The sequence below is a fragment of the Salvelinus alpinus genome, chromosome 30 (genome assembly GCF_045679555.1).
Source record: "Salvelinus alpinus chromosome 30, SLU_Salpinus.1, whole genome shotgun sequence".
In the NCBI taxonomy this organism is placed as follows: domain Eukaryota; kingdom Metazoa; phylum Chordata; class Actinopteri; order Salmoniformes; family Salmonidae; genus Salvelinus; species Salvelinus alpinus.
In genome coordinates, this window is record NC_092115.1 from 36,843,594 (window position 1) to 36,987,772 (window position 144,179).

Here is a 144,179-nt window from a genome sequence, read left to right on the forward strand (position 1 = left end):
AAAATGCATCATTATTCACAGAGAATCAGACAAATTATGCTACCCTCTGCCTATTAGCTACTTAGCTTATTCAAGCCTGTCTTAAAAATAAAACACTGCCCCTTTAAGAAAAAAAAGAAGCTCTTTACTTGACTGGCTTCTCAAAGATGTCTAGAAATATACACGTTTTGTGCTCTTGTAGGAAGCAATCAGTCCCCCATTGCTGACACAAATGATCTATAACTGGGCTAATAACCCACTAACTAGCGAAGGACATGAACAAATGTACAAAGGTGCACACATTGCTACATGCAGCTCTCACTTTGATCTCAAAACAAGCGCATCTACTCACGACCGCTCATGCTGTAAAAACAGTCCAGTTCAAAGTGAATGGCACAGATCCCCATATGGCAATGGTCTATTTGCATATAGACCTACTGCAGCTCTGATTGGTTATAGCGCACCGGTCTGTGTAGAGTACGGGCCTGAGTCATGCCTGTCAGTGCAATAGAATCCTACTCTGATGTGTTCTGTCTACAACAAAATCTCTTGCATAGTTCGTGTTGCATGTTAAGTCTTGCATAGTTAGTTTTGTTTTGGTATGTTGCTATAAAAGTGGTTAATATTGCGTTGATTCGATCACAATTACTACAGTAATGGGAAACGTTGATATTGTTAACTAATGGGGAAAATTCTAGAAAGGTAAGTGAAGTTCAATCTCATGCTTCTTTGTGAGTGCTATTTCTTCTGTGCTGCAGTCCCGGGGAGCCGTGCACCCACGCAAGCACGCGCGCTACTTAGAGGTAACATTGGCTCCATGTATTTTCAAAATACATGAGGTGAGGGATCCCACCCAGCTGTCACCCTGGCCTGATATTGCATATATTGGCTTCACTATCTAGCTACTTCCCATCCTTCCCTCTCCTGCTAGACAGCAGTGCTTGCCAAGCGGGAGGGAAGTTGTGCCCCATGGTAGTGCTGTGTTCTTGATGCAACACCGTTGCAATGGTAATGTGCATCGGCTTGTTGATGCATTAGCTAATTGGCATGTCACAGTGACATCCAAATGGTGCCCAATACTAAAAGTTATTTCTCCATCACCCATCGAAATAAACAACACTTTCTTTTGCAAGTTTTAACTACCGCCATGCTGATGTTATTGCCAGCTAACCAGCATAAATTAGCTGGCTGGGAAGGGCTCATCAGGACGACTGACTGACCCTAAAAAAAATGTTTACAGTATTTTTTATTAACAATAATAAATCAATACAAAGGTACATGGGAAACACAAATATACATAAAGAGTATACAAAGGACAGTTGGGCTAGGGGGTAAAATAACACATTACACAAATACCATAAAGCCTGTTCAACTCTGACCCCCTCTGGTGGCATTTTCTAATTTATGCATAATATTTTATTCTACCCTTAAAGTACATTTTGGTTTCAAAACTATAAGTCCTACAAACACATGCTTAATACTGTTAGAAAGGTAAGAAAAATGTGACTACTACAGAGCCTGAGATATAGCAGACCCCAAAAAGCTGATACTTAGAGAATAAGATAATTGAAAGTCTAAGTTTTAGAGAAAATATGTCAACAATCACTGTTCCAAAAATTATTTTAAATAATGACCAAAAATTGTTGGATCTAATGGTGGCACACTAAACATGCGCAAATTCCCATTGAAACACAGTGCAATGATTGTGCAATGTGCCATACATTCATTTTTCGTCTTACAGGAATTATATACATATGAGGAGAAAGATGAAGTCTCTTCCTATCCATTGACGCAAACATATCCTCCGTCTGATTCCTAGTTCGTCCAATAGATAGCAGTAGGAGAGCACATGACGTCTCTTAGCCACCGCTTTGGGTAGTGAGTCACTGTGCCAAAATGGCTGAACAGAATTTCAAGCCTGACATCTTAAAATGACCATAGCAATCAGGGCTTTCAATATATGGAGTTAAAAATAAAAAAAACACAGACAGGTGAAGAAACTTCAAACCTCTTTTCCCATTCACTTTTCAAATTGTAAACGATGAGCTAGCTAAAAGGCGCATGTGGATGGAGAAGGAAATGCATTGCGAATGACCATCAGGGTGTATGTACCCTTTCCATGCATACTAGATGTTTGCACTTTTGGTGACTTGACCTACATTTACATACTCTGTGAATATGTCCATAGCGCATGATTTACAGTATGGCCTTTATGGGGGGCGGGGGGGGGGGGGGGGGGGGGGGTGGGGTTATTCTTCTGACATTGCCGGCAGTAAGATTTGAGTTAGATTTTCAAAAAGACAAGGCCTGTAGCTTTGAAATGCTATGTCACTATAGCTGTAGCCTATAGCTTTGAAATGCTATGTCACTATAGTTGTAGCCTGTAGCTTTGAAATGCTATGTCACTATAGCTGTAGCCTGTAGCTTTAAAATGCTATGTCACTATAGCTGTAGCCTGTAGCTTTAAAGTTATATGTTTGGTACCGCCCAAACTCACCAGGCACTGTACAGGGCCCAAAACAACCGCTCAGAGTTTAACATAAGGGACACATTCATCATTTTAACAGCTTTTTTGTTGGTAGAGTATTAAATTGCCTTAAAATATTGTTACATTTATTTTTGTAAAGTAAGACAACTTTTTTTTTGTAAATGTACCTTTGTGAATATTACATTTGGCCAAAAGAATAATTCAATGAATTATGAATTTTTACAAATGATTTCTATCGTAGGTCAAAGAATCCAAGCAGTAACTCTCACCATAATAGGGTAATATCTTCCTAAATATGATCAATTATAAATCTACTGATGTCTTGCCACAGATTCTTTACATGAATACAATGCCAAAATAGATGTAACACTGTCTCTGGGTGGTTGTTACAAAAGGTAGAATTTGAGTTTGTCTTTTTAACATTTCATATAGTGGTTGGCAGAATAATATGTATGAATCATTTTAAAAGAAACTTCCAAGATTTTGTTAATAAGTAGGTATGTGTGAGGCAACATCACAATTTTTTTTCCAACAGATGTTATCAAAAAAAAGATTCCAGTAATGCATGACATAAGGTATAGATACATCCTGTTGAAACAAGGCATGAATGGCTCTATTGTTTTTGTATGGACCAAAAGAAAAAAATATATTTCCCATTGGTGATGAGTCAACAGGGTTAATGGAAGGTACGGTGAGGGTCAGGTCTTGACACGTTCCTGAATAATAAATCAACACCTCTGGGAATGGGATCAAAAACGATTGCAAAATCTTTAGGTGTTACAGGGATCTTGTAGAGTGATAAGAATTCCTCATAAATACGTTTAAAAAAACTGCATTTACAAGTTGGCTCACCAATAGGATATTATTTTGGAACCAACAGGGCTAAAATGTAGGAAGCCTCTAGACTTTTGATCCTTAGTAATGGTTATGCCTAAATATGTAAGTTCTTCTTTCACTGGAATACCACAGTATTTGTATTTGCATTTATTATGGATCCCCATTAGCTGCTGCCAAAACAGCAGCTACTCTTCCTGGGGTCCAGCAAAATTAAGGCAGTTTATACAATTTTAAAAACATTACAATACATTCACAGATTTCACAACACACCGTGTGCTCTCAGGCCCCTAGTCCACCACTACCACATATCTACAGTACTAAATCCATGTGTATGTATAGTGCGTATGTTGTGTGTGTGTGTGTGTGTGTGTGTGTGTGTGTGTGTGTGTGTGTGTGTGTGTGTGTGTGTGTGTGTGTGTGTGTGTGTGTGTGTGTGTGTGTGTGTGTGTGTGTGTGTGTGTGTGTGTGTGTGTGTGTGTGTGTGTGTGTGTGTGTGTGTGTTGCTTCACAGTCCCCGCTGTTCCATAAGGTGTTTTTTATCTGTTTTTTAAATCATATTTTACTGCTTGCGTCAGTTACTTGATATGGAATAAAGTTCCATGTAGTCATGGCTCTATGTAGTACTGTGTGCCTCCCATAGTCTGTTCTGGACTTGGGGACTGTGAAGAGACCTCTTCTGGCATGTTTTGTGGGGTATGCATGGGTGTCCGAGCTGTGTGTCAGTAGTTTAGACAGACAGCTCGGTGCATTCAACATATCAATACCTCTCATAAATAAAAGTTTCAGCCAGGAGAGATTGACATGCATATGATTAATATTACCTCTGTGTACATCCAAGGGCCAGGCATGCTGCCCTGTTCTGAGCCAATTGCAATTTCCCTAAGTCCTCTTTTGTGGCACTTGACCACACGACTGAACAGTAGTCAAGGTGCGACAAAACTAGGGCCTGTAGGACCTGCCTTGTTGATAGTGTTGTTAAGAAGGCAGAGCATTGCTTTATTATAGACAGACTTCTCCCCATCTTAGCTACTACTGCATCAATATGTTTTGACCATGACAGTTAACAATCTAGGGTTACTCCAAGCAGTTTAGTCATCTCAACTTGCTCAATTTCCACATTATTTATTACAGGATTTAGTTGAGGTTTAGGGTTTAGTGAGTGTTTTGTTCCAAATACAATGCTTTCAGTTTTAGAAATATTTATGGCTAACTTATTCCTTGCCACCCACTCTGAAACTAACTGCAGCTCTTTGTTGAGTGTTGCAGTCATTTCAGTCGCTGTAGTAGCTGACGTGTATAGTGTTGAGTCATCCGCATACATAGACACTCTGGCTTTATTCAAAGTCAGTGGCATGTCGTTAGTAAAAATTGAAAAAAGCAAGGGTCCTAAACAGCTACCCCGGGGAATTCCTGATTCTAACTGGATTATATTTGAGAGGCTTCCATTAAAGAACACCCTCTGTGTTCTGTTAGACAAGTAAATCTTTATTCACATTATAGCAGAGGGTGTAAAGCCATAACACATACGTTTTTCCAGCAGCAGACTATGATCGATAATGTCAAAAGCTGCACTGAAGTCTAACAAGACAGCCCCCACAATCATTTGATCATCAATTTCTCTCAGCCAAACATCAGTCATTTGTGTAAGTGCTGTGCTTGTTGAGTGTCCTTCCCTATAAGCATGTTGAAAGTCTGTTGTCAATTTGTTTACTGTGAAATAGCATTGTATCTGGTGAAACACCATTTTTTCAATAAGTTTACTAAGGGTTGATAACAGGGTTGATAACAGGCTGATTGGTCAGCTATTTGAGCAAGTAAAGGGGGCTTTACTATTCTTGGGTAGCGGAATGACTTTAGCTTCCCTCCGTATCTGTTTTTATTAGCCACCCAACTTCTTACAAATTCTATTACTAATAGTCCTGTACAAGGTATTTCCATAGCTGGTAAAGAAATTATTATAAACCAACTGGCTGACGAACGACACTTTTTCTGGAAGACGCTAGTCAGATTCCCATATCAATCAATGTGATACTAGAAAAAAAAACATAAGAATATGAAATATGAAATACACAATAAAGTATGTAAGTAAGCATAATATAGACAGGAAATGTTTAAAAAGTCAGTTACAATACTATTTACATGTGCAGGGATACTGGAGTGATGTAGGTAGATATGTATAGGGGTAAGGTGACTAGGCAACAGGATATAAGATAAACAGAGTAGCAGCAGCTTGCATGTGAGTTGGTGTGCGGGTGTGTAGAGTCAATACAAATGTCTGTGCATATTATGTGTGAGTGAGCAAATGATGGAGTGAGTGTTTGCGTGTGTGTTGGAGACACAGTGTGTGTGAGTGTGTAGGGCCCTGTGGGTTTGCATAGAGAAAACGGAAATAAAAGGTCAATAGAGATACAAGGTAAACTCGGTCTGTGTAGCTATTTAGTTAGCTATTTATCAGTCGTATTGCTTGGGGATGGAAGCTGTTCAAGAGGCTGTTGGTGTCAGTCTTGATGCACTGGTTCCTCTTGCCGTGCGACAGCAAATAAAATAGTCTACGGCTTGGGTGGTTGGGGTCTTTGACGATTTTCCCGGGCTTTCTTTTCTCACTGCCTGATATAGAGGTCTTGAATGGCAGGGAGCTCGGCCCCAGTAATGTACCGGGCTGTCCACACAACCCTCTTTAGCCCCATGCAATATCAGTGTAGACGAAGGGGAGGAGACAGGTTAAAGAAGGAGTTTTATGCCTTGGGACAATTGAGACATGGATCGTGTATGTGTGCCATTCAGAGTGTGAATGGACAAGACAAATATTAGTAAGGTGTTCCTAATGTTTTGTACACTTAGTGTATATTCTTCGTATATATTTTTGTGTTTGTATGCATAGATGCGTAGGCTTGAGAGAAGTGGAAATACTGGGTGAAATACACTGGCAAATGAGACATCAGAATGTGTTAAAATGTGGTAATAAAACGTGTAATAACATACTGGGGCAAATAGTCTTCTGGGGTCATTGGCTGCCTTTTCTTGTTTCTGGGATAAGACAGAGTAATAAAGGTATCATTATACTTTCAATGACTATCCTGTATTTAGATATTAAAAGTACGTGGCTAGGTACAGTCACCTCCAAAATGATTGGCACCCTTGATGAAGATGAGCAAAAAAGACTATATATAATAAATAATACAAATACTGAGCTATAATGTATTCTATTATTTTATACTAATACAATATTCAGTTTAACAAGTAATAATAATTGTGACCTCTCGAGTGGCGCAGCGGTCTAAGGCACTGCATCTCAGTGCTAGAGGCGTCACTAAAGACCATGGTTTGATCCCAGGCTGTGTCGCAGCTGGCCGCAACAGGGAGACCCATGTGGCGGCGCACAATTGGCCCAGCGTTGTCCGAGTTAGGGGATGGTTTGGTCGGCCGGGATGTCCTTGTCCCATCGAGCTCTAGCGACTCCTTGTGGCGGGCCGGGCGTATGCACGGTTGACTTCGGTCGCCAGCTGTACGGTGTTTCCTCCGAGACATTGGTGCGGCTGGCTTCCGGGTTAAGTGAGCAGTGTGTGAAGAAGCAGTGCGGCTTGGCGGTGTCGAGTTTCAGAGGACGCATGGATCTCTTCCGAGTCTGTACGGGAGTTGCAGCGATGGAACAAGACTGTAACTACCAACTGGGGAGAAAGATGTGTAGAAAGTAACCCAAAAAATAATAACAAGTAATAATAATAATTTACGAGGATAATGGCACCTAGCCTTTTTCTATAATGCTTTATGAGATTGAAGACCACATTGGGAGAGATCTTAGACCATTCCTCCATACAGAATCTTTCCAGATCCTTGATATCCTTCAGTCTTCACTTATGGACTCTTTAATTTAAACCACATTTCATACCATGCTACTGTAAATTGGACAGTGCAGTTAGATTAATAAGAATTTAAGCTTTCTGCACATATAAGACAGGTCTATGCCCGGGAAAGTTGGATGTTACTAACAATGTCATTCTAGTCACATTAGCGTACATTAGCAACAACCATCCCGGTATAGGGACACCGATCACGTAGAGGTTGGGCCCCAGGAGCAGTGAAAGCAAAACAGTCCCATAACATCAAAGTTCCACCACCATATTTTACTGTAGTTATGAGTTTCTTTCTGCATATGCATCCTTCTTTCAATGCCAATCCCACCGCTGGTGTGCGAGGCCAAAGAGCTCTATTTTCGTCTCATCTGACCATAGCACTCTGTTCCAATCCAAGTGACAATGCCGTTGAGCAAACTTCAGATGTTTACATTTGTGGGTTGATGCCAACATTTAATTGGCATGGAGGTGGTGTGTAATTGTAGATTTTGAGACTTGGTGACCCCAAGATGCGACCAAGTTCTGTAATTCTCCAACTGTGGCCCTTGGACTTTTCTTTGCTTCCCGAACTACCTTTATTTGGGTCCTCTACCCGGCAAGTTTTCCACTGTTCCAGTGGCTTTAAACTTCTGAAATTGTTGCCCGAATAGCGGTGAGTGGTATATTTTGGCATTTCAGTGGGTTTTTCTACCCATAGCCATATTTATGAAAGTCAACAACCATTTATCTCTTTTCATTTGTGAGTAAATTTCCTTTCCCATGGTGATGTATGACAAAGGGATTTTTACATGCGTGTTACCTCAATTTTATACACCAGTGAAACAAGAAGCCATGGAAGTCCACAATACAGTTCCTTAAACTGAGAATAATTTATAAAAGTACAATGTTATTGCAGATTTTATTTTGTTAGATTTTTAAAATTTTTAAATTTATAGGTGCCAATAATTTTGAAACTTATCTTTTTGATAGTTCGTTTTTTTAGCAATTGTATTAGCTAGTATAAAATAATATAGTTACCACATTTTTTTTGCAAACAATATAGCTCAGTATTTGTATTGTTTATTTTATATATAATCTTTTTGCTAATCTTATCAAGGGTGCCAATCATTTTGGAGGTGACTGTACTGTATATGTTTAAGAGAGTGAGACCTTAAGTTGTGTGTATCTGGTATCCATAAGTATCTGGAGGCCCTCTTTGGTCCCATTTTCAACCACCACCTTCAACAAGAACAGTTCAAAGACAAGAGGTTGGGGTAATTCTTGATAATATTACTGATTGTATACAGGAGGAGCTGGTCTTTCTCCACAGAGTAAGTATGGCATCTCCCCTCTCCTTCTGTCTCGCCAATTCTGACAGAGAAAAGTCCCCCACCACCAGGTCAAATTGCACCTGAAAGTATCCAAGGCATCATCATCATCATCATCATCACTAAAACCAACACATTGTTAGCTTTTCACATAATCAGACACAAAGACGGGAACTTAGACAGGTTCATCTTTTTCGCTGCCGCCTGGTCAACAAAGGACAGTACAATGACTACGTAATCTCTCAGTCTGTCTGTACATTGACATGAATGACTGGACATGCATGCCTCTAAGAAGGCGATCTGCTATAGTGTTCATTGCCCCAGAGTTGTCCACACACACCATCTCCTTCAATGCATCAGTCCAAAAGGAGTGTGATGCCCTGGGGGGAAAGGAGGAAGAATATTAATGTGAGGTCTCACTACACAGACAGACAACGGAAATTATGTGTTTGTTCTGATCCTTACCAGAGAGCTGTTTCTAACCCTGAACCCAAGTCCTGGAGAGAATGAGGAGAGGAGGGATCTATTTTCTTTATCTGGGAAGAGTGGTGGGATAAAAAAGAGAGAGGTTCATGTAATGCTCTCAATGTTGCCAAGAGGGGATTAGACTGTATGTATGTAGCATGGCAGTATTAGCCCTTTCAAACCAGGACGAAAAGCCACCGACTATTTTCTGCCTTTTCTTAATATCTGAAAGTTATTGCAGGTAACAAAGCCTGTACTTTTATTTTCAACCAACCAAGGTAGTCATGAATGCGGTAATATGTCCCGCCAACGCCTCAGTTTAACGCCTCTTGCACACCAGTTGCGTCAAACTGTATGGTTCGGCAGGAGTCGGAATGGTTCCGACATCATTTTTAGCCGACACTGTCAGCTACCGTTCACCAGCACGATCAAAGACCCTTGCCCAATCCATGACGAATCCATGTGCTGTGCTGAAATGAATTGAATAAAGTGTTGAACTTCTTCCGTCCCCTTTCTCTGTCTTAGCTAGCCACTGACTACTCTTTAGCTAGCTTGTTAGCAGAGCAGTAGATCCCAAAATAATGTTGTATTACTTTGCCTAGATAATTGTTTGTACACTATGTCAACTTTGGTGTATATTTTATGGTATGGTATCCTTATAGTATTTTTCAAGCGCATTAAAAGGGGAGAATACCACTATAAGTCTGGCCATGTGGAGAAGTGCAAGCTATAGTGAGGGGCAATTTATCGGTTTGCTCAGGGCAAGCATGAGGGATAAAGTTGATTCCTGTGTTGGTGAGTGTAGCTATTAAGCATCTTAGCAATACAACGTGTTCTATACTGCTGTCAACATTCTACAAGGAAAGAGCCACTTAATCAATTTTATAATCTTTAACCAGATCATCCCGGATACCAGACTTAGATGAGTGACAATTCAGTACGAGAATGTTGTCATTGATGAGAATGAATCTAAAAATCTATTAACAGTCAAAATGGACTTAGTTTAGACATCCAGCCTGCAGTGTAGTTTCATGAACAAAGACAAATCTTCAGAGGCACAGTATTTATTTATTCGGTGTGGTACATGCATTCACACAGTCTTGAGTTATAGGATCCTTCCCACTATAACACTGTAATTTTCACATGAGGAAAACTGCAGTTTTTCCATAAACTTTGAATTGATAACTTAGGATTTTATCACTTGACATATGTTAAGTGCTAAGTTACCAATTCAAAGTTTATGGAAAAACTGCAGTTTTCCTCATGTGAAAATGACAGTTGATTTTTATATTCTACAGCTGTAATGTCATCAGTCAAATCAAACTGTATTTATATAGCACGTTTCTTACAACAAATGCCTTTGACGGTTTTCAAAGTCATTCACTGAAAGGCATGTGGCACTTAGCATCCTTCCTGTTGGCAGATTCTCTCTACCACATGCAAATGCCTCCGTGGAGCTCAGAAGTGCAGCCATGCAGCCTATTTTGGTTGTTCCCAAATCGTCCATACGGATGTGAAATGCGAGTGGAGGAAGCCAGCCGTGCCCAACCAGGTGTAGTCAGTGGAGGACCTGTCCCGATGAGCCCAGAGAGAAGAATCTTCAGTGTCTAATGATCTGTCTTGGGGCAGGTTCAGTGGGATGGTATGTCTCCTTGAACCTGATCCAGAACAACCGCTACCCTCCCTGTAATCTCTGTCTGTACCGGACATTGTTAAAAAAACAAGGGCACCTGGGGCATGCAGGCATCCTGGCTGGCATGCTGCTGTCGGTGGAACAGAAGGAGGCTATATGGCAGGCAACAGTTGGACAGCGAACAAACCCCAACTGGCATACCATGACGAGAGGGAAGTTGACAGCCAGCAATTATGGAGCAGTGGTTAGGGCCAAGCGTGTTACTCCGTTGCTACTAAAAAGGGTGTTCTCCGTAAAGTGGGCCACATATAACGAAGATGAGGGCATCAAGGCATTCAAAATGGCTACCGGGATGGATGTGCAGGAGTCAGAGGTTTGGGTCACAGGGTCTGGGATCCTGGGAGCCTCACTGGATGGTCTGGTGGGCATCACAGAAGTGGCGGAGGGCCCATGAGACCCTCAAAAACTTTTACAGATGCACCATTAAGAGTATCCTGTCGGGCAGTATCACGGTCTGGAACAGTAACTGCATCGTCCGCAACGGCAGGGCTCTCCAGAGGGTGGTGTGGTCTGCCCAACTCATCACCGGAAGCACATGCAGTGGGCGTGGTCATCAGCACTGAGCACTCCTTCCCAGGGCCGGCCCGCCCGCCCATTAGGCAAGATTAGCCCGCTTGGAGTTTGCCAAAAGGCACCTTAAGGACTCTCAGACCATGAGAAACAAGATTCTCTGGTCTGATGAAACCAAGATTGAACTCTTTGGCCTGAATGCCAAGCGTCACGTCTGGAGGAAACCTGGCACCATTCCTACAGTGAAGCATGGTGGTGGCAGCATCATGCTGTGGGGATGATTTTCAGCAGCAGGGACTGGGAGACTAGTCAGGATCAAGGGAAAGGAGCAAAGTACAGAGAGATCCTTGATAAAAACCTGTTCCAGAGCGCTCTGGACCTTAGACTGGGGCGAAGTTTCACCTTCCAACAGGACAACGACCCTAAGCCCACAGTCAAGACAACGCAGGAGTGGCTTTGGGACAGCCAGAGCCTGGACTTGAACCCGGTCGAACATCTCTGGAGAAACCAGAAAATAGCTGTGCAGTGATGCTCCCCATCCAACCTGACAGAGCTTGAGAGGATCCGCAGAGAAGAATGGGAGGAACTCCCAAAATACAGGTGTGCCAAGCTTGTGGCATCATACCTAAGAAGACTCAACGCTGTAATCGCTGCCAAAGGTGCTTCAACAAAATACTGAGTTAAGGGTCTGAATACTTATGTACATTTTATATTTCCGTTTTTTATTTAAAATCAATTAGCAAAAATGTCTGACAGTTTTTGCTTTGTCATTGTAGGGTATTGTTTGTAGATTGATGGGGGGGACTACAATTTAATCACTTTTAGAATAAGGCTTTAACGTAACAAAATGTGGAAAAAGTCAAGGGGTCTGAATACTTTTCGAATGAACTGGATATACAGAACCAGTCACCTACTCATTCAAGGTTTTTTCTTTATTTTTATTGAGGTATTGAGGTTTCAAAGGGCCTCTCTATAACTGTGATTGGCTGTTATAGACCCCCCTCTGCTCTCGGTGATGCGTTTTCTTCTTTGACGCACCTTATGTCTAAACTTCTTTACAGTGAAGTGATCTTGATTGGTGATCTCAACTGGTGTTGGTTAAAGCCGGTGTCTGATGATTTAAAAATGTTTTGTAATTCTATGAATCTTACCCAGTTGATTAACTCACCCACTCGCCCAAATCTTAAATGCCCAGATACATATACCCTGATTGATTTGATATTGACAAATGTTCCACATAAATATTCTGCGGTTGGTGTTTTTAAGTGACCATTGTGCTGTTGTTGCTGTTAGAAATACTAAGGTTCCAAAGACAAACCCACGTTTTATTCGTAAGAGAAATGTGAAGAGTTTTAATGAGCAGGCTTTCTTTCATGATTTGTTTTATTTTGACTGGAGCAAGATTGAGCTTATCCCTGATGTGGAAACTGCCTGGATATTCTTTCATGATGTTTTTCCCCAAATAGTAAACAAACATGCCCCATTCCGCAGGTTCAGGGTTAAAGGGCAGGATAATCCATGGTTTTCTTCTGAGCTGTCTTGTATTATTCACCACCGTAATCTAGCCTGGGCTAAAGCAAGGAAATCATGTTCTGATGCTGATTGGCTTATTTTTAGGCAGTTAAGAAACAAGTGTTCTTTTCTTCTCAGGAAGGCCAAGTCTGAATATTTTATGTCTGTTACCACTGATAACCTGAATGACCCTAGAAAGTTTTGGAAGGCTATTAAGTCTATGTCTGGTAACAGTAATGTTAATGAATTACCGTCATGTGTTTTGAAGGACTCTGTTGCTATATATGACAAAACTGAAATGCTGAATTGTTTCAATGAGCACTTTGTATCATCTGGTAGGCTGTTTGATTCAGTGTCCTCTGTCTCTGTACAACCCTGTGTGGATGAACCAGTGAGAGCTGGTCAAACTTTTAGCTTTTTGCCATTCTCAGTGCAGGTGGTACATAAAGCCCTGAAATCCTTAGATCAGAGAAAAGCTGCAGGTCCTGATCTTTTGGATCCCTGCTTTTTAAATCCGGCAGCTAATTTCATAGCTGAACCACTTACATATCTGTTCAATCTAACCCTGGAATGTAAGAAATTCCTGAAAATCTGGAAATCAACATTTGTCCTACCACTTGTAAAAGGGGGAGATCCAACTCTTTTAAATAATTATAGGCCAATCTCAAAGCTGTCACCCCTGGTGAAAATACTTGAAACCCTTGTAAGTGAACAGCTAAAAGAGTTTTTATTTACTAACTCCATTTTATCAATGTACCAATCGGGCTTCAGGAAGAAGCATAGCACAATTACAGCAGCCATGAAGGTTTTAAATGATATCACTGAAGCCCTTGACAAAAAACAGCACTGTGTCTCACTTTTTATTGATCTCTCTAAGGCTTTTGATACAGTTGATCATGCTATACTAAGGCAGAGATTGTCGAGTGTAAGTCTTTCGGAGCATGCAGTTGCATGGTTTGCTAACTATCTGTCTGATAGAACTCAGTGCACTCAATTTGCTGGGCTTATGTCTGTTAAATTGTCTGTCTTTAATGGTGTGCCCCAAGGCTCTGTACTTGGTCCTCTCTTATTCACTATTTATATAAATGTTTTAGACAAAAATGTCCAAAATGCACAACGTAATTTTTATGCTGATGATACTGTTATTTACTGTTGTGCCTCGTCTCTTACAAAAGCTTTCCAGAACTTGCAAACTGCTTTTTATACTGTTCAACATACCTTGTGTCAATTGAAGCTTGTCCTCAATACTGACAAAACTAAACTAATGGTGTTTTCTAATGCAAGAAATAGACCTCTGAACCTTTCACCTATTACTACCTGTCAGGGCAAGAAGATTGAGGTTGTAACCTCATATAAATATCTTGGATTTTTAATTGATGACGGCCTCTCTTTTTTAAATTGCATATTCAACAATTTACAAAAAAAATTAAGCTGAAATTGGGATTTTATTTTAGGAATAAGGCCTGTTTTTCTTTTGAAGCCAGGAGGCTAGTATCAGCTACATTTATGGCTTTACTAGACTATGGGGATATTTTATATATGAATGCTTCCGCTCAGTGTTTGAGATCAATTGACACTCTTTACCATGACACTTTGAGATTTATTTTAAACTGCAAAACCCTTACGCACCACTGCACTTTGTATACCAGGGTTGGCTGGCCTTCTCTAGTCACTCGTAGGCTCAGTCACTGGTATACTTTTATTTACAAAGCCATTTTGGGTTTACTACCTTTTTATTTGGGCATTTTTATTGTTCAGAAATGTGGTGGGTACTCTCTTCGTTCGCTGGACTTTATCCTGCTAACTGCTCCAAATGTCCGAACTGAATTTGGTAAAAGGGCTTTTATATACTCTGCGCCATCGTCTTGGAACACCTTACAAAATACTTTTAAACTGGAAGAACTTGTCCCGATTGGTGTTTTTAAATCACTGATGAAGGATTTTGAGGCTGATTCCCTGACCTGTCAATGTTTTTAATTTGCTGTTTTTGATTTTGTTATACTCTTGTGAATTCAATGGTTTTTACTAGATTACTTGTAGTTTTTCGTGTTGTCTGTCTGTAATTTTTGTAATGACTTGGTGCTGCCTATCTCAATGAGCCCTTCCTGGTTAAATAAAATAAATAAAACAATACCCAATAACGACAAAGCAAAAACAGGTGTGTAGAAATGTTTTCAAATTTATTAAAAATAAAAAACATAAATACCGTATTTACATAAGTATTCAGTATTGAGACTCGAAATTGAACTCAGGTGCATCCTGTTCCCATTGATCGTCCTTGAGATGTTTCTACAACTTGATCAGGGGGCTAGGGTCAGTCTGTTATATCTGGAGTATTTCTCCTGTCTTATCCGGTGTCCTGTGTGAACTTAAGTATGCCCTCTCCAATTCTCTCTTTCTTTCTCTCTCTCTCTCGGAGGACCTGAGCCCTAGGACCATGCCTCGGGACTACCTGGCATGATGGCTCCTTGCTGTCCCCAGTCCACCTGGCCGTGCTGCTGCTCCAGTTTCAACTGTTCTGCCTGCGGCTATGGAACCTTGACCTGTTCACCGGACCTGCTACCTGTCCCAGACCTGCTGTTTTCAACTCTCTAGAGACAGCAGGAGCGGTAGAGATACTCTCAATGATCGGCTATAAAAAGCCAACTGACATTTACTCCTGAGGTGCTGACTTGTTGCACCCTTGACAACTACTGTGATTATTATTATTTGACCATGCTGGTCATTTATGAACATTTGAACATCTTGGCCATCTTCTGTTATAATCTCCACCCGGCACAGCCAGAAGAGGACTGGCCACCCCTCATAGCCTGGTTCCTCTCTAGGTTTCTTCCTAGGTTTTGGCCTTTCTAGGGAGTTTGTCCTATCCACCGTGCTTCTACACCTGCATTGCTTGCTGTTTGGGATTTTAGCCTGGGTTTCTGTACAGCACTTTGATATATCAGCTGATGTAAGAAGGGCTATATAAATACATTTGATTTGATTGGATACAGCTTATTCTGATATCAGCAGTTTTTTATGTTGTCAAATATCACCCATAATGTGTCTTTCTAATGTAAAGAAATGAAATGAAGGTTGTTTTTACATAAGCTATTGCTATTCGTGTATCAATGACCACATCTTAAACACAAAACTGATTTTATTGATAACAAAAACACAACAAAGTAATTGTGTAAGAGCTCGACAAATATGTAAAACATAATAAATAATAAAACTGTTTTCATTGTGAACATGTTCAGGGATTTTGTGTGCGTGTTTGGAGAGCTAAAAGCTGTAGCTAGAAATGAGTGTCATGGTACAGTATGTCAATCATCCATGAGCTGAGTATTTGCCAGAGCCTCCCATTAGGATGAGCAGGTAGAGGAATATGTTTATGATGTACAGGACCAGGGCACCAAATACATACTCCTCTTGATCCAGGGCATACTTCTGCCTGCCCATTACCAGCTGGCAGTCAATAACCAGGAGGGAAGGGGTTTAGGGTGCAATAGATGGAAGTGCTCATTGTGGCTACAAGGCTGCATAAAAAGAAAGGGCCTAATAAAAGGAGATACAGTGGGGCAAAAAAGTATTTAGTCAGCCACCAATTGTGCAAGTTCTCCCACTTAAAAAGATGAGAGAGGCCTGTAATTTTCATCATAGGTACACTTCAACTATGACAGACAAAATGAGAAAAGAAATTCCAGAAAATCACATTGTAGGATTTTTTATGAATTTATTTGCAAATTATGGTGGAAAATAATTATTTGGTCAATAACAAAGGTTTATCTCAATACTTTCTTATATACCCTTTGTTGGCAATGACAGAGGTCAAACGTTTTCTGTAAGTCTTCACAAGGTTTTCACACACTGTTGCTGGTATTTTGGCCCATTCCTCCATGCAAATCTCCTCTAGAGCAGTGATGTTTTGGGGCTGTTGCTGGGCAACACGGACTTTCAACTCCCTCCAAAGATTTTCTATGGGGTTGAGATCTGGAGACTGGCTAGGCCACTCCAGGACCTTGAAATGCTTCTTACGAAGCCACTCCTTCGTTGCCCGGGCGGTGTGTTTGGGATCATTGTCATGCTGAAAGACCCAGCCACGTTTCATCTTCAATGCCCTTGCTGATGGAAGGAGGTTTTCACTCAAAATCTCACGATACATGGCCCCATTCATTCTTTCCTTTACACGGATCAGTCGTCCTGGTCCCTTTGCAGAAAAACAGCCCCAAAGCATGATGTTTCCACCCCCATGCTTCACAGTAGGTATGGTGTTCTTTGGATGCAACTCAGCATTCTTTGTCCTCCAAACACGACGAGTTGAGTGTTTACCAAAAAGTTATATTTTGGTTTCATCTGACCATATGACATTCTCCCAATCTTCTTCTGGATCATCCAAATGCTCTCTAGCAAACTTCAGACGGGCCTGGACATGTACTGGCTTAAGCAGGGGGACACGTCTGGCACTGCAGGATTTGAGTCCCTGGCGGCGTAGTGTGTTACTGATGGTAGGCTTTGTTACTTTGGTCCCAGCTCTCTGCAGGTCATTCACTAGGTCCCCCCGTGTGGTTCTGGGATTTTTGCTCACCGTTCTTGTGATCATTTTGACCCCACGGGGTGAGATCTTGCGTGGAGCCCCAGATCGAGGGAGATTATCAGTGGTCTTGTATGTCTTCCATTTCCTAATAATTGCTCCCACAGTTGATTTCTTCAAACCAAGCTGCTTACCTATTGCAGATTCAGTCTTCCCAGCCTGGTGCAGGACTACAATTTTGTTTCTGTTGTCCTTTGACAGCTCTTTGGTCTTGGCCATAGTGGAGTTTGGAGTGTGACTGTTTGATGTTGTGGACAGGTGTCTTTTATACTGATAACAAGTTCAAACAGGTGCCATTAATACAGGTAACGAGTGGAGGACAGAGGATCCTCTTAAAAAAGAAGTTACAGGTCTGTGAGAGCCAGAAATCTTGCTTGTTTGTAGGTGACCAAATACTTATTTTCCACCATAATTTGCAAATAAATTCATAAAAAATCCTACAATGTGATTTTCTGGATTTTTTTTCCTCATTTTGTCTGTCATAGTTGAAGTGTACCTATGATGACAATTACAGGCCTCTCTCATCTTTTTAAGTGGGAGAACTTGCACAATTGGTGGCTGACTAAATACTTTTTTGCCCCAATGTACAACATTGAGTGAGTTCTGTACCAGTGAGAAGAGCAGGGCTCCCAGAGATCCATAGACTATCTGCAGCACATTGGAGTAGAAGAAACAGAAGAAGCTGAACATGAGAAGGTCCACTGCCAGCACCAGCAGGCTGCCATTACAAAGTATGAAGTCCACTTGAGTCTGCAGACCAAAGAGAGGAGAGTGAGTAACTTTTATTTCTGAATTCCAAAGCGACCCTGGGCAATATGGTATTTGTTGTCCAATAAGCTAGATCACTGGGGGGTCAGCCTGACCACAAACTGATGTGGTATGGTCGATTTGGAATTAACCATAATATCATGTTTTTAGTGATTTGAAAAGCCAGTCTGACCTGGGCTGAGAAGATGATAATGTTGAAGGAGAGGACCACTGTTGCTCCCATGGCGACGACTACAGCAGTGTTGTCGAATGAGGCCACAGTGCCGACCACTGACTAGAGGCAGTACACACACCATAAAACTTAAAATAACACTCACTCAAAGTGCAACTAAGTTCTAGGAGAATGTATTTGGCATTAACCAATAAGGAACTGTGAATACAGTAAGATACACTTATAACCATTACCGGTAACTTCACTTTTTAAATAATGTTTGTGAACACATCTAAAAAACTATTGTATAGTTTATATCTATACGTGAACAGATAAACCTAGAGCTCAATTCAGTCTAACCCACACTTCAGTATTTACTTAGTGACTTTGCATGGGCCAGTTTGCCAATCGCTGGTCTAGCTAGTTGTGATGGGGTTGTGTTTATGTGTTTGTGCGTGCGTGCGTGCGTGTGACCCACCAGGTTCCAGGGATGGCTACTGCTAAATGAGCTGCAGCAGATGAGGCAGATGGCCACTGAAGCAAACAGGATGGAGGAGCTGAGGTAAATCAAATGTTATTTGTCACATGCTTCGTAAACAACTGGTGTGAACTTAACAGTACAATGCTTACTTACGGGTCCTTCCCAACAATGCAGAGAAAGAAAATGGAGAAATAATATAAAAATGGTCCATATGTTGCTCTGCACCGCTGCCCTCACCATACTGGAGAAAGTGTACACACACAATGCTGAAGGTCACCAGCAACTGCAGAGTCACAACACTGAACACCTGCACAGGTAGAACGACAGGGTTACCATTAGCCCCTTGGCAGGTTACCAAGAAACTTAGGGCTCCAAGACCAAATCTCTCAGACATATCAGTATAAACCTTTCTGATATAAGGCTTCCGTATTGTCTCGTCGTCAAAAGATGACACCAATAGGATGGCGTCTGTCACTCTCTGGTGGAGAGGATCCTTTGTGAGTGACAGAACAACAGTCTCATACTATTGGCCATGACAAAACTGGAATATTGTAGTGACTTTTCAGTGGTCATGTAACCCAACAAGTGAATTCAACGGACATACATTATTCCAGCAGAAATGTTCAATTTTGCATTAACATTTTATTGTAGTTGGCAGTAATATGAGGAAAGACATTAATAATCCACCAGCATGATAGTTTCCCCTCTTTCCTTGCTATTGCAGAACAGGATAGATAGTTACCTGGCTCTCCCACATGGTTACACTCTCCAGGTGGGAGGGGTTTGAAGTCCACCCATGCCTGTAGTGGGTACAGGACTGGGGGGTAGAGTAGGGCATACTGAGCCTCTGTGGGCGTGGGGTACTTCTGTGCATCTGTCATTCTGAGCGAGAGCGTAGTGTGAAGAGGAGTGGGTTGGAAGAGACTGATGTTTGGAGGAAAATATAGAGTGCTTAGATGATATCAAAAGGCCTGTGAGAAAAGAGATGTGAGATACTAGCCTGGGGGTTTCCACTGTCCACATGAGGAACCTGGAATTGAGTAAACCTTCATAAAGAAATGTAACAGTTACATGTCAGAACAATGATGCAACAATAACATCCTTGCATTTATGACCAATTCAGGATACTGTGTGTTAATATTACCAATGAATGTTTTGTATTAGTGTTCTCACTGACATGTTGTTTTGTCTATAGATGTGTGTGAATGCAGATATTTCTCAGTAACTACAGTTCTCAATAACAGGAATCAGTAGGTCAAACCACTGGGATAAACTGAATTCAAAAACGTAAATATCTTTCCTTCTAAAATAAAATATTATAATTTGTATTTTATTTTTTACAAATGACAACTGGAAAACTAACCCCAAAAAGATGAAATCCCTTATTTTACTATAGCATTCATACACAATTAGATCATATGTTTGTATTGTCCAATTGATTTCATTATTTTGTCCAAACTGGCACATCATCCGCTACAAACTGGAGATTTTTGACAACCCCCAAATGATGTCATCTTAGTTCAGTCATTGAAGTAGTGGACCAATTGGGAGATGACTAACTGAGCACTTAGCTTCTTTATACCTGGGTTTCACTTGTGCTAAACCTCAATTACCGCACTGTACTTCCTGTGTAGTGGAGTGATGATCTAGTGTCTAGCCTACACACAGACTGGCACTTTGCTGTTTGACTCAGACTGAGAAACTGGAACTTCTACCTCCACCTTTAGCAGCTTGTGCCCTTTTGGGTTATTTCCAGAACTGAAATGTCACTGACAGTGATGGTGAACTAAGGCCTTGTTCACCCTGCAGGCCTTAATGCTCAAATCAATGTAGTTTTTAAAATCCATTTTGGACTACTGACTGTCCAAACAGCAAGTTACAAGTGGCCAAATAGAATTTGTGTGTATTCAGACAGCATTCATTTGCTGACAAGGCTACGCTTGTTGTCATAATAACAATGAGTGTGTGCAGTGGGGTAGGCTGACTGGTGGTGGTGCTCAGGGTTCCTATCAGAAGTTATGTAGCAAGCTAAGGTGACAATACATGCCATGGACGTTCCCCAGTTGCTTTGAATGCTCAAAATCATAGGGGGGAGAACACATTTAAAGCCTCAAAGGATAAGATGATCCAACTTTCAAAACTAGTCCTTTTTGGCTAGCGACAGCAGTCAACAAGCGAACTAGTCACAGCAGTCAACTAGCTAGCTAGCCATAGCAGTCAACTAGCTAGCTAGCCACAGCAGTCAACTAGCTAGCTAGCCACAGCAATCAACTAGCTAGCTAGGTACTATAGCTGTTTAGCTTTCTAGCACATTCACTCATTTGTTTGTGAACAAGTCAGACTCCAGGAAAAATAACAGATTTGAATCGGGTATATAGGTTATGAAAATATATTGGATTTGAATCACTGCCAATGTGAACACGGCTTAAGTGATAGATCATACAGTGCCTTCAGAAAGTATTCATACCCCTTGACCTATTCCACATTTTGTTGTTAGTCTGAATACAAAATGTATTAAATATTTTTTTTCTCACCCATCTACACACAATACCCCTTAATGATAAAGTGAAAACATGTTTTAGACATTTTTGCAAATGTATTAAATGAAATACAAAAATTCAATTTACATAAGTATTCCCACCCGAGTCTACTTTGTAGAAGCACCATTGGCAGCGATTACAGCTGTGTCTTTCTGGTGAGAGCATTCCACACCTGGATTGTGGAACATTTGCCTATTATTCTTTAAAAATTCTTCAAGCTCTGTCAAATTGGTTGTTGATCATGGCTAGTTAGGAAGGACACCTGTATCTTTGTAGTGACTGGGTGTTTTGATGCTTTTTTAAAAACTAATCTACCAATAGGTGCCCTTCTTTGCGAGGATTTGGAAAACCTCCCTGGTCTTTGAGGTTGAATGTGTGTTTGAAATACTTGACTGAGGAACAATACAGATAATTGTATGTGTGGGGTATAGAGATGAGGTAATCATTCAAAAATACTTGTAAAGGAGAGCCACAGTCGGTGCAATGTGTGCACGAAAACATTTTGCTCAAAACATTGTTTTACCCTTTTTGTGTGTGCTTTACTGTTTTATACTTGCGATATCGCCTCTCACCAAGAAAAGTTTTTTTTTTTTTTTAATCACCAGAAGACGCCTTTAAAGGATTGAGTAACCAGTACCATATTTTTTTAAATCCAATGAATGCAGGAAGGAATATAACATTTCACCATGGTTTAAAATTTAAAAAAATGTATGCTAGTTTCCATGTATGCTAGTCATTTACAGTAGATAACTGTGAATCTGTCACAGCAGTCAGCATTGCCTATTTGGCAAAGACCATTAACAAACATGCCATGAAACAGTTATTAACAGTCCTCAAACACCTAAACAAGGACATTGACAAAACAGGGCTCAAAAGTATATTTATTGTAAAAAATACATATAAAACCAACTTTGAGACATACAAAAGATTGGAGCTTAGAAACAGTAAAATGAACAGACAAAGACCAAGCCAGTTTGAACTGCAATACATATTTACACTTTAATAAATACACATAATTGTTCTATTATACCAAAGAGAAGGCAGATTGTCCATATCTTGGGATGCAGATATCGCTGTGGTGACCTTAAACATTCTCATTGAATATATCAGCATAACCGTCACAAAGCTCAGCGTCTAGGAGGAACAGAACCCTGTGATTAAACGCCAAGAATACAATACATAGAAAATATCATCCTTGGAGAATAGCTATGCTGCCAAGTAATAGCATTTGTAAAAATTGAGGTATTGCACCACACAGTTAAAAAGGGAGAGTAGTAAAGTAACATTTGGGGCTTCAGATTGTCCAGATTTTTACTGACAACCCTTTCGCCCACCCCCCCCCCCCCCCCTCAATGTACACAACAACATAATTATTCATCATATTCACCACACACAAAAAAAGTACATTTAGGTCTAATGATCAATTCCTCTTTTTCACACACATCCCCTCCCACTGTTTCAGTTACACAGACATACATTCTTTTGGCGAAATTGTTTCTTTTTTGAAGTGGAAAGAGTAACATGCACAGGGCTGCCAGGGCACGACAGGTCGTAGCACCTCAGAGTGCAGGATGTGGTGCAAGAACTCTGGGAGATCATCCAATAGGAATGCTGAACAGGACTGATCCTCATGCTGGTCTACAGCAGTCTGCCCATACTTTGATAAACTCACTGTAGCGTCACCACTGATCCTCAGACTAGACTACACCATAGGAGCCTGGACAGACACAAACCTCTCACCAGGCAAAGGCAGCCAACACAGGCAACGGTAGCTTTTTTTAACACATATGGTAATAATACAATGTCTAAAAATCCTCTTATGGGGAAGGGTGGTGGCTTAATACAACAAATCCCCCCATCAGCTGTTCATTGCCTCCAGCGATGGGAAGCATGGGATAGGCGAGGCAGATGCCTCATGGCGTAATCATGCCCTAAAATACATCATCCCTCACATTGACATGAACGCAGCCAGATGGCCAGACAAGTGCATAGGGCCTGGTCCAACATTCCGGACTACACCCCAGACAGAGCGAGAGAGGCAGGGGGACGATGACCCACACACCACCACATGCCTTCAGCACGACAGGACGGGTTGGTCTCACTGAGAGGAGGGCCAAGTCATCGTAGCAGTATGTTTTTAATCACACTGCTTTAGGAACAAAGTAGCACTATGGTCGTTCCACCTTAAAAAGGTGGAACGACCATAGTTGTGCTGGAACGATCATAGTGCTGCTGGAACGACCACAGTGCTACTTTGTTCCTAAAGCAGAGGAAAGAGGGTAGACATCAACCATCATAGTTTGTTCTGAAATAATTTCTGTTAGAAACATAAGATTAGCATTCGTGCAACATTATATTTTTGAAAGCTAATTGATTGCATCCAAATTGGGCATTTTCATTTATAGGATTCTTATAATATTTATTCAATATAGTACCTAACATCTGAATTGGGCCACACTTTCTTCAAACAATGAGTTAGACATGAGGAATCAAAAGGAATGGTCAAAAGCCAGGCACTGACCCCCCACCAGTCCCAACAAGTATATACAGTGCCTTTGGAAAGTATTCAGACCCCTTGACTTTTTCCGCATTTTGTTAGGTTACAGCCTTATTCTAAAATCGATGAACATTTTTCCCCCCTCAATCTACACACAATACCCCATAATGACAATGCAAACATTTTTTGTGGTTGACATTTGTTAATTTATTACAAAAAAACAACTGAAATATTCCACTTACACAAGTATTCAGACCATTTACTCAATACTTTGTTGAAGCACCTTTAGCAGTGATTACAGCCTCGAGTCTTCTTGGGTATGACACTACAAGCTTGGCACACCTGTATTTGGGAAGCTTCTCTCATTCTTCTCTGCAGATCCTCTCAAGCTCTGTCAGGTTAGATGGGAAGCGTTGCTGCACAGCTATTTTCAGATCTCTCCAGAGATGTTCGATCGGGTTCAAGTCCAGGCTCTGGCTGGGCCACTCAAGGATATTCAGAGACTTGTCCGGAAGCAACTCCTGTATTGTCTTGGCTATGTGCTTAGGGTCGTTGTCCTGTTGGAAGGTGAACCTTCTCCCCAGTCTGAGGTCCTGAGCACTCTGAAGCAGGTTTTCAACAAGGATCTCTGATGTACTTAGCTCCGTTCATCTTTGCCTTGATCCTGACTAGTCTCCCAGTCCCTGCTGCTGAAAAACATCCCCACAGCATGATCCTGCCACCACCATGCTTCAATGTAGGAATGGTGCCAGGTTTCCTCCAGATGTGACGCTTGGCATTCAGGTCAAAGAGTTCAATCTTGTTTTTCATGGTCAGAGTCTTTAGGTGCCTTTTGGCAAACTCCAAGCTGGCTGTCATGTACCTTTTACTAAGGAGATGCATACATCTGTCCACTACCATAAAGGCATGACTGGTAGAGTGCTGCAGAGATGGTTGTCCTTCTGGAAGGTTCTCCCATCTCCACAGAAAAACTCTGGAGCTCTGTCAGAGTGACCATCGGGTTCTTGGTCACCTCCCTGACCAAGGCCCTTCTCCCCGATTGCTCAGTTTGGCCGGGCGGCCAGCTCTAGGAAGAGTCTTGGTGATTCCAAACTTCTTCCATTTAAGAATGATGGAGGCCACTATTTTCTTGGGGACCTTCAATGCTGCAGACATTTTTTGGTACCCTTCCCCAGATCTGTGCCTCGACACAATCCTGTCTTCGAACTCTTCGGACAATTCCTTTGACATCATGGCTTGGTTTTTGCTCTGACATGCACTGTCAACTGTGGAACCTTATATAGACAGGTGTGTGCTTTTCCAAATCATGTCCAATTGATTGGAATCCACCTGTGGTAAATTCAATTAAGTAGTAGAAACATCAATGATGATCAATGGAAACAGGATGCACCTGAGCTCAATTTCAAGTCTTATAGCAAAGGGTCTGAATACGTAAGTTATCTGTTGACAAATTTTCTTTCGCAATAAAAAAAAGAAAAAAAAAGCTTTTTCATTAAGGGGTATTGTGTGTAGATTTCTAAGGATTTTTAAAAATGTAATCCATTTTAGAATAAGGCTGTAACGAAACAAAATGTGGAAAAAGTCAAGGGGTCTGAATACTTTCCGAGGCACTGTAGTATCAGTCCTCTGTGACAGACAAGTAGTGTCAGGAAAGTATTCAGGAACACTTATCTGTTTCTAACTACAGAAACGATTTCAGAACAATCTAAGATGGTGGGTGTCATGGCTTGCTGAAATGACATGTAACAACGCTAGGGTTAAAACAATCTCACCCAGAGGGTATAAGGGCACAAAGAACACACACACACCTCTCATTTACACAACCAGTGAGAAGTCTGCAGTTCGCCTCTGCTGTCCAGAGTCGGGCGCTGTCATCCAGGACATTGACTGTCCCCATTCGTCCACACCGCTATCACACATATATAAACACACACACACTACTGGTGTTACTAAATTAGCAACTGTGGTTCAATCAAGCACACCTTATCTGAGAAGAAAGTTCAGCCTTGGGGTAAAAAGTGCTTAGTATGGGCATGACACCAGTACTATGGCCTGGGAAATGCCAACAACCTACTGTAGCTGCGGTAAAAGGCGCTAACACAGTGGGTTCAGCACCAACCAACCACACAAACTGACATCATCCGCTTTTAACTCCACAATCAACTCACACCCACCATCCTTCTCCTGAAATGTATCATGGTGACAATAGAAAACCACCTACAATCACTACTACAGCAAACCCATCCACAAAATAAAGCCCTGCTTTCCAACATCGGGCTATAAAAAACAATGCATTGCAATATTTAAGCATGAACAGTTAACATTTTCAGAGCTGGGATGGTTATCTTTTATGGGCAGAAACATTTATTCACTGGAACGTGAATCTCTACCCAATATTGTTTTGCTACATCATAAAAGACAAAAATGACCTATCCCATATGGAAAAGTCCACATTAGGGGAAGAGGAATGCATGGGACAACAGAAACACAAATTTTTCCTCTCCTCCTCGAGTTAAAAAGGACTTTCACGGGACTGTCAACCTGGTATGATAATATATCGATTTACCGTTTTTCTGGAGTGCAGCAGTTTATAGTTTGGGCTATGTTCACAGAGGAGAGGTGTCTGTCTATTCCAGCGGTAGTTAAAGTGGTCTGAGGTGAGCTCAAACAGACTGAACCAGCTCAAATGGACTGAACCAGGTCGAAGAGAAAAAAGTGGTCTGCGGTCGCATCCTTTTGGGGCTGTGTCTGGGTCAGTAAAATTAGGAGGCTTGCCTCTGGTATTTTTCTTTGCTGTAATATATTTGCTGCAATTATAGAAACATTGCAGTCTCCTGTGGGGGAAAAAAGTACATCAAATATTTATACTTTCCTCACACTTGGAATGTAACTTCCTATTTCACATAATATTTTGTCCACACTAACTTCTACCCTGTTGGCTAGCGTGACATCATGGGGTTGGAATAAATGGGGTCATGAACACGTACGTACCTGAGTCAGGTGTGTCCCTGAGCAGGACATGTGACCCATGAGTCAATCAATAGGGTGTTCGGGACAGCATGGCTTCACCTTGGACCAGGAGTCAATACAGCTGGACAGAGAAAGAGAGACACAAAGACATGTAATGAGACATACAGAAATGGAATGGCTGTTTTCCCTTTGGATTATCACTTATTCTGGACCATGCAGAACATATGTATTACAGCAGTTTAAGTTACATAACTCAATCCCATCTGTGGTCCCAGGGTGGGACTTAACTCTGACCATGGTACAGGCAGCTGACTGACTCACTGTGAGACAGCCGGATTAGAAACACATTTTGTGGTTACTGTATTTCTTTCAAAAGGAGGTTCACACCTTAAAATACCTCTTAGTCAAACAGAGGTGAATGACTTGCGATAAGGTTAGGTCATTCTGGTAAAGAAAATAAGGTTATAGCCGCTCACTGCTTGATGCTCCCACAAGTGTTCTTCAAAATCAAAAATCAAATAAAAATAAAAATGTGAAACGCTTACTTATGGGCCCTTTCCAACAATGCAGAGAGGAAAAATAGAAAAATAAATAATAACTTGGCTATACACGGAGTATACCAAACATTAATACACTGCTCAAAAAAATAAAGGGAACACTTAAACAACACAATGTAACTCCAAGTCAATCACACTTCTGTGAAATCAAACTGTCCACTTAGGAAGCAACACTGATTGACAATAAATTTCACATGCTGTTGTGCAAATGGAATAGACAAAAGGTGGAAATTATAGGCAATTAGCAAGACACCCCCAATAAAGGAGTGGTTCTGCAGGTGGTGACCACAGACCACTTCTCAGTTCCTATGCTTCCTGGCTGATGTTTTGGTCACTTTTGAATGCTGGCGGTGCTTTCACTCTAGTGGTAGCATGAGACGGAGTCTACAACCCACACAAGTGGCTCAGGTAGTGCAGCTCATCCAGGATGGCACATCAATGCGAGCTGTGGCAAGAAGGTTTGCTGTGTCTGTCAGCGTAGTGTCCAGAGCATGGAGGCGCTACCAGGAGACAGGCCAGTACATCAGGAGACGTGGAGGAGGCCGTAGGAGGGCAACAACCCAGCACCAGGACCGCTACCTCCGCCTTTGTACCTCCGCCTTTCTGCTGGAGGTCATTTTGCAGGGCTCTGGCAGTGCTCCTCCTTGCACAAAGGCGGAGGTAGAGGTCCTGCTGCTGGGTGTCTTGCTAATTGCCTATAATTTCCACCTTTTGTCTATTCCATTTGCACAACAGCATGTGAAATTTATCGTCAATCAGTGTTGCTTCCTAAGTGGACAGTTTGATTTCACAGAAGTGTGATTGACTTGGAGTTACATTGTGTTGTTTAAGTGTTCCCTTTATTTTTTTGAGCAGTGTACTAAACATAAGGAACGCCTTCCTAATATTGAGTTGCACCCCCCTCCCCCCCTTTGCCCTCAGAACAGCCTCAATTCGTCTGGCATGGACTCTACAACGTGACTAAAGTGTTCCACAGAGATGCTGGCCCATGTACACACGGGAAACTGTTGAGCGTGAAAAACCTAGCAGCGTTGAAGTTTTTGACACTTAAAATATTTTGCCTTGCCCATTCACCCTCTGAATGGCACACACACACACACACACACACACACACACACACACACACACACACACACACACACACACACACACACACACACACACACACACACACACACACACACACACACACACACACACACACACACACGTCTCAATTGTACCAAGGCTTAAAAATCCTTCTTTAAGCTGTCTCCTTCCCTTCATCTACACTGATTGAAGTGGATTTAACAAGTGACGTCAATAAGGGATCATAGTTTCACCTGGATTCACCAGGTCAGTCTGTCATGTTCTTAATGTTTTGTATACTCAGTATATGCATGGGGTACTGTATACTGAATAAAAAACAAACGCAACATGTAAAGTGTTGGTGCCATGTTTCATGAGCTGAAATAAAAGATCCCAGAAATTTTCCATACGCACAAAAATATTATTTCCCTCATATTTTCTGCAATAATTAGTGAGCATTTCTCCTTTGCCAAGATAATCCATCCACCTGACAGGTGTGGCATATCAAGAAGCTGATTAAACAGCATGATCTTTACACAGGTGCACTGTGTGCTGGGGACAATAAAAGGCCACTCATATGTGCAGATTTGTCACACAAAACAATGCCACAGATGTCTCAAGTTGAAGGAGTGCGCAATTGGCATGCTGACTACAGGAACATCAACCAGAGCTGTTGTTAGAGAATTGAATGTTCCTTTCTCTACCATAAGCCACCTCCAATGTAATTTTTGAGAATTTGGCACTATGTCCAACCAGCCTCACAACCGCAGACCACGTGTAAGCACGCCAGCCCAGGACCTCCACATCCGGCTTCTTCACCTGCGGGATCATCTGAGACCAGCCACCAGGACAGCTGGTGATGTCCTAGGTCCCCAGCGGGTGGGCCTGGCTCCCAAGTGGGTGGGCCCTATGCCCTCCCTGGCCCATCCATGGATGCGTCCCTGTGCAGCCATGTGAAATCCATAGATTAGGTTCTAATGAATTTATTTCAATTGACTGATTTCCTTATATGAACTGTAACTCAGTAAAATCGTTGAAATTGTTGCATGTTGCGTTTATATTTTTAGTTCAGTATACATATGGGAAGGGGCAAAGTGACAGGAAACAGGATAGATAATAAGTAGTAGCAGCAGCATATGTGAAGATTTAAGAGTTAGAGCAAAGGGGGTCAATGCAGATAACCAAATAGCTACTCGGACTAACTATTTAGCAGACTTATGGCTTGGGGGTAGAAGCTGTTACAGACTTGGTGCATCGGTACCACTTTCCGTGCCGTGGCAGAGAAAACTGTCTATGACTTGGGTGGCTGGAGTCTTTGATACATTTTAGGATCTTCCTCTGACACCACCTGGTATAGACTGGATTGTAGGGAGCTCAGCCCCAGTGATGTACTGTGCCGTATGCACTACCCTCTAGCGCTTTGTGGTCGGATGCCAAGCAGTTGCCACCAAGCAGAGATGCAGTCAGCCAAGATGCTCTTAACTGTGCAGCTGTATAACCTTTTGATGATCTGAGGGCCCTTGACAAATCTTCTCAGCCTCTTCATGACTGTGAAGGTGTGGGTGGACCATGTTAATTCCTTATGCTGGGCATACACTATACAACTTCTAAAATCTTAACTTGGAAATCGGGAACTGTGAGCATGGCCATGTCTCAAATCTTTAATTCTGTCCATTCTCAACCCCAGGTCGTGGGTGCTCACATTACACAATAATTCCCTACTTGATCCTGCCAACACGCAAACAGCGAGTTGGTTTATAAGTGTGCACATTATTATGTGCAGAAACATTTTTTATTTTTATTTTTAAGAGACGGAAGTGAAGAATATGGACCCGCAAATGGTTGGGCCGACGTGGACAATCTGGACTTATATTCTTGAGGGAATTGGAGGTGAAAACATTTAATATTGAAAAAGGCAGCTGCATTCTCTCCACAGCTCCACCAATCTGTCATAATTAAGGCTAAACCCCGCCTATTTCTACAATTTCTCTTCTTTAAAATCTGATTTTAAACTTAACCTTAACTACACTGATAATTTAAGGTTAAGCAAAAGGTTTAGGTTATGATTTTTTTTACGATATAGACAATTTTGACTGTGGCAACTAGTGACAACCTGCTCGTTGTTGTTGCTTTCTTCTTCGCCATCATTGTTTTGGTCTCACATGTTGAGTGCTCCTTGGCTATTAGCTGCAGTCCTTGTCCAATCGCGTTGAGGCACCGCTCATACTACAAGATGAACCACCAACATTTGACACGTCAGAACATTTTCTGGACAACGAAAGGTTGTTGTCCTGGCACCACACTGCCAGATCATGACCTCTTCCCTATAGGCCGTCTCATCATCGTTGGTAATCAGGCCTACCACAGTCTTGTCGTCAACAAACTTAATGAGGGTGTTGGAGTCGTGTGTGGCCACGCAGTCATGGGTGAACAGGGAGTACAGGAGGGGACTAAGCATGCACCCCTAACGGGCCCCCGTGTTGAGAGTCAGCGTGGCGGATGTGTTGTTGCCTACCCCCTACCCATCACCTGGGGGCAGCGCGCCAGGAAGTCCAGGATCCAGTTGCAGAGGGAAGTCTTCAGTCCCAGGGTCTTGAGCTTAGTGATGAGCTTGGAGGGTACTATGGTGTTGAACACTGAGCAGTAGTCAATGAACAACTCTCTCAATTCTTAAATTATTCAATGGAGCTTTTAGTGATATCAAAGATGACTTGTGGGAGAAAAACATTACAGGATTTGTTTTCGCAGTAAGCAGTGACAAAATAACCATGTCATTTCACATAGACCGGAAGGCATATTACTAAATGAGAGTTCCAACGAATGCAACTCATGATTGCATCACAACTTTTTGCACAGATCTGTGCTTTGTTCACCCTTTGTCTCCTGGGCCACATGTACAGTGCTTTCAGAAAGTATTCACCACTCCTTGACTTTTTCCACATCATGAGATTTTGTGTCACTGGCCTATACACAATAACCCATAATGTCAAAGTGGAATTATGTTTTTAGAAATGTGTACATATTATTTAAAAATGAAAAGCTGAAATGTCTTCAGTCAATAAGTATTCAACCCCTTTGTTATGGCGAGCCTAAATAAGTTCAGGAGTAAACATTTGCTTAACAAGTCACATAAGTTGCATGGACTCACTCTGTGCAATAATAGTGTTTAACATGATTTTTGAATGACTACCTCATCTCTGTACCCCAAACATACAGATAGTTGTAAGGTCCCTCACTCAAGCAGTGAATTTCAAACATGTTCAACCACAAAGACCAGGGACACCTATTGGTAAATGGTAAAAAACAAAAAACAGATGATGAATACCCCTTTGAGCATGGTGAAGTTATTATTTACACTTTGGATGGTGTATCAATACACCCAGTGACTACAAAGATACAGGTGTCCTTCCTAACTCAGTTGCCGGAGAAGAAGGAAACCCCTCAGGGATTTCACCATGAGGCCAATGGTGACTATAAAACAATTACAGAGTTTAATGGCTGTGATAAGAGAGAACTTATAATTGATCAACAATATTGTATTTACTCAACAATACTAATCTAAATGACAAAAGAAGGAAATCTGTACAATTTCAAAACATGCATCTTGTTTCCAATAAGGCACTTAAGTAATACTGCAAAAAAGGTGGCAAAGAAATGTACCTTTTGTCCTGAATACAAAGCGTTATGTTTGGGACAAATCCAACACGTCACTGAGTACCACTTCATATTTTCAAGCATAGTGGTGGCTGCATCATGTTATGAGTATGCTCGTCATCAGCAAGGACTAGGGAGCTTTTTTTAGGATAAAAAGAAACGGAATACAGCTAAGCACAGGCAAAATCCTAGAGGAAAACCTGGTTCAGTCTGCTTTCCAACAGACAAATTGACATTTCAGCAGGACAAAAAACACAAGGCCAAATATACACTGGAGTAAGCTTATCAAGATGACACTGAATGTTCATGAATGGCCTAGTTACAGTTTTCACTTAAATAGGCTTGAAAATCTATGGCAAGACATGAAAATGGCTGTCTGGCACTGATCAACAACCAACTTGACAGAGCTTGAAGATTTAAAAAAAATAATACATGTGCAAATGTTGCACAATCCAGGTGTGCAAAGCTCTTAAGAGACTTACCCAGAAAGACTCACAGCTGTAATCGCTGCCAAACGTTATTCTAACATGTATTGACTCAGGGGTGTGGATACCTATAACTGAGATTATTTTATTTTTTATATACAGTGGGGAGAACAAGTATTTGATACACTGCCGATTTTGCAGGTTTTCCTACTTACAAAGCATGTAGAGGTCTGTAATTTTTATCATAGGTACACTTCAACTGTGAGAGACGGAATTTAAAACAAAAATCCAGAAAATCACATTGTATGATTTTTAAGTAATTAATTCGCATTTTATTGCATGACATAAGTATTTGATCACCTACCAACCAGTAAGAATTCCGGCTCTCACAGACCTGTTAGTTTTTCTTTAAGAAGCCCTCCTGTTCTCCACTCATTACCTGTATTAACTGCACCTGTTTGAACTCGTTACCTGTATAAAAGACACCTGTCCACCCACTCAATCAAACAGACTCCAACCTCTCCACAATGGCCAAGACCAGAGAGCTGTGTAAGGACATCAGGGATAAAATTGTAGACCTGCACAAGGCTGGGATGGGCTACAGGACAATAGGTAAGCAGCTTGGTGAGAAGGCAACAACTGTTGGCGCAATTATTAGAAAATGGAAGAAGTTCAAGATGACGGTCAATCACCCTCGGTCTGGGGCTCCATGCAAGATCTCACCTCGTGGGGCATCAATGATCATGAGGAAGGTGAGGGATCAGCCCAGAACTACACGGCAGGACCTGGTTAATGACCTGAAGAGAGCTGGGACCACAGTCTCAAAGAAAACCATTAGTAACACACTACGCCGTCATGGATTAAAATCCTGCAGCGCACGCAAGGTCCCCCTGCTCAAGCCAGCGCATGTCCAGGCCCGTCTGAAGTTTGCCAATGACCATCTGGATGATCCAGAGGAGGAATTGGAGAAGGTCATGTGGTCTGATGAGACAAAAATAGAGCTTTTTGGTCTAAACTCCACTCGCCGTGTTTGGAGGAAGAAGAAGGATTAGTACAACCCCAAGAACACCATCCTAACCGTGAAGCTTGGAGGTGGAAACATCATTCTTTGGGGATGCTTTTCTGCAAAGGGGACAGGATGACTGCACCGTATTGAGGGGAGGATGGATGGGGCCATGCATCGCGAGATCTTGGCCAACAACCTCCTTCCCTCAGTAAGAGCATTGAAGATAGGTCGTGGCTGGGTCTTCCAGCATGACAACGACCCGAAACACGCAGCCAGGGCAACTAAGGAGTGGCTCCGTAAGAAGCATCTCAAGGTCCTGGAGTGGCCTAGCCAGTCTCCAGACCTGAACCCAATAGAAAATCTTTGGAGGGAGCTGAAAGTCCGTATTGCCCAGCGACAGCCCCGAAACCTGAAGGATCTGGAGAAGGTCTGTATGGAGGAGTGGGCCAAAATCCCTGCTGCAGTGTGTGCAAACCTGGTCAAGAACTACAGGAAACGTATGATCTCTGTAATTGCAAACAAAGGTTTCTGTACCAAATATTAAGTTCTGCTTTTATGATGTATCAAATACTTATGTCATGCAATAAAATGCGAATTAATTACTTAAAAATCATACAATGTGATTTTCTGGATTTTTGTTTTAAATTCCGTCTCTCACAGTTGAAGTGTACCTATGATAAAAATGACAGACCTCTACATGCTTTGTAAGTAGGAAAACCTGCAAAATCGGCAGTGTATCAAATACTTGTTCTCCCCACTGTACATTTGCAAAAATTACTAAAAACATGTTTTCACTTTGTCATTATGGGGTATTGTGGTCAATTGATTCAAAAATAAAATATGTAATCCATTTTGAATTCACACTAACACAACAAAATGTGAAATAAGTCAAGGGGTATGAATATTTTCTGAAGGCACTAAATCCTCAGTAGGCACGTTCACACTGCACCTCAGCCCAGGGCAAAAGAGTTTATCGTAGTCCAAAACATGTTCTCGTACGCACAGCAGTGTTCTAGAATATTGTACCATTGGCTTTCATACTTTTTGAATGTCAGCGCAGCTCAAGCAATTTCTCAAATTTCTGTCAACCCATTCAAATGAAGAGGACGCGTACCGGAGACGACTATCGCGTCTCAGGACTAGCCTCCTTAGCTCTGCCCTTATGAAAAAAGATTGCAGTCAGAGTGCAGTATAACTGCATTACGCTGCAAATACCACGTCCAAGAGAAGGGGAAAAAAATGTAATTTTGCAGTGTGACTGCAGTTACAGTTACAGTTATTCTGCAATACTGCGTCCAAAATATCACAATCAGCTGCAGTTATTGCACTTTTACTGCAGTCTCAAAACTGCAATCTTTTTTTGTAAAGATGGGCTAAGGGGCTGGCACCAACACCTTAGCCCAGAGCTAGCTGGCCCTGCTCTGGTTTTACGGGGAAACATGGTGCGAAAATAGTCAGCATGAAACAGGGTCAAGAACAATACATAGAATATTCACTGTCCAATCACAAAAGCTGCACTTTCACTTACTTTGCATATGCTTGTGATTCGTTCTGCACGCAATTTTGACAAGTACATTTATACTATTTCACCCTTCCATCCGAGGACAAAAACCTGACAAAAATAAACAACTTCAATCAAAGCAAAAACATTGGTTGCTATGGCTAACATAAATGGTTGCTTGCACTGGCTAATGTCTTCTCACTTAGCTAGCCAATTGATGCCACAAACTCTACAGCTGGAAGGGCAGAAAACACTCCCTTTACGTCTGTTTTCATAGCTTTTCTATTGACATTTATTTGGATATCGCTATTAGGGCTGACCCCATTTAGTCGACTGGTCGATTGTTTGGTTGATAGGCTGTTGGTCGACCGAGGTTTCTCTAGTCGAGCAGTTGCACTTCCATTAAAAAAAAATTATTATGGTGCACAAGACTGTCTGATTCGCGCCTGTCTCAGTGAACTAATCCATTGCGGAGGCCACGGGGATGACACAGTCCATCACTAAGATATGTGATACTGAAATTGTATATGGTTATATTATGGAAAAATAACGGTGCAACACTAAAATCTAATATTTTATAACAAATGTGCTTTCTCCCGCATTGGATAAGTTCGCTGTTTGTGGTTCTGAAATAATATTCAGTGCGCAGTAGAATTGGCGCCTTCCCCTATGTGCAAAATAGCAAATTTAACCAGCATATTGTGATTGAGAACAATGCGGTGGAGGCAGCAGCAGAGACGAGGAGAAAAAGCCCTTGCCTTAGCTTAATTGAAAATTGAGGAGACAGGAAACCCCAACTTAATTAGGTTAATAATCAATAGCCTAACTGCTAAATGTGCTGGACTTTATAAATCATCCATATATATCTGCAGAAATAAGACAGATTTTGCTTCTGTTGCCTGTTTGTGTAATACCCTACTGATTCCGTGAGCACCAAGCCTCATGCTTGGTAGGCAGTCATTGCAAATAAGAATGTGTTCTTAACTGACTTGCCTAGTTAAATAAAGGTTCAAAAAAATAAATGCAAAGGCAAAATTTTGGATAAAGCAATTTCACAGATTTGGTTGCTTTACCATTTTATTTTGTTAGAACAGACTGGTATTACTTATAAATATATTGTTTACACTGATCCAAACAGGCAGAACAAAAATATTGTAATCTAACAGCACCTGTTTGTCACACATATGCACGCAGCACTCGCTCCTATACCCTCCTTTTTCTTGATCTCCTTATTGTTATTATTACAATTATTATGATTATCATTATAGTAATAAGTGGTCGTTATCATTGGTAGGCTTTGTATAGTAGCCTTGTATAACCACCATCGAGCTGTAGGCCTAAGAGCGCGTACTGTTTGATCTTAAAACCATAACTTACTTACCGTAATTTCTGGACTATTAAGCGCACCTGAATATAAGCCGCACCCACTGAATAAAAAAAAATATATATATTTTGTGCATAAATAAGCCGCACATGTCTATAAGCCGCAGGTGCCTACCGGTACATTGAAACAAATGAACTTTACACAGCCTTTAAACGAAACACGGCTTGTAACAAAAATAAATAGGCTTTAACGAAACACGGCTTGTAACAAAAATAAATAGGCTTTAACGAAACACGGCTTGTAACAAAAATTTTAAAAATAGCAGTAAACAGTAGCCTACCAAGAAAGTCATTGGTCACTATCTTCCTCCTCCTGTGCACTGAAACCACTGAAGTCATCTCCTTCGGTGTCGGAGTTGAATAGCCTCAGAATTGCTTCATCCGATGTTGGATCGTTTTCATTGTCGCTCTCGTCACTTTCATCCGGAGGCAAATTCCCCACTGAGCTCATGCTGCCCTCTTCAACACGCAGCAGTCCAGCCTTTTGAAACCCGTTGATGATAGTGGATTTTTTGACAATGCTCCACGCTGTCAGGACCCACTGGCATGATGGGAAGTTTGAGCGTGCTCGATTTACGTCACATTATGTGACGGTGCTCAGTTTTTTGGCGGCATGAATCGAGGTTCAAAGCGTGGGAAAAAGTAGCGGCTTATAGTCCGGAAATTACGGTAAGCCTACATTTCAATATACAGGCTACTGTATCAATCAATCATTCATTCGTCCATGCCATCACACCGCATACGAGACATTCATGAATAATTAGCCTAAATGATACATAAACTACAATTCACGAACGCATGCAATTGTTTTTAGGTCTGCTGTAATAAAGGCTTTATAGATCTTTTTTCCCCGTTAGAAAAGACTCTCCGGTACACTTGTTTATTTTGTGTTGTTTACACGGTTTCAAATGGTCCGAAAAAATACACACAATACTCACGCAACCCTTGCTCTTATACCCTCCTTTTTCAAATGCTAAATGTCTTCCACAGACCTGACTTCCTCTTTCCCTCCTGAGCAACCAGTAAACATTTGCCTGTTTCCGAGTTTCTTTTTCACTTCCTCCACATACATTTAGCTGTCATGTGTTACTGTGTTCAGAGTTTGTTATAACCAATTTATTGTTGTAATTATGATAGGCTATAGGTCAGGCCCTATTGGTCACATGCATGCAATGCTTACATGTTTCATGTAAAGAGAGCAAGGGTTGAGGGAATGTTTTTCCAAATTAGGGATTTTGGTAACAGAACTTTTCAGTCAGAAACAAGTAAAAAAAACAAAATGGCTGAAATGTTGCAGCTTCAGCAAGGACAGCGCAATAAACACTTGCTCTGCTGTGGTTCCTTTTCGCTGCAGTAGAGAGGAGAGCAAGACAACGTGTGCCAGTCACACAGGCAATCACTGTCATTTTTTTTAACACAGTGTGACCATCGGGCTCTTTCTTGAGTCATTTGTGTGTTTTCATTATTTAATCAGACAGTGTGCTTAAAGCATCAGACAAGCTCAGTGCTTATGTAGTTGATTTTATTCAAACACTGTTTATATATGTAAAAATAAGTTGAAACACTTCGACCAATCGATTCGACCAATCGATTAAGACACTGATGCCCTTTGCAACCACGTACCTATGTGAGAGTGGATTTTGTGTAAAATGGTTGAACAAAGAGCCCAATTATTGATTATTATTATATTATTATTTGTGCATTGGTCCTATAAGAGCTTCCCACGAGCCTGGTTGTGACAAAAAATGTATTGTATGTGGCAGGCTTACAATGATGGCAAAAAACAACATTTCAGAGTGACCCTAGTACGCATTGGTCACGTGGCTGAGATGGGCACAAGCACTGTCCATGACAGACTGTTCACACCCTTCTTGTTGGCAGAGAGAACATTTTGCAGGTTTAACGCTTATTTCCTGCTATTCTATGCATTTTGCCATGGGGTGGAGATCAAATTTTGCAGTTTTAAAGCTAATTTCCTGCAATTCTACAAGCTTTGCCATGTCTTGTGTGTTCATGTGATATCTGAGTGACTCAAACAACAACAAAATCAATGGGCTAAAAAACCTAGCTAAATAACGTCAGCTGAAATGGGCTAGTTGATCTAGACATTTCTGACAAGTTATGAATAGCTCTTTCTTTGGTCTGCAATTACATGAGGAAAACTGCTGATTCGAAAATTGCACCTTGTGCATTGTAATATTACAACTTTCAAGAGTAAGCCTGACTGAGCTCCTTAAAAAATATATATTTAAGTTTGGGAACCACTGGCCCAAGGATTTGAGAAGTGTGAATGCTTGGTCCTGAGCTAGAGCTTAGCCCATGTTAACAAATGCTTGGTGAACACAGGACAAGCTAACCCAGGGTCAGTCATAGCCTGGGGCTAAGTTAGCCCAATGTTAAAAACAATGCGTGTGAAAAGGCCTAGTGCTATTACCCCTTGTGGTAGACACATAGGCAGGCCAGCCGGGCAATGGTCTCTCCCTGCTGCAGCTCCTCCAGACAGATGGAACACTCACCGCTGTCCTTACTGAGCACGTCCGCTGAGAACACAACACACACACACACACACACATCACAGACATGACAGATAGACGTTAAAGTGTCATCACAAACCCAGGGGGCAGGGAAGGGACTTTTAACATACATACTTTCAAACACACATTATGCCTGAACTTTCATATATGCTACTGTTTGTGTAATAGACTGTAAATATAATGATTTGGTGGGTGCTTACATTTGTCCTATTTCAAACATGTACAAGTGTGCATTAATGCGTGTGATTTGGAAATGTGTTTTTTCCATATCCCTCTGAGAATGGGGTCACGGCCAGGGTCTGCCATTCAAAGGTAAACCTGGAGCAAATAGGATTAAGTGCCTTGCTCAAGGGCACAGACAGATGTTTCACCTTGTCGGCTCGGGGATTTGAACTAGCAACATTACGGTTACTGGCCCAACGCTCTAACCGCTAGGCTACCTGCCACCACTATAACACCACTGTTTACCATACAATGTCAACCCTTTCTCTGGGTGAATGTAAAGAGCCTCTTTTGTTTGTAACAAATGAAACAGGCCTCTGCTCTGAGTTTTTGGTGCACTCATACTCACTGTTGTAAGGGAGAGGTGGAGATGTGAGGCAGCTCAACAGGTGATTCTCAATCTTGCCCCCCGAGAAAGACTTGGAGCAGAACGGACAGCGGATATCTGGGGATGGGATGACAAAAACATGCGCATGATTAACGACGAAACATTAGACAAACAAAAGCGGGGAGAAGATCAAATCAACTTGTCCATCATCAAATATCAATATGCCTTGCATACTGTTGTTCAGGCTAGTTTTCATTATCATTGTTTTGGTTTGCAATGGACCCTGTAGTTCCACTCTCCGTACCTCTGATACCCCCTTTGTCCCACCCCCCACACATGCGGTGACCTCACCCATTGAGACCAGCATGTCCAGAGATACAACCTCTCTTATCATCACCCAGTGCCTGGGCTTGCCTCCGCTGTACCCGCGCCCCTCCATACCCCTGTCTGCACATTATGCCCAGAATCTATTCTACCACGCCCATAAATCTGCTCCTTTTATTCTTTGTCCCCAACGCTCTAGGCGACCAGTTTTGATAGCCTTTAGCCGCACCCTCATCCTACTACTCCTCTGTTCCTCGGGTGATGTGGAGGTAAACCCAGGCCCTGCATGTCCCCAGTCACCCTCATTTGTTGACTTCTGCGATCGAAAAAGCCTTGGCCTCATGCATGTCAACATCAGAAGCCTCCTCCCTAAGTTTGCCTTACTCACCGCTTTAGCACACTCTGCCAATCCTGATGTCCTTGCCGTGTCCGAATCCTGGCTTAGGAAGGCCACCAAAAATTCTGAGATTTCCATACCCAACTATAACACTTTCCGTCAAGATAGAACTGCCAAAGGGGGAGGAGTTGCAATCTACTGCAGAGATAGCCTGCAAAGTTCTGTCATACTTTCCAGGTCTATGCCCAAACAGTTCGAACTTCTAATTTTAAAAATTAATCTCTCCAGAAATAAGTCTCTCACTGTTGCCGCCTGCTACCGACCCCCCTCAGCTCCCAGCTGTGCCCTGGACACCATCTGTGAATTGATCGCTCCCCATCTAGCTTCAGAGTTTGTTCTGTTAGGTGACCTAAACTGGGATATGCTTAACACCCCGGCAGTCCTACAATCCAAGCTTGATGCCCTCAATCTCACACAAATCATCAAGGAACCCACCAGGTACAACCCTAAATCCGTAAACATGGGCACCCTAATAGACATTATCCTGACCAACCTGCCCTCCAAATACACCTCTGCTGTCTTCAATCAAGATCTCAGCGATCACTGCCTCATTGCCTGTATCCGCCACGGGTCCGCGGTCAAACGACCACCCCTCATCACTGTCAAACGCTCCCTAAAACACTTCTGCGAGCAGGCCTTTCTAATCGACCTGGCCCGGGTACCCTGGAAGGATATTGACCTCATCCCGTCAGTTGAGGATGCCTGGTCATTCTTTAAATGTTACTTCCTCACCATATTAGACAAGCATGCTCCGTTCAAAAAATGCAGAACCAAGAACAGATATAGCCCTTGGTTCACTCCAGACCTGACTGCCCTCGACCAGCACAAAAACATCCTGTGGCGAACTGCAATAGCATCGAAGAGCCCCCGCGATATGCAACTGTTCAGGGAAGTCAGGAACCAATACACGCAGTCAGTCAGGAAAGCAAAGGCCAGCTTTTTCAAGCAGAAATTCGCATCCTGTAGCTCTAACTCCAAAAAGTTCTGGGATACTGTAAAGTCCATGGAGAACAAGAGCACCTCCTCCCAGCTGCCCACTGCACTGAGGCTAGGTAACACGGTCACCACCGATAAATCCGTGATAATCGAAGACTTCAACAAGCATTTCTCAATGGCTGGCCATGCCTTCCTCCTGGCGACTCCAACCTTGGCCAACAGCCCCGCCCCCCCCGCTGCTACTCGCCCAAGCCTCCCCAGCTTCTCCTTTACCCAAATCCAGATAGCAGATGTTCTGAAAGAGCTGGAAAACCTGGACCCATACAAATCAGCTGGGCTTGACAATCTGGACCCCCTATTTCTGAAACTGTCCGCCGCCATTGTCGCACCCCCTATTACCAGCCTGTTCAACCTCTCCTTCGTATCATCTGAGATCCCCAAGGATTGGAAAGCTGCCGCGGTCATCCCCCTCTTCAAAGGGGGAGACACCCTGGACCCAAACTGTTACAGACCTATATCCATCCTGCCCTGCCTATCTAAGGTCTTCGAAAGCCAAGTCAACAAACAGATCACTGACCATCTCGAATCCCACCGTACCTTCTCCGCTGTGCAATCCGGTTTCCGAGCCGGTCACGGGTGCACCTCAGCCACGCTCAAGGTACTAAACGACATCATAACCGCCATCGATAAAAGACATTACTGTGCAGCCGTCTTCATCGACCTGGCCAAGGCTTTCGACTCTGTCAATCACCATATTCTTATCGGCAGACTCAGTAGCCTCGGTTTTTCTAATGACTGCCTTGCCTGGTTCACCAACTACTTTGCAGACAGAGTTCAGTGTGTCAAATCGGAGGGCATGTTGTCCGGTCCTCTGGCAGTATCTATGGGGGTACCACAGGGTTCAATTCTCGGGCCGACTCTTTTCTCTGTATACATCAATGATGTTGCTCTTGCTGCGGGCGATTCCCTGATCCACCTCTACGCAGACGACACCATTCTATATGCTTCCGGCCCTTCCTTGGACACTGTGCTATCTAACCTCCAAACGAGCTTCAATGCCATACAACACTCCTTCCGTGGCCTCCAACTGCTCTTAAACGCTAGTAAAACCAAATGCATGCTTTTCAACCGTTCGCTGCCTGCACCCGCACGCCCGACTAGCATCACCACCCTGGACGGTTCCGACCTAGAATATGTGGACATCTATAAGTACCTAGGTGTCTGGCTAGACTGCAAACTCTCCTTCCAGACTCATATCAAACATCTCCAATCCAAAATCAAATCAAGAATCGGCTTTCTATTCCGCAACAAAGCCTCCTTCACTCACGCCGCCAAACTTACCCTAGTAAAACTGACTATCCTACCGATCCTCGACTTCGGCGATGTCATCTACAAAATAGCTTCCAACACTCTACTCGGCAAACTGGATGCAGTTTATCACAGTGCCATTCGTTTTGTTACTAAAGCACCTTATACGACCCACCACTGCGACCTGTATGCCCTAGTCGGCTGGCCCTCGCTACATGTTCGTCGTCAGACCCACTGGCTCCAGGTCATCTACAAGGCTATGCTAGGTAAAGTGCCGCCTTATCTCAGTTCACTGGTCACGATGGCTACACCCACCCGCAGCACGCGCTCCAGCAGGTGTATCTCACTGATCATCCCTAAAGCTAAAACCTCATTTGGACGCCTTTCCTTCCAGTTCTCTGCTGCCTGCGACTGGAACGAATTGCAAAAATCTCTGAAGTTGGAGACTTTTATCTCCCTCAACAACTTTAAAAATCTGCTATCCGAGCAGCTAACCGATCGCTGCAGCTGTACATAGTCCATCTGTAAAACTACCCACCCAATTTACCTACCTCACCCCCCATACTGCTTTTATTTATTTACTATTCTGCTCTTTTGCACACCAGTATCTCTTCTTGCACATGATCATCTGATGATTTATCACTCCAGTGTTAATCTGCTAAATTGTAATTATTCGATTTATTGCCTACCTCATGCCTTTTGCACACATTGTATATAGATTATCTTTTTTTCTACCATGTTATTGACTTGTTTATTGTTTACTCCATGTGTAACTCTGTGTTGTCTGTTCACACTGCTATGCTTTATCTTGGCCAGGTCGCAGTTGCAAATGAGAACTTGTTCTCAACTAGCCTACCTGGTTAAATAAAGGTGAAATAAAAAAAATAAAAAAATAAAAAAATGCCATGGGTCTTTAGATGTTGACATTTGTGTGATTTGAGTATCATCCTGACAATGTCAGGTCAACTAACTCATGATTAGTTTTCCAGTCATCATCATTCCACCAGACAACATGCATAACAAGAGGAGTCCAGCCTCAGGGGTGGGACGACATGGGGGAAGTGTGTGCCCAGTTGGCCTACATATCCCCTCCCTCTCTGGCCCTGCTGTCAGCTGTGCCCATGTGAGGACTTTGACCCATTTCCTAGACTTGCTTGGGGGCTGGATTAATGGCGCGTGGGAAAATAAATCCAAAGCTTGGTTTGGGTAGGGGTCTCACTGACATACAATCACTTCTGTCCATCTGTCTGATTAATAATGTAGGCCTACACTGTGAGATTCTTCCTTGTCAGTCAGGACCTGGCCATATGTGAAAGCTTCTTTAAAAAAAAATAGCTGTGGATTGTTTCGTAGGCCTATGACTATAAGGGAAGCTTATTTTTTATAAATTCCCCATTACATGCCACCAGTAGTACATGTACAGTTAATCCCCGTAATTTGGTTACATCAATTTCTGTTCCTGCATGAATTAATTACAGTCATTTACCGATCTCATTCTCGGAGTGGAAATGTTGTTTGCAGAGTTCACAACATGCTACACAACCTGAAACAAGTTTTGGTTTATTTCATAACCATAATTGACGAGTTGTCAATTTTTAAAAATTGTCTTTTGTTTGGAGTGGTCCATGTGAGCAATGAGCATGTGTCTAGTTTCTCTGTCCTGTTAATGATGAGGGAGCGTGGGCGCCTGAGCACACATAGAAGTACCTGGCCTGCTGCGCAGCAATGTAGTAAAGTCAAAGTATTTTAAAAAACAATTTCTTTTTTTTTTTTTACATCCATTGTGAATGACAATATAAAGATATTAAAACTATAGTTCCTCACAGTAGGTTATTTGAAAAATCTTTCCGACAATCTCCCCCTCGATAATCACCAAGCCTCAGTGTGTTTAAGAGCAAAATATAATTTGATGATCTCATACAGTGCAATTGGAAAGTATTCAGACCACTTGACTTTTTCCACATTTTGTTACGTTACAGCCTTGTTCTAAAATTGATTAAGTCATTTTCCCCCCCCCCCAACAATCTACACAATACCCCATAATGACAAAGCAAAAAAAGTTGACATTTTTGTAAATGTCTTAAAAATAAAAAACTGAAATACCTTATTTACATAAATATTCAGGCTATTTGCTATGAGACTCAACATTGAGCTCAGGTGCAGCGTGTTTCCATTGATCATCCTTGAGATGTTTATACAACTTGATTAGAGTCCACCTGTGGTAAATTCAAGTCATTGGACATGATTTGGAAAGGCACACACCTGCCTATATAAGGTCCCACAGTTGACAGTGCGTGTCAGAGCAAAGACCAAGCCATGAGGTCGAAGGAATTGTCCGTAGAGCTCCGAGACAGGATTGTGTTGAGTCCCAGATCTAGGGAAGGGTACCAAAAAATTTCTGCAGCATTCAAGGTCCCCAAGAACATATTGGCCCCCATCATTCTTAAATAGAATAAGTTTAGAACCAACAAGACTCTTCCTAGAGCTTGCTGCCCGGCCAAACTGAGCAATCGGGGGAGAAGGGCCTTGATCAGGGAGGTGACCATGAACCCGATGGTCACTCTGACAGAGCTCCAGAGTTCCTCTGTGGAGATGGGAGAACCTTCCAGAAGGACAACCATTTCTGCAGCACTCCCCAAATTTATGGTAGAGTGGCCAGACGGAAGCCATTCCTCAGCAAAAGGCACATGACAGCCCGCTTGGAGTTTGCCAAAAGGTCCCTAAAGGACTCTCAGACCATGAGACACAAGATTCTCTGGTCTGATGAAACCAGATTGAACTCTTTGGCCTGAATGCCAAGTGTCACGTCTGGAGGAAACCTGGCACCTTCCCTATGGTGAAGCATGGTGGTGGCAGCATCATGCTGTAGGGATGTTTTTCAGAGGCAGGGAGACTAGTCAGGATCGAGGGAAAGATGAACGGAGAAAAGTACAGAGAGATCCTTGATGAAAACTGTCTCCAGTGCGCTCAGGACCTCAGACTGGGGTGAATGTTCACCTTCCAACAGGACAACGACCCTAAGCAAACAGCCAAGACAACGCAGGAGTGGCTTCAGAACTAGTCTCTGAATGCCCTTGAGTGGCCCAGCCAGAGCCCGGACTTGAACCCGATCGAACATCGCTGGAGAGACCTGAAAATAGCTGTGCAGCGACGCTCCCCATCCAACCTGACAGAGCTTGAGAGGAACTGCAGAGAGGAATGGAAGAACAACTGTACAACTGTGGTCCTTCTGCAGGGTGCTGAAATTCATACTTCTAATAAAAACTATTAGCAAACTTTTACTGGGACGTCACTACCATAAACTATAACATTAACCTCTACCCAAACCTTAAGCATAACCCTTACCATAACCATTTAAAATGTAAACTTCCATTGCGTAGGGACATCCTAAGCATCCCATCCTCTGTCTCTAACTACAGAAAACATTTCAGGACAATCTGAGATGGTGGGTGTCAATTCTCTTTCTTGTGCTTTTTGAGGTGGAACGACACAGCAGCCTGATAGTCACAACTTAATACAATGGGTTCAGCTGTAAGTCAAGTAGCTTGTATGCACGAGAGAAAATCACTCCTCCAAGAATGCCGTTTCAGTAGTAAGTCTGGCGAATGTGTCACGTCTCACATATTAGCTATAACAGATGTTTGCGCCCAAGCCAATTAACGTTGCTACCTAGGGTACATTTGTGTTTTTGTTCACACTGACTGACTGTCTAAATGATGCCGTGTACAGGATTTTAATCTGCCAAAAGTGAATAGGAACTGCAACTTAATAAAACAATACATAACAAAACACAAAAAGGGTTGTCACCATGTCGGTTGTTGACACGGTAGAGGCCAATCCAAGCCTCTGACACCGGGCGTTGATTGATGCTTCTCATTCTGACGTTGCGCCCGTTAGAGTGTCGATTACCGGGTAAACGTTCAGAGAAAGTGCGGTGAGACACGCGGCCTGTCTCCTCTCCAGGCAGATGTTCCCCGTTGACAGCACCCTCGGGACTGCTATTACCGTCTTCCTCGCGCTTGCATTCGCTGTTGTCTTCCGCTGGTGATGACTGGCTGATGGATGGGTGGCTGTTGTGGTCGGCGGGGCTTCCAACGGCGCTCGCCTGTTGCCCTATGTCCGAATCGCTGCCCTCCTCCGATCGGCTACGGTTGGTCTCCGAATCGTCAAAACTCCCCAAAAAGTCTATCTTAAGACTGGCGGGCCTATTGCAGCGGGGTCGTCGATAGGAATCGCGCTTTATGCCATCTTTGACGAAAGCCGAAGACACTGGGTCCTCTTGTAAACGACTAGCTCTTGTCCCCATCTCTTTCGTTTTTACCCACAAAACAGGAGATTTGGCTAAAAATGTGTTATTTTAGAAATGTCTATTTAAATTCTTCCCACGAACTCTTAAATTATCTTTGTTCTATAAATAGAGTATTGTCAAACGGTTCCTTTCCTGTTTCTGAATCGTCTCTTCTCTCCACATTCAATTTTCTTTGACATCCCTCACGTCTGACTGCTTTTGGTTGCCAGCGGAAGTGAATTCAGTTTCATCTTCTTCTTCTTTGCGAACTAACTAAATTGCGAACTACGCGCAAAAACGTGTATCGTCGCCACCAACTGGATGGTTGTGAAGAAATTTACAAAAGAAAAGTACGTTCCATTATAGGAAAGAGAACATTTTAATTAATCCACACAAACTACAAAATCATTTACAAAAATAAATAATATATATTCCCACTCCTTCAGACATTCAAAACTTCAAATCCCCTGCTCAGGCTCTGGGGCCTGAGAGTATGGCACTGCATGAGCCAGTACTCCATGTAGCTCCTCAGATGTCTTTTAATCCCAACGGGGAACATCAATGATGTCAATCTTTTTTAAAACAAATTTTCAACTTGCACAGTGCCATTCATCACCATTGCTATAAAAGCCAATAACCATATGATTCATCATACGAACATCGACCACTCCAAAAATATTCTTTAGTATATCAATGTCAACTTCTTCCGACGCTCCAGAAATTACTCTTTTGACAGGTGCCCTGCTCCGTAGCTCAATGCACGACCCAGGATAATCATCAACTTGAGTGAGGCCCAACACACATTCCTTCTGATCAGCACAAACACAATAAATCAAAACATGCGCACTTCTCGTGATCTTCACCGATGGTACTTTACCCAAAGCTTTCATACCAAGGTAAAGGCAGTTTCAAGTTGGATATTCAACTGATATTTACGCTTTCAAACCACTAGAGCCACAGACTCCAAATAAGTGTCATGATGTTGGAAAAACAACTTGCCTAAATGACTACAGACCCGTAGCACTCACGTCCGTAGCCATGAAGTGCTTTGAAAGGCTGGTAATGGCTCACATCAACACCATTATCCCAGAAACCCTAGACCCACTCCAACTTGCATACTGCCCAAACAGATCCACAGATGATGCAATCTCTATTGCACTCCACACTGCCCTTTGCAGTGAAGGGTAGTCAGTGAACATTCTGAACCTTGTTTGAGTCACATGACCAAGGACGTATCGAAATTAGAAAGTTTACAAAATTCATCTAAAAATGTCTGAGATGAAAATGGACAAACTAAAGAGTGTGCAATATAGAAGGGTAGTCAGGGGACATTCTGAACCTTGGTTGGGGACAGTAGGTCACATGACCAAGGAGCTATTGAAATTCTAAAGTTTACAAAATTCATCTAAAACGTGTGAGATGAAAATGGACAAACTAAAGGGTGTGCAATGTCTAGGCCTAATGATTGTACATTCTGAACCTTGTTTGAGGTCAGCAGGTCACATGATCAAGGAGCTATTGAAATTCAAATGTTTGAAAAATGTATGTAAAAATGTGTGAGATGAAAATGGACAAACTAAAGGGTGTGCAATCTGCAGACCCAATGAGTGTACATTCTGAACCTTGTTTGAGGTCAGCAGGTCACATGACCAAGGAGCTATTGAAATTCAAAAGTTTTCCAAATTAATGTAAAATCACCTGATATGCAAAGGGACAAACAAAAGGGTGTGCAATATAGAAGGGTAGTCAGTGGACATTCTGAACCTTGGTTGAGGTCAGTAGGTCACATGACCAAGGAGCTATTTAAATGTAACATTTAGAAAAATGTGTGTAAAATCAAATGAGAGGACAATGGACAAACTAAAGGGTGTGCAATGAGTAGGCCCACTGAGTGTACATTCTGAACCTTGTTTGAGTCAAGTAGGTCACACGACCAAGGAGCTATTGAAATGTTAAATAGTGAACATTTATGTAAAATCTATTGAAATTATATTTGAAATTTGAATCTTGAAAAAATTATTTTAAAATCTCATGAGATGCAAATGGACAGAAAAAAGGGTGTGCAATGTGTAGGTCCACTGAGTGGACATTATGAACCTTGTTGGAGGTGTGTGGGTCTAAAAAAGTGTGTGCAATGTGTGTCTATGTCATCGGGTTAGCTAGAACCAGTTTTGAAAGTTTTAGGAGTATTGGTTAAAGAGCTATTGAAATTTGAATAATTTGACTTGTCACTATGTTTACGGTCCCTAACTGTTGTTGGTGGACGTAAGGAAAACTACAGGCGAATATCCGTCGAATATCCAACCTGAATCTGTCTTTACCTCAGTAGCTTTCATCACCATTTGTTTTTTTATTATTATTTTTTTAAATTATTATTATTATTATTATTATTATTTTTTTTTTTTAGGGGTGGATCAGCTTAATATTGCGGAAAGAATGTTGCTTCCAATGTAATTGTCTGCATCATTTCCAATCCCCCATATTTTTTGGGGTAAATATATATATCCATACACGCATGCATACATATACACATATATACATACACATACCTATATAGACATACATACTTTTTTAAAGAATATACCTTTATTATTATTCCCCGCAACCCTACCACCGCTCCCCCAATTGGAGTAAACTAATAAACACTTCTGCTTTTACCTTCAATTTATACATCTTATACCTATTTTACAGACACAGTCTACTTTATAATAGTTCTCTCTTGTTTGTTCTTAGTCCTTCCTCTATTTCTGTTGTCCATCCAATTTTATTTCCACTTGTAACTGTGCTATTTCACAAAAGCTCCGCACCTATACACATTTCACAGATCCCGTATGCCCTACATTGTTTATCTTGTTATTAGTCCCACCCTTCAGTTCCACTCAACCCTTCCCATCTATCTTCCAACATCATCCATTTCGGATTTTTATTTGCCATATATTTTTCAACTGTGCTGTGATGCTTCACAAAAGATTTGAACCTTCCTATTCTCATAGCTTCTACAGATTGTAAATTAAAAATAAACATTTTTGCTAAAATAATTATTATATTATTGATTGATTGACTTCATCACCATTTTGGATATTTTCATATTTTCAAGTCGGGCACCAATACTCCCAGAAAACATAGGCTACTAGATACTGTACAATGGGATATTATCAACACTAGACGTTTCCTCACCCACATCTATTTCGTTTATTTTTCTATTATTTTGGACAAAAATCTATTCATCCTTATTTCCACCGCCATCAGATTTAAGCTCCATATCCACTTCTGCCATTGTCTCATCTCCCGCCGCTGAATGTAAAATGCTAATGCTCGGCGGGCCAGAGTTCAGTTTCCGTTTGCGTTTTTAGAATGACATTTACTGTAGGGAAGGCCCCGTTCTAATACTTTCAAGCACACTCTTCCTTCTCCCCTACCTTAAAATATCACTGGTCTGATGACTGGACAGTAAATTTGATTTAAATTTTACACCCTCTCCATATCCCTCTCATCTTCCTGTGGGCAAAAACAGCTAGTTGATGAGAGAGGTCGAAGGAGAATGGCAAGAATCGTGCAAGCTAACAGGTGGGCCACAAACAGAAAAATAACAGCGCAGTACAACCGTGGTGTGCAGAACGGCATCTCAAAACGCACAACTCTTTGATCCTTGTCACGGATGGGCTATTGCAGCAGACGACCACACCGGGTTCCACTCCTATCAGCTAAAAACAAGAAGAAGCGGCTCCAGTGGGCACGCGATCACCAACACTGGGCCATTGAGGAGTGGAAAAACATTGCCTGGAACATGACAGTGAGATCAGTTTACTTGAGTGGCCTGGTCAGTCCCCAGACCTCAAGCCAATAGAGCATCTATTGAGAGATGGAACAGGCTGTTCACAGCATGAATGTACCACCGTCCAATCTGCAGCAACTGCGTGATGCCATGATGTCAGCATGGACCAAAATTGCTGTGCAACGTTTCCGACATCAAAACATTGACGTAGCAATAAAGGAATCTATATTTAACATGTGCGTTAAAAATCAGTCAGTGGTGGCCGCCTGGGCAGCTGGGGCCCGTTTCAATTGGAACCCCTGAAACATATCAAAGCCAGCCCAGGGAAACATATGGCAGGCCTAGTTCTATCACATTCTTTTGTCATTTTCTTACTCTCTTTCTTAAGAGAGACAACTCTCTTATTGTGACCTATTTATTATACGTTAAAGCTTTGACGCCCTCTATTGACAAGATACAGGTCTTTACGTAGCCAGGGTTGGATCTCAATATAGCTTCCTCTCCACTTCCGCTTTAATAATCTACACTGATTTGAATAACTGAACAGGTGAAACCAAAATCCCAGTATCCACCATATTGCTTTCACCTGTCCAGGGTTTTCAGATCTGTGCAGGTGAAGGGAAGGAGCCAAGGAGATGAGCCAAGAGTATTGAGATTACCCCAGTGTAAGTGTATGAAAAGGACAACAAAAAAAGTAGGCTTAGTATGCTGCCTGCCAATTATTCTTGTCAGCAGTTCATAGATAAATACCAACTTCAGTTTGCAGATGACAGCTGCACCCTATTTCAGCCAACCGTTCTTGATGAGGTAAGAGGAACCCACCTTACTCGTTTGGACGCTTTCTTATGTTCTTCAAGAGAAAGAGTCAACAAAGGGAGGACAGGGAAGTAGGTTACGTTTTACATCCTCGCTCAAATAATCAATGGTTAGTGCAATCCGGGATCCCTGGGACGTCCCTACACTAAACTCTAACCACTACCCTAACCTTAACCTTAACCATAACCCTTACCTAAACCTAACCTTAACCGTTTTAAATGTCAACTTCAATGGGGTGACGTCAGAGTCTGGACGTCCCAAGGATTCCGTTTCAAAGAATCAAATCCAGACAAAAAAACTATTCGGCACAACCCTCCTTTCAGCAACCACAGCAACTTATTTTACAATAGGTAAAGGCTAGGCGGGTAAATCATATATTGCCACAAGTTCACAGACAAACAACCACCGCAGGCAATCCTAATATGGTAAGAGGTGGAGCGCTGATCTCGCTCGAAGCATCACCGTGGGAAGTAGTTTGGGGGTGGGGGTGCTGCGATTTTTTTGAGGAGGGGTGAGAAATAAAAAGCCCATGCTAAAGATGTCAATATTGGTCGCTAATACAGGACTAGTAAAGGCTCAGTGCACTACTTTTGTGAACAAATTTAAACTAAATGTATTTAAATGTTTACCAGCATTTGTAACTTGAGTCTAAACATTATCTGTACAAAAAAGTGAATCTGATAAACAGGCTCTGTCCAGTTTGTTTAAATACTTTGCAAATGCACTTTATTTCTATGTGAAAACTGAAATGGTCTATTCATTATTTCTTAGTAGACGCTCTTATCCAGAGCAACTTACAGTAGTGAGTGCATAGATTATCATACTTTTTCAAACGGGTCCCCCATGGGACTTGAACCCACAACCCTAGCATTACAAACACCATGCTCTACCAACTGCACATCACATCAACACAAACTAACTTTGCACCTTTTGATGTAGCCTAAATGTTTGAGGACAGTGTTTTGTTCTTTCTGAATTCCATTAGAATCAATCAAATGTATTTATAAAGCCCTTTTTTACATTAGCCGATGTCACAAAGTGCTATACAGAAACCCAGCCTAAAACCCCAAACAGCAAGCAATGTAGATGTAGAAGCACGGCGGCTAGGAATAACTTCCTAGAAAGGCAGGAACCTAGGAAGAAACCTAGAGAGGACCCAGGCTTTGAGGGGTATCCAGTCCTCTTCTGGCTGTGGCGGGTGGAGATTATAACAGTACATGGCCAAGATGTTCAAACGTTCATAGATGACAAGCAGGGTCAAATAATAATAATCACAGTGGGTGTAGAGGGTGCAATAGGTCATCACCTCAGGAGTAAATGTCAGTTGGCTTTTCATAGTCGAGCATTCAGAGTTAGAGACAGCAGGTGCGGTAGAGAGAGAGAGTCGAAAATAGCCGGTCTGGTACAAGGTAGCACGTCCGGTGAACTGGTCAGGGTTCCATTGGCGCAGGCAGAACAGTTGAAACTGGAGCAGCAACACGACCAGGTGGACTGGGGACAGCAAGGAGTCATCAGGCCAGATAGTCCTGAGGCATGTTCCCAGGGCTCAGGTCCTCCGGGAGGAGAGGGAGAGAGAATTAGAGGGTGCATACTTAAATTCACACATGACACAGGATAAGACAGGATAAATACTCCAGATATAACAGACTGACCCTAGCCCCCTGACACATAAGCTATTGCAGCATAAATACTGGAGGCTGAGACAGGACGGGTCGGGAGACACTGTGGCCCCGTCCAACGAAACCCCCGGACAGGACCAACCAGACAGGATATAACCCCACAGCAGGGGTTCAAACTGTAGAACCCAGTTCCTACATTTGAATACAAAAATGTATTTTATCAAAGATAACTATGCTCCATTTTATTTCTGGGACCCTCAAGATGACAAATCAGAGCAAAATGACTGAATGTAAGTGCATTATATACCTTCAGAGGTGAATATATCAAACCAGTTGCCGTGATAAAAGTTTTTTGTTGTTGTGCACTCCCGTTAAACAATAGCATGGTATAGCTCCTGTAAATTGTACAGTGCAGTTAGATTAACAATAATTGAAGCTTTCTGCCCATATAAGACGTCTAATGTATGTCCTGGGAAATGTTCTTGTTACTTACAACGTCATGCTAATCACGTTAGCTCCAAAAACAGCTCCAAACCATTATTCCGCCTCCACCAAACTTTACAGTTGCATTGGGACAGGTAGCGTTCTCCTGGCATCCGCCAAACACAGATTTGACCGTCAGACTGACAGATGTTGAAGCTTGTTTCAACACTCCAGAGAACGCGTTTCCACTCCAGCCGACGCTTGGCATTGCATATTGTGATCTTAGGCTTGTGTGCGGATGCTCGGCCATGGAAACCCATTTCAAGAAGCTCTCAACGAACAGTTGTTGTTCTGACTTTGTTTCCAGAGACAATTTGGAACTCAGTAGTGAGTGTTGCAACCGAGGACAGGTGATTGTTACGCACTACGCGCTTCAGGACTCGGATGTCCCGTTCTGTGAGCTTTTGTGGCCTACCACTTCGCGGCTGAGCCGTTGTTGCTCCTAGACGTTTACACTTCACAATAACAGCATTTACATTTGATCGGGGCAGCTCTAGCAGGGCAGACATTTGACAAACTGACTTGTTGGAAAGGTGGCATCCTATGACGGTGCCACATTGAAAGTCACTGAGCTCTTCAGTAAGGCCATTTTACTGCCAATGTCTGTCAATGGAGATTGCATGGCTGTGTGCTTGATTTTATACACCTGTCAGCAACAGGTGTGGCTGAAATAGGGTTTCCACATACTTTTGTATATATAGTGTATTTTTCTGACCACCATACAACCATCTGGTCATAATTCTCACCACTATATTATGTGCTATATTTTGTAGTCTACTGGCCATAGGGAGAACGTCAGAGCTTGGACGTCCCAAGGATCCCATTTAGACTTTTCAAACAATCAAGTCCAGACAAAGAAACTATTCGGCACACCCTGCCTTTCAGCAACCACCAGCTAAGCGAGCAAATCGTATATTGCCATTAGTTCACAGACAAACAACCACTGCAGGCAGTCCTAATGGTAAGCGGCGGAGCGCTGCTCTCACTTGAAGCGACTCATGTCATTTTGAATATTGGAACTATTATGGTTATATATTAAAGGGAAGTTTATACATTTAAGTGATGTTAAGTGATACCATCAGTGGTGTCAGCCGAGATGTATTATTTGTTGGGGGAAATACAATGTTTTAAATTGTAAACTGATGGTAAATTCCTCTTGAGTTATTATGGGAGATAGCCTAACATTGGTTAACATTTGTATTGACAGGATCTGAAAGGGCGATATGATGCTATGGTGGATTTGGAGTGTGAGGGAGAAGTTATGGTGAGACTTGCACTGTTGAATAGCATCATTCTATTCTAATCTGAGTATACATATGTTTTCTTTAATCCAAGAGCAAGGACCAATCCTTCTGTGTAATTGTATAAATCCTCTGTGAATGAACGCATATAGGCTACCTAGCGCAAGAATGTACTGTTAAGGAGTGTAGCCTACCCTTCCCAGTTGGTAAAACCTGACTGAATTATGACATATTATTCTTGTCGCAAACTGGTTGAAAATATATATATACTGTATATACTGTATATATATATTTTTTTTACAGTTGGTCATAATTGTGACCTCTATCTGACCAGCTGGTCATAATTCTGACCACTACATTATGTGTAATATTATGTAGGCTACTGGTCATAGTTAAGACCTCATCATAACCTGGTAATGACCACCTGACTACAGTTTATTACCTACTGTAAAAAGTATTGCAGAGGATAGAGTTGGATATTGAAAACATAATTCATTACATTTCTATTTGTTTCCATAGTCACCAATTAAAGTTTAAATCTGCAACATATTCTTACATTTAAAATAGATCAAGCAATGGCAAAAACAAATCTACATCACAATTTATGGCACATCTGCACACAGTAATTGTTTCATAATTCACCCACAGACATTACATGCATAGAAATACTGGGAGTATATAAAGGCCCGTTGTTGTATTTGATGAATGATTAATAAGAGTGGTGTGATGGCATAGATCCTCATCAAGGACCTCTGAGCACATAAGGCGATCTGGAGCGTTGTGGCCCTCTTGAAGAGTTGTGCATTACAACTTTATCATTCCTGAAGACATTTTTTGGACTCTGCTAAATTAAAGTATTTCCATGGTACTAGTTGAAGAAGTTGAAGAAACTTGTGGCAGTTATAACTTAGCGATATCTTCAAAAAATAGCAACTTTTTTATGCATACTTTGCATGTTCCTCCACAACGGCGGTCAGGGGCATATTATAGGACTTTCCAGTGGGCCCGCAACTCATTAACCTCCTACATTTTCTGGCTTTTCATGACACTTCAGCATAAAAAGAGAAGAAAATAAATTAATGAATGGCATATTGTGGGCATGCAGGACACAACAGAATAGTAACGCACAGTAAAATATCTTTAAAAGTCAGAATCTACAAAAAATGTCTCATTGTCTATGTCAAATGTCTCAGCTGCTCACATTTACTTACTACAATGGAGCACACACGAGTGGTAGCAAAGGCATGTTTGCTCCTCTGTCCCTTCATATTGAAGTGGGACATTAATTCATTGGTCATCAACCTGAAACATGTTAAAAAAGAGGATATCAATATTAGACAGTAGTTGGATAATTATTATTTTGAACTAATCTCTAAATTGTAAAGTTTTGCTTACTCTTAATACGTGTTGTAATATTCAAACAACTTTTTATAAAACACACCGCTCGGTATTCTTGAGGACATTGTCCCGGACAGAGGTTCCCCAAATGGAGGACAGCTTGGCAGTCTTAAAGGGATACTTCGAGATTTTGGCAATGAGGCCCGTTATCTACTTCCCCAGAGTTAAATTAACTATTGGATACCACTTTTATGTCTCTGTGTCCAGTATGAAGGATGTTAAGAACTAGTTTCCTGAGCCAATGCTTATTAGCGTTACCGCAATGCAAGCAGGTATCCATAGACTTCCAGTCATTGAGCTATCGCTAGTCTGACTCTGGAGAAGTAGATAAAGCGCCCGAAGTATCATTTTTAAAAAAAGGTAAAGAGGCAATAAAGAGACAATAAAATACTATATTTTTCAAATGTTGTGTGACTGTCAAATCATTCCTGCAACAAACATTGTCAGGGAGAATGAGCAAGAGAGAAATGGGAGAAACTTTACATGACTCACCAAGGGAGGTGTCTGTTGAATCAGGACACAAGGGGTTTGCACCTGAAAAAAAAAGGCGAGTTAAAATAAAATCCTATTTGGTTTACAGACTTAGATTATTAGAAGCAATGCTATTTAAGTTGGATCTACTTACACTGCACTCTTAGAAAAAAGGGTTCCAAAAGAGTTCTTTGGCTGTCCCCATAGGAGAACCCTTTTTGGTTCCGCGCATAACTATTTTTAGTTCCAGGTAGAACCCTTTTGGGTTCCATGTTGAACTTTCTGTGGAAAGGGAACCCAAAAGAGTACTACCTGGAACCAGAAGGGTTCTATGTGGAACCAAAAAGGCTTCGTCAAAGGGTTCTCCTACGGGGACAGCTGATGAACCCTTTTAGGTTCTAGCAAGCATCTTTATTTTTTTTGTATAAGATCAGGCAATCATTGGCAGCTGAATAGCATGTCTCTTGGGAAATCCAGTCTCAGTGAGACCTGATGCAGAGAAAATGTTCATGATCATCAGCATAGCTAGTACAACCCTACTGTAGTTCTTACAAAGCTGGTTAGTAGGAATCTATACACATTGAATATCAGAGTATCAAACAGAAAAAAACTACATTTTGCACAAAAAACTTACTGTCAATGACTATGGATTTAAGGAGTAGTGGTGCTGCTCTCTCCTTTCCCTAGGATATGGCAGAATAGGTCACTGGTAACTGGTCACTGGTAACGGAGTGGGCCATGCATTAGGTCATTGACTTGTTTCAGGAACTGTAAAGACCAAGAGGAATCACGATTAACCATTACCTAAGGCCTTCACTAAGTTAGACTTAGCCTAGCAAGTTCATTGACTATGTTGCCCCTCAGCAGTCTGGCAGACATAGAGACATAGAGAGAGACATAGAGACATAGAGAGAGAGAGCAAAACATAGGCTATTTACATTTCTTAGTCAGCCGGCTGCATAACTTCTGTACTCCTTCCCTTTGTTCCCTCCTCCATCCTGGCTAGAAGATTCCTGCAAAAAAAGTAACGTTGGAATGAGTGTTGAGGGGGAGCAGGGATAGGAAAACTGTATCTTATTGTGTATTCATCAGGAACTGATTTTCTTATTTACAATGACGGCCTACCCCGGCCAAACCTGGACGACGCTGGGCCAATTGTGCACCGCCCTATGGGACTCCCAATCACGGCCGGATGTGATATAGCCTGATATGCATACCTCCTTATTTAGCTACTGAAATTAAAATGAAATTACTGCACATATTATGTTAATTGCTTAAAAGCTTTAAGGGAAAATATAATAGTCATATTTTCAGGGTCATATTCAGGTGCAATAATTTTTGACTGATTATTTATGGAAATAAATGTGATTAAAAATAGGGTTGTGTAAATCCTGGTGGATTGTAGTAGGATATTGAAAGACAAAAGACAGACCTACGTGTTATTTGTTAAATTCTGAAAAAAATGTAGTTAGTCGTAATAGAACATCAAAACAGTATTCAGTGAAACATGCAGCACAATAAACAGTACAATTAGCTAACACAAAATATGACCATTAGAAGCCAACACACAGGTAGCTACCAGATAACATTAATTAAACAACCATTTTTTAATTGTACTGCAGTTTTACTGTATTTTTGTACATGTTTATCTTACATGCTGGTACCTAGAACAAATGTTATGGAAATGAATGTGCACTTTCAATTGGATGGACTGCAAACTCCAAAAAACACATAGCCTGTAGTAGAAGCAGAAGTATCAGAGATTCTTTAAATTAGGGACCATCTCTGATAGCTATAGGACCATGTCACAAATGTTTGCTTTAAATGACCTATCAAATTCGATGAATTGGAGGTGAAATATCACATTTCTTTTATTTTTTTTATTTTTAGATTTCATCACCTGGTGAGTAAAAACCTCAAATGGCCCTACTCCTGAAGAAATTCATCTGTCCGAATAAGCTGAAGTGGACTCGGCCTGAATGCCATTATCAAATACAATTTTATTTGTCACATGCGCCGAATACAACAGGTCTAGCTAGACCTTTGTTATGGCTGTCGCTCTCCTCATCCTCGGATGAGGTGAGGAGAGAAGGATCTTCAGACCAAAACGCAGCTTCAGGGAAATAAGCCATCTTTATTATAAATACGACGGCAACACGAAACAAAACAAAACACTTTCAAAACTACAAAAACAAGAAAACGACGTAGACGACAAAACCTGAACATGAACTTACTTAACTGAAACGTAAAACTCACGGACAGGAAACAGACTACATCGAAATGAAACAAACCGAAACCAGTCCCGTGTGGCGCAACGACATACACAAACACAGGAGACAATCACCCACAAACAAACAGTGAGAATGCCCTACCTAAATATGACTCTTGATTAGAGGAAAACGCAAACCACCTGCCTCTAATCAAGAGCCATACCAGGCAAACCAAAACCAACATAGAAACGAATAACATAGACTGCCCACCCAAAACACATGCCCTGACCATAAACACATAAAAACAACATAAAACAGGTCAGGACTGTTACAACCTTATTTATTTCACCTTTATTTAACCAGGTAGGCTAGTTGAGAACAAGTTCTCATTTGCAACTGTGACCTGGCCAAGATAAAGCAAAGCAGTGTGACACAGACAACAACACAGAGTTACACATGGAGTAAACAATAAACAAGCCAATAACACAATAAACAAGTCAATGACACAGTAGAAAAAAGAAAGTCTATATACAGTGTGTGCAAAAGGCATGAGGAGGTAGGCAATAAATAAGCCATAGGAGCGAATACTTACAATTTAGCAGATTAACACTGGAGTGATAAATGAGCAGATGATGATGTGCAAGTAGAGATACTGGTGTGCAAAACAGCAGAAAAGTAAATAAAATAAAAACAGTATGGGGATGAGGTAGGTAGATTGGGTGGGCTATTTACAGATGGACTATGTACAGCTGCAGCGATCAGTTAGCTGCTCAGATAGTTGATGTTTAAAGTTGGTGAGGGAAATAAAAGTCTCCAACTTCAGCGATTTTTGCAATTGGTTCCAGTCACTGGCAGCAGAGAACTGGAAGCAATGGCAGCCAAATAAGGTGTTGGCTTTGGGGATGACCAGTGAAATATACCTGCTGGAGCGCGTGCTACGGGTGGGTGTTGTTATCGTGACCAGTGAACTGAGATAAGGCGGAGCTTTACCTAGCATAGACTTATAGATGACCTGGAGCCAGTGGGTCTGGCGATGAATATGTAGTGAGGGCCAGCCGACTAGAGCCTACAGGTCGCAGTGGTGGGTGGTATAAGGTGATTCGGTAACAAAACGGATGGCACTGTGATAAACTGCATCCAGTTTGCTGAGTAGAGTGTTGGAAGCTATTATGTAGATGACATCGCCGAAGTCGAGGATCGGTAGGATAGTCAGTTTTACTAGGGTTTGGCAGCGTGAGTGAAGGAGGCTTTGTTGCGAAATAGAAAGCCGATTCTAGATTAGATTTTGGATTGGAGATGTTTAATATGAGTCTGGAAGGAGAGTTTACAGTCTAGCCAGACACCTAGGTATTTATAGTTAGCATGAAATGTTTACTTACAAGCCATTAACCTACAATGCAGTTTTAAGAAAAATAAGACTTAAGAAAATATTTACTGAATAAACTAAAGTATAGCACAAATAAGTCACACACTAAAATAAGAATAACGGGGCTATATACAGGGGGTACTGGTACCGAGTCAATATGCGGGGGTACAGGTTAGTCGAGTACCGTTACCGAGTCAATGTGTGGTGGCACCGGTTAGACGAGGTAATTGATGTAATATGTACATGTAGGTAGGGGTAAAGTGACTATGCATAGATTATAAACAGCGAGTAGCAGCAGAGTAAAAAAAAGGGGGTGTCAATACAAATAGTCCGGGCAGCCATTTGATGAACTGCTCAGCAATGTTATGGCTTGGGGTAGAAGCCATAACAGAGAGAACAGTCTATGATTAGGGTGGCTGGAGTCTTTGACCATTTTTAGGGGCCTCCTCTGACACCTCCTGGTATAGAGGTCCTGGATGGCAGGAAGCTTAGCCCCAGTGATGTACTTGGCCATACGCACTACCCTCTGTAGAGCATTGCGATCGGATGCCAAGCAGTTTCCATACCAGGCAGTGATGCAACCAGTCAGGATGCTCTCGATGGTGCAGCTGTAGAACCTTTTGTGGATCTGAGGACCCATGCTAAATCCTTTCAGCCTCCAAGGGAGAATAGGCATTGTTGTGCTCTCTTCACGACTGGTGTTTTTGTACCATGATAGTTTGTTGGTGATGTGGACACCAAGGAACTTGAAGCTCTCAACCTGCTCTACTACAGCCCCATCGATGTGAATGGGGGCGTGCTTGGCCCTCCTTCTCCTGTAGTCCACGATCATCTCCTTTGTCTTGATCACGTTGAGGGAGAAGTTGTTGTCCTGGCACCACACTGCCAGGCCTCTGACCTCCTCCCTATAGGCTGTCTCATCGTTGTCGGTGATCAGGCCTACCATCGTTGTGTCATCGGCAAACTTAAGAATGGTGTTGGAGTCGTGCTTGGCCTCGCAGTTGTGGGTGAACTGGGAGTATAGGAGGGGACTAAGCACGCACCCTTAAAGGGCCCGTCAGGAAGTCCAGGATCCAGCTGCAGAGAGAGAGGTTTAGTCCCAAGGTCCTTAGTTTAGTGATGAGCTTTGAGGGCACTATGGTGTTGAACGCTGAGCTGTAGTCAATGAACAACATTCTCACGTAGGTGCTCCTTTTGTCCAGGTGAGAAAGGGTAATGTGGAGTGCAATAGAGATTGCATAATCTGTGGATCTGTTGGGGTGGTATGCGAATTGGGGTGGGTCTAGGGTTTCTGGAATGATGGTGTTGATGTGAGACATGACCAGCCTTTCAAAACACTTCGTGGCTACAGACATGAGTACTACTGGTCGGTAGTCATATAGGCAGGTTAACCTTGGCGTTCTTTGGCACAGAGACTATGGTGGTCTGCTTGAAACATGTAGGTATTACAGACTTGGTCAGGGACAGGTTGAAAATGTCAGTGAAGACACTTGTCAGTTGGTCAGCGCATGTTCTGAGTACACGTCCTGGTAATCCGTCTGGCCCTGCGGCCTTGTGAGTGTTGACCTTTTTTAAAGCTCTTACTCACATCGGCTACATAAAGCGTGATCACACTGTCGCCCGATATAGCTGGTGCTCTCATGAATGCTTCAGTGTTGCTTGCCTCGAAGTGTGCAAAGAAGTCATTTAGCTCGTCTGGTAGGCTCATGTCACTGGGCAGCTCGCGGCTGGGCTTCCGGAGTCCAGAGTAATTTGATTCTGCTGGACTCGGAAAGCGCTTGGCCCGCATGAAGCCATCTGAGTCCGAGTCCATGCCAAGTCCCAGAGTCTCAAACAGAATAGGCCCGAGCCCAGAGTGTTGACTGGGTAAAGTATTCCACGAGACCCTAACTCTCTTTGGTGCGCTCTGCTAAGTCTGCTAAGCTGAATCATGCAAACCCTGTTGAAAAAGGTTGGTTCCAGTGTATTATATGCAATGGGTGCATGGCCCACAAATAGATTGGTGTCTATTAAGTGAGTAGCATTTAGATCAGGGATGGGTAAATTTGATGGGGGTATGGGCCACAAAAAATATGAAGTCATTATGAGGGGCCGCAGTTTCTCACAGGTCTGCGTACCCACATCCGTACCTCTACCCTCCCCCCCTCATATTGCGAGCAAAACATATCTTAGTGGCCCCCCTCTTGACAGCAGAGATTCATTCTTTTTACATTTTAGAGTTAATTTCATGCAATTCTACACATTTTGCCATGGGTTGTAGAGCTAATGTTGCAGTATTAAAGCAAGTTTGTTGCAATTATACACATTTTGCCATGGGGCGGAGAGAAGATTTTGAATGACAAATGACATGCAGTTCTACTCATTTTGGCATGAGGCAGAGAGGAGAAGTAGCTGTCTTACTGCTAATGTCCTGAAATTCTACACATTTTGCCATAGGGTGGAGAGAAATGTTTGCAGTTTGTAATATGATATCTGAGTGACACTAACAAAATCAATGGGGTCCCCCTGTAATTTGACCATGATAACGAGTTTAGATAGCTGGCCACTAAACTAATTTAGCAATCCCAACAACAACAACAAAATCGCTGACATGGGCGAATTGACTGACGATCAGTAACTGACATAACAAGAGTAAAACTGCAGATGCACAACCAAATTTCGAAATTGCACATTGTGTAGTCTACTATTCTAACTTGCAACAGTAAGTTGAGACCCCGACTAAGTTCCTAAAAATTCCTCAGAGGGCCTTCATCGCGGACCACCAGTTGCCCATCCCCGATTTAGATAACTGGTCAGTAGTTCAATCAGATTTAAACCAAAAAACAGATATCAACCAAAAAGACGTCATGAAAAAGACGTCTTTGTCACGTTCTGACCTTAGTTCTTTTGTTATTTCTTTGTTTTAGTATGGTCAGGGCGTGAGTTGGGTGGGTTATCTATGTTTGTTTTTCTATGTTGGTTTTTTCGTTTGGCCTGGTATGTTTCTCAATCAGAAGCAGGTGTCGTTAGTTGTCTCTGATTGAGAATCATACTTAGGTAGCCTTTTTTCACCTCTGTTTCGTGGGTGGTTGTCTTCCGTGTCTGTGTGTTCCACACGGAACTGTTTCGGTTTTAGTTTGTTCACTTTATTGTTTTGTATTTCAGTGTTCAGGTTTGTTCCATTAAATATTCATCATGAACACTTACCACGCTGCGCTTTGGTCCTCCTCTCTTTCTCCCAACGAAGATTGTTACAGTCTTAATGTTGTTGTGATCTGGTTATAAGACGTCCAGACCAGATTTCAACCAGTAAACGACATCTTTATCATGTCCAAGGACCTTATAGACTATGTTCAAAGGCAAACTGGCTCTGGTAGCCAAAACAGCCAAATACTTCATCTAAACATGAATCAATTCTCAATTGCAGTACGGTTCTAGAAACATAAAGCCCTCTACATTCATATCATATTAAAATAGTTTCACAAATGCAAAATATGCAGTTGCATTCAACAGTATTTTTCATTTACAACCAGGGGTGAAAGTATAAACGGTACGGAACCTGTGCACCAAAAAAATGGATGGGCCTTATCATAGAACTACATATAGAATCCCTATAAATTCAATATTTTTTATTTAACTTTTAAAATGTATTACCTTTTATTGTGGCATAACATGACTAGTTGTGTTTTTCCTCTGATTGTCGAACAATCACTTCAAAGGGCTCCTTTACTAGGCTACCCGCACACGGGTATAGGACCTTCCACCCCCACCTGGGATATGGATGCCTGATGAAGACCTAGGGGTCGAAACGTTGTTATAAATAAATATCACCTGGGAGGATGAGCAGCAGCATGTGGCGTTTTCCGTTCTGTTTTCCATGAGTTTGTCTACAACTCCAGCACCTGCTGAAAGTACCTGGATGTGTGTATGTTCTTCAGTGTTTGGCTTTGAGACTCCCACCGAGGACCTCTATACCATGCAGTGTCAGAGGAAGGCCCTAAAAATCCAGCCAAGTCATAGACTGTTCTCTCTGCTACCGCATGGCAAGTGGTGCCGGGGAAAGCCAAGTCTGGGACCAAAAGGCTCCTAAACAGCTTCTACCCCCAAGCCATAAGACTGCTGAACAGTTAATCACATGGCTACCCAGAGTATTTTCATTGACCCTTTTTTGCACTAGCTCTCTGCACACTCACTAGACTCTACCCCACACACTCACACATGCTATACTGAAACTCCAGCACACACACACTTTTGCACGCTGTGCTTCTCAGTTTATTATTTCTCCTGATTGCCTAAGTCACTACTTACATGTACATATTATCTCAATCACCTCAACTACCTCGTACCCCCAGCATATTGACTCGGTACCGGTACTCCTTGTATATCGTTTCGTTATTTTATTGTGTTACTATTTCCTTTCTTTTTTTGTGCAAATTTTCATACTTTTTAACTCTGCATTGTTGGAAATGGCTCGTAAGTAAGCATTTCACGGTAAAGTCTACACCTGTTGTATTTGGTGCATGTGAAAAATAAAATATTTTATTTCAAGTGCCAGTGCAGTACGATAAACTAAATGTGACTTTGCCGTGGATAATTGTTAAAGGAGACAGACCTGCACTGATAGGCTATAACTTACTAGAGAAAATACAGTTGAACTGGCAGAACATATTTTCAGTGGAAAAGGCTGTGACCGACTCAGCTATAGTACAGCACCATCAGGTGGTGTTTTCAGAAGGGCCAAATCTCATCAAAGTAGGGCTGGGCGATATAGCCTAAAAATCATCTCGATTTTCTTCAAATTTATGGGCGAGTCACGATATCCATCTCAATATTTAAAAAAAGTTTCTCTAAATAATCTTTGTTACACAATTAAAATGTCAATACACTGCATTTCAAACAGTCAGGAATAACGTAATGAATTCAGGGATTGTAAAATTATACCTAGACTAAATATACCTAACCTTTAACCAGAAGACCCATAGATAATTACATTATTTTATTACAATAGTTTAACCTGCTTTATTGCAATGATCACTGAAAATGCCTTTTTGTTACATGCACAATGCACATCCACTAATGATGACAGTTCTGGTAGCAGGCATTATAGAAAAATTATCACAGGTCTCATAAATAATCTCTCAAGCACAAGCTTACAGCTAGTGAGTAGCCAGCTAATCTTTATATTTAAAGTCTAGCCAACTTGGACTTAAAGTCTAGCCAACAGTTGAAATGTTATGAATACACCCTGCTGTCCATCTCCAACTGTTTGAACAACAGCCTGTTTAGATGTTGAAATCAAGTGCCCTGCCTGGATAAGAATATGCTTATTGATCAGATTGAGAATGAGTTGCCAATGCCAAAGTCTGTGGCTAAAATACTGCTAGCGGTACATGGAACCGCAATGCCGCACACGACAGCAACTGAACATTAATTTTCCACAATCATATTGATTGATACTCCCGTCTGCTCTGTTAAAAATGTTGGGAGTTGCGGGCCTCCCGGGTGGCGCAGTGGTCTAGGGCACTGCATCGCAGTGCTAGCTGTGCCACCAGAGACTCTGGGTTCGCCACCAGAGACTCTGGGTTCGCCACCAGAGACTCTGGGTTCGCGCCCAGGCTCTGTCGCAGCTGGCCGCGACCGGGGGGTCCGTGGGGCGATGCACAATTGGCCTAGCGTCGTCTGGGTTAGGGAGGGTTTGGCCGGTAGGGATATCCTTGTCTCATCGCGCACCAGCGACTCCTGTGGCGGGCCGGGCTTTTCCATTATCTGGTTGGAAGAGCTTGTCTGATGAACCCCTGAATGGTAGGTTTCTTTCAGCCAGAGACTGGGTGATACTTATTAAACATGTAAGGACATCCAGCCATTCCTTTCAGCCTCCAAATTTGTCATTTGTATCTGGTCAAGAGTCTGTCCCCGACTTAGGCGCAGATCAAGTTCTCTCCACTTAATCATATTGTTTGTGTGTTCAGGACTACCCTCATGGTGTTTCAGAATGGTGTTATTCATGCCTTCCTTTATTATTTTGTAGTCTTTTGTAGGAAAGAGCTTACAGCAAAAACAATACACAGCGTTGTTTTTGATTGAGAATGAAAGCCAGCTCCTGGTAATCTTTTCCCCATTTGACAGCTGTCTCTGTAATAAGCCTGAATGGAAACCTTTTCTAGACTTGTCTTTAGGGTAAGAAAAATCCAGTCCTGGTTTGAATGGACCTCTGTGCACTAACTCGGTCCTCATAAAGTCTGTTAAGACTGGGGGCCAATATGCTGGGTCATTTGGTGGAGCAGCAACTGTTCTATTAGGGTCTGAGCTGCTTGTATCTGATGCTGGCTGTACACTTCTGGTTGTGCTAGTACTGGCTGAGGCTGCCTGTACTTCACCTGGGTCTGTGTTAGTACTTGAAGATGGCTGTATTGGGTCTGTGTTAGTATTTGCGTAAGCCAGCTGTACTGGGTCTGTGTTGCTGAAGCTGCCTGTACTGGGTCTGTGCTAGTATTTGCTGAAGCCGGCTATACTGGGTCTGTGTTAGTACTGGCTGAGGCTGGCTGTACTGGGTCTGTGTTAGTATTTGCTGAAGCCGGCTGTACTGGGTCTGTTAGTTCTGGCTGAAGCCGGCTGTACTGGGTCTGTGTTAGTTCTGGCTGAAACCGGCTGTACTGGGTCTGTGTTAGTACTGGCTGAAGCTGGATGTGGATCAACTGAGTCTGTGCTTGTACTGGCTGATGATCCAGCATCTCCTCTACTGACAACTTAAGCATAGCACCTGTAAATTATAGCTGCATCAGGCCCATTCAAACTGGCTCCCCAAGATTTCCTTTTTATACATTTTCAAATATAAAATACTATATATATTCTATGGCTTGGCTGAATACTTGATGGTTATTATTTACTGAGGGATGTGCATCCATATTGCCCAGTACGCCCAGCGAATCAACATTTTAAATTCAATATATAAATCAATAGTCAATGTCTATCCATTGCTTTCCATCTTGCATTAGTCCAGAGTTGTAACTAAACCTTGACTGAGAGACTAGATAATCATTGCCTTGTTTTAAAATGATGTGCGCCTATGAGGAGTGCTATCACACCCATATATTGTCTGGACTGGTCCCCACAGAGGTTGCTGCTGGAAAGTGCACGACACAGTTATCTTTTCCGAGCAGCAGTTTATAAACACCATTACCCGTTGGCGTTTATCAAAAGTAATAAATAGTTGTATTTCACTCTCACTTTTGTCAGGCATAAAGTCACAGAACACAGCCCTTGAAGTGGCTGGCAAGTGAGACACAGACAGACCAAGAGATGCACTGCCCAGCTAGGTTAGCAAGACAAACAGACTAGAGGGAGATGCACTGCAAGCTAGCACATCAACTTAACGTTACTGTTATTTGCTGACATCAAACTTGGAGAGGAGAGAACACAAGTTTACCTGATTGCTGTTCCCACAATTCACTCTGTGTTTTTTTTCTCTTTTCGTGACCAGAAGGATAGTTCTGCTTCATCCTCTCATCGAAGTAGTAAACATTGACACCCACTTTGACACGAGGGGGAGGCGGGGCCCTTGCGTAATTTGCAGGGCCCTACGCAACTTGCGTATAGGGCCGCCCGGCTCTGCCCAACAGACAGCTCCAGTCCTGACCACTCACCAATGTTCCCAGACAGCAACCTCAGCCTAAGTCAAGTTGCTCAACCAGCACTGGAAACTGGAAACTTACCAGCTCCAGTGAACTCAAAGATTGCCACGAAAGCCTACGGTGAGAGGGGTGGCAATATCTGAGCTGTGTCCTTAAAAACTTGTGCCAAAGTTCCAATTTCAGTATTCATTGGTGGGGATATTTAAAACCAACCTAAAGCTGGTCTTAGCAGTTATGTGGTTGGTTATGGCATGGATTTTGACAACTGAAGCGCAACCTTTCCAACCGTGATGCACAGTGCCCATATGCACATGGAACAAGAGAGATGTGCTTTTTTGTGCCTGTAAAAATTGAAAACAAAAGTTTTTTTCCCCCATTTTGTTTCATTTCATTAAAAACCAAGCGTAGCTTCCCCTCCTCTCAATGAAGGCAGTTTTTTTTGGTCAAGCCCAATCCATTTGCCAAGTAGTCAAAACTATAGACCATAAAGTGTTTAGCTCATGATACCGCTTTGAAGTAAATCTTAATTACCAAAGCTTTATTAAAAGATCAAGTTCGACAGCAGCCAAACATCCCCTTTTTATCTATGTAGGCTATTACGTTATTGTAGCCAGCTTCTGTTTTTATTTTGGATGTGCGTAAAAACTTCCATGTAGGCCACAAGTGTCAAACTCATTACACCAAGGTCCCAAGTGTCTGCGGGTTTTCGCTCCTCCCTTGTACTTGATTGATGAATTAAGGTCACTAAATATTAAGGAACTCCCCTCACCTCATTGTGTAGGGCTTAATTGAAAGGAAAAGCCAAAAACCCACAGACACTAGGCCCTCCATGGAATTAGTTTGACACTCCTGATGTAGACTATATGCCCATCATGGAACAAGATATGAGATAATCTGGTGACACTGGTATTTGGAAACATTGAAGTTATTTTCCTGTAACAATTGCTTGTTTTCCGTTTAACTTGAAAAATCAATTACAACACAAAAAAAACAATTACAACACTGTTGACTATCAACACTTCAAACATATTGAGCAAACACTACATGTTTTCTTTTGCTTTTGCTATCACTCTTTACTGTAGCCTATGCAATTTAATAGAGCGCAGTATCAATCCACAATGGACTAGGATGAGAATATTCCGTGCCCCCAGCCAAATTGGAGTTGATGACAATGCAAAGACTGTCAATAACCTACAGAACTTGAGACAAAAACATGCATTATTAAGCCATGGAAAGCCTTGATTGGCCAGTGAGTGGCCAAGTCCTCCTCACACCTACAACTTGTTTATTCATCAAAACCCAGCGCTTTTGCACCACCGCCAGCTATTGCGCTCATAATAATGGATGTGAAATTAGCAAAAATATTTCTGACACACCTGGACCTATAGCGCTACCACCAGTGCTTAGATTTACCATTGCGTTTGGTTTGTTAAAATAGAGCCCTATAAGTCATTAACCAATCACAGCCCTCAATTAGGATTGCACATTCAGCCAATCACCAGCAGAAGGAGTTCCCTTTGAATCCATTTTCCCATTCACTGTGTTGGTGGTGCTCATAAAATGTATCATACCTTCAAAATTAGCCTAGAGCCAACTCTGGACATTTGATGTACTTGTAGAGTATATTGTTCCAAACAATGTCTTGAAATTAACACAAAAAAAGTTGTACATTTGAAATATTAATATTTTGAATGTTGAATAAATGAATGTGGAAAAAAACTCTGTATCAGGACATACTCCATATGTTAGAGCCCACTATAAGGAGTATAATGACACCAAGATGTTGTCTGTATCATGTACGGTTCACAGATCATAGGGTCTTACAGGAAGCATGTATAGGTCTAAAAATGGCCCAAAATGTCCACTTTCATCATGATTTCCTAAAAAATGGTGACACAATATATATTTATACCAGGGGAGAACTACTGACCCTGTCTTTGAAGTTACGGTTGTTGAAGGCTGAGCGGTACTGCAGGTATCGTTAGTGGAAAACAGGATCCCCCATTATAGTGAATGGAAAAATTGCAATCTTTGTGGTCAATCTTCGTGTAAAAAAATAATATATATATATATATATATATATATATATATATTGTAATGAAACAGCAGGGAGCAGGTCTCGAACCCTCGACCTTCTAGCCCGAAGTCCGGCGCGCTATCGACTGTGCTGCAAAAGCATGCTCGCGTGGCATAATCGATTTCCACGCTTATAAACCCAGGGTTGTTACAATATAGTCAAAGACAATCATGGTTCCAATAGTTTCTTGTAATACACCAGATGTATGTTCTTGAACAGATTCTTTAAAAATTGCACACAGATGAAGTTATAAGGATAATTTAGTTGCTAATGGCAACCTGCAGTACCTCAGTCGGCCTTCAACTTGAGTTATTCAATGAGACGGGGCAACACTGAACTAGCCTGCAACGTCACTTCCTGGTGTAGCTCAAACGAAGCATGTTATGTCTTCATGAGACGCAATCTTAACCAATTTAATTAGTATTCAATGCGCTATTGGCTGCAGTCCAAACGCAAAGTAGACAACCCTCGGCCCTTGAATTACGTTTTTTCATTGTCACATCCGAGTGTACTTCAAATGTCCCTTGCTCAAGCGAGGGAGAGTGATGATCGGAGAGGCAACCTAAAGCTATTAACGTAGCTAGCTATCACTCCTGTCATCTAGGTAGCTACAGTTACCCATAGCTGGCTAGCTAGTTTTATAGTTTTGGTAATTTATTCCAATACATTTCAGAATTACACAAAATATGTTTATGAAGCTAGCTACGTTGTATAGGCTCCTTCTTATGAGACTAAGCCTATTTGAGTGTCATTCTCATTTTCCAACTCTAAAATCAATGTCATCTATATATTTTCTTTAGCAAGCTAGTGTCATAATTATGTCTCACATGCTGAAAATGCAGCCGTGTTGATTAAATCTGACATTTCGTGGCCACCAGAGTTTGAGACGTGACTACAGTTTGCATTAAACTGTGGGTCATATCAACCCCACAAGTTATCAAAGTTCTTCACTCGCTAACTCGAGGGCCGAGGGGGCGACGTTTGTGAATTGGACCTCCACTTAATTAAGTTGGCAATCAAACTGCATCCAGTTTCGACAGAGATCCCCCGAGGGAAAGTGGCTAGGGCGATGGCTGAGGGGGTAAAATTAACTTGTTTGGACTGCAGCCATTGAGTCTTCAAATAGGAATGAATGGTGTCACGTGATCGATGGCTTTGTCCATTCATTATATACAGTCATTGATTTATACTCTTACCCCACTCTTTCCCAGGAAAAAGGAGGAAAATTCAGTGGGATGTTCAAAAGATCCTCTAAACCAGCAGAACACTCAGTACCTGTGCAGGTGATAATGATGTCAATATATTAAACTATTACAATGTATCTACATCTTGATTTGATGAAGTCTGACTGTATTGACGTAACATACATCCTATTGATAGGATAATTTGTCTGTAAACACTGAGCTCTCAGCCAGCAATGTCAGCCTTGACAACAACACTAAGGTATGTATGAGGCTGGGGGAGACTTTCATCACTGCTCATTGATCAATGGGCAAAATTATCAACTTGCCTCCTACTTCTTTTTCAGGAGAAAGGAGGGATGTTCAAAGGAATTTTAAAGAAGTCTCCCAAGCCCTCCCAAGATGTAACACATGCTCAGGTGTGTGTCCATGTCTCAAGGCTTAAAAATCCTTCTTTAACCTGTCTCCTCCCCTTCATCTACACTGATTTGAAGTGGATTTAACAAGTGACATCAATAAGGGATCATAGCTTTCACCTGGATTCACCTGGTCAGTCTGTGTCATGGAAAGGTGTCCTTAATGTTTTGTATACTCAGTGTATATTTTCTTAACTGATGTTTCAGTAATTGGAGGATATTTTATGAAAAATGTTTTTATACCACAAGTATATGTATTTTTAGAACACATGTACTGTTTACTGTGTCTCAGGATCATTTGTCAACAGACAGTGAGCTTTCATCCAGGCGAGGCAGCAATGACAGTCTCGTTGTCAACATCAACACTAAGGTTAGTCTTCAGTTAACAGATTCCTCATTTGACTATTTCCAATGGCATACAGTAGGATCACCACTGACCTGCCCTTATTTTACAGGAGAAGGGAGGAGTGTTCAGTGGAATGTTTAGAAAATCCCCCAAGCCCCTGGGGGATAGGACACATTCTCAGGTGAGTGTGATGTCTCTTCAGAGGTATAGTTTACCTAACAGAAACAGTAAACAACCTTGTAACGGAATAGTAGTTTTTCACATGGCAACATTGATAGTCACAGATAAATCTAAAATGCATATTGTCATCTGTGTCTTTTAGGGTAATCTGGATGACCTATCTACTCACAGTGATCTCTCAGCCAGCACTGACAGTCTCTCGGAAAAGACCTCGAAGGCGAGTCTTACTCATAAACTTAGCATAGTCCTCATTTTACTTTTATGATTTCTGCTTAACGTTGATTTATACTATTTGCTTGTACCTGTACTAATTCTCTGTATAATTATTTGACTCAGTTAGTCCATTACTATATGTAGGGTGTCCACCCCCTCTATCCAGAGTCGGTGAAAACGAGCTTTGATGAAATTTTACTTCCTTATGTTATAAAATACATTTTACCAAGACAAATATGATTATTCATGTTCTGAATCATTCATTGGGGTCTTTCATTAACATTTGATTAACATTATATCAACAAATTTGGATTTCGTAATGTAATACATCAGATAATAAGCACCGAGCTCTGTTGACAGAGCAGTGCAGCTTTCTCACAACAACTTTCGAGGATATTGCATGTTGTGGTGGTTGTCTTCAAATTTTTTCTGCAGGTCACAAATAGCTAAATTAGCGTGACACTAGCTGAATTAAATGTAAAAGTATTTGAAAATAAAACGCTTGGGGTATGCTCAGTGCTCCGATGACATTTCACTGAGATACACTTGTTTTTGTGAGAAGCTTTTCATATTAATTTTGCATTACTATGAAAAGCGTATACTAAAATATGAAAATACCACGTCATCTCTCAAAATTGATATCTATTTTATCTCTATATTGTTTTATGCCCTGCGGATTCAAGAAGACAGATTACGAGTTTAACTGGAAAGTAATGTGATCGGATTATAATAAACCAATGACTGTTCATCTGGGTAAGGGGGTGGCTCTAGACCATCCTATCAGGGCTGTGTATGTAAATATCTTCAAATTTGTTTCCTGACGCCCACACGATCAAAACTGAGCATTTCTAGAGCCAAAGGAGGCTCAGGGAAATAAAATATTGCAAATATATTTTGGAATTATTTTCATTAAATAAACACATACAGTTATTTATTAGACATAGTGCATTCTGAAAGTATTCAGACCCCTTCAATTTTTCCAAATTTTGTTTCATTACAGCCTTGATAATATATTATTTTCATCAATCTTCAGACAATACCCCATAATGACGAAGCAAAAACAGTTTTTTATCAATTTTAGCAAATTTATGAAAAATAATTTAACTGAACTATCACGTATTTCTGTTTAGAATTTTTAATAAATGTTACAAATATTTCTAAAAACCTGTTTTTGCTTTGTCGTTATGGGGAAAAGTGAAGGGGTCTGAATACTTTCCGAATACTTTTTATTTAAAAAGAAAATTACAAAAATTGCTTTGGGGTTTTAACTTTAGCTGACATAAAGCTGTGAAATGTTCCTTGAGCTGTTTTTTTCTGTCCTCCATTGAGTTAGTCACCCTAATTTTGGCCATCCTACAAGGGTAAAAACTCCAATAACTTTTGAATGAATTATGATAACGACATGAGGTTTGGACCATTGGTTTTCTTAGAGGATTATCTACACATTGGTCAAAATAAACATTTTTGATTGGACACCCTACTATATGAAAAGGACAACTAAACAATATCATCCAGTAGGCTTTAACTCCTCTAGATGCTTTTGATGTTGATGAGTGATGACATTTTATACTTTATTGCAGGATAAGGAAAGGGATGAAGACCTATCAGACTCTAGGGAGAAACTCACCTTTTCTGACAAACACTTTGAAGCCAAGCAGGTGAGGATTTTGGTGGGGTTTATTTTTGTACTATTTTTGGTACTCTTTATTCTTCAATTGGGAACTTCAGTCCTCAAAACGTTCTTAGTATTTATTTTTCATATAACAACCTTGGTGTTCAGGTCAAGTCTAAGGTACTTGTTCTCTCTCTGCATGTGTCAAGACGAACTTTCTACAAACAATGATCTCTCAACAATGCAGTTTTAAAAAATACGGATAAGAAGAAGAAATAAAAGTAACAAGTAATTAAAGAGCAACAGTAAAATAACAATAGCGAGACTATATACAGGGGGATACCGGTACAGAGTCAATGTGCGGGGGCACCGGTTATTTGAGGTAATATGTACATGTCGGTAGAGTTATTAAAGTGACTATGCATAGATGATAACAACAGAGAGTAGCAGCGGTGTAAAAGAGGGGGAGAGGGGGTCAATGCAAATAGTCTGGGTATCCATTTGATTAGATGTTCAGGAGTCTTATGGCTTGGGGGTAGAAGCTGTTTAGAAGCCTCTTGGACCTAGACTTGGCGCTCCGGTACCGCTTGCAGTGCGGAAGCAGAGAGAACAGTCTATGACTAGGGTGGCTGGAGTCTTGACAATTTTTAGGGCCTTCCTCTGACACCACCTGTTATAGAGGTCCTGGAAGGCAGGAAGCTTTGCCCCAGTAATGTACTGGGCCGTACACACTACCCTCTGTAGTGCCTTACGGTCAGAGGCCGAGCAATGTCCGTACTAGGCAGTGATGCAACCAGTCAGGATGCCCTCGATGGTGCAGCTGTAGAACCTTTTGAGGATCTGAGGACCCATGCCAAATCTTTTCAGTCTCCTGAGGGGGAATAGGTTTTGTCGTGCCCTCTTCACGACTGTCTTGGTGTGCTTGGACCATGTTAGTTTGTTGGGGATGTGGACACCAAGGAACTTGAAGCTCTCAACCTGCACCACTACAGCCCTGTCGATGAGAATGGGGGCGTGCTCGGTCCACTGGCACCATACGCCCACGTCTCTGACCTCCTCCCTATAGGCTGTTGCGTCGTTGTCGGTGATCTGGCCTGCCACTGTTGTGTCATCGGCAAACTTAATGGTGTTGGAGTCGTGCCTGGGCATTCAGTCATGAGTGAACAGGGAGTACAGGAGGGGACTGAGCACGCACCCCTGAGGGACCCCTGTGTTGAGGATCAGCGTGGCGGATGTGTTGTTACCGACCCTTACCACCTGGGGGCTGTCTGTCAGGATGTCCAGGATCCAGTTGCAGAGGGAGGTGTTTAGTCCCAGGGTCCTTAGCTTATTGATGAGCTTTGGGGGCACTATAGTGTTGAACGCTGAGATGTAGTCAATGAATAGCATTCTCACATAGGTGTTCCTTTTGTCCAGGTGGGAAAGGGCAGCTGTGCTTCCCTTTGTAGTCTGTAATGGTTTGCAAGCCCTGCCACATCCGACGAGCGTCGGAGCCGGTGTAGTACGATTCGATCTTTGCCTGTTTTATGGCTATTCAATCTTCTTTTGTTTTAGGGTGGCATAATGGGGAAGTTGTTCAGGAATCCATTTAACTCCTCAACTCAGGTAATTCATTACTGTATCAAAATTACTAGACTGTATGACCAAGTAGGCTTTCACTCTTCTTTATGCTTCAAGTAATGGTATTGATGATGGGATTGATAACATTCCTTCTTCAATCGCAGGATAAGGAGAGGACTGAAGACACATCAAGATCAAGGGACAAACTAACGTCATCTGATAAACATTCCAATGCCAAAGATGTAAGCATTTTAGTAGAATGTCTTTCAGTACTCTTCAATTCTACAAAATGGAATCTCAATGCTGAATATATACTATTACTTACCTTTGATGGAGTATATTTTTAATATGGCAACATAAACATAAAAAACATTTTAAAAAACAGAGTTTGTTACATAATTTATACGACACACATATTCCCACCAGTCTTTGCTTCTCTCCAACTCCCACAAAAAGACAGGACCAGAACAGTGAGTGACTGTGTGTGTCTTTGTCAGGTCAAAAGCAATCTTATCCAGAGAGATAGGAAGGAAGGAACTGAAATGCCAGCAGTTGCTCCTAGACCCACTGAAGAGGTAGGCAGACAGATCAAACTGCTCCTCCTCACCTTATGTCTAATTTTATAATATCTCTGCTAAGGTTGTCTGTCACTTCTCCTCAACAGGAGCTGAAGGGTACAGACTTACATGACCGACTGAAGAAGAGAGAGATGGGCGACAATCAGGTGCAGTTTACACCAGTCATGTTCATTTGTTGATGTATGTGTAATAACATCTATATGTAGCGTACCCGTATCTCTGTAAATTAATGCACAGGCTAGAGTGACTATATTTGTCCTTCTAGCTAATTCAGGCTAACAGGAATATGATCCCGAGAGAGAGGACAGGGAAAACTGCTGGAACTCCAGAGGTTCCTCCCAGACTCACAGAAGAGGTAGGCTTGGAGAATTCTGACTGATCAAGATTGATATTCATATCTAAATTATCTGTATCTATCAGTTGTCCTGTGTAATGGTGGCTCATAGGCTGCGTTTAGACAGGCAGCCCAATTCTGATATTTTTTTCACTAATTGCCATTGGTCTTTTGACCATTCAGATCTGAGGGTAGGTCTGATGTGAAAAGATCTGATGTGATTGGTCAAAAGTAGATCAGAATTGGGTTGCCTGTCTAAATGCAGCAGTACAGGCGGATTTTGTCTTCTGATTCCAGAAGATTAACATACCAGCCAGACTTGGTCAGCAAAAAATTCAAAAAGACAATCAGGCACACACACACAACTACCCTTGTGGGAACCTACAATTTATTTCCATTCAAAATCCTATTTTCCTTAACCCCTAAACCTAACCTTAACTGCTAACCGCTAACCCTAACTCCTCATCCTAACCCTAACTCCTAACTCTAACTTTGATGAGGCTGCCTTTCACTGGCCTCATCACCATTTTAAATGAATATAGTAGTTTTAATCATATTCTATTTAATGTAGCTCTGTCTTTGAAACTAAAATGTAGTTGACAAAATATGGTAATTTAAACGAATTAATGCAATTAACTTAAATCATGTTTTCCATAGTATTTCCCGGTCTAATTAACCAAGTAACATTCAACTAATTAAATGTACAGTACATTTAATTATTTTACAATATGCTCCATAGCAGTTTGTTTGTTGCGTCCTGTATGTACAGTCAGTTGAGTTGAGCTGTTCTGGTAGACTCTCTTTAGTCCCAGTAAGGGGGAGAGTAAGGCTCTGCTTAGAGCTAGAAAAGGGGTCAATCCCTAGTTATGCTGCTTAGCATTTAGGCCTCATTTTTGCTGCAGTAGGAACCCTATTGAGGGGGCTGAGCTTTAGACTCGCCTTCATCTGTCATTTTTGTGAGTTTTCGTATCCTGAATGTTGCTGCTATGGACAACTGTTTGTCAAGTCAAACCACGTTTCCTAAAATCCTTCATCTGCATTAAATAAAGTACTCTTTTTCTACCACCATGGCTCCTCCTCATTCCCACCTATCACCTCCCTTGGCTACTCTGTGTCCACTATTCTACACTAACCCTCACCCTAATTGTAAACCTGAACCTAACCCCTAAGCCTAAAATAGACTTTGTCCTTGTGGAAACCTGGGAAATGTCCCCACAAGGGAGAAATTCTTGTTTTACTATCTTTGTGGGGATTTCCGGTACCCACGAAGATAGTAATACAAGCCCACAAGTGAAGCACACACAGAGACACACACGTCACACACACGTCACACACACACACACTCTTACTCTGTCATATTTTCTGTAATATGATTTTGCCTGACAATCTATCGGAATGACATTTGTTTGTTGGTTATTTCAGGACCAATCTGATGGTCCTAAAGAGGGTGAATCTCTCCTCACTGGGGAAAAAGAGGGAGAAGACAAGGACGGAGAGGTGGTGGTTAACCCTACGGATAGCACAGCTTACACTAGACCAGTGTTCCTTACTGTGGCCATGCAATCATGCAAATATCAGGGTTTCGCTTGAATTTAGTTCGTTATTATTCCATTACAAAATGCTGGTATTTTCTAGATTTTCTCATAATGTTTCTCACTTCCCTTTACTTTCCCTTTGAATTAATGTATAATTTTTTATTCTATTGTTCTTAGGCCAAGATGAAAAAACCTAGGCGACACAATCCGTTCATGCCACGCGGTGCAGGAGGCAAGGTAACATGTAAATGATGTTTACATATTGTGTACACTACGTTTCACTTCCTCCAGGTGTTAACCATAGTTTGTGTCTGGGTTTACAATATGTACAGTGCCTTCAGAAAGTATTCAAACCCCTTTACTTGTTTTTTAACGTTACAGCCTTATTCTAAAATGGATTAAATAAATAAAAATCCTCAGCAATCTACACACAATACCACATAATGACAAACTGAAAACAGGTTTTTAGAAATGTTTGCAAATGTATTAGAAATTAAAAACATAAAAACCTTATTTACATAAGTATTCAGACCCTTTCCTTTGAGACTCGAAATTGAGCTCAGGTGCATCCTGTTTACATTGATCATCCTTGAGATGTTTCTACCACTTGATTGGAGTCCACCTGTGGTAAATTATATTGATTGGACATGATTTGGAAAGAAACACACCTGTCTATATAAGGTCCCACAGGTGACAGTGCATGTCAGTGCAAAAACCAAGCCATGAGGTCGAAGGAATTGTCCGTAGAGCTGCGAGACGGGATTGTGTCGAGGCACAGATCTGGAGAAGGGTAGCAAAACATTTCTGCAGCATTGAAGGTCCCCAAGAACACAGTGGCCTCCATCATTCTTAAATGAAAGAAGTTTTGAACCACCAGGACTCTTCCTAGAGCTGGCAGCCCGGCCAAACTGAGCAATCGGGGGAGAAGAGCCTTGGTCAGGGAGGTGACCAAGAACCTGATGGTCACTCTGACAGAGCTCTAGAGTTCCTCTGTGGAGATTAGAGAACCTTCCAGAAGGACAACCATCTCTGCAGCACTCCACCAATCAGGTCTTTATGGTAGAGTGGCCAGACGGAAGCCACTCCTCGGTAAAAGGCACATGACAGCCCGCTTGGAGCTTACCAAAAGGCACCTAAAGACTCTCAGACCACGAGAAACAAGATTCTCTGGTCTGATGAAACAAGATTTAACTTTTTGGCCTGAATGCCAAGCGTCACGTCTGGAGGAAATCTGGCAGCATCCCTACGGTGAAGCATGGTGGTGGCAAAATCATGCTGTGGGGATGTTTTTCAGTGGCAGGGACTGGAAGACTAGTCAGTATCAAGGCAAAGATGTGGAGCAAAGTACAGAGAGATCCTTGATAGAAACCTGCTCCAGAGCTCTCAGGACCTCAGACTGGGGCGAAGGTTCACCTTTCAACAGGACAACGACCTTAAGCACACAGCCAAGACAATGCAGGAGGGGCTTTGGGACAAGTCTCTGAATGTCCTTGATTGGCCCAACCAGAGCCTGGACTTAAACCTGATCGAACATCGCTGGAGAGACCTGAAAATAGCTGTGCAGCGACGCTCCCCATCCAACCTGACAGAGCTTGAGAGGATCTGCAGAGAGAAATGGGAGAAACTCCCCAAATACAGGTGTGCCAAGTTTGTAGCGTCATACCCAAGAGGACTCGAGGCTGTAATCGCTGCCTAAGGTGCTTCATCAAAGTACTGAGTAAAGGTTCTGAATACTTATGTACATTTTTTATAAATTAGCAAAAATTTCTAAAAAACTGTTTTTGCTTTGTCATTATAGGGTATTGTGTGTGGATTGATGAGGGGGGAAAATAATTAAATCCATTTTAGAATAATGCTGTAACGTAACAAAATGTGAGAAAAGTGAAGGGGTATGTTTGGTTGCGTTGTGGGAAAACTGTATAATACTGTAGAGTAAAAGTTTTTATATTTGATTACATTTGAAACAGCGCCACTTGCCCCCCTAAGTGCATTTCTTATAGTTTTTGTTTTGAGGAAATGAGCATCCAGCATCATTATAAAACATCTACTACATTCTCTGCTGTTCTATCGCGCATGCAATGATGTACGAGGAAAAAATGTAAGTTTGTTGTTTGAGGTAACGTCTTTGTTGTTGTAATATAGCAAACGTATGTGGCAGTTTCACTGCTATGGATTCCACCTTTTAACAGAGTGTCTGTTTCAGGGTAAAGCCATGCCGAAGAAGGTTGAAACCCAGCCGGGAGCTACAGGCAGTGACTCAAAAGAGGTAACTCTACTCCATGATCCTCCTTCTAACACTGTTCTTCCACATACCGGTACCGTTATAATGGATACCTAGGTTTTGTTTTTGTATCTGAAGGCTTGACTGTCACGGCTGGCAGACTGAAAAGTGGTCCAGGATTGCAAAATGGACGTCACATTGGCTGATCCATTAGATGACTAGGTTATTTTTCTAGCCCTTTGACTCCTATCTAAGAACATTATGTTCAAGTATTTTTTTCTTTCCTGTTCTTTTTATTTATTTCTCTACCTACCAAACTGCCACCCACACCACCACTCCCAGATTGTTGTGCCCATTCCTTTCCACTGCGGATTAGATTAGATTGCTATGTGCCCAAACTTGTTCCCTTGCTTCCTTGTTCTTTGAACCCAGGAAGGTTTGAATGTCCCACTTCTGCAAAACAGCAGAGCTAATATGTGCCATTTCTCTCTTTCTGTCTGTAATCTGAAATTGTCCAAACATTTTCTATTTTCATTTTTGGCCTGTGATTATGATCTCTGTATCATACTCCTGTATCCCTCGTTACAATGTTGCTACTCTGGCATGACAAACATTGTTTTGCCAAGACATATTCTGTTTCTCTACTGTGTTAAATGTATAGACAGACCTACAGTACATAACAGCATGTATTCATCACCCCCCTTCCTATCTCAGAATGACGGTGGAAATAAATCTTTATTCGACCAATTGGAGGAATTCCGTGTTAATCCGGCAGAGCCAGAGGAGCAGGTTGGTTGCTGTAAACAATGCTAAATAATGTCAATCTGTACTCTTAAGATTACTTTTCAAACTTGGTTTCCTCTCACTGACTGCTAACTGCCATCGAGTTTTGCATTTGATTTAAATAGATTTTTGATTGAAAAGTAGGAGTTTCTAAAGTGGTGATTCAAAGCTGACTTAGAGAAATGTCTCTCAGCAGGATATGGATGGCCTGATGGACTGGTGGGGCACAGTGGAGCGTGAGTCCCACACACACACGCACGCACGCACACACTTCATCCAAATGATGCCATTTTTATTTTGCTACAGAGTGGGAAGACATGCCTCAAGATGATGACTTGACTGAAAAAGAGGAGGCCAAGTAAGTGATGCTATAGTTGGGTCTCACTTTGTGTACAGGCACACACACGTACAGAAGAGCCTTGTTATAAAGCCCCTGGGTAAACAGGTAATTCACACTATAGTAAGCATTGATGATGGTTATATGAACTCGTTTTCCAGGGCGTTTGCAGTGACAGCTGAGAAGGTGCAGAAAGGTATCCGTGTGTTCAACAAGCTGTTCTCAGAGCGTGCAGAGAGCCTGTGGCAGCACGTCATTGACCTGAACAGCATCGCAGATGCCCTCGACTGCTTCAACAAGAAGACCAAGATCGCCCAAATCACTGGCGGCTCCACCAGCGCTGTAGGAGGCGTGTGTACCATTGTAGGCCTCGCCCTGGCCCCTGTCACCATGGGAACCTCTCTGATCATCACAGCGGTGGGACTGAGCGTGGCCACAGCGGGTGGCCTGACCTCAGCCGGAGCTGGACTCTCCAACACGGTCAACAACTCCATGGACCGTAAGAAGGTGGAAGCCATCGTGACGGACTACCAGAAGAAGATGACCGACATCAACAAGTGCATGCTGTTCATCAAGCAAGGGATTGAGAGCCTGCGCAGGTTCGATCTGCTGAAGATGAAGAAGCACGCGTACAACCGTGACTTCCCGGGCCTCAACAACATCTATGAGGACGGTGCCATGGCTGGGAAGGCCATCCTCATCAACGCCAACGAGATCATGCGTGTGGTGCAGATAGCCAACGTGGCTGGCAGCACTGCGGCCAGAGCTGTCCAGATTGCCAGCATGGCCACCGGAGTGCTCACCGGCCTCTTTGTGGGCATGGACATCTACTTTGTGGCCAAGGACTCCAAGGAGCTGAAGAAGGGAGCCAAGTCTGAGTTTGCTGCCAAGATCAGGGAGGTGGCGACCCAGCTGCATGATGGACTGGTGGAGCTTAATGGCATACGGGTTGAGCTGCAGTCCACAGATCCAGACAACACCAATGGCACCAACACCCCAGACAGTACCAATAATCGGGAAAAAGCTGGACAGTGATGACGATACAGACAATTATAAAACTTCTGACAGCAAAAGCATTGTTGATAACAGCAATACTGCAGATAACAGCCATAAGACCAGCAAAGCCTAAACTGTACTTCATTCCAACCCATCTCTACAACTACACAAACTATCCTGTCAGCATTAAAACGACTAGAAGCCGGAACTCTGAGGATATGATTCATATGTCTCTCTTTGATGGCACAAGCACCAATGCCTGAAACTTTTGTTTTACATAGACAGTGCATAGGCAGGTGAAAAGATGACATCACCAGTCACCACTGGCTAGGGTGAAGAATTATTATTAAAACTGTAATATCTGGGGAAATTATACTTTGTACGACAAGCCCATGTCCACATTTTGTAATTGTAGATGTGTGCATTGAGCCTGTCTTGACAACATTATCTACAGTACTTTATGAAAAGTAAGAGTTGTGAGCTAAAGCAATTTGTTCGTGGAGGCAGGAAACTGTTCAGAGATGAGGTTACAAAAATGTTAAAAATACATTCTCATGCACATTATTGAAGGAATCATGCTAACATCTTTTCCTCAGAGCCAAATGTAAAAGCCAAACATAATATTCTCAAATTCAGTCAAATACATATTTTGATGGTTTAGATTATTCATAGGCTATGTATTTACAGTATGAAGGGTAGGGGTTTAGTCACTATTTGATTCCTATGAGTATTGCTTGTTACATTGCTTTGTTTATTTTTAGGTTGGTAGGGGAATATTAGTTCATATTGAAACATTCAGGTTTTTATTAAGTCTAATTTGTATTTTAGATTAGGAATGTATGTTCTATTACTGTTGAGTGCCTTCCTCATTTATATGATGCCTTTCAAGCACTTTAGGATTATTCTATTTCCCTGTCTCGGGTTAAAACTATAATTTTGATATCATGGATGGTCAGTCCTTGCATCTTTAGCTCCGTCTATGGATTTGAGAGTGGTTACATATGTCCAGGCTCCTCTCTCAGCTTTAACCAAACAGAGGCAGGGTGGCCAATTTGTTATTGTTTCATATAATGATTCTAGCTTTAATTCTAGTACTTTTTTTGGTACTTTTTCAGTGGTCAACTTTAGTAGTTTTTTGTATTTATTTAAAGATATATGAAATGTAATAAGTTGCCAATAAACTTTGAAATGTATGTTAACATACAGTTCTTTGAATTCCATGAACAGGGTTCACATTTCCTTCTTTCTGCCAGTGCTGCTGTGTCAATAGGCCTTTGATATTGTATTTGTTCGACAAATAGCTGAGCTCATTTGTCAAATTGACCTCCATAGTAATGTTTGCTGTGGCAAGGTGGTAGGCCGTGTGTATGTGCTGCACTTGAAAGGCAAAGGTAAGCGGTTGATTTAGTGGCTGCAGGGAAGGGGCAAAGGCAAGTGTGTTTTCATTTACTAGCTCTAATTTCTGCTTCTGAAAATAAAAATAAGGTCACAGTCCACAGTAGAGGTCGACAGATTAATCGGCATGACCGATTAATTACGGCCGATTTCAAGTTTTCATAACAATCGGTAATCTGCATTTTTGGATGCCGATTATGGCAGATTACATTGCATTCCACGAGGAAACTGCGTGACAGGCTGACCACCTGTTACGCGAGTGCAGTAAGGAGCCAAGGTAAGTTGCTAGCTAGCATTAAACGTATCTTATAAAAAACAATCAATCATCACATAATCACTAGTTAACTACACATGGTTGATATTACTAGGTTAACTAGCTTGTCCTGTGTTGCATAGAATCAATGCGGTGCCTGTAAATTTATCACCAAATCACAGCCTACTTCACCAAACGGGTGAAGATTTAACAAAAGCGCATTTGTGAAAAAAGCACAATCATTGCACAAACGTTCCTACCCACAAACATCAATGTTTTTCTTAAAATCAATGCACAGAAGTATATATTTTTTTAACCTGGATATTTAGTTAAAATAAATGTTTAGCAGGCAATATTAACTAGGGAAATTGTGTCACTTCTCTTGCGTTCATTGCACGCAGACTTAGGGTATATGCAAAAGTTTGGGCCGCCTGGCTCGTTGCGAACTAATTTGCCAGAATTTGACATTATTATGACATACAGTTGAAGTCGGAAGTTTACATACACTTAAGTTGGAGTCATTAAAACTCATTTTTCAACCACTCCACACATTTCTTGTTAGCAAACTATAGTTTTGGCAAGTCGGTTAGGACATCTGCTTTGTGCATGACACGAGTCATTTTTCCAACAATTGTTTACAGGCAGATTATTTCAATTATAATTCACTGTATCACAATTCCAGTGGGTTTACATACACTAAGTTGACTGTGCCTATAAACAGCTTGGAAAATTCCAGAAAATGATGTCATGGCTTTAGAAGCATCTGATAGGCAAATTTACATCATTTAAGTCAATTGTACCTGTGGATTTATTTCAAGGCCTACCTTCCAACTCAGTGCCTCTTTGCTTGACATCATGGGAAAATCAAAAGAAATCAGCCAAGACCTCAGAAAAAATGGTATACAAGTCTAGTTCATCCTTGGGAGCAATTTCCAAACGCCTGAAGGTACCACGTTCATCTGTACAAACAATAATACGTAAGTATAAACACCATGGGACCACGCAGCCGTCATACTGCTCAGGAAGGAGATGCGTTCTGTCTCCTAGAGATGAATGTGCTTTGGTGCGAAAAGTGCAAATCAATCCCAGAACAACAGCAAATGACCTTGTGAAGATGCTGGAGGAAACGGGTACAAAAGTATCTATATCCACAGTAAAAAGAGTCCTATATCAATATAACCTGAAAGGCCGCTCAGCAAGGAAGAAGCCACTGCTCCAAAACCGCCATAAAAAAACCAGACTATGGTTTGCAACTGCACATGGGGACAAAGATCGTACTTTTTGGAGAAATGTCCTCTGGTCTGATGAAATAAATATATAACTGTTTGGCCATAATGACCATGGTTATGTTTGGAGGAAAAAAGGGGAGGCTTGCAAACGAAGAACACCATCCCAACCATGAAGCACGGGGGTGGCAGTATCATGTTGTTGGGGTGCTTTGCTGCAGGAGGGACTGGTGCACTTCACAAAGTAGATGGCATCATGAGGTAGGAAAAGTATGTGGATATATTGAAGCAACATTTCAAGACATCAGTCAGGAAGTTAAAGCTTGGTCGCAAATGTGTCTTCCAGATGGACAATGACCACAAGCATACATCCAAAGTTGTGGCAAAATGGCTGAAGGACAACAAAGTCAAGGTATTGGAGTGGCCATCACAAAGCCCTGACCTCAATCCTATAGAAAATGTGTGGGCAGAACTGAAAAAGCATGTGCGAGCAAGGCCTACAAACCTGACTCAGTTACACCAGCTCTGTGAGGAGGAATGGGCCAAAATTCACCCAACTTCTTGTGGGAAGCTTGTGGAAGGCTAATCGAAACATTTGACCCAAGTTAAACAATTTAAAGGCAATGTTACCAAATACGAATTGAGTGTATGTAGACTTCTGACCCAGTGGAAATGTAATGAAAGAAATAAAAGCTGAAATAAATCACTCAACTATTATTCTGACATTTCACATTCTTAAAATAAAGTGGTGATCCTAACTGACCTAAAACAGGGAATTTTTACTAGGATTACATGTCAGGAATTGTGAAAACTGAGTTTAAATGTATTTGGCTATGGTGTATGTAAACTTCCGACTACAACTGTAACATTGAAGGTTGTGCAATATAACAGCAATATTTAGACTTAGGGTTGCCACCCGTTTGATAAAATACAGAAACGTTCCGTATTTCACTGAATCAACTTGTAAGTCGCTCTGGATAAGAGCGTCTGCTAAATGACTTAAATGTAAATGTAAAGAATAAACGTTTTGTTTTTCGAAATGATAGTTTCTGGATTTGACCATATTATTGACCAAAGGCTCGTATTTCTGTGTTTAATATATTATAATTAAGTCTATGATTTGATATTTGATAGAGCAGTCTGACTGAGCGGTGGTAGGCAGCAGCATGCTCGTAAGCATTCATTCAAACTTTACTGCGTTTGCAAGTAGCTCTTAGCAATGCTTGAGTCACAGCGCAGTTTATGACTTCAAGCCTATCAACTCCTGAGATTAGGCTGGCAATACTAAAGTGCCTATTAGAACATCCAATAGTCAAAGGTATATGAAATACAAATGGTATAGAGAGAAATAGTCGACAAGTTATAATTCCTATTATAACTACAACCTAAAACGTCTTAATAACTGGGAATATTGAACCACCAGCTTCCAAATGTTCTGAGCAAGGAACTTAAACGTTAGCTTTTTTACATGGCACATATTGCACTTTTACTTTCTTCTCCAACACTGTGCTTTTGCACTATTTTAACCAAATTGAGCATGTTTCATTATTTATTTGAGACTAAATAGATTTTATTCATGTATTATATTAAGTTAAAATAAAAGTGTTCATTGTTCATTCAGTACTGTTGTAATTTTCATTATTACAAATATATATATTTAAATCGACAGATTAATCGGTATCAGCTTTTTTTGGTCCTCCAATTATCGGTATCATAATCGGTTGACCTCTAGTCCACAGACCTATGTTTAACAGAACATAGGGTCATAAGTACAGCAAAGTTTCTATGGCAGCATCCTCATCACCACTGACCTGGACACTGCTGGACTACAGTGCCTTCGGGAAAGTATTCAGATGCCTTGACTTTTTCCACATTTTGTTAGATTACAGTCTTATTCTAAAATTGATAAAATCGTTTTTCTTCATCAATACACACACAATACCCCATAATGACAAAGCAAAAACAGGTTTTTAGAAGAAAAAAAAATTGTTGTTGAAATATCACATTTAAATAAGTATTCAGAGCCTTTACTCGGTACTTTGTTAAAGCACCTTTGGCAGCGATTACAGCCTAGAGTCTTCTTGGCTATGACGCTTGGCACACCTGTATTTGGCGAGTTTCTCCCATTCTTCTCTCAGATCCTCTCATGCCCTGTCAGGTTGGATGGGGAGCATTGCTGCACAGCTATTTTCAGGTCTCTCCAGAGATGTTAGATCGAGTTCAAGTCCGGGCTCTGGCTGGGCCATTCAAGGACATTCAGAGACTTGTCCCGAAGCCACTGCTGCGTTGTCTTGGCTGGGGGCTTAGGGTTGTTGTCTTGTTGGAAGGTGAACCTTCGCCCCAGTCTGAGGTCCTGAGCACTCTGGAGTAGGTTTCCATCAAGGATCTCTCTGTACTTTGCTTCATTCATCTTTGCCTCGATCATGATTAGTCTTCCCCGTCCCTGCCGCTGAAAAACTTCCCCCACAGCATGATGCTGCCACCACCTTGCTTCACAGTAGGAATGGTACCAGGTTTCCTCCAGACGTGACGCTTGACATTCAGGCCAAAGAGGTTAATGTTGGTTTAATCAGACCAAAGAATCTTGTTTCTCATGGTCTGAGAGTCTTTAGGTGCCTTTTGGCTATCTCCAAGATGGTTGTCATACGCCTTTTACTGAGGCTTGATTGGTGGAGTGCTGCGGAGATGGTTGTCTCTGGAAGGTTTTCCCATCTCCACAGAGGAATGCTAGAGCTCTGTCAGTGTCACCTCCCTGACCAAGGCCCTTCTCCCCCGATTGCTTAGTTTGGCCGTGCGGTCAGCTCTAGGAAGAGTCTTGGTGGTTCCAAACTTCTCCCATTTAAGAATGATGGAGGCCACTGTGTTCTTGAGGACCTTCAATGCTGCAGAAATGTTTTGGTACCCTTCTCCAGATCTGTGCCTCGACATAATCCTGTCTCGCAACTCTACAGACAATTCCTGTGGGACCTTATAAAGACAGGTGTGTGCCTTTCCAAATCATGTCCAATCAAGTGAATTTACCACAGGTGTACTCCAATCAAGTTGCAGAAACATCTCAAGGATGATCAATGGAAACAGGATGCACCTGAGCTAAATTTCAAGTCTCATAGCAAAGGGTCTGAATACATATGTAAATAAGGTATTTCAGTTTTTTATCTTTTATAAATTTGCAACAATTTCTAAAAACCTGTTTTTGCTTCGTCATTATGTGGTATAGTCTGTAGATTGCTGAGGACTTTTATTTTTTATCCATTTTAGAATAAAGATGTAAGATAACAAAATGTGGAAAAAGTCAAGGGGTCTGAATACTTTCCGAAGGCAATGTATGGGCTCACTGGTTTGCCAACAATACTAGCATTTGATTTCCATTTTCCCAGATGGTCTCTCATCTTGGTACCAACTATTCCCAGCCTTTGAATCTAGCCAAAAAAAGTGAGCAGGATGTTTCAACTGCTGTCAATTTACACTTGTGCTTTTAATCTTGTCTATTAAAATCTCATCTATTTATTTATTCCTGATAAGACCTTTCTTATTGCCAATGTATTTTTGAGACATAACCCATTGTTTAGATGGCAGACAGTGAAACTGCAGTTATGAGTCAGACTCACATAGGAAACCTAGCTCCTCTGTTACACTGGTCCACAGGTGACCAGGTAACCACGCCCCATTCCCCAGCCTGGTCTCATAGACTACACGTAACATAGTAAATCTGACACTAATTAGTATGATATGTTACGTTTGGTATGGTTACAGTGAAGGAATACTCTCCTATTTTACTTGTCTGTGTGTGACCCACTGAAAACCTTTACCGGTCAGAGGAATAAGGCAACCTCACACGCTATTGCCTAACAGGGGTATGGACATGGAAATGGTCTGAAAGGTACAGAGAATGGGAGATAATGAATATATATGGATGCAATAAATACAACAGGATAACTATACATGTAATAACATGGATATAAACAGTGCAAAGGAATGGAATAGAATATGAGGATGCCTCATGTCACAGGAAGGCCATAAAGATCATCAAGGACAACAACCACCCGAGCCACTGCCTGTTCACCCCACTATCATCCAGAAGGCGAGGTCAGTACAGGTGCATCAAAGCAGGGACCGAGAGACTGAAAAACAGCTTCTATCTCAAGGCCATCAGACTGTTAAACAGCCACCACTGACATTTAGTGGCCGCTGCCAACATACTGACTCAACTCCAGCCACTTTAATAATGGGAATTGATGGAAATTTATGTAAAAATTTATCACTAGCCACTTTAAACAATGTCACTTAATATAATGTTTACATACCCTACATTACTCATCTCATATGTATATGTATATACTGTACTCTATATCATCTACTGCATCTTGCCATCTTTATGTAATACATGTATCACTAGCCACTTTAAACTATGCCACTTTATGTTTATATACCCTACATTACTCATCTCATATGTATATACTGTACTCTATACCATCTACTGCATTTTGCCTATGCCGTTCTGTACCATCACTCATTCATATATCTTTATGTACATATTCTTTATCCCTTTACACTTGTGTGTATAAGGTAGTAGTTGTGGAATTGTTAGGTTAGATTACTCGTTGGTTATTACTGCATTGTCGGAACTAGAAGCACAAGCATTTCGCTACACTCGCATTAACATCTGCTAACCATGTGTATGTGACAAATAAAATTTGATTTGATTTGATCATAATAATGTCTGGAACGGAGCAAATGGAATGGCATCAAACACATGGAACCCATGTATTTGATACCATTCCACAACCACAAGCCCGTCCTCCCAAATGAAAGTGCCACCAGCCTCCCGTGTCTCAAAATGCAAATTCGTAACATATTGAATGAATTGCAATTCGTAACATATTATATGAATTGTAATTCATAACATATTATATGAATTGTAATTGGTAATATCTCATATGACATGGTTGATGGACTTCACAAATGAATAGCCACCATATGAAACGCAATATATAATACTAAATGGAGGGTTACAGATTTACGTTTACTACGTTACGTCTACCCCTGACTTCATGTTGCAGCAGCCAGCCCAACCCATTCCCAGGTGAATTGGGACCGCAAGGCACTGAGGTAAGAAAGACAAAAAGGTGAGTTTCGTGTCTCACACCCTCATCACCAGAGAGGAACAACAAAGAAAGCGTTTTGACAAGTTTTGGACTGGGATCCCTCTTCACTGGATAGGGACCCTTTCCTGTCTGTAAGTCACTTCTAAAATAATCAAATGTGCAGTGGTGTAAAGTACTTAAGTATAAATACCTTAAAGTACTACTTAAGTCGTTTTTTGGAGTAACTGTACTTTACTATTTACATTTACTCCACTGCATTCCTAAATATGTACATTTTACTCCAATACCGTTTCCCTGACACCCAAACCTACATGTTACATTTCGAATGCTCAGGCAGGACAGCAATATGGTCTAATTCACACACCTACCAAGATACCGTGTTGTCATCCCCACTGACTCTGATATGGCGTAATCATTAAACACAAATACTGAGTTTGTAAATTATGGCTGAGTGTTAGAGTTTGCCCCTCCGTCTGTCTGTAAAAAAAAGAAAAATGAAATCATGCTGGCTGGTTTGCTTAATTAATATAAGTAATGTGATGTATAGCATTTACTTTCACTTGGAACTTTTACTCAAGTGTGAGAATTGAGTACTTTTTCGACCACTGTACTTAAGTACATTTAAAACCAGATACTTTTACTCAAGTAGGCTGGTATTTTACTGGGTGACTCCTTTCTACTTGAGTCATTTTCTATTACGATATCTTTACTTTTATTTAAGTATGACAATTGAGTATTTTTTCAACCACTGCAAATACGCTATAGTATTATGCAAAGGACTGGCTTGTTTTTCAAAGCTAGATTAGGCTACTTGACAAGGTGTTTTATTATAAGAATGTGTTGCTTGTTGCCGTGGGTTGGAATGACTTAACATAATACAGATGTGCCTGGCTGGCAGGCAGGTGCTGTTGGTATGAGCTCTTGAAAAAGATGAGTGATGCTGAAATTCTGGGAGTTGCCTCCCACTGATATATATATATATTTATATATATATATATATATACACTACTGTTCAAACGTTTGGGGTCACTTAGAAATGTCCTTGTTTTTGAAAGAAAAGCAAATTTTTTGTCCATTAAAATAACATCAAATTGACCAGAAATAGAGTGTAGACATTAATGTTGTAAATTACTATTGAACCGGCTGATTAAAAAAAAAAATGAATATCTACATAGGCGTACAGAAGCCCATTATCAGCAACCACCTGTGTTCCAATGGCACGTTGTGTTAACTAATCCAAGTTTATCATTTTAAACGGCTAATTGATCATTAGAAATTCCTTTTGCAATTATGTTAGCACAGCTGAAAACTGTTCTTCTGATTAAACAAGCAATTGAAACTGGCCTTCTTTAGACTAGTTGAGTATCTGGAGCATCAGCATTTGTGGATTTGATTACAGGCTCAAAATGGCCAGAAACAAAGAACTTTCTTCTGAAACTTGTCAGTCTATTCTTGTTCTGAGAAATGAAGGCTATTCAATGCAAGAAATTGCCAAGAAGCTGAACAGCTCGTACAACGCTTGTCACACCCTGACCTTAGCGAGCCGTTTATTTCTCTATTTGGTTAGGTCAGGGTGTGATTTGGGGTGGGCATTCTATGTTGTCTATTTCTTTGTTTTTGGCCGAGTATGGTTCCCAATCAGAGGCAGCTGTCTCTCGTTGTCTCTGATTGGGGATCATACTTAGGCAGCCCCTTTTCCCACTTTCTGGTGTGCGATGTTGTTTTTGTATAGTTGCCTTGTGCACTGCAATACTGCACGTTTGTTATATTCTTTGTTGTTTTTGTTGTAAGTTTCACTATTAAAGAATGTGGAACTCTACGCACGCTGCGCCTTGGTCCGATCCTTTCAACGAACGTAACAACGCTGTGTACTACTCCCTTCCCAGAACAGCGCAAACTGGCTCTAACCAGAATAGAAAGAGGAGTGGGGGACCCCGGTGCATAGCTGAGCAAGAGGACAAGTGCATTAGTGTCTAGTTTGAGAAACAGATGCCCCACAAGTCCTCAACTGACAGCTTCATTAAATAGTACCCGCAAAACACCAGTCTCAACATTAACAGTGAAGAGGCTACTCCGAGATGTTGTCCTTCTAGACAGTGTTGCAAAGAAAAAGCCATATCTCAGACTGGACAATAAAAATAAAAGATTAAGATTGGCAAAAGAACAGACACTGGACAGAGGAAGATTGGAAAAAAATGTTATTGACAGACAAATCTAAGTTTGAGGTGTTTGGATCACAAAGAAGAACATTCGTGAGACGCAGAAAAAATGAAAGATGCTGGAAGAGTGCTTGATGCCATTTGTCAAGCATGGTGGAGGCAATGTGATGGTCTGGGGGTGCTTTTGTGGTGGTAAAGTGGGAGATTTGTACAGGGTAAAAGGTATCTTGAAGAAGGAAGGCTATCACTCCATTTTGCCATGCCATACAGTGGATGGTACTTAATTGGAGCCAATTTTCTCCTACAGCAGGACAATGACCCAAAGCACAGCTCCAAACTATGCAAGAACTATTTAGGGAAGAAGTCAGCTGGTATTCTGTCTATAATGGAGTGGCCAGCACAGTCACCGGATCTCAACCCTATTGAGCTGTTGTGGGAGCAGCTTGACCGTATGGTACGTAAGAAGTGCCCATCAAGCCAATCCAATTTGTGGGAGGTGCTTCAGGAAGCATGGGGTGAAATCTCTTCAGATTACCTCAACAAATTGACAACTAGAATGCCAAAGGGCCTTGTAATTGCTGCAAATTGAGGATTCTTTGACGAAAGCAAAGTTTGAAGGACACAATTATTATTTCAATTAAAAATCATTATTTAAAACCTTGTCAACGTCTTGACTATATTTCCTATTCATTTGGCAACTAATTTCATGCATCTTTTCATGGAAAACAAGGACATTTCTAAGTGACCCCAAACTTTTGAACGGTAGTGTGTGTATATATATATATATATATATTACACAGTACCAGTCAAAAGTTTGGACACACCTAATCATTCAAGGGTTTTTCTATATTTTTTACTATTTTCTACATTGTAGAATAATAGCGAAGACATCAAAACTTTGAAATAACACATATGGAATCATGTAGTAATCAAAAAAGTGTTAAACAAATCTAAATATATTATTTTGATATATATTTTCTATATATTCTTCAAAGTAGCCACCCTTTGCCTTGATGACAGCTTTGCACACTCTTGGTATTCTCTCAACCAGCTTCATGAGGTAGTCACCTGGAATGCATTTCAATTAACAGATGACTGCTACTGTATATATAGACACACTGAACAAAAATATAAATGCAACATGCAACAATTTCAAAGATTTTACTGAGTTACAGTTCATAGAAGGAAATCAGTCAATGAAAAAAAATTAATTAGGCCCTAATTTATGGATTTCACATGACTGGGCAGGGGCACAGCCATGGGGGGTGGGGGGGGTGTCATAGGCCCACCTACTCAGGAGCCAGGCCCACCCACACCCACTAGGGAGCCAGACCCAGCCAATCAGAACTAGTTTTTCTTCAGACGATCCCGCAGGTGGAGAAGCCGGATGTGGAGGTCCTGGGCTGGCGTGGTTACACATGGTCTGAGCTTGTGAGGCCAGTTGGATGTACTGCCAAATTCTCTAAAATGACGTTGGAGGTGGCTTATGGTAGAGAAATGAACATTACATTATCTGGCAACAGCTCTGGTGGACATTCCTGCAGTCAGCATGCCAATTGCACTCTCTCTCTAAACTTGAGACATCTGTGGCACAAAACTTCACATTTTAGTGACCTTTTATTGTCCCCAGCACAAGGTGCACCCTTGTAATGATAAGTATGTTTAATCAGCTTCTTGATATGCCACACCTGTCAGGTAGCTGAATTATCTTGGCAAAGGAGAAATACTCACTAATAGGGATGTAAACAAACGTGTGCCAAAATTGAGAGAATTAAGCTTTTTGTGCGTATGGAAAATGTAAGGGATCTTTTATTTCAGATCATGAAACATGGGACCAACACTTTACATGTTGTGTTTCATATACAGTAGGAGACAGGAATTGGGGTTCACTGCATGATCTCTCTTTGAATTGTCTCCATATCGAGACGTTATACCACTTTGTGCAGCCACAGTCTGTATGTTGTATAGTCAACAATCACTGTAATTTTAAAACTTCTGCTACTGTTAGGGAAGAAGTGGTCTCTGCGGGTTTCCTCTGAACTAAATTGGCATTTGTAGACACTGTTATCGGATTGACCGACAAGATAATGATCTTGGTTCAGTTGTCTGCTGTGAGATCTGAGCGTCTTAAGCGGACCCTATTCCCCTCCCTTTCCTTTTTGGACTGACATTCTTGCTGCTTGCCCTGTACAATTTTACAAGCATATCACTGTGGTTTCCCAAAGGCAGGATGGAGCAGTGCATGGTGAAGCCAGATGTGAAAAGAAATCAACAGAAACAGGTGAGAGCATACTGCTACAGGAAAACATCATATCTCTTATACTACACTTCTAAAACACTTCTTTAAAAAAAAAACATTGTGTTGTTTTTTTATACCGACTGTAGGCTAAATAAGATTATAATAACCTATCTGACCCTAACACAAACCACCACATCAAAATTCTACTTGAATACATTACGAGACTCGTTACAAAACAAAATGAACACTGAAAACATCGTTCTACAAACACCATTTTCAGATGAATAAACCAAGAAAGAACATTAAGCTGAACATAGGCCTACTGTCAATACTGCATAGTTGAATACACTAACTCTTATCTCCTCTCTCGTTACGTCCCTCTCTTCACAGCCTTTACCTCCACCGAAGCCTGCAAAAGAGGTATACTATAATATTTAAAAGCTTTAGATTACTTTTTGTGGGGTTGCTTCTCAAATTTCTCTTGACCTGTGCACGCACCGATGTTGTAAATTTTAATTCATAGGCTAGGTTGTAGCAACCTCATGATGGATATAGGTCAAGTTCGAGTATCATATAGTAAGTAGTAGGGATGTACGATATATCGGTGAACACATCAGAATGGGCCGATATTAGCTAAAAACGCCAACATCGGTATTGGCCAACGTCTAGTTAAATGCCCGATGTGAAAACCATGTCAAAGCTGACATACATACCTATATAATATAAGTACATACCTAATGACACCACGTAAAATGTTGCTGTATGTGCAACACAGCATTCCTAACCTAGCCCACACAATGTCTGCTGTGTGGATCGAACATTCAACAAGTCTTTTAGACAGTCATTTGAAAGGTTAACAAAATTTGAGCGTGACAACTCAAAGGTCAAATCCATTAAAGCCAAGATAATGGAATTCATTGCCCTTGACAATCAACCTTTCTCTGTCGTGGGTGATGTTGGCTTTCGCCGACTGGTTGAGCACCGGTTAACATTACCAAGTGCGCTATTTTTCCGATGTTGCCCAACCGGAGTTACAGTAATAGCATCACTGCTATTAACTTCACGACATACATACTTTGGAACGCAGTTTGGGTCTTTGTGTGACAAAAAAAGATACAGAAACACTGTCAAAGCTGTACAAAAAAGTCAGAAAACAAGCAAACACCGGCCACGAACGATGTGTTTACAATACCGCGTTGGTAACAATCATTCGTTCGACCGCAACTTCTGGGGTAGCTAGCTTTAGCTTGGTACCTAGCTAGCACCAATATAACCAGCGTTAAGAGAATGACCAGAAACTGCAGTCATTTTCATTATTCTTAGCAATGATTTAGGAATCCGTGTGAGTACGTATTAGCTAGGTTGCCACGTGTTGTTCGCCTATTGAAATTGAACTTCAGTTCACGAAAATAACTAGCCAGATACTTAACCCTGTTGCCCAAAGCTAACGTTATAAACTAGCTTCATCTGGCTAGTGAGGCTCAACCGGACAGGATTAGGTGTTGTGAAGCAAGCCACAATAAGGATTAGGCACACTAATGAAATTTGCGGTTTACATTCAAAATAAAAGTTTGTCATTGACAGTGATGCAAATGAATACAAATAGTAGAATTATGTAATACTTTTATTTTCAAGGCTAATCGCAAAGCCCACTCTTGTGGCCAATCCTTTTCCATTTTACACCCATAACACTAGTCTCACATAGATGGGTCCGACCACCATTAATCAAATAAGAACTGTCGTATAAATTAGGGTTATTTTAGATGATGACACCTAGCTATAGCTACTGAAACAGATTATGTCGTTTTGCTATGTTTTTGGGGAAGAACATTGTTTGCATCCATGAGCTAGCTAATTTTTTATATGACCAGCACTGTAAGTGCGCGAGACAACTTTACCAAAATCATAGCATACGTATAGATGAATCGTGACATGAAATACGAGTGATAGTGTAATCAATGTGTAATAACTACGTAAATATGTATGAACGCGTTACATTATTATGTGACGTGCGTTCATATTCAGGTCCTGATTGGTCAACAAACTTATTTGACAAGTCAAATAGTGTTAAATAGTATATTTTTTGACACGCAAAGACCCAAACGGCATACCATAGAAATCGTGGTTGAGAATGAAACTGAACAAATGAACATGGAAACAGCACAGCAAGTAAGTGAAATAAGTAGGTTTTGATTATGTTTTACTGGTAATGGGAACATACGTAAATGCCTACAAAATACGTTTTTGGTCAGTGTGGTGTGTAACGTTTATTTAAGTAGGCAAGTCAGTTGATTAAGAACAAATTCTTATTTACAATGACGGCCTACCCCGGCCAAACCCGGACGACGCTGACGCTGGGCCAATTGTGCGCCGCCCTATGTGACTCCCAATCACGGCTGGATGTGATACAGCCTAGATTCGAACCAGAGACTGTAGTGACGCCTCTTGCACTGAGATGCAGTGCATTAGACCGCTGCGTCCATGTGTGTGTGTTAACTATTTAACTGTACTAGAATGCTTAAAAGGCCACACAATTTAAAAAAAAATAAGTTATCGGTATCGTTTTTTTGGCAAGGAAAATATTGGATATCGGTATCAGCCAAAAATGGCATAAAGGTGCATCACTGGTAAGTAGCCTAAACATATCCATGTTACATTGAGCTGGGTGAATGGAATATGAATGACCGTCATCGAATATGCTGTAATAATAAAAAATAATCATCCTATTTCATCTTAAGGCACCAACCGTCACTGCTTGAATTCAGACATTGATTTATGTGGGATGTGTCTACCTCCTGGTTATATTTAATATATATATTATATTTCATTTAGCAAAGATATAAAGTTTTTGACATGACAAAGATTTTTCTCATCAGGAATGATGAGAAAAATAATTTGTCTGTGAGTGTTCAAATCAGTTGGATTTGAACACTCATAGACAACTGATTTGAACACTCACAGACAAATTATTTTTCTCATCATTCCTGATGAGAAAAATCTTTGTCAGGTCAAAAACTTTATATCTTTGCTAAATGAAATATAATATATATGAAATATAACCAGGAGGTAGACACATCCCACATAAATCAATGTCTGAATTCAAGCAGTGGCGGTCGGGTATACAATTCAGCTGAAAATAAAAGAGGGACTATTTTTGTCTGTCAGGCCAACAGGAACTTGATCCAGACAGAGACTAGAGGGAATCAAGCCAGAACTCCAGTGGTTCCATCCAGAGTTAGACCCACTGCAAAGGTAGGCCTATCTGCTCCCACCATAACCACCACACTGCCTTACACACTGCTGGCATAAACTTGTACTGGCAGAGAGGTTCCATAGAGAGACATAGCCAGTAAATCTCAATGTTTCATATCTCATTGAAATTGTATCTTTTTCCTCATGGGTACGCGGGTAATATCAGGAACCAAATGTTATGGCCAGAAACAGCAGTCGCAAGAGGACACAGGCAGAGCACATAAAGGTACATGCACACGCACAGATTTTGACAATGACATGTCATGTTCCTCTGCCTTAGTTTGAACCTTCTCAGGCCTTTAGTCTCAAATCACTGTCTCTTCATCTGCTCTTCATCAGGGCTCAACAGAAATGGACATTTCACCAGTTAAGGCCTCTGATCCCCGAGAAAATGAGACCGACTTCAAGCAGGTATGTGTTCGGTGGTTCTGGTTTCATTGAAGAGAAATGTGTCATAGTATAAAACCATGTTTTCTACAGGTCTCTCTTGTCAAATATATTTGATCTCAATTAGAATATCCTGTATAAATAAAGGTTGAATACAAATGCTTCACTCTCTTTATCATGGATATCTTTTTTAGGACAAATTTGGGGGTCTTGGTGGAATGTTTCAGAAATTACAAAAAGAGCCAACCCCTACCTTTACAGTGAGTGGACAGAGCTGTGTCTGACTATCTTTGTAGTGGTGTATGCAGAAACACCTGTCAGTTAGTTTGCGCACCAATCACCTATGTTTTCCTTATGATTGATCTTATAGTTTCTCTTCTCTCTCAGAGCTACATGTCAGATAACGAGAAGCCGGAAGAGCCCACCCCAGAAAAGGAGCAGTCCTCTGAGAACACCAAGAAGAGGCTGAGTCAGGCAAAACAAGTGTGTGAGAGAGAGGAGAGCGATATCTATAGACTACTAAACATATGCGATTGTATTAGAGAAACAATGAGAGACAAAGTTTGTTATTTAATAGTGGAAGTTTTTCAACATATATCACTCTTTCAGGACAAAGGAGGACTGATGGGAGGAATGTTCCGGAAAGAAACTAAAGACAAACTCTCTTCTCCTTTACTGACGGTAACATTTTCTTATTTTCTACTCTTGTTTATCTGTTGTTAACTTCGCTGTTTCGGTGCTCTACTACAACTATGATTTTGAAGCGCTTACAAGGTATCATTGTTTTCATTGGTCCTAGGTCAGTACAGTAAGTAGTGATCCCAATGACAAACAAGAACAGACAGCTGAAAGCACTCATGTATGTATCATGATAGGATGATACAAAAAAAACTTTAAGCCTGGTTATTTTCTCATCCTGAAATATGCAAATAAGTCTAACTGTATTCATGTATCTCCTCTATTGTTCTGGAGAAGGGGGGGGGGGTTGTTCAGTGGAATCCTCAGAAGAAGAAAAAACTGCTGGAGAAGGGACACCTGCACACGTGTGTAGCATATGTAGATGCCCAATTGTGCACTAATCTTTTTTGTACTGGAATACACATTTTCTGTTCCAGGAAAATCTCTCAGTTCACAGTGAGCTTTTAGCCAGCAACAACAGTCTCTCTGACACCAACAACATCAAAGTAAGCTGGTTTAAGGAAGTTAAACTCTGCTAATTTGATCCCGCTGATAACTTCATGGTGGTGTTCTGTGTAAATGGTCCCTCTGTGTGTTTCAGGAGAAGGGAGGCATCTTCAGGGGAATGTTCAAGAAGTCTTCCAAACCTGTGGAAGAACCACCTCAAGCAGAAGAGGTAAAGTAATGTATAAGATTTCTGTTCTCTTGACAAATCTGCAATCACAACACTAAAACTCGTAATGGCAATTTTATGCTGCCATTAAACTTGATTTAATATCAATGAACTGTAAAGCAAACAGATTAATAATTCAATTGTGCACGTATTGTCACTGTGCAGGTAACATAATTTGATGAAAGAAAGTATACCCAAACTCTCTTCAGCCCAGCTTAAACAAAAAAGGGAATCAGGTGCTCAATTGAGGGACTTGAAAATACAAAAAACATTCCTTACCCCAGGACACTTCAACTGGTGACTATCCAGGAGAATAAAAAAAAAAGATCACTCAGTTTTTGCATAAATCTGATAGATTTATTGACGGGACAAACAAACAATAGGCTTACGTTTCTGCATGGATCGCCTTCGTCAGAGCATAACATAATTTCCTCTTTGTGTTGCCTGTCATTGTCATACAGGACCAGCAGTCACTACACAGTGAGCTCTCAGCCAGCAATGACAGTCTCTCTGACAACAACAACCCTAAGGTGAGGCAGAGTTGAGTACTCTTCATGTGCTCAGTAAGAGGGTTATGACTAAAGTATTATGGATATTATTATAGAAATAGTTGACAACCTGATTATGTTCTGATGCCATTAGGCAAAAGGAGGACTTTTCAGTGGAATCCTCAAAAAATCCCCCAAAGCTCCTCGAGAGGGCACACTTGCAGAGGTGAGCGTTCTGGAGATCAACACGTGAAAATATTATTTCCGACCTACTTATAAATATGCTGACTTGTATAGAAAATGTACCCCATAGAAAATGTTATGCATTCTCACTGGCTGAACAGGTATCTTGATCTGTTTCTCAACTAGGCATTACACGGTGAATATTCAGACAGCAATGACAGTCTTTCTAAAAACAACAGTAAAGTGAGTAAGGTTTGACAGTTCTTTACATCTGCTGAAGTGTTCTTCACAAATAGCTTCCATTGTTTATTGGAAACGATTGGGTTTCAGGAGAAAGGAGGGATATTCAGTGGAATGTTCATAAAATCTCCCAAGCCTGCTGCTGATGCTTCTCAACCTGAGGTAATATAGCGAAGTCAAGTGTTTGGCTTGGACCAGTCTTACATTTTCTATTTGTTCAGCCTATGCTATGCGAACACACTACTGGTAGCTAGTTACGTAAGCTGAGTCTGCTCACATTACAACACACTTGTGAGTCCAAAACAACGTGTGTACAAAACAAATTAACTAAACTAGAAGGGGTATCTTAAATTGGAGCGCTGTTGTTTAAGTAACTCTTCCCTGTTATGTCTCAGGACAAGCGGTCATTACAGGGTGAGCTCTCAGCCAGCAATGACAGTCTGGCTGACAACAGCAACCCTAAGGTGAGGCAGAGTTACTGCATTTAGACTTTGAAACCACTTGGGTTACCTGCACAGAAAGATCATTATGAACATGAGAAAACAAGTGATTTACGATCAATTGAAATGACAGTCTTCTTCTGTCAGGAGACAGAAGGGATGTTTAGTGGAATCCTCAGGAGAAAAACGAAAGCTTCTGCAGATGGAACACCTGCACAAGTGAGTCTAAGTTCATCTGGTGACCAACGTGTCTGTTTGCTTCAGTTACTTACAGTAAGAGTCTGATCATTTGCTAAGTGCTCTACTGTTTTCTGTTCCAGGAAAACCTCTCTACACGTTACGAGCTCTCAGCCAGCAATGACAGTCTGTCTGAAAACAACAAAAGTAGGGTGAGTCAGACTTACTGCATTTAGAATTCGAGAAAACCACTTGGGTCACTGGAAAGATTATAACCATTATGAACATGACATAAGTAACCACATTTTTATACTTATTCAAATGGCAATTCAAATGACACTGTCTTCTTCTATCAGGAAAAAAAGGGTCTATTCAGTGGAATCCTCAAAAAGACCCCCAAAGCATCTGGGGATGAAACACCTGCACAGGTGAGATCTAACATGTCTGTTTGCTTTAGATACTTACTGTAAGAGTTTGTTAATTTTCTAACTACGGGACTGTGTTCTGTTCCAGGACAATCTTGCAACATGCAGTGAGCTCTCAGTCAGCAACAATAGCCTTTCTGATACCAACAACACCAAGGTGAGGAGGTTTGGTGGAGTATTGTCTTCAGACAACACTATGTATCCAGATAACATTATCTGTCAACACAGTAAAAAAAAAATATTCTAATCTAAACTGTCTTTTTGTATTTCAGGAGAAAGGAAGTTTATTAAGTGGAATGTTCAAGAAATCCCTTATTCCTGCCGATGAAGGCTCTCAACAAGAAGACGTAAGTTATCTAGAGATGACTATATTGGCTCTTCATTTCACATTGACTAATGATATTTATAAGTCTATTATTAACTGTTGTTAATTGTTACAGTAACACTTAATTGCCTCAAAGGACAAGCGGTCATTACCAAGTGAGCTCTCAGCCAGTAACGACAGTCTCTCTGACAACAACACTATTAAGGTGAATAGATGTCCAGATCCCTGTAGCAGGATATTACTACAATCATTTATCGCCGTGTGTTTCAGGAGAGAAGTAAATTCAGTGGAATGTTCCAAAAATCACCTAAACCTGCCGATGAAGGCTGTCAACCAGAAGAGGTAACTACATTAGTTCTTAATTTGACCATGACTAGTCGGTCATATTTATAACTTTTGGTGAGTGTTATAGTAACACTCGATTGTTCCATAGGACAAGCGGTCATTACACAGTGAGCGCTCAGCCAGTAATGACAGTCTCTCTGACAACAACAACACTAAGGTAAGACTGAACTCAGCTAACTTGATCTCCAGGTGACATGATTTCAGTTGCTCTTTCTAAACTGCATCTGTGTGTTTCAGGGTAAAGGTATATTCAGTGGAATGTTCAAAAAGGCCACTAAAACAGCTGGAGCCTCACAACCAGAAGAGGTAAACATGTTAGTCCTAAAAATAATTTATATTTAATCTCTATGGTATATACAGTGCATTCGGAAAGTATTCAGACCCCTTCCCTTTTTCCACATTTTGTTATGTTACAGCCTTATTCTAAACTTTTTTTTTTTAAATCCTCATCAATCTACACACTATCTACACATAATGAAGAAGCGAAAACAGGTTTTTAGAAATGTGGGCAAATGTATTTAAAATAAAAAACAAATACTTTATTTACATAAGTATTCAGACCTTTTGCTATGAGACTCGAAATTGAGCTCAGGTGTATCCTGTTTCCATTGATCATCCTTGAGATGTTTCTACAACTAGATTGGAGTCCACCTGTGGTAAATTCAATTGATTGGACATGATTTGGAAAGGCACACAACTCTCTATATAAGGTCCCACAGTTGACAGTGAATGTCAGAGCAAAAACCAAGCCATGAGGTCGAAGGAATTATCCGTAGAGCTCCGAGACAGCATTGTGTCGAGGCACAGATCTGGGGAAGGTTACCAAAACATTTCTGCAGCATTGAAGGTCCCCAAGAATACAGTAGCCACCATCATTCTTAAAAATTGACCAAATTTGGAACCACCAAGACTCTTCCTAGAGCTGGTCACCCGGCCAAACTGAGCAATCAGGGGAGAAGGACCTTGGTCAGGGAGGTGACCAAGAACCCGATGGTCACTCAGACAGAGCTACAGAGTTCTTATGTGGAGATGGGAGAACCTTCCAGAAGGTCAACCAGCACTCCAGAACCTGCAGCACTCTACCAATCACGCATTTACGGTAGAGTATACAGACGAAAGCCACTCCTCAGTAAAAAGGCACATGGCAGCCCGCTTCAAGTGTACCAAAAATACACATAAAGGTCTCTCAGACCATGAAAAACAAGATTCTCTGGTCTGATGAAACCAAGATTGAAATCTTTGGTCTGAATGCCAAGCGTCACGTCTGGAGGAAACCTGGCACGGTGAAGAATGGTGGTGGCAGCATTATGCTGTGGGGATGTTTTTCAGTTGCAGGCATTAGGAGACTAGTCAGGGTTGAAGGAAAGGTGAACGGAGCAAAGTACAGAGAGATCCTTGATGAAAACCTGCTCCAGCGCGCTCATGACCTCAGACTGGGGGCGAAGGTTCACCTTCCAACAGGACAATGACCTTAAGCACACAGCCAAGACAAAGCAGGAGTGGCTTCGGGACAAGTCTCTGAATGCCCTTGAGTGGCCCAGCCAGAGCCCGGACTTGAACCCGATTGAACATCTCTGGAGAGACCTGAAAATAGCTGTGCAGCAACACTCCCCATCCAACCTGACAGAGCTTGAGAGAAAGGTTAAATAAAATATATTTAACTAGGCAAGCCAGTTAAGAACGGCCTACCCCGGCGAAGCCCTAACCCGGACGACGCTGGGCCAATTGTGTGCCGCTCTATGGGACTCCCAATCACGGCTGGTTGTGATACAGCCTGGAATTGAATCAGGTCTGTAGTGACGCCTGTAGCACTGAGATGCAGTGCCTTAGACAGCTGCGCCACTTGGGAGCTCTGCAGAGAAGAATGGGAGAAACTCCCCAAATAGGATACACATGGTACTTGCAGGTTCCTTCTCGACAATGCTACAACAATAAGAAATAATAAAAGATACGATTATGAACATGAAGTAAATGGCTCAGTAGATCATAATAAACATTTTAGCATATGTATAATACAGGGATGCACAATTTATAGTACACTATTTACACATGTATCAGGGAAGGGGGGATTGGGGGGCAAGTGTTTAAATTGTGCAAAATTAGAAATAGTAAATAAGAGTCTGGTAGCAGCAGTTGTGATGTGTGTGTAGCATGAATGTATATGTGTGCGTGAGTGAGTGCATGTGTGCGGAGAGTCAATACAGGTGATCAGTCATTTTGAAGTATTCAACAGTATTCAAGTCTGATGGCTTGTAGATAGAAACAGTTTCTGAGCCTGTTGGTACCAGACCTCATGCTCCGATACGGTCTGCTCGACGGTAAGGGAGTGAACAGCTCACGGCTGCGGGACTTCCTCAGGCACCATTTCAAGTAGATGTCCTGGATGGGTGGGAGCACAGTCCCAGTGATGTACTGGGCCGTCTTCAACACCCGCTGTAGGGCCTTGCGGTCGTGGATGGAGTACCAGGCCGTGATGCAACCGGTCAGGACGCTCTCGATGGCGCAGCGGTACTATTTGGGAGGACCTGGGGTGGCATGCCAAATCTATTCAGCCGCCTTAGGAAGTAGAGACACGTTGTCGCGCCCTCTTGACAAGTGTGGTGATGTTGTTGATCCATGTCAAGTCCTTCGTGATGTGGACACAGGATCTTAAAACGGCTGACTCTCTACTGCAGTCACGTTGATGTGGATTAGGGCATGTTCCCTCCTCTGCTTCTGGAAGTCAACCATCAACTCCTTTGTTTTGCTGACATTGAGGGAGAGGTTGTTGTCCTGGCACCACAATGCCAGTTCACCTACCTCCTCCCTATAGACTGACTCATCGTTTTTGGTTATCAGGCCTATAACGGTGGTGTCGTCAGAAAACTTGATGTTGGTGTAGTGTAAAGACAAGGGCTGAGGACACACCACTGGAGGGCCCTTGTGTTAAGAGCCAGTGTGAAGAAGGTGTTGTTGCCAATCCTCACAGCCTGCGGTCTGCCTGTCAGGAAGTCCAGGATCCAGTTGCAGAGGGTGGTGTTCAGACCCAGGCCTCTGAGCTTAGTGATGAGCTTGGAGGGAACAATAGTGTTGAATGCTGAACTGTAGTCAATGAACAGCATTCTCACATAGGTGTTCCTCTTGTCCAGATGTGTTAGGGTTGTGTGAATGGCGATGGAAATGTCATCTTCCGTGGCTCTGTTGGAGCTGTAGGCAAATTGGAGTGGATCCAGTGTGGCTGGCATGCTGGCATTGATGTGGGCAATGACCAGCGTCTCGAAGCACTTCATGATGACAGGGGTGAGTGCGACGGGGCGACAGTCATTTGGGCATGTTGTAGTGGGCAGTAATATTTGACATGTGTGTATATATAATATTATAAATACCTCACAATCGACTCGTAATATGACTAAGCAATTATACTATTAAAATGTTTATCTGACTCCATAAGATAAATGGGCCACCATTTACTGTAGTGGGCGGTAATATTTGATATATGAATATACAGTAATATGATATATACATCACATGCGACTCGTAATAATACTAAGCAATTGGCCTATTCAAATGTTTATCTGACTGCATAAAGATTAGCAATATGCAAGAGACAATGGTTGAGTTACAGCAATACGCAATGAAGAAACATCTGAGAACAGAATTCTAAATACAAGTGTATTGTAGCTTAAGTTACAAGGCATTAACAAGCATTACAAGGCATTATTCTAAGCATGGTCAGAGAGAGAGAGAGAAATCATAACCTGAACGGCCATGCCCCAAAAGTCCATGGGGTGGAAAGAGAAAAAATAGTGAGTCTCACCACAGCAGTTCAGGATTTAAAAAAATACAATTTTATAAGCATCTAAGTTATTTAGATTCAAAAACGGAGTTGTTGACCAATGGTATTACTGTAAAGTTCACCTCCAATCACATATCAGACCTACATGATGTAACCTCTGTATCTCAGAGGTGACACAATGGAGGGTTGGGAGAGATAATACAGAGAATGGTGAATTCCTAAGACAACACAGGAAATGATTGCATACAGTTGATAAGAAGAGTCACTTTGGATGCTGCCCTACAATGTGTCCTTGGTTTTCTTGGTCGCTGGAATGATGATGGTATCCTTGAAGCAAGTGGGGACTACAGCCTGGGACAAGGACAGGTTGAAGATGTCTGATCAGCGAACACTCTAGCCTCATTTATACCTGGTGCTAACATGCTGCCTTTGTCCTCATCTTATCCACATTCTGATCGTGCACATCGCATCTACACGTCAGTAAAATATGTATTTTATCTGTCCACTGTGTCATTATTGTGACCAAATATCCTGGTCCCTGCCTGTATGCCAATTGTTTGACAGATATTCTTTCAAAATGATATTTATTTTAAGACATTGATAATGGTGATTTAAATAGTTTCACTGTCCAGATCTGTCTAAACTTCTAAGATATCCAAATACAATGCGTGTCTGACTACCTCTGGAGGTGGGTAGAAAGATCTGATCACAATCAGATCACAATGAGTCTTTTTATCGTCTACACTTGTCCAAAAATGTGGGCACAATCTAAATATGGAGAAGATCAGAACAAAGGACGTATGTTAGAACCAGGTATAAATGGGGCTTCTGAGGACATGGCCAGGAATTTTTGTTGGGGTATGTCCGGATTGTTATTGTGGGTACAACATCATCAACACATTACCTAATGAAGCCTGTGACTGACTATGTATATTTGTCAGTGTTGATGGATGAGTTCTGGTTAGATGAATCTTTGAACATATTCCAATCAGTATTCTCAAAACACTCCTGCAGCATTGAGTCTGCCTCCTCTGTCCAGGCCCTCACTATTCTCTGTGTTAGTGGCTCCCTCTTGAGTTTCTGCATGTAGGCAGGAACAAATCGTATTGGTCACATACACATATTTAGCAAATGTTATTGCTGGTGTAGCGAAATGCTTGTGTTCCTAGCTCCAACAGTGCAGTAGTATCTAACAATTCACAACCATACACATAAATCTAAAAGTAAAAGAATGGAATTAAGAAATATATAAATATTAGATTGAGCAATGTCAGAGAGGCACCTTTACTGACCTCGCCCTCTGGATGGCAGCGGGGTAAACAGGCCGTGGCTTGGGTGGTTGATGTTCTTGACGATCTTCTTGGCCTTCCTGTGACATCGGGTGCTGTAGATGTCCTGGAGGGCACGTAGTTTGCCCCCGGTGATGCGTTGGGCAGACCACACCATCCTCTGGAGAGCCCTTCGGTTGTGGGTGGTGCAGTTGCCGTACCAGGCGGTGATACAGCCCGACAGGATGCTCTTAATTGTGCATCTGTAAAAGTTTGAGGGTTTTAGGGGCCAAGCCAAATTCTCAGCCTCCTGAGATTGAAGAGGTGCTGTTGCACCTTCTTCACCACACTGTCTGTGTGGATGGACCATTTCAGATCATTATTGATGTGTACGCCGAGGAACTTGAAGCTTTCCACCTTCTCCACTGCGGTCCCGTCGATGTGGATAGGGGAGTGCTCCCTCTGCTGTTTCCTGAAGTCCACGATCAGCTCCTTTGTTTTGTTGACGTTGAGTGAGAGGTTATTTTCCTGGTTATTAACCCTCATGGGGCAGGATACACGTAGGCAGAGTTGTGGAGTCTGACTCGAGTCACAAATTTGATGAATTGAGGCTCGACTTGATTGAAAATAAATACATTTGAGACTTCACTTGGACTTGGGACTCGACTTTGACTTGAGACTGATGACTTGAAATTATCTGGCCAGGTTTTGTCATTCATTCTACGGCACAGAGTCTCTGTGGATTACTCTCCTCGAAGCCAAAGACAGTAGCCGCACCATCGGCCTTGCAAAAAAACATGCACAAGGATAGTGAAACGCACACTCTGCCCAATGACTGGACCAGCAAACTGTCAATCAACATAGGTTGGGTGAGTTAGCGAACAGATTGCTTATTGTTTGTACAGCTATACGATCGGGTGCGGCGCAAACATAAAAAATGTAGGGAGAGCTGAAAGAGAGCGACCCGGCTCTACGTATTTTACTGGTTTATTTATGACACCGCTCCCGGTTAGAGGGTAATTAAGTTGCTCAAGAGTTAATACATACAGGAACTTTATTCAAACACACGGAGGAAGATGAACATGGGGATGGTGCTGTAATAGACAAAAACTGAGAGATAATGAATATGCTATACAGGAGATAAATACACTCGCCTGAATAGATATAGCCAGATAGGCCAATTTGACCCCCTCAATAATATACCATGATGAATTTGATGGATTGGAAATAAGTTTCCCACAAAAGCTACTGACTTTCTGTGGCTTTACACTACACAGTACTACTCAATTCCTCATTTTATTATGCTTTTGGTTTGGCCCGATCCTCAGAGGCCATAGTTTGTGAAGGGGAAAAAAGTTGCGTAATGCTTGTAAGGGAAATGGAGCAATAGCTCCTCTCTTTCTCTCTCTCTCTCTTCTTAACAAACCCTTAATTATGTGAGCTAACTTGTAACAAATAAAGAAGTACAGTCATATTTAACATGGTAAATTCACAAAAAGTATATAGAAAATTATATTTTTCAAATGGAGAAAGTTTCTATTGCAAGGTGATGAGATGTGTATCTCAAGTGTGAACAGTTTCTCAAAACTAGTGATAATTGGTAATGGTTATATTGGGCTCAATTTGGTGAGTGCAAAGACAACTTTGGTAGTATTACAAACTTTGAAACAACTGGTTTCTAGTAGGCTACATAATTAGAAAAGGCCTGTTTCTCTGAACCTCAGGCAGTAGGCTCAAGAACGTTTTTCCCTCACCAGTCAAAGGCAGCGTGCCTGTCTCAGACTCTGACTAGCAGCTACCTATCCTTATTTACAGTGCATTCGGAAAAGTATTCAGACCCCTTCACTTTTTCCACATTTTGTTACATTACAGCAATATTCTAAAATGGATGAAGAAAAAAAAGATCCTCAATCTACACACAATACCGCATAATGACAAAGTGAAAAGAGGTTTTTAGAAATATTTGCAAATAAAAAAACAGATTCCTTATTTACATAAGTATTCAGACACTTTGCTATGAGACTTGAAATTGAGCTCAGGTGCATCAGTGTCCATTGATCATCCTTGATGTTTCTACAAGTTGATTGGAGTCCACCTGTGGTAAATGCAAATGATTGGACATGATTTGGAAAGGCACACGCCTGTCTATATAAGGTCCCACAATTCACAGAGCAAAAACCAAGCCCCCCCAAAATTATGCAGCATTGAAGCACCCCAAGAACACAGTGGTCTCCATCAGTCTTAAATGGAAGAAGTTTGGAACCACCAAGACTCTTCCTAGAGCTGGCCGCCCGGCCAAACTGAACAATCGGGGAGAAGGGCCTTGGTCAGGCCTTTATGGTAGACTGGCCAGACGGAAGCCATTCCTCAGTAAAAGGCACATAACAGCCCGCTTGGAGTTTGCCAAAAGGCACCTAAAGGACACAGACCATGAGAAACAATATTTCATTTCTGGTCTGCTGAAACCAAGATTGAATTGTTTGGCCTGAATGCCAAGCGTCACGTCTGGAGGAAACCAGGCACCGTTCATCACCTGGCCAGTCAGGATCAAGGGAAAGTTGAACGAAGCAAAGTACAGAGAGATCCTTGATGAAAACCTGCTCCAGAGCCCTCAGGACCTAAGACTGGGACGAAGGTTCACCTTCCAACAGGACAACGACCCTAAGCACCCAGCCAAGACAATGCAGGAGTGGCTTCAGGACAAGTCTCTGAATGTCCTTGAGTGGCCCAGCCAGCCGGACTTGAACCCGATCAAACTTCTCTGGAGAGACCTGAAAATAGCTGTGCAGCGACGCTCACCATCCAACCTGACAGAGCTTGAGAGTATCTGCAGAGAAGAATGGGAGAAACTCCCCAAATACAGGTGTGCCAAGCTTGTAGTGTCATATTGAAGAAGACTCAAGGCTGTAATCGCTGCCAAAAGTGCTTCAAACTACTGAGTAAAGGGTCTGAATACTTAAGTAAATGCGACAGGTTTTTAGATTTAAAAAAAAGAATCTAAAAACGTGTTTCTGCTTTGTCATTATGGGGTATTGTGTGTAGATTGATGAGGGGAAAAAACAATAATACATTTTAGAATAAGGCTGTTAACATAACAAAATGTGGAAAAAGTGAAGGGGTCTGAATACTTTCCGAATGCACTTTGTTTTAGAAAACAAATTTGAAAGCCAAAAGGTTTATGCAACCTAATAATCAAGCCCTAAAAATACTTGCTTTGAGTTCAAAGTGCAAGTGCTGGTTAATTTAATTACATTTTTAAATGTTTGGGGGGGTGGGGGTCAAGGTGAGGAGGAGGATTATTTAAGACACTGTTTGAAGATCTTTTCGGAAGATGGGCAGGGACTCTACTGTCCTAGCTTCAGGGGGAATCTGGTTCCACCATCGGCTTCCAGGACAGAGAAGAGCTCGGACTGGGCTGAGCGGGAGCTGCCCTCCCGTAGCGGTGGGAGGGCCAAGAACATGAGGTGGCAAAACGGAGTGCTCGGGTTGGGGTGTGGGGTTTGAGCATAGCCTGAAGGTAGCCAGGGGCAGTTCCTCTTGCTGTTCTGTAGGTAAGCGCCATGGTCTTGTAGTGGATGCGAGCTTCGACTAGAAGCCAGTGGAGTGTGCGGATGAACGGGGTGACATGAGAGAACTTGGGAAGGTTGGAAACCAAGTGGGCTGCAGTGTTCTGGATAAGTTGCAGGGGTTTGATGGGACAAGCGGGAGAGGACAAGTGCCTGGGTTAGAACCTGCACCGCTTCCTGTGTGAGGTAGGGTCGTACTCTACTGAGGTTGTAGAGCATGACCCTGCAAGAGCCGGTCACTGCTTTGATGTTTGCAGAGAACGACAGGGTGTTGTCCAGGGTAATGTCAAGGTTCTTTGAACTCTGTGAGGGCGACACTGGGGAGTTGTCAACCGTGATGGAGAGGTCTTTGAGGGGGAAGACCTTCCCCGGGAGGAAGAGCAGTTCCGTCTTGTTGAGCTTGAGGTGGTGGGCCGACATCCAGAGAGATGCATGTCACCACCTAGGTGTCAGAAGGGGGGGGGGGGGGGTAGTTGAGTGTCATCCGCATGATAGAGGAGACCATGTGAGGATATGATGGAGCCGAGTGACTTGGTGTATAGAGAGAAGAGGAGAGGGCCTAGAACCGAGCCCTGGGGGACACCGATAGTGAGAGTAAATGGTGCAGACACAGATCCTCTCCATGTCACCTGGTAGGAGCAGCCTGCCAGGTAGGAGCGACCTGCCATGTAGGATGCAATCCAAGAGTGTGCAGAGCCTGAGATGCCCAGCCCTGAGAGGGCGGAGAGGAGGATCTGATGGTTCACGGTGTCGAAGGCAGCGGATAGATCTAGGAGGATGAGAACAGAGGAGAGAGAGTCAGCTTTGGCAGTGCGGAGAGCCTCTTTGACACAGAGAAGAGCAGTCTCGGTTAAGTGACCTGTCTTGAAGCCTGACTGGTTAGGGTCAGGAAGATCATTCTGAGAGAGATAACGAGAAAGTTAATCAGAGACAGCACACAAGTGTTTTTGGAAAGAAAAGACAGGTCTATAGTTTTTGACGTCAGATGAGTCGGGAGTGTTGGTTTCTTGAGGAGGGAGAAGCTCTGGCCATTTTGAAGTCAGAGGGGACACAGCCAGTCGTCAGGGATGAGTTGATGAGGGAAGTGAGAAGGTCTCCAGAGATGGACTGGAGAGGGGTTGGGGTCGAGCGGGCAGGTTGTTGGGCGGCCAGACCTCACTAGTCGCAGGATGTCACCTGAAGAGAGAGGGGAGAAAGAGGTCTCTGCTTCAAGATATCTCTGCTTCATTCACATTGAAGGCTTACTGTACTTTTGTTTTGAATTCAGGATTCAGATTTGGGAACGGACTGTAATGACAACCTCTCAGAAAGCAAGGTAATCTACCCTGAAAGGGTCGTCTTTGTTGTCTGGAACTTCTAGTGACTGTTAGTGTTAGTGTATTAACTCCCTCTGTATCTGATGTAGGAAAAAACAGGGATTTTGGGACTTTTCAAAAGGTCTCCAAGACCATCCCCACGCTCCACTGTTGATAAGGTAGTAAAGTTGTCACTCTCTGTAACAGTATCAATGTACAATCAAATGAATGTTTATAGTAACCCTGTGCTCTAAATATGTCAGGACCCTCTTACTGAGTACAATGAACTTTCTGCCAGCAATGACAGCCTCTCAGACATCCCCACAATTAAGGTAAGATTTTGTATACTTACATTTATGTATAAATACATTTGATTTCATATAATTAAGTATGTTTTAGAAAATGACAATTTTTTTGTAGGAAAATCTCTCTGCACAAAAAGAACTCTCAGCCAGCAATGATAGTCTTTCCGACACTACAACCACCAGCAAAGTGAGTCTTGCACCTTATTTTACCTACACCTACCTTTATCATCACTTTGTTAACCCACCAATTTGCCTTGTGTGTTTACTGTGTATGTCTTTTTGACACAGGAGAAAAAAGGAGGGTTTGCAGGAATCTTCAGGAGAACTCCAAAACCTTTCGAGCAGCAGGTAATTACAGGCATGTAACATGACCATTAGCAACTGCAGCCAACTGATACATGTTACTATGCAGTTTACACCCAGAACAGAAACCAATGTACACAACATGTCATGTTTACACGTCCTATATTTCTCTCTATTAGGACAGTATGGACACAGAGCCACCTGTAGGAGGTAGTCAGCTGAGGCGCCGGAGGACAATCAAGAAGAAGAGACGGGTGAGTGATCAGTTATTTAGGTGAATCGACCCATGATTGACCTATGATTTCAGAGATTTCACTCATGTCGCTACTCAATACAGTTACTTGTCTGGTCCCAGTTGGTTTTAAGGCCATATTTTTGTTGTACTATGAATGATTTTGTTATTTTCATGTTGAATATTAAATCAAAGTTGCTTCTCAGGTTGTGTCATTCCAAGTGAAAAGAACTCTCCCGAGGATTCCAAAACGTACTGCTGCTCGGGTATTGCTATTTCTTACGTTCCTCAACCCCTCCATCTCAGTCCATCACTTAATGCCCCTCTATGTAAAATAGTTTGTAATACAGTAGTAGTAAAATAGATGCTGTGGTTTTCTGATTTCTCCCTCAGGACTCTGATAAGGAGCCTATCATTGAGGAGGCTGTGGAGCTGCAAGGGCTGGCCCCACTGCAGGTCAGCTATAGAACATGTATATCATGCATACTGGTGCTTTATATGTTGCCTGTGTCCAGTGGTCTGATGTGTGTCTGTCTGTTCCAGGAGAGCACAGTGGAGATCCAGCCTGTGGAGATGGCAGCATACCCCACTGACGGAGTCAACCTTCTGGAGTCTGAAGAGGTATCTGTGTGTCTGTCTGCCTGTGTGTCTCTCGGTATCTGTCACTCATTCACACTCTCTGATTTGGAGATGACTCTGACATGTTTTCTCATTGTTGTTTCTTTTCCAGGAGAGTGACGGCCTGTTGGACTGGTGGAGATCAGTCGAAGGTGTGTTTCCACCTCAAACTATTTCTGTATGTCTGTGCGTGCATTTAAGTGGCTGAGGGAATATTTATGTGCTGGTGAATGTATGTGTTGGAGAAGTGTGATAAAAGTATAACTCTTGTGTTGTGGGTTACCAGGTTGGGAGCAATGGAATGAAACATCCCATTTCCAAGAGGATGAAGCAGATATGTGAGTCATTCATCTCTCTGTGCCTTACGTTCAAGTTCAAAACGTTATTGTCCATCTTCTGTTGACATGGAAAGTTAATTTTAAAACGCCTCTGCCTCTCCCTCTTTCCCTCCCTCAGGGTGGTGGAGCAGGTGGCTGACCGTGTGTTCATGGCGGCTCGGCTGTTTGTGCGTCTCTTCAACCAGCGGGGAGCGTCACTGCAGGGCCGTATCCTGGAGCTGCTGGCCCAGGCCGACGCAGCCGACCAGTTCCACAAGAGAACGGTGACGGCCGCTGTGGGGGGAGGAGTTGCCAGCGTGTGTGGCAGTGTGGCCACCATCACCGGCCTCATCCTTGCCCCCTTCACCTTCGGAGCCTCCATCATCGTCACCGCTGTAGGCATCTCCGTGGCGACTGCTGGAAGCATCGCCTCGGCAACGGCCAACATCACTGATACAGTGCACTCCAACATGGACTGCAAGAAAGTGGAGAAGATGATTCAGGGCTACCAGGAGGAGATCAAGGATATCAGGGAGTGTATGGAGTTTGTACAGGTGGGTTACTGTTCTTTCTCTCTCACTTACTCACCAACTGGCACACGCATGCATATTCACATCCTGTATACACATACACACTCCTCCCCCTCTATCCCTCACGTGTCCTTTTTCTCTGTGTCTGCAGGAAGGTATGGAAGCTCTGCAGGAGGGGAACTTTGAAAAGTACACTGAGAGTGCAACCAAGAAGGCTCTGAACCACAACATTAAGCATGTGATGAAGGAGGGGGGGCGGGCCGGAAAGAAACTGATGATCAACACAGACAAGCTCATCAGCACCGTGCAGGTTCTAGGCGTGGCAGGGGGGGCCGCCAAAGCTGTTAAGGCCATCAGCGTTACCACGGGCGTCATGTCCGCTCTCTTCCTCGCACTTGACGTCTTCTTCCTCGCCAAGGATTCCCATGAGCTGCGCAAGGGCGCCAAGACAAAGTTCGCCTCCGAGATCCGACAGATGTGCAAGGACCTGCAGGACGGGCTACTGGAGCTGAACAAGGTGAAAACCCAGCTGCAGAAAACCATGGATGGGATCGAGCTGGAAGAGTACGAGGAGGAGGAGGAAGTGGAGGTGGAAGTGGATGATGACCTGGAGTCAGACCCAGTTAAACTAGCTCAGCTGGAGCAAGAGCTGGACCAGTTAGAGGAGAAGTTGGACAAGAAGGTCGAGGAGGAACAGAAATGGAATAAAAGCAAGGAGGAGGCAGATAAGAGTGAGGAAAGGGAAATTAAGGAGGAGAAGAATAGTAAAAAGAAGGATAGTAAGAAAGAGGAGGGAAAGAAGGCGAGACCTAAAAGTAAAACAATAGAGTTGGGGAAGTTGTGCGAGACTGGGAAAGTGGAGATGGAGAAAGAGTGGACGAGTGAGAGGGGAGACACTAGTGGTAGAGGGAAAGGTGATACTAGCAGCGTTCAGAATAAAAAAGGGTCTGAGAACGGGAAAAAGAAAGATAAAGGAATGGAGAGTAGAAACACCAATGAAAAAGGAAATGTTGAGAGCAAAAAAGAGAAAGGAAATGATAGAAGCAGTACGAATGAGGAGGGTGAAGTAAAGGCAAGAGAGACTGAAAAACAAAAAGGTAGAGGGAATAAAAATAAGCCAGCTGATACAAAGAAAGGGATTTCAAATGAAAATGTAGAGTCTGAAAAGGGGAAGAGTGAAAGATTGAAGGAACAAAAAGTAGCTGGATTGGAGACTAAGATGAGGGTGAGGGAAACTTCAGAAAGAGGAAACGCAAGCAGACATAGCAGCAAGACTGACAAAGAGCAAATCCAGAAGAGGAGTCAGAGGGAGCGAGGCAGTATAGATGAAATACCAGAGATTGCTCCAGGGAGAAGACGCAGTAAAGATCTGAAGTGTGGGAGCATAACTGAAACAGGTGACATGGAGAGAATGAGTAAGACTGAAAGGGATGGGGTAGAGAGGGGGGTTAGGAACTTGAGAGCAGAGATGGATAGAGGAAGTAAAGATATGTACAGTGTTGACTTAAAGGGAGACTCAGAGAGGGGGAAGACAAAAGAGGAATCTGAGGTGAAAAGAACGAGTGGGGTTGAGAGAGGGACAGCTAAAGGGAACTCTAAGGAGGAAGGAGTGATGGAGAGAATGTCCAGGAGGGAAAACAAAGACAGGGAGTTGAGGTGTAAGAGGGAAAGAGCTGAGGAAAAGCGTGGGAGTAAGATTGAGAAAATGCAAAGAAAATTTGAAAGTGGTAGGGAGGGGGGCATCAGAAATGAAGATGAGGAGGTTCATCAGAGTGAAAGGGACAGGAAGGAGGGTGATGTTGAAAGGAACAGGAGAGATGGTGATGCTGAGCAGAAGCCTGTCCGCCAAGGCTCTCGTCCACGCTCCAAAGCCATCTGCCAATTTTACATCTGATGCATTATTAACTGAGTACTTAAAGAAGTATTCTAAAAGGGATTAACCTAGTGTTTGGTTTTATATTATTTACTTGGAGACATATTGAGACAAAGACAGTCATTGTGTTTTTAATATTTCATAGAGCAATGGAACTCAAATGTGCCTTTTTATACACATTTTTCATGACAATGGGATTTTTTTACGTTTTTTTTTTTAAACAAGGTCACTGTAAAGATTGTTGAATGAAAATGAATTTCTCGTGGACAGGTATACATAAACAATTGTCTGGAAGGAATGGGATGTATGGAATAACAAGCAGCAGAAGTTCCGGTGTTTGAGTTTTTTGTCACTGGTTATTTGGACAAGTCACGATTTCGCAGGTGTTAGCATGTTTAGAATTTCGAAAGTGGAGTGGACATTCGGCCATAACTTTCAAAGAGGGTGGAGCTCCTTGTTCCGCTCCTCATTCTAGCATCTCTTCCATCTCTTCACTTAACATGTATGGACCAAGAATTTAATCGAGCACCTGACCAAATGCTGGGGACTTTAGTTCTCGGTTAACCAACATTATATGAACAAATCGCTGCCCAAAAGCTGGTAGCAATTCATACAGATGTCAATTAACTCCATAGGAAGAGTCACACTGACTCAAAGCACTTTATAGAGCAATGGCTGCTGCTCATTGGACCGATTCTGACACGAATTAAGCGCACATAAATGGAACGTAATTACTTTTTTTATGCACTTTTCTCTCTATGCGTATTCTGACCTTAATTTAAGCAAGAGAAAAGCATGCTATTCACCCGCTATTTGTTCGGGGTGGAGATCTAATAAAACGGAGGTGTGGCAGAGGTGTGTATAGATCCTCCATATTCTGACTTTGCCTTAATTCCACCACCTTTATGCAAAGGAAATCATGAATAAGGTTGGAACGAACCTGCCGGTTTCAAGTGAAAAAGCATCTACTTTATTTTTTAAAAATATATAAATGACAGCATTCTCCATGCACTGTAATACATACATTGATAAGAGCTATGTAAGTGAGTAATCCGTTTGGAGAAAGGGATTGCAAATACACATAGCAATTGTTTTAGATCATCCATCGTTATGATCCCTGGAGAAGAACATGAAACCAGTCATATGGAAGAAAACTGAAAATCATATCAACATGACATGTATTGCGGTACCTTTTCCAAAGTGAATTAGGCTATAAATAGCTGTACCGTTAATCAGAATTTTTATTGTGCGCCCTCATAATTTGCGTAGATGAAATTTGGAGATCCAAGCTATAGACTTCTGTAGAGCTGAACCTGACGATTTGATGCATGCGCTTTCGAATGTTTTAAGTGTCTGCCCGGGTTTTTCTACGTTTTATTTTACAATTTGTATCATGTTAAATATTATCCACTATTGGGAGCCACCATCAGTAATACCCACATACATTTATAACTGTCACTTTAATGTTCGTTTTCTTCAATTTGTAGTTTACATTTTGCATCATTCCATTCCGTTTACGTGTCTTTCCTCGGTCACGTCTGTGGAGTTGTTCCTCAGGGTCGCTAAGCATTAGTGGTTCATATTAGGCTAATGTTGTGCAATAATTTGGGACATGTAGCCTATTTGAATCCTTATGGAGCACAGACCACACGTAGCAGGTTAAACCTGGAGCCTGGCACACGGTTCACGACGACTGGACCAGTCATGATTAGTGAGGAATAGGATAGATATAATTATTGTTCATTCCTTATTATGCACTTTTCCCCACCTTCCATTATTTCATGGATTGAATATGACAACTTTCAGGGTGTATTTTTGACTCATAAATGCATTCTGTGCGTAAATGTTCTCCAAACCTGTTTTTTAAATGATTCATACATGATTCTTAACCCTAAAATGTGTCTAAATAATCAGAGTATTTTTAAATCTACCAGTTGGTGCTGAAACGGAGACGAATATGCATATATTTAGATGGCTTTCTTTTATTGATCTCTACATTCTGAACCCATTCTCAATGTATTCTAGTCAGTCTGTTGACAGGATTTGAATTTAAAAAGGTACACAGTATTTAAAAGGGATGGCTTAAAATGAATGTAGCCTACTGAAAATCCTGTTGAACGAAAACTCCACGAGAAAATCTGTTGACCAGGAAGTGAGAGGGATTTCAGCAGTTGAATTAACCTTTTCATTGGTGAGTTCCATATATCTTTAACGGTCCCCAGCGTGAGTTTTTTTTATGCACGTGATGTCAGAATGCACTCACTAGCTTGGTTTCCAACCAATTGGCAACAGATTTTCATTCAAAAATAAGTATAAAGAAAATATGCGCATTTTCCCACCAGTGGTGTTTCTACCAAATGGACTTGTGGATAAAAATCAGTGCGTGATGAAGTAGTGCAGACGAAATGTACTTTTTTTGCTTAAGTTTTCATGTACTGAATAAAAATCTACAGTTCAATGTGTTTCCATTGCATTTTCAACTGTTGTGTTAAATAGCAAATGTACAGCTGGCAGATACAGTGCGGTTATACATGCCTATATATCGATTGTAACATGTAATATTCAACTAAAAATTGATAAGGTAATGCTGCAATAGAGTGATTATTGAAATAATCTTACCGCTCATGCAACGAACCGGAAGCGCTGAATGCTAGGGGAGGAGAGTGGAAAACTGCAAGTGGACATTTCAGTGCTTCATTGGAAACTTAAGTTCAAAATTATTTTGAAGACTTTGAGGGAGGGAGAGGGTAGGGGGACACAATGTGTAGCTATAGCGCATACTGCTATGGAATGTTGAGTGGAAGTTTATGTGGAATGACTAGCTAGTGTAGTCCAGGAAATGGAATGTAAAGTAACAGTTAAGAGGTTGGATGCTGCTAAAATTCGCTTTTCTAGCTAACCAGCTAGCTATAGAGCTAACAAAAGGGCTAATGTTAACCCACTGAATGATATTTCCTAAACGTTAAGTTGAAGCCATCTTTGTGTGTGTGTGTGTCAGAGAGAGAGAGTAGCTATCTAGTATGAGAGAGAGTGAAATAATGAATCTGGTGAAAATTTAGCCTAACATGGAATGTGAAAATCACAATACTGTATGCATGGCAACACATGATGTCATGACACATTCTTATGAGGTATAGCTAAGTTAAGTTATCAGTTGTGTGTCTATCTCTGTGTTATATCTTTATAGAGGCAGACACTTGAGCTGATTCCAGAACAGCTGGACAGGACATAATTCTATCAGCCTTCAAGGGGAACCCATCTTTAGCTTTTGCCAGGTCACACACAAGTTTACATACACAAATATACAACACGTCTCTATCATAAATTTGTGTTTTCACCAGCCCAATCTAGTGACCACCATCCTCTGGACTCAGCCAGCCTAAACGGACAGGTATACACATCACTGGGACATTGTTGTTTCTAGGGCTGTCCTGGAATAATCTTGGTCAACCAAAAATCGTCTGTTTTTTTGACCAAATGTTTGTAAAATCAACTATATGCATTGAGCTTGTCTGATGCTTTAAAGTTACGGTTTGATGAAATAAGACACAAATGACTCAAGAGGGAGCCAGAGCTCAAGATAACCAGAAGAAGAAGAAAAACTTAACCTTAACCAACCATTCTCCTGCTCCTGCTGGCTTTCGCAGATTCTGCCATTACTCTCCTGAAGTTGTCGGTAATAGGCTACAAGAAGTCTGCAACTTTTCTCACGTGGAATGCAAATTTATCTTACCATTTCTACCAATCTGTGTGCCAGTTATGGTTTCCATATGCACATTTTCATGGAATAGTTTCATTTAATTTATAACAGCCTAATGCCGTTTGTATCTCAATCAGTGTGATGTGATTAATGAAAATTCTATCCAAATCTAAATGAAAATTATAAACCTAAAAAGTAACTTCTATTGCCATTGTCAACTATGTAAAAATAGCCTACATAAGGCCAACAAATAAAAACATTGCATCCTGTGCAGGTAGAAAATATCCTGATAAATAAATATCATATAAATCATATTGGCTGCAACAAACTTGAAACATTGAATCAACTATTAACTTGGGTCTACCCGAAGCTCAACAAACGTATAAAATATTCTGGGCCTCTGTTTCCTGCTCCAGTGAACTCATGTTATTCACAACTGTAGGCTATTTGCACAAGGGATAAGAAGCAGTGCTTGACATGGGCAGGAGCTCACAAGAGCGGAGTACCGGCACCTCAAATGTGCTACTGCTTGAGCTCCTGTTCCTCTTATAGAATATTATCTCAAAATAATTGTGAAGCACCTGCACCTAAATATAAACAGTATCAGCACCCAAAATGAGTACCGGAACCTATTTTAGTCCAAGTCGAGCACTGATAAGAAGTTATCAGGTAGGCCTCTTTTATGACGTTTCCACTGGATCAGAGCATGACATTTTTCCCTTTATCGAAAGGGAGAGAGCTAGAAATATTATCATTCTCAATTGTTGTAAAAACAGACTGCTTGCTGTTTGAGGTGAAGAAAACATTACTTTGAGAAGCTCCACAGCTCATTAGTGGTGGTGCCTTAAGCCAATCAGAACTACTATCAGATCCCCAGATGGGCACATGTACAGTGCCTTAAAGTATTCAGACCCATTTACTTTTTCCACATTTTGTTATGTTACAGCCTTATTCTAAAATTGATTAAATAAAATAAAATGTCCGCAGCAATCTACACCCAATACCCCATAATGCGAAAACAGGTTTTCCATCATACTCTTCCTAAGGTTAGCTGCCCAGCCAAACTGAGCAATCAGGGGAGAAGGGCCTTGGTCAGGAAGGTGACCAAGAACCTGGAGTCTGGAGGAAACCTGGCAGCATCCCTAGGGTGAAGCATGGTGGTGGCAGCATCATGCTGTGGGGATGTTTTTCAGTGGCAGGGACTGGGAGACTATTCAGGATCAAGGCAAAGATGAACAGAGCAACGTACATAGATCCTTGATGAAAATCTACTCCAGAGCGCTCAGTACCTCAGACTGGGGGCGAAGGTTCATCTTCCAATATGTCAACGACCCTAAGCACACAGCCAAGACAACGCAGGAGTGGCTTCGGGACAAGTCTGAATGTCCTTGGAGTGGCCCAGCCAGAGCACGGACTTGAACCCGATCAAACATCTCTGGACAGACCTGAAAATAGCTGTGCAGTAACGCTCCCCATCCAACCTGACAGAGCTTGAGAGGATCTGCAGAGAAGAATCGGATAAACTCCCCAAATACAGGTGAGCCAAGCTTCTAGTGTCATACCCAAGAAGATTCGAGGCTGTATTTGCTGCCGAATCTGCTTCAACAAAGTACTGAGTCAAGGGGTCTTAATACTTATGTAAATGTGATAGTTGAATTTTTAATAAATTAGCAACAAATTCTGAAAAACAGTTTTTGCTTTGTCATTATGGGGTAATGTGTGTAGATTGAGGGGGGAAAAAACCATTTAATACATTTTAGAATAAGGCTGTAACTTAAAATGTGGAAAAAGTGAAGAGGTCTGAATACTTCAGGAAGACACCGTATATGCCTACATTTGCGTGCAGGCCTGGTTAGCCTATAGGCCTACTTCTATGCGTAATCAGGTGTGCGTCCTTACTCAACATTGACAGGAGCGCTCCAAACAAAAGACAATACTCATAAATGGAATGAAATAAACCAAAACGTGTTTCTCACAAGTGAAGCATAGGTTGTGCCCTCTGCAAACAATGTGTCCACTCCGACATTGAGAACGATAAGACTGGAATAATAATATATTGAATGTATTAACAGAAATGTTCATAACCAAACATTGTAGATTCGAAATTATAGGAATTAACGGTAAATGTAGGCTACTACTGGTAGTAGGGAATAGACCCCAACAATCAAAACGCAAACAATTCACAGTGAAGTTATGAAACACTGAATGTGCACAAATTAGCAGGAGAGATAATTCTGTAGAGAGAAGTGCATTGTGTGCTGCATGGACATGCAACATTTACCGTGATATGGCCTCTGCAGAAGTCAAGGTATTCAGACTGTACTAATTGCGATTTGCAGAGCAGCACAGAGCTGTTGTGAAGGAAGTGGGTTTGATTATACAGGATGTACCGCCCCCCACCTATTCAGAGCTCTCATTGTTATAACATTTGGGAGTTCGCACAGCGATGTGGTACAGAGCTCGATTTGGCCTTTATATGCCTCCGCAATTGCGTCACACCTTCCATATGGACAATGGCGACCGTCATTCAGGGCAGGTGAGCCCCACCTGTTTAGCAAAAAAAAGAAGTCTGTTCTACATGTTATTTTGGCATTAATACATGTGACATATCAGTTTGCAAACAATGTATAAAACAATTGTTGAGTTACTCAAGGAAACAAAGTGTTTTATTAAGGCAGCCCCAGTGTTTCAGCCGAGCAGTGCTTTCTGTGCTGGTGGGGCAGCCAGCTGGAAAATACGGAGCGGGGGGGGGGTACCTCTAGTTGCGCCGTGATTGCCTCGGTGGTCTGTCACTCACTCAAGGAGTCATCATCATGAATCAAGTCGACAATCTACTGGCAAATCCTTTTCATATGAAGAGAAGTTATAGATAAAACGTATCGGTGTTCATCGACCATTGGACAAACATTACACAAGTTGGAAATCGCAAATTCAACAATGAGTGGTTCGAAAGGAATCAGTGGCTAACTACAAGCATTGCAAAGTAATCACTAGCCTGCTATACAGTAGAGAGTGTGTGTGGTCCAAGTCTGGGTTTAAGGGTCTCTTTTCCAAGCTTAAAAGGATTAACATTGACATGCCATGGACCAGAAAAGGTTGAATACATTGGCCATGCTGTCAATCCAGTATGACTTCTGCCACGTCCAAAACACCTGGAAACTCTGAAATCTCAGACTTTAGTGAGTTCAAGACAACTGGGAACTACGAAAAAAAAAACAAGCTCCGACTGGGAAAATAAGTTGAGCGTTTAAGTCAGGAACTCGGGCCTCTTTCTAGAGCTCCGACCTGAAGATCGCTGACTTCAGGATTCAGGCTTGTCCCCCTCCCCCCAAAAAGTCCTGAACAAATAGTTATGACTACGTCCGTCCTAGCTCACTCATTAAGGTCTTAATCGAAATTACAGATTGCCTCTTATTATCCGCTCATCATTCCCGTATGCAGTTTGTACATCTCAATTGTCAGTAGAAACAACATTTGTTTAACCAAGTCAGCCATGTTTTTTTTAAAGGCAGTAAATGAGGCTGAATGAACGGTTACGCTGCCAGACAAGGCTCCGCTGATAGCCAGGTGTAGCAGTGGTAAGGATTCACTCCATGGTGCTGAAAATAAAGCTCCGCTCTTGGGACAGCTTTATGCAGGCATTAACAGTTTGTGGGCACCTTTTGTCATATAGTGCAATTCATTATAGTGCAATTAATGCATTGTTTATTGGTTTTGCTGGCATGCATCTAAAAATATGTATTTTAAAAATTATATATGGGGAGCTTGCCCCACCAAGATTTACATGCTAAAATCGCCACTTCATATGGAGACACACCACATTTTCGGATCAAGCATAAATTGGCTTTTAGTCTAGGCTTCCGCAATGTGGACAGCCCTAGTGTACCTACTACCTATATGAACACCAACGCATCATCTGTTTGCATGCCTGGTTGGGAGGTTCTTGAAGTGGAACCATGATAAAGGATATGAGAAGGGACATTGCAGTGATCTGATATCCAAACGGTGCCCTCTGGTGATCCACAGAACACACCAGTTACGTATTGTTGGGCTATCTTCACCCAAACACAATACCTGATAAATTAGGTGTGCATCTGAAAACCTGTTTCAATGAAATAAAGAAGCACTAATTAATTTGAGTATTTAATTGCAATTTATTATTACAGTACAACTTAGACCGAGTAGTATAAAAGAATAATGACATGAAAATCAGGAACATACAAACTCAAGTGGGCAATTTAAAAAAAGAAGAAGATTTTTCTTTAAACATTCACTCAATCTTTAAAGTTGTCGTCATCGCTTGATTACCAATGCTAGTAAAGCCAATGTGGTGGTTTGACTTGTGGCTCAGGTCAGAGAACAGCCATTTCTGCTCTCTACTGGTCAAACGAGGAACAGCAGCACAGCAAATCACTTCATACCGCTCGCTCTCTACATCTAGTTTCAATGTACCTGGCTGCAAGACGATGCTAAATGAATAACACAATGATAGGAGTGAGATGAAACAGGGATAAACTAAATTGCATCAAGAAAAATAAAAGACCTGTGGGACAATGGAAGGGTGGTAGTGGGGGCAGGTGTTCTCTGAGTGTGTGTATTGATGTTTTCTCACGTTTCGTAGTAGTGCGGGTATTAAAATAGGAGTCGGAGGAGCCACTGGAAGCCATGTGGATGTGTTGTCTGTACAAGTGTGCATCAGTCTGCGTGTGGTCTAAGAGTCCTCATCTCCGTTGACACTGTCACCATCGTCGTCTCCATCCACATGCTCTCCTTCCTCCTCTTCATCATCATCATCCTCCTCTTCCCTTTGTTGACTCTTCACCTGCGAGAGCATATTAGGTGGTGTGAGTATAAATAATACTCAAATTACACTGAACAAATATAAAATGCAACATGTAAAGTGTTGGTCCCATGTTTCATGAGCTGAAATAAAACATACCAGAAATTTTCCATACGTGTTTTCTCTACGATTTAGTGCAAATTGGTTTATGTCCCTGTTAGTGAGCATTTCTCCTTTGCCAAGATAATCCATCCACCTGACAGGTAAGCTGATTAAAACAGCATGATTATTACAAAGGTGCACCTTGTCCTGGGAACAATAAAACATCACTAAAACGTGGCGTTTTGTCACAACACAATGTCACCGATGTCTCAAGTTGAGGGAGCATGCAATTGGCATGCTGACTGCAGGAATGTCCATCAGAGCTGTTGTCAGAGAACTGAATGTTAATTTCTCTACCATAAGCTGCCTCTCAACTTCAAGAGAATTTGGCAGTACGTCCAACCGGCCTCACAACCACAGATCATGTGTAACCAAGCCAGCCCAGGACCTCCACATCCGGCTTCTTCGCATGTGGGATAGTCTGAGACCAGCCACCCGGACAGCTGATGACACTGGGTTTGCACAACCAAAATATTTCTGCACAAACTGTCAGAAACCATCTAAGGGAAGCTCATCTGTGTGCTCGTTGTCCTCAACAGGGTCTTTACCTGACTGCAGATCGGGGGACGTAAACAACTTCAGTGAGCAAATGCTCACCTTCGATGGCCACTGGACAAGTGTGCTCTTCAGATGAATCCCAGTTTCAACTGTACCGGGGCAGATGGCATCATGTGGGCAAGCGGTTTGCTGATGTCAACGTTGTGAACAGAGTGCCCCATGGTGGCGGTGGTGTTATGGTGTGGGGAGGCATAAGATACTGACAATGAACACAACTGCATTTTATCAATGGCAATTTGAATGCACAGAGATAGTGACGAGATCCTGAGGGCCATTGTCGTGCCATTCATCCGCCCCCATCACCTCATGTTTCAGCATGATCATGCACAGCCCCATGTCGCAAGGATCTGTATACAATTCCTGGAAGCAGAAAATGTCTCAGTTCTTCCATGGCCTGCATACTCATGTCACCCATTGAGCATGTTTGCGATCGATGTGTATGACTGTGTTCCAGTTCCCGCCAATATCCAGCGACTTCGCACAACCATTGAAGAGGAGTGGGACAACATTCCACCGGCCAAAATCAACAGCCTGATCAACTATGCAAATGAGATGTCGCAGTGCATGAGGCTAATATTGGTCATACCAGATACTGACGGGTTGTCTGATCCACGCCCCTACCTTTTTTTAATGTATCTCTGACCAACAGATGAATATCTGTATTCCCAGTCATGTGAAATCCATAGATTAGGGCCTAATTAATTTATTGCAATTTACTGATTTCCTTATATGAACAGTAGCGCAGTAAAATCTTTAAAGTTGTTGCATGTTGTGTTCACATTTTTGATCAGTGTTAAACACACTTCAACATACTACCATTCATCAATATGTTTTCTCCTCTTCCCCTCCCTCGTTTCTTCCATCTCACCTCCTCCTCTTCTAGTAGATCCCCCTCCTCCTCTTCTAGCAGATCCCCCTCCTCCTCTTCTAGCAGATCCCCCTCCTCCTCAGAGTCGTTGAGATCCTCCCTCTCCCTCTTGATGCTCTCCTCCTTGTTGCTGCAGTGCTGCTGTGAGGAAACCTCTCCAGGCTCAGGCTTTGCACCCTTCTCATCTTCTCGCAGAAAGAGCGCGATCCGGGTCAAACAAGCCAGAGAAAAAGGCGTCATCAAAAGTTGAACAATGAAATCCCTTATCTGTACATACAAGTCATAGAAATGCTGAGATTGCCGGTATACATACAGAGTACAAACCAGCTCATTCATTTTTTTTTTTTTTATGTTATAAAAGTTGACTGTCCACGTAACCTGGTTCAAACATTTACCATGTAACCCTGAAGGAGAAACTGCATGCCGAAACATTGGTTGCTATACCCAGTAAATGTTTGGGAGCAGTGTGCGACTTTCTTTTTATAAAAGCATTGATCACATGGTTACGGTGACACTCCTACACCCTACCTGACTTCTTGCTGTGGTCCTTCTCCATGCGGTCTAGGCTCTCCAGCAGGTAGTCTACTTTGTGTTTAATCATTGTCAGCTCCTTCTTGATGGTCTGCAGGTCATCTGTTTTCACTGAGAGAAAGAGAGAGAAAAAAGAGACGGATAAAGGTTTAAGAGATTGACCCTAATACCTTATGAAGCTCTGTATGCGGTGCTGTGAGAGTAACTTTCATTAGCAACATGCAATTACCCTCAAGCCCTGCACCGGGAGCATCAGGGCATAAAAATCTGAATAGTATAAGCGTAGTCTTCTCTTCCCTAGCAGTTGAAACACAAACATAGGTTGTTATTCTATCTTGTGAACAAAACAATGTAACTAGCCAAAAAACAAGGACTCACCTCAGTAGACTCTGGTTTCAAGTAAATTAGACCAACTTTTATGCCTATGCGCAGCGCTTCTAAAAATTAATCTGTCACTCAGCTCTTCAAATGCACACAGCCTCCAGCCAGGCAGTGTTGCAACGCGAAGTGGAATAGGCTATGTAGAGCTTTGACTTTGTGCGATTAATTTACCAGCTATGAAACAAAAATGGCAGAAATACTTTAAAAAAGTTACTGCAGCATTTATGTTTTACTATAAATGGGATCATACTTGACTTTCTATTCGCAAATGAAAGTGAAATGCTCGCACTGTGGAGCTCTGACCACCCGCCAGGTGAAATAGACATCTTACCCGCCAATGCCAAAATCTACCCGCATTTGGCAGGTATTCATTTTAGGCCCTGGTGAGCAGACAGCAGGTACTGCATGAGGGTGCTACAAATAGTCCACTGGGCAATGTGCAAGTTTACTGTGCTAGTCGAGTGGCTAGAGCAGAGGGGGCTGGGCACTGACTTGTTCTTGAGGATGCCCTCTGGCTGCTCTTGGAGGAAGAGGAGAAACTGGCCTTGGTGCGGCGGCTGCCCCCTCCAGTCATGCTGACCCGCGGGCGCTTGGACGGGATCACTGCTCGGGACAAGGGTGGAGGAGGAGGGGGCACACGGGATGGGTACGAGTACACTCTGAGGATAGAAGAGCGAGTAATGAATGAACAGACTACTGCCTTTATACTAATTCCTCTTGGATATTGAGTTATCTACACTGAACAAAAATATAAAAACGCAACAAGTGTTGGACCCATATTTCATGAGCTGAAATAGATCCCAGAAATGTTCCATATGCACAAAATGCTTAATTCTCTAATTTTGTGCACAAATTTGTTTACATCCCTGTTGGTGAGAATTTCTCCTTTGCCAATATAATCCATCCACCTGACAGCTGTGGCATATCAAAAAGCTGATTACACAGCATTATCATTACAGAGGTGCACCAGAGGTGCTGGGGACAATAAAAATTCACTAAAATGTGCAGTTGTGTCACACAACGCCACAGATGTCTCAAGTTGAGGGAGGATGCAATTGGCATGCTGACTGCAGGAATGTCCACCAGAGCTGTTGCTAGATTTTTATGTTATTTTCTCTACCATAAGCCATGTCCAAGGTCGTTTTAGAGAATTTGGGCAGTGTGTCCAACCAGCCTTGTGCATGGCGTCGTGTGGGCGAGCGGTTTGCTGATGTCAATGTTGTAAACAGAGTGCCCCATGGTGGCGGTGGAGATATGGTATGGGCAGGCATAAGCTACTAACAATGAAAACAATTGCATTTTATTGATGACAATTTCAATGTACAGAAATATCGTGACGGCATCCTGAGGCCTGAGGACCAACAGATGCATATCTGTATTCCCAGTCAAGTGAAGGCCATAGATTAGGGCCTAATGAATTTATTTCAATATATGAACTGTAACTAGGACTGCGGCGGTGACAACATTTTGTCAGCCGGTGATTGTCAAGCAAATAACTGGTCAGTCTCACGGTAATTGACCGTTAATTAACAGACACATTTAGCATCTCCTGGCTTCCACACACAGCCTACAAGCCACTGATGCAGACCTTTGGAACATCTACATTTATAGCCTACACCTTAACAATAAATCCATTATTTATTTTAGACCGGTCTAAAGAAGCAAGATATGAAGAAAATGTAGTCTATTTCAGAAGAACATAATGACAACTCAGAGTATGTTAGGTCCTGCTCTGGCTTTGCCAAATGGTTGTGGGCTACACTAGTTCATTTAGCAGACAAGATTTGCTTAGAATTCCGTGGCATTATTTTATAGTATGAAGAATACAGTTGAGCAAAGCTGAATAAAATAGAAAGGATATTTTCTTCAAACGATTTGAGGGAGTGCGCACATGCGTCTCTTCTGTGTTGAGAGGTTAAGAAATAGGTATTCCTTTATGCTTAATTTAGAGTTAATGTAACTTTAGTTGTTCTACAAACGCTGGGCTATACGTTTCAATTTTTAACCCTAGTGTAGTCTTAACATTCTGTATAATTCACTCAACCCCTAAAATAAAAGCAGCTTCATTGAATTTTAAACCCCAAATCTATTTTGCATCAAGAAACAACCTATCATTCGTCACAAACTTTGTGAATTTAAATCAGTGGAACCACTCGTTTATTACAACACACATGGCAATTATTATTATTACTGCATTGGTGTAAACATTTATATTTTAGCAAGAGATAGCACTTGTATAGCCTAAGAAAGTAACACAAATGTGCAGAAAGTAGTTTTGAATGCATTTTCTTGAAGGGAAAAAAGTATAATATTTTTGGCAACATAGTGATATATTCTTATATACTGTACAATGAGGAATTCAACTACAAAATACTAGTCTTCTCCCATTTTTTAACCATTGCCCCCACCCACAAGGTGTATAAACAATAAATATGAATAAAATAAGATACAAAACAAAAACTTGAACATAAATCAATAAACTCTAATTAGCACATGTAGGACAGTATGCAAGTGTGTGTGTGTGCATGGACTTTGCAGATATATTTCTCACATGTGCAGCACATAGTATTTGTTTTACAGTCCTTCTTTGGGGGGCAGAATTTGCATCTCCTCCTCTTGTCTGCCCCAGCTGCAGCCTCAGGTAGATCAGGACAAGATTTAGCCCCCTGAACAGCTTTCACAAGCGCTGCAGGGAGAGGCGCTCTCTTCTTTGAATGTGTGGGGTTACAAGTGCCTTTCCCAGCTGCTCCAGGAACTCCCTCTTGTTCCGCATCCAGTTAGGGTTGATCTTGTTCAATATCACGAAGGCATTGTATGAGGACACATCAATGATGTTATGGAAGATGACCAGGGGCCAGCCATCCTCATGCAGCTGTAAATTCCAATCACGTTGTCCACGCCTCCTTTGTTGTGGTTGTAGTCCAGGATGATGGCTGGCTTCCTGTCCTCACGATCACTGATCTCAGCCGTTTTGTGCAGTGTGCTCAGGAGGACCACATTCTTGTTCCTCTTTGGGAGGTTCTTTCTAACTGTGCCAACCATGGTGATCTTCCTCGTCAGGAGCTGCTGGCTGAGTTCAATCAGTAGCACACAATCTCAATTTCTGTGTGTGTGTGGTGTATAAATAATTTTAACTGCCGGGTCAAAATTGACCCAAAGACAATCTTTGTACCCTGGTGGTGTACAGCCTTCATGGAAATATGAACAAAGGCGATGTTACACATTTTCTAATGTTGGCCACTCTAGGAAAAGTCATCAAATTTCAAGTAAAAAATATATAATTTAGGGGGTTCTCTCTGCTGTTAAACATAGTGGTGGGTCATTTTTGACACTGAAGACAACACAAGGGTTAATACATTGTAAGGCTGCATGATGAGACTAATGATGCTTAGTTTTTTTGCACAGGCTGTACACATTACATCAGTCATTCCCAATTTGACAAGCACTTGATAATGTCTAGAATTTCACGACAGCATCCCGTGTGGCCTTAATGCACCCTAAAAAAAAAAAAACATGCTTTTTGCGGCGAGTGGCCCTTGTGCCCTTCTCCCTGAGTGCTGCGCTCTCCATCACGTACGTGATCAGGTCTTTCTTACAGAATACAAGTGAAGACCGACACATCAGGGACGCAACTGCGCGAGTCCTTATCCAATTCCGAAGTGCATATTGAAGATATTGGAAGAACTGTCCACATTTACTTTTCGTCAGCCAACAAGATGAGTAGGCCTAACGAACAGCAAAAGCACTAGCCTATGTCAATCTACTATCCCCCACAGTACAAAGGTTGACCTATTCTATTCTGTGCGAGAAATAAATATTTCAAAAATAGTCTGGGACAGTTGTGGGATGAGATAGATCCCAAATTAATACAACCATGACCATCAAAAAACCTTTTTTACACAATATGGCTGATGCAACAAATCAGAACGTTTAGCTTAAAATGTTGATAAACTATTAGACTATTTCTTCACAGTATAAGCACAGCAATGCACACATGGTAGAAGGCTATATGCACAAATGTTCCATTAGCGGAAAACACCATTATCAAAAGTGACCGCAAATGCAATTATGCATGTAATGCTTTTATTAGGTGTATTTCTATGGTGAAAATTATCTTCCCCAAATTTGAAATTCACACACTGCATATGTATGCCAGTTACACTCTACATCCCTTGTAAAGCGGATTAATGTGCTTAATTTATTTGGCCACTTTAGTTGTGATACAAACCTTATTAAAACATAGGGCTATGGGCTAGGTTACATGAGGTGTGGGACTATGATTAGAAAAAGTCGCAAAAAAAGGCATCATATATTGTCATCTATCAGACTATTCTTGATTGAATCTGGTCTTTACACATACTAAATAATATACGTGTGAAATTTGTTTTGGATTTAGAATGGACCATTATCATGCACCTGTATTGAAACAGGGGCAGTGGGGAAAAAATACATGTCATCTATGCACTTAAATAGCAAATGTAGGATGCTTCCCCGTGGTTTATTTTCATGCCAGCCAGGCTATACTCCTTTTGTAAATATAAGCAATGTGCTTAATATTACGAAAGTTGAGAAATAAATAGAAGTAGGCCTAAAGGTGATCCTATTTTTAGTAGAGGCCATCACTCTGTTTTCACACAATTGCATAGCCTATTGAAATGTTGCGCAATATGAGCTCATGGGCTCTCAAAGTGTTTGATTAGATTTTCGAATACATTTGTATTGATGTCAGAGTGATTAGAGGGACAGAGTGCTGAGTACCCGGCAGTTAGCAAGTTTGGTAGGCTACTAATGACCAGCATCAGAGCTTGGAGAAGCCTAATTACCGTGACTAAACGGTCACATGGAATCTGACTGCCTTCATGACTCGTGTGTAGCGGTAATACGCACCGAAAACAGCCCTAACTGACTCAGTAAAATTGTTGCATTTATATTTTTGTTCAGTATAGGTCAAATAGAGCTAAAACATAGGATGTGGGAACAGACAAAGCACTGGACTCACCGGTCATAGTAATCTCTCTGGAAGTCATAGTCCAGATCAAATGTGGGACTACTGTGGGGAGAAGAAAACAAGTTGTCAAAATAAGATGCACATATGGAGAAGAGGAATTATCAGATTAAGATTTGTAGACCCAGAGGCGGTTCAAAATATTATATATTTAAAAACGGGATTCTTTACATTGAATCAGACCTGTACATGTCTTCCGCCGAGCGCTTTGCGGTCTTTGACCTGTGGGGTTTGGGTTCTCCAGCCAAGTTAATGTCTGAGGAAGAGAGCGACAGTCAGTCTTGGTTGGCAGTTGGAAATACAATCTTTATTCATATTCAGTCTATTACAGAGGCACCTATTTTTTTTTTTTTACTCTTATTTTTGCACAATACCCATAGAACCGTGAGTTTGAGGCATTGCTCACCAGCCCCAGGCTGGCTTTAGTCCTTACCCAGCACCTGTCCCACGATCATGCGTCCATCCTCGGCCCCTACAGCGGCCCGGGCACATCTCTCGTTGGCGAACTGGACGAAGGCAAAGCCCTTGTGCACAGAACAGCCTACGATCTTGCCATACTTGCTGAAGATTTCCTCCACATCTGCCTTGGTGACCAGGAGTGTGTTGAGGTTCCCGATAAAGACCCGCGAGTTGAGCGAGCGCGGGTCCGTCTTGTTGGTCACGTTGCTGGCCATCAGGCTGCTGGTGGTGGGGGACAGACTGGTGGAGGAGGGGAGACGGGCGAAACCAATTATTAACTGTGTCAATACAAGATAAAACTACTCAACCATCTTTATATACAAACAAAACGAGTGGCAGGGAATGTTCAGAATGAACACTGTTGACCTTGTTCAGTATAATTATATCAACAGTATCACTAAAATATGTAAAATAGTTTAAGCATCTCATGCTCCAGCCATGTAGCTTGCACAAATTTGTTTGTGCCATATTTTAAAATCAGTCTCCGATGTCCCATGTGTTGGTAGTGTAAACAACCATTAGTCTTAAAGGGATACTTTGGATTTTGGCAATGAGACCCTATATCTACTTCCCCAGAGTCAGATTAATTTGTGGATAACATTGCTGTCTCAGTGTCCAGTATGAAGGAAGTTCGAGGTAGTTTTGCGAGCCAATGCTAACTAACGTTACCCATAGACTGCTAGCATGTATAGTAGATACCCACGGACTTCCAGTCATTATGCTAACACTAGTTAGCATTGGTTCGGAAAACTACCTCGAACTTCCTTCATACTGGACACAGACATAACAATGGTATCCACAAGTTAATCTGATTCTGGGGAAGTAGATAAAGGGCCTCATTGCCAAAATCCCGAAGTATCCCTTTAATATCAGTAGTACATACACGGTATGTATGTCTAGTGTGGTGCATATGCAACAAATCCAGGAGGTCCTGCTGTAAAAAAGGTTCCAGGATAAGCACAAATAAATCAGACAACTTCTGTTACCATATGTGAAAATTACCATAACGTCGTATTTATGCAGACATACAGAAGCTGCACACCCCATTTCATACACAAACCAAAACTCATTCAATAGCTTAATACAATTCACATTTCCAGGAAGAAACAGATGCACACGGGTGTCCATGACTTCAGACAACAGGGTATTATATTAGCAGTGTGGATGGGGCAATGTGTGTGTTCCAATCCACCTGTAGCAGGTTGTTGCAGGGTTTGTATCATATTGCCTGAATTTCACATCTGGGGCCATAGTTAACAATTGTCTCAAAGTAGTAAATGGATAAGTGCTTGAACATTGAGAATGTCACACTATGGGCTACTATTTAGCACTGTAAGCATATGGTCGGGAAAGGGCTTGAATGTGTACAAATTAGGTGCTTATAATATTAGTGGCACATGTGGTAATTTAAGGAAAGCTGGGCAAAGGAGTTTGGGCACAATCGGACGTTAGGGAGTGAGATCTCACTGGCACTGCATACAACCTGAGTGTCAAAAAAGGAGACGTTAACAACCGTTGGGGGTTAAATAACCAATCACTCACTCCATAGTGTCTGTGTGCAGGGCGATCGTCTGTCAGTCAGTTCTGACACTGAGCACAGGGCCAGTGTGTGCGGGCAGGTGTCTTGGGTGCTCTCAGCAAAAACTACAACTTCATCAGCACCCTCTCAGAACGCAGAACTTCGCCCCACGACTTATACTAAGGCGGGCGACAGAGAACACACCTCAGTGACATTGTATGTACAGGGTTATTACAGTCTTACCTGGTTGGGTTTTGTACATAATTCAATTATGAGCCAAATACAGAGAAAAACAGGGTTCAGGGCAATCCTAGAGGAGCACATTCAGAGGACACTTTCTGCTATTGAGGTGTAATTGCCTAGCCTATCAACTTGTTTAGGAGAGAGATGCAATATACTTCAGGTACTTTTAATGACAGATTATGCAACAGCATCAATATGTTGATTGATTTTTTTAAATTACGGGTCAGGCATCCATTGCAAGACTAAGTTCCACCGACAGAGTGGGCCTAGACATACTTAGCTCTAATTGCAATTAAGGGGATAAGCAATGGGAGGTAATGTGGTAATAGCTGAGGACTCATAAAATGTACTAGACGAGCAGTCATGTGTGATGCACAGAGGGAAATAACATTGGGACGTTATGTTGCATGAACACACTGAGAAGCTAAATAGTCTGAATGTGAAAGAGGACAGGCGGGCCTATGCCTACTTTGAGGATTTCCCCAACAGTGAATGTTCTGTGCAGGGACCACCAGAACACACAAGCTGCTTATGGGCCTTCAGCAGCACTGCGTGGGGTGGTGCGCACTTCAGCTCTACAGTACTCACACTACAGTCTTATTTTCTTGGAGTAAGGGGTAACAGTGATGTAGAGACTCAGATTAAAATGTATGCCAAAGTGAACAAAACTAAAACCACTGATTGCAAAGTTAAACAAACCACAACATCAAGGACAACTTAAACATTTTACAAACACATTTACATGAAGAGCGCAGATGCAAAGTTTGGTAAAAGATTCAAGGCACAAACCGTAATTATGTTACCCAACTTTGCATTGGCATCGTTCCTGAAGTAAGTGTTTTTATAATTGTGGAAATTGTTAAAAGTAGTCATTGTGCATAGAGTTGTATGGTTTGTTAACTTTGATATCATTGGTTTTTGTTTGGCCTACATTTTAAAGTGAAATCTTAGTCTCAGCATCACTCTTATTGTGGAATTGCCCTGTACTAGGCATGATTATTATTAGTAGTAGTGATGGGGGAGGGGGAAATCGATAGTTACATATCGGGATATTAAAACTCGTTCTCATCTCTCTGCAGCAGACATACGGTGAGCAAAATGTTCCGCACATTGAATCGCAATAAAATCACAGTATCAAAAAGCAATACATATTGTATCGGCACCCAAGTATCGTGATAATATCGTGAGATACCCGGCAATTCCCAGCCCTAATTAGGATGGCAATTTCACATGAAGTGAAGCAGGTTGGGGCTTGCTTTAGCACTTCAAATGTTTGTGGTAGTGGAAGTGTTGGGATTTGAAAAGCAGACTAAGATTTCATACCCAAGTTGTCATGTAACTTGTTGGAAAAGTGGTCAAAACGGCAGTTGTTGTAAAGATTATGCGGTTAACAAAACAAGGCTCATACACATTTTCACAAATGGAATTTAATGACTTTTCCCATGAGTCAACCAAACATCCATGTAAGTACAGTACCAGTCAAAAGTTGACACACTCATTTAAAGGGTTTCTTTATTTTTACTATTTTCTATAGTAAAATAGTGAATAAATCAAAACTATGAAATAACAAGGAATCCATGTAGTAAGCAAAAAAGGCTTAAACAAAATCAAAATATATTTTATATTCGAGATTCAAAGTAGCCAACCTTTGCCTTGACAGCTTTGCAGACGCTTGGCATTCTCTCAGCCAGCTTCATGAGTTAGTCACTTAGAACATATTTCAATTAACAGGTGTCCCTTGTTAAAAGTTAAATTGTGGAATTTCTTTCCTTCTTAATGCATTTGAGCCAATCAGTTGTGTTGTGACAAGGTAGGGGTGTATACAGAAGAGTTGGTAAAAATACCAAGTCCCATATTATGGCAAGAACAGCTCAAATAAGCAAAGAGAAACGGCAGTCCATCATTACGTTAAGACATGAAGGTCAGTCAATCCAGAACATTTCAAGAATTTAAAGTTTCTTCAAGTGCAGTCGCAAAAACCATCAAGCGCTATGATGAAACTGGCTCTCATGAGGACCACCACAGGAAAGTAATTAGTGCATTAGAGTTAACTGCACCTCAAATTGCAGCCAAAATAAATGCTTCACAGAGTTAAACAGACACATCTCAACATCAACTGTTGAGACTGTGAAATCAGGCCTTCATGGTCAAATTGCTGCAAAGAAACCACTACTAAATAAGAAGAGACATGGCTAGGGCCAAGAAACACAAGCAATGGACATTAGACCAGTGGAAATCTGTCCTTTGGTCTGAGTCCAAATTTGAGATTTTTGGTTCCAACCACTGTCTTTGAGACAGAGTAGGTGAAAGGATGATCTCCGTATGTGTGGTTCCCACAGTGAAGCATGGAGGTGGTGTGATGGTGCTTTGCTGGTGACGCTGTCAATGATTTATTTATAATTCAAGGCACACTTAATCAGCATGGCTACCACAGCATTCTGCAGCGATACGCCTTCCCATCTGGTTTGTGCATCGGGGGACTATCATTTGTTTTTCAACAGGACAATGACCCAACACACCTCCAGGCTGTGTAAAGTCTATTTGACCAAGGAGAGTGATAGAGTGCTGCATCAGAGGACATGGCCTCCACAATCACCCGACGGCAACACAATTGAGATGGTTTGGACCGCAGAGTGAAGGAAAAGCAGAAAAAAGCATTCCTGGTGAAGTTGGTTGAGAGAATGCCAAGAGTATGCAAAGCTGTCAAGGCAAAAGGTGGCTACTTTGAAAAATCTCAAATACAAAATATATTTTGATTTGATACTTTTTTTGGTTACTACATGATTCTATATATGTTATTTCATAGTTTTGATGTAGCATAGACTAGTGATGCACCGATAACATTTTTGGCCGATATCTTCCTTGCCAAAAAAAAAAAGATACCGCTAACAAATTTTAGCAGCATTATAAGCATTCTAGAACAGTTAAATAGTACACACAGCGGCCTAAGGCACTGCATCTCAGTGCAAGAGGAATCACTACAGTCCCTGGTTCGAATCCAGGCTGTATCACATCCGGCCGTGATAGGGAGTCCCATAGGATAGGGTGGCGCACAATTGGCACAGCGTCGTCCGGGTTTAGCCAGGGTAGGCCGTCATAATAAATAAGAATTTATTCTTCACTGACTTGCCTACTTAAATAAAGGTTACACACCAAAAAGTTGTTGGCATTTACATATGTCCCCAATACTAGTAAAAACAATCAAAACCTATTTCACTTACTCGCTGTGCCGTTCATTTGTTCAGTCGTTTCATTCTCAACCAGGATTTCATCATACAGTACATGTCAAGCAGTGAAGCTTCAGCTGTCGGTCCGTGGCCTCTTACTCGGTGCACACTCTCACTGTGTCCGTTTCCATCTTGTCCAGCTGTGTATGTAACATTTCACGTAAACCCTGTTGCTTGTCTGCATCGACGTAGCGGTCCTTGTACATAGCATTGAGAATGGTGGCGACACAGTAATGCGATAATGCCACCAAATCGCTCGTTCACAGCCTGTGTGGAAAGTTTTGTTGAGCAGGTATTTCAATGCCATGAGAGGGTTTCACATCTGCTGCAAGTGCAGTTGATCTTTCGCGAGTCATTATTCTAATGGAGCTAGCGTGTTCATGTTTCAAACATTTTCTCAAACGCCATTGAAATGGCAGCAGCGTTATGAGAACCAGCACATTCTTGAGCATGCAATATAGCATTCCTCAGTACGAAATCCTTGATGACCCACTGTGCTGTCAGACTCAGAATGCTCACGGGGCTGATATAGCTGGTCCAAATGTCAGTCGTGTAGCTAATAGCAGCGTCGCTATTACTGTGTAACTCCGGTAGGGCAACATCTGAAAAATAGCGCACTTGGTAACGTTAGTGTGTACTGGTGCTCGACCAGTCGGCGACAGCCAACATCACTCACGACAGAGAAAGGTTGATTGTCAAGGGCAATGAATTCCATTATCTTGGCTTTAATAAATTTTGCCTTTGAGTTGTCTCGCTGAATTCTCTGTCAAATGACTGCTTGACTTGTTGACTGCTCGATCCACACAGCAGCCATTGTGGGCTAGTTTAGGAATGCTGTGTTGCACGTGTAGGGCTAAAGTTATATAGGTATGCACGTCAGCTTTGACATTGGTTTTGCACATCAGCGTTAAACTAGACATCGGGCCGATACAGATGTTGGCATTTTTTAGCTAATATCAGCCGATTCCGATATCTTCACCAATTTTTATAAATATTTTAATATTGTGCATCCCTAGTTTCAAATGTTCTATATCAAGGGTGGCCAACCATCCTCCAGGACAGCTAATGGGTGTGCAGGCTTTTATTCCAGTCCCCCTCTAACAAACCACATTTGAGAAATGAGAAATGAGTTGATCAACCAGACCTTGAGAAATTGGCTGTTCGAACAGGGCTTGATCAAAAACCTGCACACCCAGTAGCTCCCCAGTTGACCACGTGTTTTACACAGCTGCCTAACAGGTATTCTACTCTGTGGGGTTAAGCGCCTTGCACAATGACAGAAGATGGTACATGGGATCAGACCTACTCATTCAAGGGTTTTAATTAGGGATGCACATATTGGAATCGCCCGATATTAGCTAAAAACGGCAACGTCGGTATCGGCCCGGTTTCTAGTTTAACGCCGATGTGCAAAACCGATGTCAAGGCTGACGTGCATACCTATATAACGTAGGTACATGACGTAATGACACCACTTAAAATTTAGCCCTAAACGCGCAACACAGCATTCCTAACCTAGCCCACAATGTCTGCTGTGAGGATCGAGCAGTCAAGTCAAGCAGTCATTTGAAAGAGTAAGAACATTTCAGCGAGACAACTCAAAGGCGAAATCCATTAATGCCAAGATAATGGAATTCATTGCCCTTGACAATCAATCGTTCTCTGTCGTGGATGATGTTGGCTTTCGCCGACTGGTCGAGCACCTAAACACACTAACGTTACCAAGTTCGCCATTTTTCAGATGTTGCCCTGCCGGAGTTACACAGTAATAGCGCCACTGCTATTAGCTTCACGACTGGCATTTGGACCAGCGATATCAGCCCCATGAGCATGCTGAGTCTGACAACACAGTGGGTCGTCGGATTTCGTACTGAGGAAAGTCATATTGCATGCTCATGAATGTGCTGGTTGACATACCGCTGCGGCCATTTCAAATGGCATTTGAGAACATGAACACGCTAGCGCCATTCGAACAATTGACTCGAGAAATAAGATAATCAACTGCGCTTGCAGCAGACGTGATACCCTCTGTCAAGGCATTGAAACGCCTGCTCAACAAAACTGTCTACACAGGCTGTGAACAAGCGAGTCGGTGGCATTCTCGCTTTACTGTGTCGCCGCTATGTACAAGGACCGCTACATCGATGCAGACAAGCAACAGGGTTTACGTGAAATGTTACATACACAGCTGGACAAGATGGAAACGGACAGAGTGACAGTGCGCACAGAGGAAGAGAGGAGACGGACAGACAGAGCTGAAACTTCACTGCTTGACATGTATGATGAAATCCTGGTTGAGAATGAAACGACTGAACAACGAAACAGCACGCAAAATAAATGGGTTTTGATTATGTTTTACTGGTAAAATGAGGACATACGTAAATACCAACTAAATAACTTTTGGGTCAGTGTGGTGTGTGTGTAACCTTGGCAAGTCAGTGAAGAACAAATTCTTATTTATAGTAACAGCCTACCCTGGCCAACGTTGGGCCAATTGTGCACCGCCCTATGGGACTCCCAATCACGGCCGGATGTGATACAGCCTGGATTCGAACCAGGGACTGTAGTGGATGCGTCTGGCCCCGAGATGCAGTGCCTTAACACACATGGACACAGTGGTCTAACTATTTAACTGTACTAGAATGCTGCTAAAATGTTAAAATATCTGTTTGTTTTTTAAATTACAAGGAAAATATCGGAATCGGACAAATTCCATCTGTGCTTCACTAATTACAACCAAATAAGTTATGCCTTGAAGTAATTCACTAATTTCATATCAAAGATCAAATGGCTGTGGTAGGCTACAAATATTTTTATTCAGCTGAAGCAAGCCCACAAATTTACAGGAAATTTATATTTTCTAGTTTAGTCAATTTTAGAAGTGTTTACTTTGCAGACTGAGAAGCATCTATTGAGTTGCAATGTCCAATACATTGGATGCCCAAATCAACTGGAAGTATCTATAACAAGTTGAAGACACATAATCCAAAAGGCTACATGTAATCTTTTTTCCTAAAATTACTGGTTGCAATTGTCAAATTATTATTTTGTTTCACATTTCGATTCATCACAATTTAACCAAATCCCAACTAATACAATGGCGAAGTGAATCATTTGTTTTTGTCAAAAATATATATATTTTTTATCAGTGTTTCCCCAAACCTGGTCCTGGAGTACCCCCAACAGTACACATTTCATTGTAACCCTGGACAAGCACACCTGATTCAACTTGTCATCTAATCATCAAGCCTTCAATGAGTTGAATGAGGTGTGTGTCCTGGGCTACAATTTTTTTTTGTACTGTTGGGGGTATTCGAAGACCAGGGTTGGGAAACACTGGTTCAAATTAATCAACATTGTATTTATCGTTTAAATGAATCAATTTTGTATGGCCTTATTCAGGAGTGTCAGTGGAAAGTTCTGGGCCATGACGAAAACATCAATACATGCTAATAATAGCTAAACAGTTAACTACAGGGTACAAGATATGTTTGAATTGGCTACCTAGTTGGTCTGTTCTCCATCATATTGTATAGGCATATAGGCCTACCCGGTGCTGTTATGTCCGATTGACTCCCTCTCCTTGAACAACGGCCTACTCGTCTCGCACACATCCAGGTGATGTGCATAAACAGATGCGCTAAAGTGTCATTCTGATCCTGGTTGATACGTAGACTTTTATTTAATTTATACAATATTTTAAACTATGCCTAAATTACATTAACAGAAATTAAAATCCATAACTTCTCCAAAACTGTTAGGATTTCCCCAAACTTTTCCAGGCTTGGAAAACACCATTTAAAAATTCCATGACCTTACGAACACTGAAAACATGTGTACCTCTAGATCTATAAAAGTTGTTTGGATTCCAGATTTGAATGTCAGAGTGGAGGAAGATCCCACACACTAACTTTGTTGAACTTGTTGGGAAAGTTGTCAAAGTAGATGTGTCAAAAGTTGCATTGTTCACAGTGAAAGGAACCAGGGTGGGAAATTAACTTTTAGGTCCACCAGCCACTGTGGCAGGTAGATTAAAAAAATACAAAATAATTATAATTATACAAAATATTATTTTCTCATTATTTGCACACAAAAGAAATGAGCACGCTTTCTAATGTTTCAAAAACATAAAATGTACTACTAGTAATAAGTAATGGGGTATATTGCTTAATTACATTTATTTTTTGTGACCTGCGTCTTTTAACCAATGAATGTTAAGAAATAATTCAGAGCCAATAATAAAAACGGCTCCAACTGAACATCAAGCCTGCCAAAAAGCTGAGTGATACAGCTTATCATTATTATAGTTTAGGGCTCTACGCTGACATTTTTTTTTTACAAGGAGTACATGAGGTGCTCCTAAGTTGAAATGTAGACACACAATTAAATCTAGGAGAACAATGAATACAAGTTTAGGAGTGATGCATGCTCAATCAAGCACAAACATTAGTTGAGAAACATTTTCAGCTGGCCCTTTAAGGGACAGGCCGTTACCATGGTAAATCTCTGACTGACGTCTTCCTAGATGTAGACAGTTGCGGCAAACTCAAACTAACATTGAAAAACAACCAAGTACGCAAACTAAACTACGTAACTGGCCATGAAACGAGGAGAAAGTCACACTTTATTAGCCTTTGTCAATTTCGACCAACTTCTACATGTGGGTTTTGGATTAAAACTGTTCCCAAATGCTCTGTGACCCGCCAGTGACAATCTACCAGCATTCGGCAGTTAATTTCCAACCCTGAATGGAATGTTGGAAATCATGTGACTAACAATGGGGAGCTTTACATGCTTACCAGACCACCTGCGTTGTGTGATAGCTTGCAAAATAAATTCACGTTATTCAATAATGTAACCAAAACTGCTTGCAGGCGTCTGTGTAGCCAGGCGCTAATGCGCTGCAAGTTCCGCTTCTTCCATCTACTCATTGGTTTTTATGAGGATATAGGCTACCCACATGAGTGATAGAAAGATTAACGAGATCCACACGCCAGTCGGTGGCTGGCGGTAATATACCTTAAAGTTTGTTGCCAACAGCCATGTAAAATCTACAGAAGAATGAACGAGGAGAGATTAATCAAGGAAACTAAAAACGAACTAGGTTTCCCATCTTATCTGTGGATTAATTGTTGGGAGTAGAGAACACATGGTGCGACTGAAAATAAGTCAAATTCTACAAAGACTCAGCAAAAAAAAAGACCATATGCAGTAGGGATGCACGATATATCGGTAAGCATATCGGAATCGGCCGATATTAGCCAAAAATGCCAACATCGGCCCTGTATAGTTTAACGCCAATGTGCAAAACCGATGTCAAAGCTGACGTTCATACCTATGTAATGTAAGTAGATGTAACGACGCCACAAAAAAATAAAGCCCTACACAGAACAAAAGCATAAAAATACTAAGCGCACACTTCCAACAACTAAACAAGTTCAAGTCGAGCAATCATTTGAAAGAGTAAGAACATTTCAGCGAGACAACGCAAAGGCGAAATGCATTAGTGCCAAGATAATGGAATTCATTCCCCTTGACAATCAACCGTTCTGTCGTGGATGATGTTGGCTTTCGCCGACTGGTCAAGCACCTCGAGCCCCGGACACTACCAAGTAGGCGCTATTTTTCAGATGTTGCTCACCCGGAGTGTCACAGTATTGTTGGAAAGCATCCATGAGCTACTTGCTATGGGTGTCACCGCTATTAGCTTCACGACTGACATTTGGACCAGTGATGTCAGCCCCGTGAGCATGCTGAGCCTGACAGCACAGTAGGTCGACGAGGATTTCGTACTGAGGAAAGCCGTATTGCATGCTCAAGAATGTGATGGTTCTCATACCGCCGCTGCCATTTCAATGGCATTTGAGAACATGCACACGCTAGCTCCATTAGAACAACTGCGTCTGCAGCAGATGTGATATCCTCTGTCATGGTATTGAATTGCCTGCTCAAAACTGCCAGTTTCCACAAATTGCAAAAGTACTCTACCAGAGGCTGTGAACAAGCGATTCCGTGGCATTCTCTCAGCCTCTTTACCGTGTCGCCACCATGCTTGATGCTAGGTACAAGGACCGCTACTTCAATGCAAGAAACAGGGTTTACGTAAAATGGTACACAGCTGGACAAGATGGAAACGGACACAGTGACACCGAGGAAGAGGCCACGGACAAAGCTGAAACTTTACTGCTTGACATGATGAAATTCTGGTTGCGACTGAACAAGTGAACAACAAGTAATTGAATTAAATAGGCTGATTGTTTTACTGGTAATGGGGACATAAGTAAATGCCAACAAAAACTTTGATCAGAATGTTTCAACCAACTAAATTTTAAATAAAATCGGTATCGTTTTTTTGGCAAGGAAAATATTGGATATCGGTCAAAAAAATTATATCGGTGCATCCCTAATATGCAGGTAAAACAACCCAATGTTTATCTCCCAGGACAAATTAGAATGCAACAGCAAGCTAACTAAATGTCCATGAATGTGTCTGGGGGGGATAGACAAATCAACATGCACACGCTGAGACGGTTTAGTCATCATGTTATAATGTTGAAGAAATAAATCACTTAAAAAATTTGACAAAAAGCTTAGAGCAATTGCTCCTAAAACCTCACATTTAGAAAACAGCATACGAGTCAGAAACACTACAAATTGACTACGTGTAAATAGGATAATTGGTCGTAAAGTCTCATCCAAAACAGAGTTTTGTACCAGAGTATTTCACATGGTAAATGAAAGTTGGGTTAATTTCAATCCT

At 41.8% G+C, this 144,179-nt stretch overlaps 4 protein-coding genes across 14 annotated transcripts in view; 2 read left to right on the forward strand and 2 right to left on the reverse strand.

Moving 5' to 3' along the window:
• Positions 1-22,021: 22,021 nt before the first annotated feature.
• LOC139560672 (E3 ubiquitin-protein ligase znrf1-like) lies at positions 22,022-46,805 on the reverse strand. 2 transcript variants are annotated; one of them, XR_011672014.1, is made up of 6 exons: positions 46,076-46,777; positions 39,325-39,420; positions 38,654-38,759; positions 26,647-26,746; positions 26,222-26,489; positions 22,022-22,292 (listed from the first exon to the last, which is right to left on the reverse strand). XR_011672014.1 is itself a non-coding variant. In XM_071377673.1 (5 exons), the coding sequence occupies exons 1-4, from the start codon at positions 46,572-46,574 to the stop codon at positions 26,689-26,691; spliced, it is 759 nt and encodes a 252-aa protein (XP_071233774.1). In that variant the 5' UTR covers positions 46,575-46,805; the 3' UTR covers positions 22,022-22,292; positions 26,647-26,688. The 2 variants fall into 2 exon arrangements, 1 of the variants encoding a protein (XP_071233774.1); XM_071377673.1 differs by lacking the exon at positions 26,222-26,489 and having other exon boundaries at positions 46,076-46,805.
• A 7,299-nt stretch (positions 46,806-54,104) lies between these two features.
• On the forward strand, positions 54,105-83,134 carry LOC139559881 (uncharacterized). 3 transcript variants are annotated; one of them, XM_071376313.1, is made up of 21 exons: positions 54,105-54,210; positions 54,457-54,513; positions 70,834-70,905; positions 71,003-71,065; positions 71,151-71,222; positions 71,512-71,589; positions 71,675-71,746; positions 71,888-71,962; positions 73,539-73,616; positions 75,125-75,175; positions 75,295-75,372; positions 75,628-75,705; positions 75,795-75,854; positions 75,974-76,063; positions 77,465-77,539; positions 77,755-77,814; positions 79,781-79,843; positions 80,513-80,587; positions 80,775-80,817; positions 80,888-80,939; positions 81,080-83,134. In XM_071376313.1, exons 1-21 carry the CDS (start codon positions 54,208-54,210, stop codon positions 81,951-81,953), a joined length of 2,169 nt encoding a protein of 722 aa, XP_071232414.1. In that variant the 5' UTR covers positions 54,105-54,207; the 3' UTR covers positions 81,954-83,134. The 3 variants fall into 3 exon arrangements, with proteins under 3 accessions (XP_071232414.1, XP_071232415.1, XP_071232416.1); XM_071376314.1 differs by having other exon boundaries at positions 80,778-80,817; XM_071376315.1 differs by lacking the exons at positions 54,105-54,210; positions 54,457-54,513 and adding an exon at positions 67,529-67,665.
• A 6,780-nt stretch (positions 83,135-89,914) lies between these two features.
• On the forward strand, positions 89,915-118,448 carry LOC139559685 (titin homolog). The gene is made up of 37 exons (XM_071375889.1): positions 89,915-90,024; positions 94,282-94,333; positions 94,682-94,711; positions 97,457-97,543; positions 97,710-97,769; positions 97,883-97,954; positions 98,125-98,190; positions 98,318-98,413; positions 98,540-98,611; positions 99,046-99,114; positions 99,210-99,284; positions 99,743-99,811; positions 99,924-99,995; positions 100,139-100,195; positions 100,283-100,354; positions 100,588-100,656; positions 100,780-100,851; positions 100,953-101,021; positions 101,166-101,237; positions 101,323-101,391; positions 101,507-101,581; positions 101,830-101,901; positions 101,993-102,061; positions 102,142-102,210; positions 111,781-111,828; positions 111,919-111,987; positions 112,072-112,140; positions 112,229-112,300; positions 112,402-112,461; positions 112,596-112,670; positions 112,855-112,914; positions 113,042-113,104; positions 113,192-113,269; positions 113,379-113,418; positions 113,553-113,604; positions 113,723-114,137; positions 114,265-118,448. The coding sequence occupies exons 2-37, from the start codon at positions 94,283-94,285 to the stop codon at positions 116,005-116,007; spliced, it is 4,428 nt and encodes a 1,475-aa protein (XP_071231990.1). The 5' UTR covers positions 89,915-90,024; position 94,282; the 3' UTR covers positions 116,008-118,448.
• A 5,368-nt stretch (positions 118,449-123,816) lies between these two features.
• The window catches only part of LOC139559537 (heterogeneous nuclear ribonucleoprotein C-like), a 22,285-nt gene continuing 1,922 nt past the window's right edge, over positions 123,817-144,179 (reverse strand). For 3 of the 8 annotated variants that reach the window (XM_071375622.1, XM_071375623.1, XM_071375621.1), the window contains exons 2-9: positions 133,973-134,128; positions 132,405-132,670; positions 132,155-132,227; positions 131,966-132,016; positions 127,459-127,625; positions 126,583-126,696; positions 126,055-126,239; positions 123,817-124,508 (exon numbers count right to left, since the gene is read on the reverse strand). In XM_071375622.1, coding sequence (XP_071231723.1) covers positions 124,398-124,508; positions 126,055-126,239; positions 126,583-126,696; positions 127,459-127,625; positions 131,966-132,016; positions 132,155-132,227; positions 132,405-132,670; positions 133,973-133,977 — 972 coding nt within the window. In that variant the 5' untranslated portion in view covers positions 133,978-134,128 and the 3' untranslated portion in view covers positions 123,817-124,397. Of the gene's footprint in view, positions 124,509-126,054; positions 126,240-126,582; positions 126,697-127,458; positions 127,626-131,965; positions 132,017-132,142; positions 132,228-132,404; positions 132,671-133,972; positions 134,129-144,179 lie in introns of all 8 variants that reach the window. The other 5 variants (XM_071375619.1, XM_071375618.1, XM_071375620.1 and 2 more) reach the window with 3 other exon arrangements.

Excerpts from the sequence above, each read along its gene's own strand:
- LOC139560672 (XM_071377673.1), bottom strand. The coding sequence starts at position 46,574 with ATGGGGACAAGAGCTAGTCGTTTACAAGAGGACCCAGTGTCTTCGGCT. Across the intron at positions 39,421-46,075 it reads CCGTGTCAACAACCGACATG|ATATCCGCTGTCCGTTCTGC; the intron begins GTGACAACCCTT and ends TCCCATCCCCAG. Across the intron at positions 38,760-39,324 it reads TCCACCTCTCCCTTACAACA|CGGACGTGCTCAGTAAGGAC; the intron begins GTGAGTATGAGT and ends TTGTGTTCTCAG.
- LOC139559685 (XM_071375889.1), top strand. The coding sequence starts at position 94,283 with ATGGAGCAGTGCATGGTGAAGCCAGATGTGAAAAGAAATCAACAGAAA. Across the intron at positions 97,770-97,882 it reads CACAGGCAGAGCACATAAAG|GGCTCAACAGAAATGGACAT; the intron begins GTACATGCACAC and ends GCTCTTCATCAG. Across the intron at positions 112,462-112,595 it reads CAAAACCTTTCGAGCAGCAG|GACAGTATGGACACAGAGCC; the intron begins GTAATTACAGGC and ends TCTCTCTATTAG.
- LOC139559881 (XM_071376313.1), top strand. Across the intron at positions 75,855-75,973 it reads GAGAGATGGGCGACAATCAG|CTAATTCAGGCTAACAGGAA; the intron begins GTGCAGTTTACA and ends TTGTCCTTCTAG. Across the intron at positions 80,940-81,079 it reads ACTGAAAAAGAGGAGGCCAA|GGCGTTTGCAGTGACAGCTG; the intron begins GTAAGTGATGCT and ends CTCGTTTTCCAG.